Source organism: Pongo pygmaeus, chromosome 10 (genome assembly GCF_028885625.2).
Source record: "Pongo pygmaeus isolate AG05252 chromosome 10, NHGRI_mPonPyg2-v2.0_pri, whole genome shotgun sequence".
NCBI lineage: Eukaryota > Metazoa > Chordata > Mammalia > Primates > Hominidae > Pongo > Pongo pygmaeus.
This window is the reverse complement of record NC_072383.2, coordinates 9266991-9378052: the sequence shown is the minus strand read 5'-3', so window position 1 is coordinate 9378052 and position 111062 is coordinate 9266991. Positions and strand designations below refer to the sequence as shown.

General features: G+C 38.1%; 1 protein-coding gene and 2 pseudogenes across 1 annotated transcript; 2 read left to right on the top strand and 1 right to left on the bottom strand.

Moving 5' to 3' along the window:
• Nucleotides 1-40: 40 nt before the first annotated feature.
• Nucleotides 41-6280, top strand: LOC129009924 (uncharacterized; annotated as a pseudogene).
• Nucleotides 6281-25974: 19694 nt separating this feature from the next.
• LOC129009923 (ovostatin-like) lies at nucleotides 25975-110348 on the top strand. The gene is made up of 35 exons (XM_054443513.2): nucleotides 25975-26130; nucleotides 27055-27238; nucleotides 27711-27867; nucleotides 32995-33047; nucleotides 38033-38053; nucleotides 38629-38797; nucleotides 39493-39577; nucleotides 53848-53965; nucleotides 56832-56946; nucleotides 59219-59328; nucleotides 67936-68094; nucleotides 69007-69237; nucleotides 73334-73394; nucleotides 73949-74094; nucleotides 74442-74591; nucleotides 75308-75478; nucleotides 76415-76511; nucleotides 80080-80176; nucleotides 81365-81593; nucleotides 83139-83265; nucleotides 83630-83748; nucleotides 84266-84317; nucleotides 85505-85588; nucleotides 94756-94932; nucleotides 95128-95209; nucleotides 97822-97978; nucleotides 99792-99866; nucleotides 100188-100353; nucleotides 100554-100777; nucleotides 102125-102340; nucleotides 104242-104366; nucleotides 104971-105061; nucleotides 105578-105646; nucleotides 105861-105963; nucleotides 108416-110348. The coding sequence occupies exons 1-35, from the start codon at nucleotides 26063-26065 to the stop codon at nucleotides 108481-108483; spliced, it is 4356 nt and encodes a 1451-aa protein (XP_054299488.2). The 5' UTR covers nucleotides 25975-26062; the 3' UTR covers nucleotides 108484-110348.
• On the bottom strand, nucleotides 62533-64856 carry LOC129010311 (ran-binding protein 6-like; annotated as a pseudogene).
• Nucleotides 110349-111062: the final 714 nt, after the last annotated feature.

Sequence of the window (111062 nt, the reverse complement as noted above, 5' to 3'; positions counted from 1 at the left end):
CATAGGAATTCGGGGAGAACACAAACATTCCGTGTACGGCATGGGTGGAAACCCATCTCTTCCTCACCGCCTGTGGGGACCACACACTGCAGCCATCGAGACGGTGGGCATGTTCTCCTCACAACTGGATCCGACTCTCCTAGAAGAGCGGGCAGGGAAGGACGGCAAAGCTGGGAGAGTTGAAGAATATTACGAAGAGAATGGGGTAGCCAGATTTAGCAAAAAAAAATATAAAATGCCTAGTTAATTCTGAATTTCAGATAAGAAGAAATAATTTTTTTAGCGTAAGTATGCCCTAAACTAAGCATGGCACAGGACATGCTTATGCTAAAGAAATTACGTATTCTCTAATAATAAATTAATACTTTCTCCAATGCATATTAACTGTGCATCCTGTATTTATCTGGTAACCCTAAAAGAGAAGGGCCAGACACTCTTGAGGCAAGCCAATGGATTCCAGGAGGGACTATTGCTGGGCTTCTGGACCCATGCTCCTTTTATAACACTTAACTGTGTTCCTCCCTGGCTCCCTTCCTTCCTTCATTCCTTTCTTCATTCCTTTCTTCTTTTCTTTTTTTTTTTTCTACCAGCTTTTCCTAGCTTTATTATTATGATAAAATAGACCTAAGCTAAAATTTACCATGGAAACCATTTTGAAGCATACAGTTCAGTGGTGTTAGCACATTCACACTGCTGTGCAGCTGTCACCACCAGCCATTTCCAGGACTTTTCCATCATCCCAACGTGAAACTCCACCCATGAAACACAAGCTGCCCAACTCCCGCCTTGCTTCCCCATCCCTGGCGGCCACTGCTTCTGCTGCTGTGAATCTGACTGTTCTAGGCACCTCACATAAGTGGACTCATACAATATCTGTCCTTTTACGTCTGACTTCTCTATTTAATTTTTCTTAATAAAACTTTTTTAGAGACATGGTCTCGTTATGTTGCCCAGGCTGGTCACGAACTCCTGGCCTCTGGTTATCCTCCTGCCTCACCATGCCTGGCTTTTTAATTTAATTTTTAAAGGCAGGTAGGAACTAAGCGGGCCACAGAGGAGCTGCCTGCAGAGGTGAAGACAGTGTTGGTTGTGCTGAGAGAAGCAGGAAAGCAGGTCAGGGTGTAGGGCTGGAAGGCAGGGGCGGTTCTGGAAGGCAGGGGCCCTGGTTCTGGGAAGCCTCGCCCGGCTCTTCCGCAGCTGCCAACCCTCCCGGAGTAACGAGTGCCCGTCAAACAAATAAAGGGGGTTGATATTGGGACATGGCTGCTGGATTTATATTAATAATTGTAGTAATAAAGTTGATCGCAGGTACGATGGAGAAGGCACCTGCCTGGTGAGGTGAGACAATGGTCGGAATCACTGAGGCTCCTGCATGTCCCAAATTTCCTGCTGGGGGAGGGTGTGCTGCTCAGTGGCTCCCACACCTGCTTCTATGGGAGAAGCAAGTAGAAGTCAGAAGGATAGGCGAAGGAGTCAGAAGCTTCTGTTATTGGTTCGGGAAGATGCTGTGTCGGGGGCACCAATTATACGGGGAACAAACCAGTTGCCAACTCCTGACCCTTGGAGTTGATGCCACACTGCTTAAACCTCTGCGCTGGTTCCCCGGGGGCCCACAGCGAGGTCTGTAACTCAGGGAGAGGCGCTGGAGCGGAGTGTGGGAGAACGGTGTGCAGGACGGGCTCCATGCACTTTGAAATTATAAACTGCCTTATGAGACAGGGGTACGGTGTATGTGCATTTTCCTGGGAGAGTCCATAGTTTTTATCACATTCTGTAAAGCAACGCTGTGCAGTAGAAATACACAATACATACGTACAGTTTTAGTTGTCAAAGAAACTGTAAAAAGATCTTGATGAACATGGATGGCATAGATGTGAGAAAAGCACCATTATTAAAGAATATGCCTTTATGTAATGCATTAAAAGGTAACAAAATGGATAAGCAGGTAACAAAATAGCAAAGACCTAGGGTGAATTGCAGTCATCCACTGGGGAACTGAGGAGTTAGGGTTTCTCATTACAAAACTTCCTGATGGAAGACTATTATTTATCAACTATTTATTGTCTTTCCACTAAATAAGAAGTGATCGTCATCTCTTCAGATGAGTGCCACAGGCTTTGCAAAAGTTAATTGCCAATTAACCTTTGTGCCTGGATTTTCTAATTTCTAAAAATATTACTACATGACTCCAAAGTTTGTTATAAAGACAAACAATTGACATGATGTATACTAAAGTAACAAAAATGTTGACCCCACAGGAGGGGCTGGTTAGTGTCAGACTCCCTTGTTCTTCTGTCAGTATCAAAAAAAAATCTGTCCTTTAAGGTTTACATAAAGACAAAGTATCATGATGAGGTATCTTAAAATTGATAGTACTAACAAAATTTTTGAACTCCAAGTTGTGCAATTTTAATGTATAAAAACGATAAAACATACTGAAAAATAACAAAAGCCCTATAGTCAGACAACATAGGTTCAAGTTCGGGCTTGATCTCAACTAGTGTTTCAGTGTTGAAAAAAAATTCCATGTGGTCTTTCCAACTTCATTTCCTTATGTAACCTTGGAGATAATAATAAATTCACTGTGATTAAGAGTTAAATGGAATAGTTCTTGAGAAGGTGTTAGAATGGTTCTAACATACATGGATATTATGCGCTAATATTTGTAGTACCATTGTAGCATAAGGAAATACCATCTGCTGAGAGAGGCACAATAATGATTATCTTCATGATAATAGTTGAAGAGCTACCAGATACAGAACGAAGGGGCCATAAAATGATAATGTTATGAATGATTTTGATGCTTACGCCAGAATCCATTCTAGGATAGCTCCTGCCTGAAAAGAACTGGGACTCATTTCTTTGGAATCACAGGACACTGAGTGTGGCAAAAAGAAAAGAAGAATATGGAAATCACATATGTGATTTTAAAAGTAAAAAGTAACAGAAGAAATTAGTGATATATTTTATTTAATCCAATATATCCAAAATATGGCCATTTTAGCATGTAATCAATATAGATTTTAATGAGATAGTCTATGTTCTTTTTTCCTAAGTCTTTGAAATTCGGTGTGTATTTACACTGACAGCACATCTCAATTTAGACTAGCCACATTTCCAGTGCTGAGTGGCTGCATGTACCTGGTGGCTACCATACTGGACAGCACAGGTCTAAGGATTTCATTCCTGGTTCAAGACCAGACTCCTAGCCTTGGTTTTGGGTGTTTTTCACAAACTGGCCTCTCTTTATCATTCTTTTTCCTGGTACTTCCTCAAGGATGACTGTGTCCCCACCACTCAAGACCACCTGCCGTTTCACTACGTACCTTTGTTCGAGCTGTTCCTTTTACCTGGGATGCTCTCTCGTTTTGTTTTGTTTTTGAGACAGGGTCTCACTCTGTCGTCCAGGCTGGAGTACACTGGCATGATCATGGCTCACTGCAGCCTGGATCGACCTCCTGGGGCTCAGATGATCCTCTCACCTCATCCCTCCTGAGTAGCTGAGACTACAGACCTGTGCCACCATGCCCAGCTAATTAAAAACAATTTTTTTTTTTTTTGGTAGAGACAGGAGTCTGTGTTGACCAGGCTGGTCTTGATTCTTCCACCACGGCCTCCCAAACTTCTGGGATTATAGGTGTGAGCCACTGCTCCCCACCTGAAATGCTGTCTCTGCACCTTCTCCCTGGGCCTGGTAGAGAGGCACACATTCTGCTAAGAGGCTTTTCCTGACTTCCCTAACCCTAGAAGGGATTTGTCCCTCCTTATCATTGTACTCATGGCTGGATTAAAGTTTAATTGTTTTTGTGGCTATTTCCCTGGCTGTAGTGTAGTGTCTTATTCATCTTTGTTGTGATCATGGTCTGCACAGAAGAGAGGATCAGTAGATGTTTGTAGACAGAATGAATAAACCACCAATCAGTCTCTTAGTGCTTGAATGCGCTTGCTACTCCCTTGCTTAGATTTGTGTCTGTACAATCCTCTCACGTGGATAGTACGATAAACACACACAGACAACCTCAGATGTGGTAACTAACAAGAAATGCATGTTAAGATGTGCACAGAAAATATCTTATATCTTTATCCTCCTCCTGATCTTACAGATGGGAAAACTGAGGCACAGAACTAAGTTAGAATGACCAGCAAATTTCCATCAGTATAAATACAAAGAAGGGGAAAGGAGAATATTCTGGAAACAGGTGTGGTGGTCTCAGATGGTTGGGTTCCTCGGATGGTGGAGGATCAGTTGTCTGTGCCTTGGTTATCTGACAGGAGGGAAGAGAAGTGGGAGGTGAGGAGTAGCTCCTGGGTCCTCATGCGTATTCAAGGCAGCTTCAGGTCTGAGAAGCACAGGATATCCTTTCTGGAAGCCTGAGTTAGGAGGAGGAACTCACTGCTGGAGAGAAAGTTGAAGAGGAAGGAGGACGGACATATCAGATGATGGGAAGTGCTGGCCTGAGGAGGCGAGGAGAGAACTATCGGGGTAGAAGAAGGGGCTGAGGAAGCCGGCAGGGGGAGCAGAAGAGCGGGCACCAGCGTGGTGAAGAGGTGCAGTGCGTTATGCATGATACACACATTATTATTATTGGGAATAACCATGTATCACAGTGCAGTTCTCAGCCTGGAGAATGGGAAATGGAAAGGACCAGAGATTCAGAGAAGGCAGTTTATCCAAGGTCACACAGCACTTTAAGGCCAAGTAGAGCCTCCTAGGCATTTCTTGCCACTCTCCCCCAGGCCCACCCACACCTCTGTTGCAATGGAGGGCCCCACTATAGTGCCCAGGAGAGCAGGTCTAGGGCACAGTGCCAGGCCTGATAAATATCCTTCATGCTGTTTTCAAGCAACAGGCTATGATTAGGCCTAATTATAGGGGCCTGGTCTCTTAATATTCTTCCTGGCATGTCTCTTGCCAATCAAATCATTGCCATCTGCAGGGTGATTCCTGCTTTAGTGGCATCAAGGGGAGGAGTTAATTTAACCCAATGTAAATAGATTCTGCCCTCACTTTGCAATTTGAGGAGTGTTTTTCCCTCCTGTCCCGCACCCCCACATGAGCCTCCTTCCTTCTGGCTCCCTAAGCTCTAGCCTGGGTGAGCAGTGTCTGGACACTCTATACCTAGAGTCACTAGTCACTGCCCAGTCTGTGTCAGAAGCAGGGCTCGAATTCCTCAGGGCTAAAGTGGGAAGAACCCATGTGTGCACATTTGCTTTTCCAACCTGGGCACCATTTGGCAGTTGATTCGGGTGATTCTCTCACCACCACCACCCTGCCTATGTATCCCTGTTTCCAGCCTCTGTTTTCCTCTGCAGCCAGGGTTCCTTTCTTGTGTACCCAAGGTGGGGAGCTGAACTGAGATCATGTATGGACAGGGTTCCTGGTAGGTACCCAGCACCTTATAAGGGTTGAGGAAATGTTGCCTCTTCTCCGAGCTCCTCCATTGTCCCTAACAATTCCCCAGTCCCTTCTCCTGCCCCCTCCCTCCCTCACTCACTCAGCAGGCATCAGCAGAATCCCATCTCCTATGAGATCCTGGCCTCCCACCAAATGGTCTGTCTCCCATCCCCCTCCCCACCTCCCCGAAGCTGTGCACACAGTTGGATGAGGGCTGTGCTGTCTCAACACCACCCTACCTGTGGTGAGTGGGTGCCAGTGGGCACTCTGATGCTCTGGCTTCCACCCACAGGTACCATGACTCCTGCGAGGACCCAGCATTCCCTGGCAGGTCAGACGTACGCCTTGCCCCTCATCCCGCCAGACCTGCAGTGAGAGGAGACCGTCCGGCAGGTGGCAGATGCCTGGCAGTGCCTGCAGAAGGTCTCCAGAGACATCTTCAGCAGGTGGGAGCTGCCACTCACCCCCACCTGATCAGAGGGGGTGGTTCTGGGTAGTCCTCTCTCTAGTCCCAGCAATACACCCTCTGGGAGCAGCCCCTTTGGGGATTCCTGGTCCTGGAGGACCCAGCTGGCTTCCCTGGGTGGGAGGGGCCATGGTGAGATCCCAGCTTGGAAGCTTTTGCTCCTGAGAGCTGGAGAGCTCACTCCCTTCCACCCCACTTTGCCTCCTGGTTTCTTGTGGTGGCTGTGCTCTCCCAACTCACACTCTTCCTCCCACGGTGAGGGGGCTAGTCCTTCACGCTTTCCTGCAGCCAGAAAATATTTACCCAACAGTGACTGTGTGCAAGGCACTGAGCACATCCCTATAGATCCAGTGATGAATAAGGCAGTGTCCCTGTCCAACTGGAGTGCATATTCTGGCAGGAGAGACAGACCTAAATAACCAATGCATAAGCAGTTATTTAGTTACAGTTGTGATAAGGCCTATTTATAATATTCACTAATATGCATATAGCATTAACCATACTCCACCATTGATCTGAGTGCCTTAACTCATTTAACCCTCACCACATGTTATGAGCAGGCACTGCTGTTATCTCCATTTTATAGATGAGGAAACTGAGTCACAGAAAGACAGAGACTTAGCCAAGTGGCAGAGCCAGGGTTCAAAGCCAGGGATCGTGGCCCTGGGTTCTGTGGGTTATCACCGAGTCTGTGGAGGGGAGATGAGGTGCTGCGAGGCTCATCATGGGGGGCCTGGCTGGGTCAGGGAAGGTGAATGTGAGGAAATAGCATCCGTGGTAAAATCTGAGGTTGAGTGGGTAGGTCAGGAAGAACATTCCAGAAAGAAGGAAGCACATGAGCTGCAGCCCTGAGGTGGAGGACCTGAAAGGAGGCCAGTGTGGCTAAAGTGCAGAGAGGCTGTTGAGGGAGCTGAGCTGGAAGGCTGCGGTTCTTGTATAGGCAGCACTGACCCCGCACGGTCCTTGGGCTCCAGTGACTTTTCACTCAGTGTTTATTTAACTCAAGTGAGTGAATAGTGTTTGCTGTTTCCTGCAAAGGTCCCAGGGGTTGTTGGGTACACAGGTCCTGTCTTTGGCCACAAGCAACCTGAAATGAGGCTTGGTCTTCTTCCTGGGACCCCAGGCTGTGCCTCACTTGGGGGACCCCAGCGTGAAGTATGTGACTGCCTGACTCAGGTCCCTCTCGTGGTCCAAGCCACCCTCATCCTGGCCCACACCTGATTGTCACCAGACCTGGAGTCCCTGCTCCTTCACTGTGCAGCCTCCTCTTCTGTCATGAACTGGAAGCCCACTTCTTCCTGGAAGCCCTCCCAAACTAAAAAGTGGGGGATGAAGCATGGTCATTGCCTCCAGATCCTCTTCACTGTTCCGCCTCTCCCCTGCTCACTGACTCACTGGCCTGCTTCAAGCCTGTCTAGAAAGTCCCTGTAAAGAAGAGGCTTTACACTGAACTGGCTGAGGGGTTGCCTTGGAGCTGATGCCTTCGCCCAAATCTGGCTTCCCTGTTTGCTTGCTCTGTTCCCTCAGCAACTTACTCAATCCCTCTAAGCCTCAATGTCCTCATCTGTGAAACTGTGGTCATCATGGCATCTTCCTGATAGAACTGTTGCAAAGATTACATGTATTAAAACATGCAAAGGAATGGAACAGTGCCTGGCACCTAGGAAGCCTTCAGGAAATGCTAGCTCTTACCTGTTGATAATCTCTACTCGTTGACTGCCCATGGTGGCCATTCATCAACTTGCTACCAACAGTTACAGAAAGTGTTGGATGCTCCTTTGTGCTTATCGTTGTGCTAATTGTGTCCAAGGGATGCGTCGGCAAGAGGACGGAAGTCTTTAAGAGCCATCAGCCCCAGATTATGGCCGCCTCATGTCCAGCGCTTGGAATGGAGGGCAAACCTATTCCCTCAGAAACTGTTTCCTCATCAAGATGAGGACTACATGCTTGCCCTTCTCTGAGGGCAGCCTTAGATTTTGATGGCTTTCCTTTCCCATCCTGGTACTAGGCACCTGTAGACAGTTGCATGTCCCCTGCTCAGGGATGGGATGAGGAAAAGGCAGGAAGGCATATCCTGGGGAAGGCAGTGCTGAGTTCGTTGAGAGTGGGTGCAGGTTCTCCAAGTGGCTCGCATGGCCCAGGGAGGGGAGGATGTCTCTCAGGAATCCTGGGCCTGTGTCCCAGGTCCCTCACACCCAAGTTCTAGGTCACCACATCCATCTCCCACCGTGTGCTCCCCATTGTGCTGGACCCTGAGAGACACCAAAGATGTGGCCAACACGGTGTCCTTACGAGCTTAGAGGCTGGAATGGGAGAGCACAGGGCGAGGCTGATTCTTCATTGCATAGCATGAATTGCACGGGCTTCCAGGGGTCTAGAAGGGAGAGAAATCACTAAAAACTGGTGGCACCCTGTCAGTCAGAACTCTCCAAACCAGGTTGAGCAAAAAGTAACTAATCAGTAGAGCAGGCTTCGGAGTTCCAGGGCTTACACGACGTCATCCAGGCCTGGTTTGCTTTCCTTCCATGTCAGCTTGCTTCTTTTGGGCTGGCTACATTCCCAGACAGGCCTTGCTCTCGTGGTGGCGAGGTGACAACCAGTGGGGCTGGACTTATGACCCAGGGTTAGGTCTCGCAGGAAAGAATGCTCTCCTGTGTCCCCACTTCCTCCAGAAGGCACACTCACTCATCCCACCTGGCTTGGTCCTCATGTCTGTCCCAGAATCCATCACTGAGGCTGGGGACTATGACACACTGATTGGCTTAGACTGAGGAGCTCTGGGGGCAGTCCGATCTGATGCTCATGAACTGAGATGGATTCCCCAGAGCAAACAAGGCCATTGCTTGAGTAAGGAGGAAATGGGTTTTGGAGAGGAAAACCACCTGCCTACTCCACACAGGGCAGGCTCCTGGAGGAGGGGGCTAAGGTAGTGAGGCTGGTGTGCAGGTCCCGTGGTGAGGTCTAGAAATGGAGGCCACAGGCTTGGAGAGAAGCCTGAAAGGGGCTGGGAACTCAGAGTATGACAGGCTGCCAGGGAGGCCGGCCTGCACAGAGGCTGGGGCTGGGACTTCTGTACGGGGAGCACAGACAGCGCTGCCTCTCTCTTGCACTCAGCTCCTTCCCTGCAGAGCAGGGGGTTGGACGCTGACTTTCCACATGCCCGTGGGCCTGATCTCTCTGGATGGTGCCACAGGAGGTTTGCCTTGGTTCCTCTGCGTCCTCCACGGTGCCACGGGAGGCTCCGTGGCAGGGTGTGGGCAAGGCAATGAGTGAAGTTGGGATGAGTGAGTTAAGGCCCATGGGGTACTCAGGACAGGACTTCACGTTTGATTCAGGAGTGTTAGGTTGGGTCCTGAGCAGGGCAGGGATAGGTCAGAAGAGTTTGGGGAAGGTTCATCAAGCACCTGTCACAAAGGGGACAAGAAGGGAGAGAGAGAGCAGATGGCAGAGACACCCAGAGGCTGTTGCTGTAGTCAGGACATGGTGGGGATGAGGCTGCAATCAGGGGACTTGCAAGCAAGGAGGGCTGGGTAAGACGTTCAAAGGGACCAACCACAGGATACAGTGACAGATTGGGAAGGAGAATGAAGGAAAGGGAGGAGTCAGTGATAACTGGGAGTGGTGTGGGGAGCACCCACACCGCTCCTCCTCCACCTGCCCCCTTCCTGTGGCAATGGAATGGGTGAGTGTGTGGGCTTTACATTTCCCATGGGCTTTTTCAATGGGAATGTGACCAGTTTAGAACCTCCCCCTTTAAATGTGTTTCACCTGCTCAGAAACCCCCTGCACAGAAGAGACAGGTGGGTAGAGGAGAGACTGTCTCTCTCCTCCTCACCACCCCATCTCAGGCCCCAGACTGGACCCTGGCCTCGTTGGCACCTGTGCCTTGTGACGCAGGCAGGTGAGCTCCTGGCAAATTAGCATTCCAGGCTGTGCTCTCTCCTCCTGCTCTGTCGCAGCTGGGGAGCTTGCAGAGACTGGAGGGAATGACAAGCACCTCCCAGGCTCTCTTCAGCCCCGCCCTCCAGCCCCTCCCAGCCACTTCTTCCTGTCCGTGCCTCTGCCTCCTCTTCACCTAGGAGAAGCTAGACCCCAAAATATTGGGCCAGATATGTCACCTGCTTCCCAAGATATAGATGACAAGGCAGAGCGGCGGGGTGGGGGGGGGGGTGGAGATGGCATGGGGAAGAGGGGACAGACTTCGTGTGTGGAAGTTTGGATGCTGTTATCTGCCTTTTCCCGTCAGCCCCTGCCCAACATCTTCACCCAAGAAGCCCCGCCACTGCCCAGCACCTTTCCTCAGAAAAAGGGGGAATTTTCTCTGCAAGGCTCTTGGTCCTTTCCTCCCTCTCTTTCTTCTTCTTTCCCCACTCCCCTTCCTTTCTTCTCCCTTTCTCCCTTCCCCTTTCCCCTTGTCCTTACTTCCTCCATCCGTCCTTCTCTCTCCTTCTACTCTTTGGCATCTGGTGGCCCCCAAGCAGCCTGCATAATGAGCAGATCATTCTTTATTTTTTATTTCAGTAGTTTTGGGGAGCAGTGTACACTACATCCAATGTGTGGTCTTTTATCCCAGAATGGAGAAGGTAAAGGTGAAGGCAAGAGCCCCGGTTCAGGCTCTGCTTCCCTGGAGTCATTACAGAGGCAGGGGAGGAGAAGCAGCGAATCTGGGTCAGGAGTGGGCGCCTTCTGCTCCCTTCTCACCATCAGCCTCTAGGGACTGGCATGCTGATGATCATGGGCCAGGGCCAGTGGCAGCCCTGCAGAGGTCAAGGTCCAGCCTGGCTTCATAGGAAACATTCTCGTGGGGAATGGGGATGTCGTCTTTGGAGATGGTGGAACAGGGAGCCCAAGCATGGTCCTGGCCATCCCTCTGCCACCCCAAGAAGAGCATGGTTCCTACAGTGGCTCCTTGAAGGGCACAGCTCCAGCCAAAGGCACTGCTTGCTGTTGCTGTGCTGTTTCGTCCTCCGTGGTGTTGTCTTGCAGAGTGTCTGTCTCCTAAGCCTGGAGCTTCCCTCTCCGTGATCTGCTCTAGACTGCCTCCTCCCTGAAATTTTGCCTACCTTGCCCTGCCCACTTGTGGGAGTTCTGGGTTTCCTGAGTGCCTGGAGCCCCTCACTGCTCCCCATCTTACAGGCAATAATAGCAAATGCTGAGGACCTGGCTGTGTCAGCCGGGACAGGAGCACCAGACATCATCAGCTCCTTTTCACCTTCGAGGTAATTCCGTGATGTAGAAGTGACCATTCCAGTTTTTCAGTGGAAGAAGCTGAGGTGTTGACCTGTTAGTGACCTCCTTAAGGTCATGCTGCTGCTAAACAGATGTGAAACCCAGGCTTGTGGGGCATTGTGCTTATTGATGTTCATTTCTTACCTCCTGGGAGCCCTGAATCTCTTTGAGGGTGGATGTGTGTTGTCTGATTCGTCTCTGGCTTTCACGGCCCCAGCACTGTGCTTTACAAACTGAATGCGCTCAAGTTATCTGTTGAACAGTGAGGGGTGGGGAGGAAAGGAAGAAAGTGAAGGATGCATTGTACAGATTATTTTGACCTTGGAGAGTCTGATGACCATGTGTTTTAGGGATGATCTTCTTGTGAAGTATTTTTCAGGGGTCTGTGCATTTCCTGATTTTGAAAGTTGGCCTCTCTAGCTAGCTTGTGGAAGTTCTCATGAATGATATCCTGAAATGTGTTTCCTAAGTTGCTTCCATTCTCCTAATCTTTTTCATTAATGCAAACAAGTCATAGATTTGGTCTCTTTACATAATCCCATATTTCTCAGGGGTTTTGTTCATTTCTTTTCATTCTCTTTTCCTTATTCTTGTTGACTGTCTTATTCAGAAAGTCAGTCTCCAAGCTCTGAGTTCTTTCCTCAGCTTGGTCTATTCTGTTGTTAATACTTGCAATTACATTATGAGATTCTTTTAAAGCATTTTCAGGTCTATTCGGTTGGTTACATTTTTTTCTATACTGGCTATTTTGTCTGTCAGTTCCTGTATCATTTTATTGTGATTCTTAGCTTCCTTAGGTTCAGTTTCAATGTTCTCCTGAATCTCAGTGATCTTCATTCCTATCCGTATTTCTGAATTCTATTTCTGTCATTTCAGCCATATCAGCCTGATTAAGAACCCTTGCTGGAAAGCTAATGCAGTCATTTGGAGGAAAGAAGACATTCTGGCTTTTTGAGTTGTCATAGTTCTCCTGCTTGTTCTTTCTCATTTTTATGGGCTGATATTCCTTCAGTCTTTGAAGTTGTTGTCCTTTGAATAGGATTTTGTTCCTTTTATTCTATTTGATGACTTTGGGGGTTTGATTGTGGTATAAGGTGGGTTTGATTTACTGGCTTCATTTCTGGAAGATATCAGAAGGCCAAGGCTCAGCTCAGGACTCCTGAACTGCATGCACTAGTGCAAAGGGACAGGTGTCAGGCCCTGACTTTGTTCCCTGGCTCCTCAAGGTTAGGAACCTGATGTGCTGGAGGGACCAAGGTGCTCGCAGACTTCTGGTCACAGCATTCTGATGGGTGGTGCCAGCCAAAGCATTCTGCAGCGCAGTGGCAGCAGGATTCCTCCTCATTCACACATGCCACCAGCAGCAGCAGCAGCAGCGAGGTGGGGCGCATGCTTGTCAACTTCAGCAAGGTACTAGCAGGTGCTGGGGTGCCAGCCTCTGTGCATGTGTTCCCAGCAGCAGTAGTGGCAGCACAATTCTATGGGACAGGGGGCCCCTGCTGGTGACTGTTTGCTTTTATGCCGATTGTGGTGTTAGCATGGGGATAGGGGACTGGTGGGTGCAGGACCATGTGTGCCCTCTGCACGTTCATGTGGATGGCAGTGGCCACTCAGGGCAGGGGTGAGTCTGCTGTTCCCCATGCCTAGTTTTACGCCAGCAACAGTGTTGGCACAGGCACAGGAGCAAGGCACTAGCAGGAGCTGGGCTGGCGGGCCCTCTGCCTGCAAACACTTCAATGACTGTGGCAGTGTGGCAGGGAGGAGGGGCGTGATGTGCACTCATGCCAGCAGTAGTGGTGTGGTAGGGTACATGTGCACATGCACGTTGGTGGGGGAGGAATGCAAACAAAGCAATGTCAGGGGTGATCATGGGTGAGTGCATATCAGCGAAATGGTATGGGAGAGGCTGCACTCGGGAGGGAATGGGCAGGCTAGCACATGTCCATGAGGGCTGCTCTGTTGGAACACTCTACTGGTCAGGTGAAGTCCTCCAGCTCAGGAGCTATAATGAAGGCCCCCAGGAGGTACTTGGGGGCTGCACTGCAAGCAAATGCAACCAGTCTGAGCCCCAGAAGAGGCCAGCAGACAAAGGGATGCTCAGGTTGGACTGACCTCATCTCATGTTCAAGACTGTCCCGCAGGGTTCAGGTCTAATAGTTTCCCTAAGGCTAAAGTCTCCTATGGGAGCAAGTAAAGCCTAGGAATGTGGGTGACCCTGGCCATGCTCCATTACAGACACTCCTGCAGCAAACTCTATGGGCTCCACTCTATGGGCTCCACACTGGCTGAAATTCTGCCCTGCGATGGTTAATATTAAGTGTCAACTTGATTGGATTGAAGGATGCTAATTATTGTTTCTGGGTGTATCTGGGCATTTCTGGGTGTTGCCAGAAGAGATGAACATTTGAGTCAGTGGACTGGGAGAGGAAGACCCACCCTCAGGAAGATGCACCCACAATGTGGGTGGGCACCATGCAACCAGCTACCAGCCAGCTAGAAAAAGCAGGCAGAAGAAGGTGGAAGGAGCTGGCTTGCTGAGTCTTCCAGCCTTCATCTTTCTCTCGTGCTGGATGCTTCCTGCCCTCAAACATCAGACTCCAAGTTTTTCAGCTTTTGGACTCTTGGACTTACACCAGTAGTTTGCCAGGGGGTCTTGGGCTTTCGGCTGCAGACTGAAGGCTGCACTGTTGGCTTCCCTGCTTTTGAGGTTTTAGGACTCAGACTTGGCTTCCTTGCTCCTCAGCTTGCAGACGGCCTATTGTGGCATTTCACGTTGTGATTGTGTGAGTCAATACTCCTTAATAATCTCTCCTTTATATATACATCAATCCTATTAGTTCAGTCCTTCTGGAGAACCCTGATAATACACGCTGTTCCAGTCACTTGGGTTTATCCCCCAATCCCCAGGAACTGGGATGGAAACTGTGTTGTTATAGGATAAGAAAATAAGTTTTATTGACAAATATATAGATATACTGACAGTCCAGCTAGATATACTGACAGTCTATATATAGAGAGAGAGAGAAAGAAAGAAAAGAAAGAAAGAAAGAGAGAGAAAGAAAGAAAGAAAGGAAAGAAAGAAAGAAAGAAAGAAAGAAAGAAAGAAAAGAAAGAAAGAAAGAGAGAGAAAGAAAGAAAGAGAGAGTCTTGCACTTTTGCCCAGGCTGGAATGCAGTGGCACACTGACGGCTCACTGCAACCTCTGCCTCCCAGGCTCAAGCAATCCTCCCACCCCAGCCTCCTGAGTAGCTGAGACTACAGGTGTGCACCACCACACTCAGCAGATTTTTGTATTTTTTGTAGAGACGGGGTCTCACTGTGTTGCCCAGCTGGCTCTATCTCCTAGAGTCAAACAACCCCTCTGCCTTGGCTTCCCAAAGTGCTGGGATTACAGGCATAGCCACCATACTCAGCCTGACTTTATATTCTTAAAGTACCCTAGGCCCTGTGGATTTTCAGAGACTCCACTTAAGGAAAATGTGAGTGACTCTTCTAGTACAATTTGTGATAAAGGTTCAAGGAAAATGAAGGGAGTGTACTTTGTGGTACATAACACCCCGTTATGGGAAACTTTTTTTTTCTAAGTAAATAATAAATTTTCAGTCCCCATTTTACTTATGTATTTAGTAGTTAACCTGATTACATAATAAAATCGCTCCTCAAATTATAAGCAAGGAAGGAAGGCATAATGAAGTCAGCTATTTGGTATAACTAAAGGCAAAGAAAAAGTCTTGGATTTAAGGTTTATGGTGGAAAATTCTCAGTGTCGCAATGAGTATGTAAGGTATTAAGGAACTGAGAGAAAAATACCATCTAAAGAATAGATGTGGGTAGATGAACAATACAGCTCTCTTACTTGCCCTTTTCTCTTTTTTTTTCTTTTTTCTTTTTTTTTTTTGAGACACTCTCGCTCTGTCTCCCAGGCTGGAGTGCAGTGGCGCGATCTCGGCTCACTGCAAGCTCCGCCTCCCGGGTTCACGCCATTCTCCTGCCCTCAGCCTCCCGAGTAGCTGGGACTACAGGCGCCCGCCACCATGCCTGGCTAATTTTTTGTATTTTTTTAGTAGATACGGGGTTTCACCGTGTTAGCCAGGATGGTCTTGATCTCCTGACCTTGTGATCCGCCCACCTCGGCCTCCCAAAGTGCTGGGATTACAGGCGTGAGCCACCGCGCCCGGCCCTTGCCCTTTTCAATAAAACCTTTCCCCAGTTTCTTTTTGAACAGAGTACTAAAGTCATTTTCCTGGTCCAGATTTTTATAGTAAATAATGAACATTTTAATTCAGGGGTGTTGAATGGGAAGTGCCAAGCTTTGATGTGATTATATTCGTGTGATTTTGTATGTGTGCGTGTGTGTGTTTAAGAAGAGGTCTTCAGTAAACTAGACTACCATGGAATATTTCATGGAGGTTGTGTAGCTCTGATTTGGAGAAGGTTTGTGCTATTGAAGCATCACATGGCACTTTTATGTCCACCCTTCCTCGTCCGTGCAAATGTACTTTGAACAATGGGAATAATAATTAACTGTCTCTATCATTTTCTTATACAGTAATCACATACTTTGTTGCAATTTGAAATAAACTATGTGTGTGTATATGTATATACATACATACATGTATATACGTATATACATACAATATGTGTATGTATATACGTATATACATGGGTGTATTTAAGTGTGTATGTATGTATACATTCACATACACATGTAAAGTATATGTAAGTATACATACACATACACATGTATACACGTGTACATGTGAATATATATGTGTACAGATATGTGCACATGTGTATACACATATGTATGTGTATATGTGCATATGTATACATACATATGCCCATATGTATATATACACATATGTATATATGTATGTGTGTATATATAAATATAGATATATATACATTTAATGAGTAGCTGAAACCCTTAACACTAACATCTCCTTTGCTATGTTCTAGAAATCTCATCCTCTTTTGCCACCTTCTCATTCCATCAATTTTGTTGTCTTTCTCTTCTTTATCCTCAGCCTGTTTCTCTTTATTGTTTTCTTTTCCTTCCAACATTACATATAATCCATATCCTAAAGATGGATTATATCCATATCCTAAAGATATGGATTATATTCCCATAATAATCACATAATAATCGCATTTTCCTTCTCACTTTCTGGATATTTAATGATCTTCATTTTGACCTCACTTTCTCTTACTATTAAATAATTTTTTATGATTCTATTGCAAACCCTCTTCTCTTCTCACTATACACATTAAATATCCTGCATTTCAGTTACTGTCTGTATTTTTGTGTATCCCAAATATATGCCTCTATATTCACATTTCAGTTCCATATATCCCACTGCCTAAGGTGCTTCTTTAACTGAATGTCCCACAGGCACTTCAATAGGATCCATAATCTACTCCAAACCAGTTTCTCCAACTTAGATCCCTGCTTCAGTGTGTGACAATATCATCACCCATCACCTAAGGGTCAAATTTACCTCCTTCTCTCTCTCATCTCCTTTTCTCTCAGTGTTGGTAATTGACAATTGTTGATCTACCTCCTGAATGACTCATAGATCTACATGCTTTTATCCAGCACTGCCATGCTGCTTTAGTTCAGACCTCCAGTCTTGAATCTGATAGTTGCCAAATACTCTTCCTGGTGTTTGGGAAATATCAATGAATGAAAATAGTAAAAACAGCTGCCCTTGTGGTGCTTGCATTCTAATGGGGGAGACAAAAAATACGTATAATACAATCAAACGAAATGCGCAAACATAATAATGAACATAATGGATAAGCAAAGTCTAGGAAATTAAGAGGCTGTAAGTGCTATGGAAAATATAAAATGTAGAGAAGGGCAGGAGGATATAGAACACTCTGGTAGGTGAGAAGACTGGAAAGCTAAACACAAGGCTTAGGGTTGATATCATTGAGGCAATGACATTTGGGCAAAGTCTTGAAGGAGGTTATGGAGTTGGCCACATAGACATCTAAGGAAAATCTAGGCCTGGCAGTGAGATCAGCTAGAAAAAAACAAGGCCCATAAAGTTAAAGTGTGTCTTGTGTGTTCAAGAAACAACAATTAAGTTAGCATGGCATTAGAGCAGACGGAGCAAAGAGGTGCATACAGTAGTTAGGAATGAGAAAAAAAAAGTGATCAGAGATTATTCCCATGCTGTTAGCCTGAGCTAATTCTACAGAAAGAATTGCCATTACCTGAGCTATGCCATGGCTGACATAGGTTTGGGGTAGAAGATTAATAATTCATCTTTGAGCTTTTGATTTTACGTACTCAAGTGGAGACATTAGGTTGGAGGTTGGACAATCAGTATAGGAGTTTGAGAGAAGGAGAGAGCTCTGAGCTAAAAAAAAATATATAAATTGTGGAATTGTGAGCACATAGACTGTGGGATGGGAAGAGATTACTCAGGCAGTGAATCTGAATAGGGAAGAGAATTGGGGCCTTTTCTGTGAAGCTCTTGAATATGTGGAGGTTGGGAGGAAGCAGACTGAGAAGAAATCAGCCAAGGAGACTGTAAGAGAAAAACCAGTGAAGTCAGAGGAAGACCAAAACAGTGTGGTCTCCTGGAAGCCAGGTCAAAAACTGTCAGGGAAAAAGGAGTAGTCAACAGTGTCCAGTGCTGCAAATGTGTCAAGGAAATTGAGGACTGTAAATTGATTGTTTACTTACTTAGGCAGAAAAAAAAGTTACCCATTTCTTTCATCCCATAAGGGACATCATATGCCAAAATAAGCTGGATTTGTTCTCTTAAACCTCTAGCACAAGTGTACTAGAAGGTCCCATTTTTCTTGGGTGGAGTTTCCATGAACATGCTAGGAGCCTAGGTTTTTTTGTTTGTTTGTTTTTAATGTGACGTCTCACTTAGACCAACTTAATAGGATTGCCGAAGCAAGGCAGTGGTTCTCAAACTCTAGTGTGTGTCAGAATCACCCAGATGGTGAGATTGCTGAGGCTCATTCCTGGAATTCTGACTCAACAGGTCTGGTTGAAGCACAAGAACTTGTATATATATATATATTATACTTTAAGTTCTAGGGTACATGTGCACAACATGCAGGTTTGTTACATATGTACACATGTGCCATGTTGGTGTGCTGCACTCATTAACTCGTCATTTACATTAGGTATATCTCCTAATGCTATCCCTCCCCCCTCCCCCAACCCCACAACAGGCCCCGGTGTGTGATGTTCCCCTTCCCGTGTCCATGTGTTCTCATTGTTCAATTCCCACCTATGAGTGAGAACATGCGGTGTTTGTTTTTTTGTCCTTGTGATAGTTTGCTGAGAATGATGGTTTCCATCTTCAACCATGTCCCTACAAAGGACCTGAACTCATCATTTTTTATGGCTGCATAGTATTCCACAGTGTCCAACAATGATAGACTGGATTAAGAAAATGTGACACATATACACCATGGAAGAACTTGTATTTTTAAGAGGATCCCAAGTGATACTGGCACTACTAGCCCCAAGACCACAATTTAAATCCCTTGATCTAAGGGCATAGCTTGGACATCAAGGTTATTCCAAGCTTCCCCAGCCATGTGTAATGGTGAACTGGGGTTCAAAGTCTCCAGAGCCTTGCTACTCTAAGTGTGGTCAGAAGAGTAGCAGTATTTGCATTGCTGGGAGGCTGTTGGAAATGAATGCAGAATGTCAGGTCCTACCCACATATGCTGAACCAGAATCCACATGTTAACAAGATCATCCTCAGATTGGGTATGTTCAAATTAAAGTTTGAGAAGCACTGCTTAGACCATCTCTGGATTCTTCTTTTAGGAAACTCTGCCCATGTTAATATCATAATTGTTCTTGCTGTTCACTGATCTTTGGGAGCTCTCATTTTCTTTTTACTGTACCAAAGAATGACATTTTAGTATTTTTATCATGCTCACAATTTTCTGTTCTCTCCTTCCCATCCTTCCAACACAATGCAATAGTCAAAGTGTCTTGAACAATCCACTTTTCTCTGTTTGTGGTTGCTCACCCATGAGATTTTCCTCTTCTTTGTAAGTTTAGAGAATGTGTATTTTGCTCAGGCCTCAAGTGCTCTCGAATGAATCATGATTTTGTTTTTTAAGTCGATCATATTATCACAGTCCCCTCTTACAGTGATTGGAATCCACAGATCAGGTTCCACAAAACGGAGACTCTGAGATGAAGATTTGTGGGAAGAGGGTTTATTGGAGAGAATTCTAAAGATCAACACCTGTAGAGGATGAAGGAAGCAGGATTGTACAGAAAAAGGAGCTGTACTACAAGGCAGTCACAATAAAGTTATCAGTATATCCTGTGGGGAGCTGTGGGGTTGGGGTGATTGTTCAGAGTTGTCCTAATTTAAGACAACAGAACTGTGCATTTATACACACATAGTACCCCTTATTGTGCACTGAGCTGCCCCTAGAAAGGAGGAGGAACCTGGGTGAAATGTTTCTCTGATGCTGAGGGAGGTTCTCAGAGGTGAATTCATCTGACAGCCAACAGCCACCAACATTCCTAGCAGCTAGGGTCATAAGTGCCTCTGCCATGAAGGGGATTATCTAGAGGGTACACCACGGCATTCACTACTTTGGCCTAGCAATGAGAGATATAAACCAGGCGTGGATAAGGAGGTATACAGGAAAATTTCCTAATATAGCATCTGCAATAGTTTGTAAAAGAGGTGGGGGGCAGGAAAAGGGAAAGAGAGAAGGTGGAGGAGGAGGAGAAGGAGAAAGAAGGAGAGAAGAGAAAAGAAAAGAAAGGAAAAGAGAGATGTAGGAGAAGAAAATTTTTTCCTGCTCACTCTTTTCATTCAGATTGAGATATTGCTGGGAAGGAATAATCTTTGCTACTTCAGGAGCCAAAATTGCAAATAATACTGACACATCAAGGAAGTAGGGTGGAAAGAATTTAGGAAACTCCTTGATGGCATGAGTGAGCTGCTGAACCAATGCCAGTCCTCCATTCTCAGGATTTGTGCCAAACGAGATTATAAATGTTTGATTTTTTAAAAGTCTATTTAGGTATTCTGTCACTTGCACCTGATAAAGATGTTCTTACTTTTCTTTTTCAATTCCTTTCCTCCTTTCTTCTATAGCATCATTATATAGAACTTATGACATCTCATTTCTTTTTAGTTGTTTCTATACTGATTTCAGGAAAATCATTTTGGAGAGCACTTGGCTAACATGAGTAATCCATTGTTCATACTAATGCTTTTTATGACTAGAATTTTGTAGGGTGTGTTTGGTGGTTAGGGGTGTAATATTTAGTCTCTGTAGGGGCTTACCCAATGTTTACTGTGTCAGTCACTGTTCTAATCACTTTAGATATATTACTTGTTCAATTTCCACAACAAGCTTATAAGGTATGGTATTGTGATTATTCCCATCTATAGACAAAGGAAGGGAAGCACAGGGAATTCAAATAACTCATCCAATGTTGATCATCTGAGAAGTGGTAGAACCAAGATCCAAACACTCACCATGAGGCTCCAAGGCCTTTGTCCTTCTCTGTAACTACCTTACAAGGAAAGGAATGAATGTTTTACACACAAACCAAATTCTTAATATGTTAATATTTTAAAGTCAGTTTGAGTAATTGCAGTTTTCTGAAAGCTACTGTCTATGAAAAGAGTCAAACTCTGTAAAATATTTGGAGAGAGTTATTCTGAGCCAAATATGCATGACCATGGCCCATGAAGACAGAGCCCCAGGAGATCCTGAGAACATGCACTCAAGGTGGTTGGGCCACAGTTTGAATCTACATGTTTTAGGGAGACATACGACGTTAATCGATACATTTGAGGTACACGTTGGTTAGGTCTAGAAAGGCAGGACAGCTCAAAGGGGGCAGGGAACTGTGCTTCCAGGTCCTAGGTGGATTCAAAGATTTTCTGATTGGCAATTGATTAACATAGTTTATCTAAAGACCTGGAATCAATAGGAGGAAGTGTCTGGGTTAAGATAACGGGTTTTGGAGACCAAGATTCTTATTATGCAGATGAAGCCCCTGGGTAGCAGGCTTTGGAGAGAACAGATTGTAAATGTCTCTTATCAGACTTAAAAAGGTGCCAAACTCTTAGTTAAGTCTCTCCTGGATCAGGTAAATGACCTGGAAAAGGAAGGCGATTCTCTGTAGAATGTAGATTTTCCCCACAAAAGACAGCTGTGCAGATCCATTTCAAAATATGTCAAAGAAATATATTGTGGGTGCAGGGCTTAAAACCTAGATGGCGGATTGATAGGTGCAGCAAACCACCGTGGCACAGGTATACCTATGCAATAAACCTGAACATTCTGCACATGTATACCAGAAGTTAAAGTAAAATTTTTAAAAAATGATCTTGTTCGAGTAAAAAAAAGAAAGAAATATATTTGAGGGTAAAATACTTCAATTTCTTTTAGGTCCTGTTATCTGTCATGTTGATGTCTTATTGCTACAAAGAGTATTTTGTCTTAAGGTCTCTGTTTTAATGTTAATGCTGATCAGCAGTGCCTGGATTCCAAAGGGGGAAGGTGTAATCAGATACATCTGACCTCCTACTCCTATCGTGGCCTGAACTAGTGTTTCAGATTTACTGTAGGATGTCCTTGGCTGACAGAAGGGGTTCATTCTATTGGTTGGGGGGCTTAGAATTTTATTTTTGGTTTACACTACAACAAAAGTATAACTTTCTTGTGCCAAGGTATTGCATTTACCACAGGCCTTTCCCAACAGAGTGCATTCAGTCCCAACCACACTCTGCCTGAGAGACTACCTCTGCTTCCACTAGTAAGAAGCTCTGGAAATGTTTATAACTTGTTGTAACAGCTTTAATGCCAAATAAAACAATTTTACACACCCTGATTATGTTCAGTAGTGGTAACTCAGAGGAGAGCACTGTGAGCCTGCCCTCACGACACAGCCCCACCACAGATACTTATGCTTGTGGGTCTTCACACAAAGAGAGGCCTTAAGGGAGAGAACAGATGAGCATTGCTTACCATTGGTTGGTATGAACCAGCTGCCTGCTGACAAAGGGCTTCTCAAGAACAGGTTTTGCAGAGGGAATGACAGGTTCCCATTTGTCCCATGACTCATGGTAAGTTCCTGGCAAATTTCCCTAAGCCCTTCATCAACTGGCTACGAAGAAACACTGCATGCTTTGCAAAGTGATGACAGCCAAAAGTTGCGAAATCATTTGAATTATTTCCAGAAGCTTTGTATTTTCTTAATATCAAAAATGATCAATACTACCTAAAGAATCATACTTTAAAGAAAGTGAAGCAAGAAAGGTGGTGAAAACACAGGAGAGAAGTTATATTCTGAAACTGACTTTGGAAGAGTGAATAGATCTTCACTAAGCTAGGAAGCATAATTTATTCTTTTTCTTATTTTTTTTTTTACTTTTCATGAGTATATATTAATTTTTATTTTTTAATAGTATATATTACCTATACATTTCAGTTACTTTGCATTGTAGGGAAAGGCATCTTGAATATAAAATGTTTTCTTATATTAAATATATGAATATTCACTGCCATAAAAGCCGACAATGTTTATTAATAACATTATTCCAACGTATTCACGATATACTCAGACTTGGACTTATGTCTTACTTGTGTTTTATTTTGACAATTACTGAACTCTTTTTTTTAATTTCACAAAATAAATTGCTGCTGTTAAAAAATTATAATAAAAGGCATCCAAGATGCATTTTTTTAAAACATTAGAGCAATGATCTTAAAGTTAGAAGCATTGATTTGGATTTTGTTTAAAATCTTTTTTTATAGTAATGGTAAGGAGGCTTTAGCCCAGCATTGCACTTTTATAGTTGTAATGAAACATGTCTCTGCTTTACAGGACGAGGAAGTGAACATTGGAATGTATGTGAATAAAGAGGGTTTTTTTTCCATATGCTGGAAACGGCATTCCCAGTTTGCCTAACAGACAACCCACACCATCATTTTTCCCACTTTCTCCACGCCCTTAACTTTATGAATGAGATCCTTCTTGTCTAGTAAATGATGAAATCTTTTCCCACAGTAGAAGGGGATTTCCCATGCATAGACCGAGAATTAGAAACAACTGCTCTCTATCCTGTATGCAAATAATATTGTTATTGTATTGTAAAAAACTTATGTATATCTGTGTTCATGTGTACATGTGTTCTGTTATTCTTACTGTTTCACATTTAAACAGTTAGAAGACTTTTACCAAATTTAGAAGGTGTATGAAGGAGGTCTATATTTATATCTATCTCTCACTTTGGATAATGTTTATGTACAAAATTCACTTTTGAGATCTCGGGGAAAATCTTAAAAAATGAACAATCATACCTTAAGTCAGATGTAACTTAGAGAGTTGGAGGCAAGTATAAATAATATTCATAGAATTACTCCATATGTATTATAATTCCATGGAATAAGAAAATAAATCATAATTCTAAACATGAGTCCCAGATAGAAGGTTAGGGCATTTACTCCAAATTTTAGGTGCTAATTGGCAATCTAGAAAATTCTCATATATGCAAGTCAATGTAGTATGCTCATATATTTATTTATCAGAGGGGTATTATTCAAATATTTAATAATTATGATTTCTTCAATCAAATCAGATAGATGAGATTGTATGTGTGTTTATAAAGATGAATTTAATTCTCCTTATAAAAGATAAGTGTACTGCAAGATCCACCTTCTACTCAACAAATTCAAACATTTGTATTAATTTGTCTTTTGGAAATTTCTTATATTAACTTTCCTGTTATCGATGTTAGATTTGGATTTCTAAATTGTAATGGGTTAATAAAGTCTGAGAAAGCATTTGATCTCCAGATGTGCCCTACTACTGGTATGATTTATATTTTGCATTTTAATTAGTAAAGATGCTCTATATGTAAGTACATGCCTGACTGTGTTCCTCAAATAGTAAGTGATCATTTTAGATTCACACTTTGGAATGAGTGTTGTAGCAAGGGGTAATGAAACCCCAAGGAATCAGTAACAGGCAAACATAGAGAGGTAGGTTTGGGTGTTGCTTTTCACAAAGAACAACACAAGTAGTCACTAATCTGAGACCGTTAGCCAACTGGGATATAAAGAGGAAGGAGTAGATTGAAAGCATAAAGTCCATTGTCTTAGTCAAATGATTAAGGGCAATTGTCTTTAGATTTGGCCAAAATTTCATAGGTAAAGAAGTGCACGATAACAGGCTTTTTAGAAAGGCTTAGGTGAAAATACAGTAACAATAAAATAAAAACTAATGCCTCATTAAGTTGACCATACCCTAAATACAGATGATGACTGGCTTTAATCTTTTCTAGTTCTCTGTAATATATAGCAATGGGAAACCAGCAGAAGACATTATCAGTCAGAAAGATGCATCTGCTTCTCACTGCATTACAAAACCTGTGTACAACCTCTGGATAGAAAGCTAACACCCCAATAATGGGTTTGCTTTAAAAGTCTGGGAGTCAAGAGTGCTTACTTCAAATGCAGCATAGGATGGGTTGAATGGAAAGAAGCTCTCCTCCTGGGAGGGTTAATATTCTCTTATTTTGCTCCCCAAGAATATGGTTAGTTGTACCCAGACACAAGATTCTATGGAAAACCTGAGACTGACTAAAAGTCATGATTGACTCAAGAAGTGCTTGCATTCATATACCACCCACTGGAAATTCAACAATGAATAAAACATGCAGGCTGTATCTCTGAGATTCCCACAGCCAAGTGGCATGTATTACATAAAAACTAAATATTTGTAGTGTGACATGACATCCTGTAATAGAGATGAGTACCTGTGTTATGGGAGCTAAAAGCAGCAACAACTAACTTCAGCTTGGGAATTATGGAAGTTTGAACTGAATCACAAAAGAACAAGGAGGATATATGTACCTGGTAGACAGGAAGTCATATAAAGAGAGGTTCTAGACAGAAGACTGAGCCCACAAATACACATGTAGAGATGAAAGGGTGTGGCACATTGCTGGTGTTTTCAGGGGAGAAAGCAGAACGTTTGTGGGCAAGCAGTGGGGGCTATAGGTAGATAAGAGCCTTAAGAAACTTTTTTTTCTAAAGAGTTTGGAATTTATCTTGTAGGTAATAGTGGACCATTAAGGGTTTTTAAAGAGGATATGATATAATTAACTTGAATTTTAGGAAAAAACAGTTGGTAAAATAGATTTCCTGCTGTTTTCAGTAAAAGGGCAATGTCAGAGGCAGAGCCCGATGAAACCACTTTGTGATACTTGATAAAGTCACAGCAATCATGAGATTGTCTTCTAAGAGCATCTTATTTAGCCAAAACTCTAAAGACAAAGAAACACAAAATACCTGGCAATAATTTTGGTAAAGGAAAAGAAGAAAATGAAATGCAAAAAAAGAAAAAGTAATGCTTCAATAAACTTTGCTACCAGGATACTTTTATATAAAAATACGTCGTATGGAAAATACAACATCAACAATTAGTAATAAAAAGGACATGGTAATATTTAATTTTTTTTCAATTAGAGCTTCCTTAAGCCTTTATTATTTTTACATTGCTTCCATTGTAATAACTATACAGAGCATTGCCAACCAGAAATTGGTACTGAGCTCTCAAAATAGATTTAGCTCTCAACCAAGAAATAATAGTGAGATACAAATTAATTTACAATGATTGAAATTACTGAAATGGGATTTAATTTATTCTTGAAATTTTCACTCATAGGCATTGTAAATTATGTCTAGGAAATGCTGATGCAAGACTGTTTTGTAAATTAGATGACACACCTAATGACATGTAACACACTGGGAGGTGGCTAAAATTTAAACATGACTTAAACTTTAAGAATGATTCAGGAAATACTGGCAAAATCTCCTGCATGGATATATAGTCCCATACTCGGCTTCCCTGACAAGTGAGAACATCTGGGCTCCTAGAACACTGACCTGTATGTGGATCTAGCAGACACGGCATATTGACTTTTTCTTCGTCTCATTGGATCATGATGTGGAAGATAATACATCTGGGTGTTTTTCTCTTTCATCTGTCTCTTTCTCAGTCTCCAAACGTGTAAGTGATTACACAGTTTATTATTTCACATGGAAGGCAAATAGAGCTTGGTATTACAAATTCAGGCTGGGCACAGTGGCTTACGCCTGTAATCCCAGCATTTGGGAGGCTGAGATGGGCGGATCACCTGAGGTCAGGAGTTCAAGACCAGCCTGGCCAACATAGTGAAACCCCGTCTTTACTAAAAATACAAAAATTAGCCGGGTGTGGTAGCATGAGCCTGTAATCCCAGCTACTCTGGAGGCTGAGACTGGAGAATCGCTTAAACCTGGGAGGCGGAGGTTGCAGTGAGCCAAGATCGTGCCACTGCACTCCAGCCTGGGTGATAGAGGGAGACTCTGTCTAGAAAAAAAAAAAAATAAATAATAATAATAATAATAATTAAACATTACATTTTTATTGCAGTGATTTGATTTTAAATAATTTTATCATTTTACAATATAATCCAAAATATGCTCATGGGAATAGTAAATTTCAAATTTGAATGGCACCATCATCTCTGCCTCGTAGATATCCAGAATGCTGAGTAAGAACTGTAACAGTGCTATATTTATGTTGAGGAAGAGGTGTCTGACAGCTGCTGGGGAAGGAACTGGACAAACAGTAGGCAAATATAAAACAGAATGTGCTGTGTCAGTTTGGGGGCAAAAGCATTGTATAAGAACACTGATGATGTTAACCTTTATAGAACTAATGATAAATTACCTGCTGATTTTTAATTGGGATTTCCTTTTTGACTTTTAAAAATTTAATTCATAGGCCAACATCTTTCTATTTCATACAGATTTAGCCATTTGATGTATTTCTAACATTTAAAAATAACATACTTTCCTTAAACTCAAAAATTCTTCAATTAACACAATAATTGCTAAGTAACTAATCATTGACACATTCAATTGTAATGGTCTTGCTTGAATTTTGTAGGCAGTATGTTCTGCTGATTCCTTCTGTTCTACAAGAAGGCTCTTTGGATAAAGCTTGTGCCCAGCTTTTTAATCTCACTGAATCTGTTGTTTTGACGGTCTCCCTCAACTATGGTGAGATCCAGACCAAAATATTTGAAGAAAATGTTACTGGAGAAAATTTCTTCAAATGCATCAGCTTTGAGGTAAATACTTCTTTCTGCTTAATATAGAAAAGAATATTACAGGTGCATGAACACCACCCACGTAACTGACATTTTAGGGACAGAGATCAGGCTATTTGGCTGTATGTGTAAAGTTATTTTAATTTTTAAAAGAATAATATAGTCCTCAGTATGAGATGATGTTAAGTACAGTCATAAATGGTGACAAGGGCAAGAGCCAAAACATTTTATTTTATGATAGAAAATTGTTGAAGGGAATAAGACATATAGAAAGAATGACTCTTGTGCAGAAAAGGGAAGTTTTAAGAAAGGCAAAAGAATCCATTTAAATGGTGAGATAAGGAAGTGACAAAGCAAGAGACATAAACAAGGTTGGTTATTGAAGAAATAGATATGACAAATTATGAATTAAAACTTTTAGTGATACCAACACACAGTGATAGAGATTTCTTAACAAAAAATCAGTTTCATGGAGTATTTATTTGTTCCCTAGGTTCCTCAGGCCAGATCTGATCCACTGGCATTTATTACATTTTCTGCTAAAGGAGCCACTCTCAACCTGGAAGAGAGGAGATCTGTGGCAATCAGATCCAGAGAGAATGTGGTCTTCGTACAGACCGATAAACCCATCTACAAGCCTGGACAGAAAGGTGAGTGTACCTAAATCAGGTTACCCTCAACTAATGTCACTTATATGATATTTGAATTGATGGTACACAATACAAGCTCAGAAATTTTATTGTATTAAATTTTATTAGAGAACCTGCTTAAAAATACAAAATAAAAATATAGATTACATAGCCTGAATGTTAGAGATTTCATTTCCATGAGTCTGGGGTGGGGAGCCTCAGAAAGTGTATTTTTAAAGAGCACCTTATTCTATTCTAATAATATCCATATTATTCTAATAATATTCTAATAATATCCGTATTATTCTAATAATATTCTAATAATATCTGTATTATTCTAATAACATTCTAATCACATATTTGGGGATTTTGAATTTAATTTACACAAACTTACAAGCTTATGGTTGAAATAGAAATAAAAGAGCAACAAAGTATGTCATGAACATGTAATGAGATACCCCTAGTGACTAGAGAATTGCCCAAGTAATAGAATGATCAGCATGATGTTGAATTAAGCTGAAAAGCCTCCTCTCTCCTCCTGGGTACAGAAGGAGTTGATGAATACAGATTACAGCAGTCAGAAGAAAGACATTTCTGATGAGATGAATGGTACATAAAAAAGCACTGAGGTAGAATTAATTTAAAAACCATGCTGTAAAATGAGAAGTAGATAGACTTATTTGGAGTAAAGAAACCCAAATGTCCATCAATGATAGACTGAATGAAGAAAACGTGGCACATATACACCATGGAATACTATGCAGCCATAAAAAAGGATGAGTTCATGTCCTTTGCAGGGACATGGATGAAGCTGGAAACCGTCATTCTGAGAAAACTATCGCAAGGACAGAAAACCAAACACCACATGTTCTCACTCACAGATGGGAATTGAACAATGAGAACACTTGGACACAGGGTGGGGAACGTCACACAACAAGGCCTGTCATGCAGTGGGGAGGGGGGAGGGATAGCACTAGGAGGGATACCTAATGTAAATGACGAGTTAATGGGTGCAGCACAGCAACATGGCACATGTATACTTATGTAACAAACCTGCACGTTGTGCACAAGTACCCTAGAACTTAAAGTATAATAATTAAAAATAAAATAAAATGTGATATAATAAAAGAAAAAAAAGGAAGGAAAAGAAGCTGCAGTGAATAGAAGAGTTAAAGGAAATCCCTGAATATAGAACTAAAGAGGCATTTTCATGTAGTTAAGTAACGCCCATGAGGCGTCACTACAGATGTGGGGATCACGGCTTGAGGAGGCAGTCGTGGATGAACTGGGAATAACAGTAATCAGAGCCCGCTTAGGCACCAACACACTGTGATCCCAGAACAACACAAGCAGAGGGAGGTGAGGGATGTGTGCTGGAGATGGAGGAATGCACTGCATGCATTGTGCTATCCCCACCCTTCCACTCCTCTTCCCCTGACCCTTTGCCTCCCTCCCTCACTTCACAAAAGAGGGCATTCAGGTCAGTATTTAGGCACCAGAGAAAGACTGAAGGACTAGATAAGAAAGACAGGGCATGGCTGTACAGTTTGAGCTGGCACCAACAACGGTGGAAGAAACATTACGAGAGCATGCATGCTGGCGTGGGAGGTGCTTATGAGGGGGAAGAGTATATGTGCTTGACACAAGAGGATGTCCAAGGAAGGCTTCTAGGATTCTTGCTAAGGAGAGCTATAGAAGGCAGAGGTGGGGAAGGTGGCTGCTACTTCAAAGAGCACAGAAACATTAAAACTTAATTTAAAATTGCTTTTTTAAAATTTCTTATCCATCCACAGTCTAGTAAAGAGTCTAATGCACAGAGGAAAGGTTATAACATAGCAAAGAAATTGAGCCAGGAGTCTTACACAATTGAGAGATATTCAGTTGTCAAAAAATTGATCATTACAATCTGAGATTATAATGCTACAAATATTCATAATCTACTCAGCATCATGCTTCTTTTTGAATAAAAATATGGTGTGATATTAACTGATTGCTAAAACCTCATTGCACATTTAGTTTGTTGTTGCTTCATATTTATAATGCAATATATTAACTACTATATAGTGACATGAACAAAATATGAAAAAGTATAGTAAACAGATAAAATAGAAAGTGACTAATTCTTCAGTTATTAAAAAATAAGTATATCAAAGAGGATATTTAGGAATGCATTTAGAGAAAGAAGGGATAAGGTACTTGACTGAATACAAAGTCTTCAGCAAAACAGATTCTAGTTGTGTTTGGGAGAATTAAAGAAGGGCTATTCAAGCTTCCAATGTCAGGGTAGAAGGGAAAGCAGCCCCTCTGTGTGAGAAGGAAAGGGCTATTATAGAAATAACCATGACAGAAGTAAAGTCAGTACTCATGATGAAATTACTGCGGGTAAGGGATACTGTATAGCTTCAGGTTAGGGGGCTTGGTGGGAATGGCTGGAAAGGAGGCTGCGGTAGAAGGCCAGGTCAGAACTTCACAAAAAGTAATGTGTGACTTGCTACACATTAAGTTATGAAGACACTGACTTTTGTGCAATGTGAGGTTTTCATCAGAGAAGATTCAAGATAAGATTTAGTCTTCAGAAAGTAGCTCTGATAACCATAGAAAGATTAGCTAGGTTATGGCAACACAAATGGCAGCGATCCAGTTAGTGACAGTTGTGAGAGTCCAAACAAAAGACGATTACATCTTGAACAAAGACAGGGACAGTTTTGGAGTTAAAGAGAAATCTTTTTTTTTTTTTTGAAATGGAGTCTCACTCTGTCGCCCAGGCTGGAGTGCAGTGGGGCAGTCTCGGCTCACAGCAACCTCCACCTCCCGGGTTCAAGCAATTCTTCTGCCTCAGCCTCCTGAGTATCTGGAATTACAGGTGTGCACCACCATGCCCATCTAATTTTTTTGTATTTTGTTAGTAGAGATGGGGTTTCACCATATTGGCCAGGCTGGTCTCGAACTTCTGACCTTGTGATCTGCCCGCCTCCACCTCCCAAAGTGCTGGGATTACAGGCGTGAGCCACTGCGCCTGGCCAGAATTCAATTTTAAATGATAGAGCTAACAAAGTAGGTGAAAAGATTAGAACTACAGGGAAAAAATGTTTTAAGATAATTAAGTGGAGACCTGAATGAAGTGAGGATGTCTACCATGGGTGGGGAAAATCATTCTGGGCAAGAGAAATAGCAGATAATATCTTTAAGATATGTTTTGATGTAGAGTGTAATATAAAGAGGGAATGACAACGAGGGGATGACAAGAATGAGGGAATAAGAATGAGTCTCAAATTTCTAGCCTAAACACTTGGACAGAATTGTCATTTACTAAAATAAGGAAGTGTAGGGCAAGAGGAAATAAATCAGGATTACATTTTTGGGCACACTAAGGATGAGATATCTTTTAAATATTCAGGCAGGTATGTCAAGTAGGAAGCAGTGTATTTATGAAACTTTAGGTAAGAAGAAAGGGCAGGGCCAGGCGCAGTTGCTCACCCCTGTAGTCCTAGCATTTTGGGAAGCCAAAGCAGGCAGATTACTTGAGCCCAGGAGTTCAAGATAAGCCTGGGCAACATGGCGAAACCCCATCTCTACTAAAACTACAAAAAAGTTAGCCAGGTGTGGTGGGGCAAGTAGTCCTAGCTACTTGGAAGGCTGAGGTGGGAGGATCACCTGAGCTTGGAAAGTTGAGGCTGCAGTGAGCCAAGACTGCACCACTGCACTCCAACCTGAGTGATGAGAGTGAGACCCTGTCTCAAAAAAGAAAAAAAGGAAACAGAAAAAAAGAAAGGGCTGAAGATATGAATTTGAAGAATCATCAATGTAGAGACCACATTTAAACCATGAGATATGATGGGATCAGCATTTCTCAGCCAATCTTATGAATCCAGTGATAGCCAAACAGCAAGTCTTTTTCCTAAAAAAAAATTTTCAGCATTTGACACCCATACTCGCACATACATATGAATAGAATTATGAAATAGGTTATCAATAAAGGCTTTTAAAATTAATGTGTGAATAAATGAATTGAAGCTAGGAGAGGGTCAATAATCTGGAAGAATGAGATTAACAAACTTGAACTCTAAATGAACCTGAAAACGCAAAGGGACAGGAAGTATATATAGACAGATGACAACATAGAGTCTTGACATCAGCAATTGACATTTTTTCCAAAATACAATAGCTCTGATATGATGACCAATACCAATTTTGGCATGAATCTTCATTTCCCTTAAAGCATGTCAGAATTTCCCATGACAGGCTAAGCAGTAGAAAGCAAGACCATTAGCCAGGTGACATTCTATGACAGCAACCAGAAAGTCATTAGATGACATCAACAGGAATAAATTTTCTGAAACTAGTGGCATCTAAAATAATAATTTCTCTCTTTTGAATTAAAATGCAAGAAAAAAATGTTTTGTTGGAGTTGTGAATTCGGAAGTTACTTATTTCCCTTCTCAAGCCATGTGGAAGATGAGAGGTCTCCACTATAGAGACCTAGAGGGAGAGAGGCAACCTCAGAGCAAAAAAGAAATCGAGTGTTTTGTGAGAGAAATAGGGGCAGAGAGAAACATCTTCAAAAGAGAATGAATTTTACTGACTGGACAGTAACATGAGTTTGACAAGGTCCATCAGGCTGAGAACCAACTCAGGGATAGGACACAGATGGATAAGAATGTGAGAGTGGGAGAATATAGCTGATTGCAGGTGCTTCCACTGCGGGTTAAGGGAATAAGGGTATTGGTTGATGAAGGATACACAGAAAAGGCACATGCTGAATAAGTATGCATGCAATCTCTGTGAGGAATTGTACTAACAGTTAAGTGACCTGCCTCCTCTGTCTTTCATTTCTTTAATGAAGTCATTAGGCAGCCTGAGCATGTTGTGACAACGCATAAGAGGAGAAAGAGAAAGAAGGGATGGAAGTACAAAAGAAAGACAAGAAGTTCTTTTACTGAACCCTTTCTTGGCAGTATAACTTAATAAGCTCAACCTGGTAACCCCAGGATCCAATATGTCTTACGTAAGATGTGCATGTAACTCCTCATCACAGATGTTAGTAACCTAGTGCTTTTTGATTCACCTAAGTTAATCAATGTAGGAAGAAAGCTGTGATGACACAAAAGTTAAATACTTTCTTTACATCATCTTTCTTTCTTTCTTCAGTGATGTTTCAAGTTGTGTCTCTGGACGATCATTTGAAACCAGTTGATGAAATGGTAAGTTATAGCTAGAAATAGGTAGGTATTTGTGCATGGTTTTGCTTCTTAAAATTAATCCATGAATATGAGGCAGGCCAGTCTTAGTTATTAGTTTTACATTCTTATTAGCCTATGTATTCCTCCCTTGCCATCAAACTTTTTCCTTTTTTCTTTTTCCTCACTCTCTCTCTGGTCAACACAATTAAACATATTTCCTAATTACAAATAAAAGTCTGTAATTTACTGAATCCTTACCACTTATAAAAGCACTGTGCTAGGTAAGCCGAGACCCAAAGATACAGAAGATGCTCTTGCTGTTCCCAGAATGATTACATTAGAACAGAGGTTGTTGGAGAAGAACACAAATGAAGCAACATGCATGACTATATTCCTGACATCTGGAAGAACAGGATATGGCAGATAGTAGGCTAGTAATATTATACCATTATTAAATTATGTATTGAGTGAATGAGTAATGTTATATAGAGTGAATATTTTATTTATTTATGTATTTTAGAGATGGAGTCTTGCTCTGTTGCCCAGACTGGAGTGCTGTGGTGTGATTATAACTCACCAGCCTTAACTTCTGGGCTCAAGTGATCCTCCTGCCCCAGCCCCCCAAGTAGCTTGGACTACTGGCAGCACCATCATGCCCAGCTAATTTTTTTTATTTTTTGTGGAGATGGGGTTTTGCTATGTTGCCCAGGCTGTTCTCAAACTCCTGACCTCAAGCAATTCTCTTGCCTTGGCCTCCTAAAGTGCTGACATTACAGGCATGAACCAGTGAGCCAAGCCAAAATAATACTTTATAATGACTGAATGAGTGAATTACATAACTAGTGAATGAAAGCATTATGGCTGCTTCATATTTGAAGTTACCAGGAGAGGTATTATCTTAGATCAACTTCTCCAGAATCAGATTCTGAGAGAGGGAAAAAAGGACAACTGAATTATTAAGAAAGTGCTGCCGGGAGAAACCAATAAGAGTGGAGAGAAGCAGGACAGGGGAGGGGAGGGAGCCAAGCATAGGTGCAATCAACTGATTTTGGGCAAAGTCTTCAGCCTGACTGGCAGGAAGCTCCGGAGCATAAATTACACTTCAGAGTTTGTTCCACTTTAGGAACCAAAGTGGGGCTTTTGTACTCCAGCATCAGCCAGTTATTGGCTCTGGGCACCACCCGACATAGGAGTAAACCCCTAGGAACTTGCCAGGAGGCTCCAAAACAGGCCTCTCAAAAAGTTCACAGGTGAAAGCTGTTGGAAGTAAAACACAATGAGCTGGGGGTGGTTGGAAAGAACCAGAAAAAGGGATCTAAGGGGGAAGCATTGGCCATACCTGATACAGATGTCACGGAGTAGGTGAAATCAAGACACTTGTTAGGGAACAGAGATGACCAGATGTATAAATTAAGCCTAGAAGATACTGTAGGCAGAGAAAAATGTTAGTGAAGGCATGTGGGTAGAGAATCAAGAGGATTTAAGGAATAGTTGTAACCCAGCTTTGCTGAAACTTATAACAAATATAGAAAGTCCTGTTGAAGGGTTGGGTGCAGTGGCTCACGCCTGTAATCCCAGGACTTTGGGAGGCCGTGGAGGGTGGATCACGAGGTCAGGGAGATCGAGACCATCCTGGCTAACACAGTGAAACCCCATCTCTACTAAACACACAAAAAATTAGCCGCGCATGGTGGCGGGCGCCTGTAGTCCCAGCTATTCGGGAGGCTGAGGCAGGAGAGTGGCGTGAACCCAGGAGGTGGAGCTTGCAGTGAGCCGAGATTGCGCCACTGCACTCCATCCAGCCTGGGTGACAGAGCGAGACTCCATCTCAAAAAAAAAAAAAAAAAAAGAAAAGAAAAAAAAGGCATGTTGAAAAAAGATTTGGAAAGGAGGCTTGGTGCCATGTTGTGAAGGCACTTGAATTACAGTTGGTCATAGAGGAGCAGTTTGTGTGTAGAGCAGAGAAATAACTTGACTGGGGATGTGTTCCAAGACCCCTTCCAATTTTTCCAGATATTGTTCTTTATTTACACAAGGATAGTAAAGGGGGAAGTGTTGCTACCCATTAGGGAAAGTGATGCTGCCTCACTTTCCCTAATGGGAAATTCAGAGAAGTCATTTCATAGATACTGATGTGCAGTTAAGGAACTAAATACATAGTGGGAACATGGTGATGGTAGTCTAAGACAGTATTTCAGCAGAAGACTACAATCTTGCTAGAGACAATCTGAGAGCAAAGGTGATTAACAGTGAAAACTGTCAAAAGACAACGAATCATGACCTGGAAAGACTGAAGTCTTTACAACAGGATACCTGACAAATTTCATTTCATGTAGTTTAGAAACCTGTTAGAACTAAGCATTCTTTTGTGGTCTCTCAGGTCAATCTATCAACTGAGAGCAGTTACGAAGAAGCTTCTTAAGCTTACAGAAGCTGTGCAGATGGTTTCTCTGTTAGTGCCTTTTTCTCCCTCCAAATTGTACTTCATCCTTAAGACATCGTCACTTTTAATCCACCTCCTTTCCCCATCTTCTATAGTTATGCTACATTCACTAGATTGTTGCTTAATTTTAATTTCCAGAGCAGCAATCTAATTTTTAGTGCCCCAAAGACCTTGTATTAATCTAAATCCGAAATCACTTCCATAAGATAGTATGTGCTTCCTGTTCTCCTTGGTTCATGGTTGAAGCTTCTATTTCTAAGAATGCAACTCCTCTATTTAACCAAAGCAGTGAGAATTTCTACTGCAATCCTTTGACAATCATCCTTGATTGGAAGCACCATGGGGAAGTAAAGGGGTTCTTGAAAATCAAAGCAGCTGCAACATTATCATAACTCCATTATTAGTTCTCACCCCCCAATGTTGACTTATTATTGTCAATTAGGCCAAATATGATTATCCAACTCCCTGCTTTAGTAATAACTACATTTGCATAAAAACAGGATTAATGGACTGTTCCTTCAAATATGGGTCATAGATAAGAAGATCATTTGTACCAAATGTTTATGGCAAGGAGTTTCCATGGCACAGCAAACTGCATGTGCTTATATATAGAGTTGGAAATTGATGTAGTATTTCCAAAAATGATGGCAGCTAAGAGATTATGTGGTTTTATCTTTCCAAGCCAGTGTTTCTAATTGCTGGACATTATCCGGTTCAGTATTCCATTTAAATAAATAGATTCAATGCATGGCTGGCCTATGAGATTTGGGCATTCATAATAAATTTGGCTACATAATAAAAATATAGTAATGATGCAACTGGGCTCATTATCAAATGAGCCAAGATATAGAGCATGTAACTAGTTTCTTCTGCCCAAATCTTACATCAGTCTTTTCTTTCATTTTCTGCAATTTCATTACTGATGGTGCCTTTCTTTTCCTTTAGGTCAGTGTTTTGTAGGATATTCAAACATATTTTTTCCAGAAAGTTTCATTTGCATCAAGAAGTTTCAGATCTTTCTTTAAACTTATCTTAAGACCTGGAACTACTTGTCCTCTAAAAAGAGGCCCTGGGTATGGACGAGGAGAGATAGTATAAACCAGAAGGGGACATGAAGGAGTTGTTGTATTGGTTCTTGGCTGGTTTATACAAGATTTAGTGCAGACAGTCATTAGTGACTAGAGCAGAATCAGCCTCATTTTAATAATTGTTTTTAGAGAACAATCAAGCAGCTTAGAGCAATGAAAATGTGATTTTACTAGGTTCTTGTTCACTAGTTTTTTTAAATAGACCAAGCTCAGTTAAAAAAAAAAAAGACAAATTAAGTAATAAAAACTAAATTTGTTGAACACAGTTGAAGCCATCTGCATTGGAAGTACTAGAAATAGCAAACAAAAAGGGATAGTACTCTAGGTTCATTTCTCATTATTAGAATCTCATCCAAATGGTTAATGTCTTCCCATGGCACCTTTGGGTAATATATTCTTCGTTTTCTTCCTATGAGGATATCTCATAAGAAGCTCTACCTCTCTTAATGCTTGAGTTAATGATGCAGCAGTAGCTTTCTTCAATACCATCTCAATATTTCATCAAGGTTCAATTCCATGAATTTAGAATAACAAGTAGGGCCCTTAATGCAACTGTTATATTTCTCAGTTCCAAGAATTCTGGACAATGTTTATGAATCCTGTTCCTATCTCCAGACACATTATGTGTTATTAGTGAATGAATGCTGCAATTAGTGGGAAGGAACACTTAGCAACTTGGGGAGTGGGCAAAGGACCCTACGTACTCATTTTTGAAATTCTGATCAGCCTATTCACATGAGGGCTTCTGGCCTAGGAGTCTTTAATTTCAACTTGTTAGTTTTAAGGCCCTGAGAGAAAACACTAAGAGATGAAAGTCAAACTGTTGACTATAGGTTTAGAGGGGGCAAGAGTGGTAAACATGGAGAGAACTGAGAGGAGATACAAAGAGGTGGAAGGAGAAGGAAGGGGAGGAGATACAGAGAGGTGGAAGGAAAAGGAAGAAGGAGAGGAGACTCGGCAAGGGAAACTTGGGCAAATATCTACATTTATTTACTTGTCTGATAAGGAAATGGTGGAGTATAGGAATGGTCAATAATCTAAGACAAAAAAAATTAGTGCTAGATACAGAAATCAAAATTGAAGTATTTCAAAAAGAAGCAACCAGCAGTGTAAAACATTGCAGCTGTCAGAGTGAAGACTGACCACGAATTTGTCGATAAGGAAGTTATTATTCATCTAAGAGGGCATTTTTATTGTATCGGAGAGACCCAAGAGCAGGGTTGCTTACTGAAACTGCAGGGTGTATGCTATGAAAGATAGAGAAGTAAATGAAAATTCTTGAAAACTAGGCAGATGAGTTTCAATATAATCAATAGATATTCAAACTTTCAGTCAGAAATCAATATTTGTTTGGGTTGTCCTAAATGTGTTTCTGTTTCTTTGCTTAATAATAGATTTATAATTAACCTCTTCACTCATCTAGAAAAAAAAAACCTTGAGTTCATATATTAACATTATTTTTATTTTTATTTCAGTATCCAGTGATCACCCTTCAGGTAAGATAACTACTAGTTGAAGAATTGTTTTCTCATTTTTTGAACATCTCTCCAAACCTCAAAATCAAAAGGCAGCTCACAGGGAAGATTGTCTATTTAAATTGTCACAGAATTATTAATTTCGTGTAGACAGCCTCAAGAGGACAGAAATAGGTTTCCACCCCCATCACCATGTGATTCATATTAGCATGCACCCATTAATATAGACAATAATAATATAGACAATGGGCAAGTATGATTGTATTTAATTTAATGCTTAGTTGTTGAATGTATATAAATGTATACTTAATGTTTTATGCACTAGGGATAAAATATGGCTCGCCTTTAAGAAATCAGAGATTGACACAGAAAATAAATGTAAAAAAATCACAGCTAGCTCTAAAATATTCTAAGTGCTATAATATGCATCTATGTGACCCCAGATAGGAGGGTAACCAATTCTCCTTGGGTGATGTGCGGACATATTCATGTTTTGAATCCTAGGTAAGTTAGAAACCTAAGTAGGAAACACCTTGCTGAAACTTTATAATGAATAAAAACATCCAGCATGCAAAAATACACTTTCTTATTCTCAGGATCCAGAAGGCAATCGAATACAACAGTGGGTGAATGAGGAGTCTGTGGGAGGGATTCTACAACTCTCCTTCCAGTTAATCTCAGAGCCCATCCTCGGATGGTATAAAATCACCGTGGAGATGCTCAATGAGAAGAAAACATATCATTCCTTCTCTGTGGAAGAATATGGTAAATAATAGCAATGAAAATATTACCTATTAATAAAAAAATTACAAAATCTTTCCAATTTTGCAAGGGCAGGATTATTAAATAATGAATTCTCAAGTGAGTATCTTCCTTTCCTCTTTCCTTGTCCTCTGTTACTATTTTAGGGTTCTCCATCTACTCTGATTTTTATCTCCTAGTTCAGCCCATAATCTTCCTGCAATTCTCTGTTAACCTAGGCTGTCTATTCTATCTTCCTTTTGTAGTATCTGGATTCTATTTTATATGATAGTTTCTGGGATGTAAAGCACTTCTTATGAGAAGAATGGAATTAACATTAGTCATATGTTAGCCATTAGTCCCTTTATATTTTCTCCTAAAATCTTCATAAAATTTCTATTGTAGTATCATTATTACTACTTTAAAGATGAAGATATTGAGAAACACTTTCCCAAGTTCAACACCTGAAAAGTGATGAATTTGGAATTCGAAATATGCATTTTTCTATCCAATTCCAAAATCCAGTCTTAGGCACTTCAGTGTCCTCCTCACACTGTTTATTAATGGCAAACATAAGCAAAGGTCGATGGTTTGTAAAGGAGAACCAATTGTTTTGTATGAATGTATTTATGTTAATATGTATTTATGTTAATAATAGTTCTGTTAATAATATATAATATACACATTATAATATAATATATATTTTTTTTTACTGGCAGTGTTACCCAAATTTCAAATGACTGTGGATGCACCAGAAAATATCTTAGTTGTGGACTCTGAATTCAAAGTGAATGTCTGCGCCTTGTAAGTTGAAACTGTACACAATAGAATAATGTATTCATAGAAAGATATTAGAATGGGATAGATGGCTAAAAAGAAGTAAAATGTAAATGTGTAGACGGTAAGGGAAAAAGAAGGTGTGAAATTATTTTGCTGATTTTACGAATTCTTCCACACATCTATGATTCTTTTAATGCATGTTATGACACGTGGTTTTATGTAACAGTTTAAGACAACTGACTACTGTCTTTCTTACATCATAAGATAACATATTGTTTTGCACCAGCCAATACAGTAGCCGTGACCACATGTGGTTATTTAAGTTTTAATTAAAACTAAATATTCAGTTGCGTTAGCCACATTTCAAGCTGTCACATGTGACTAGTGGCCACTGAACTGGAGAGCATAGACATAAAACATAGAACATTCCATCTCTCAGAAATTTCCATTGGACAATATCTTCTGTTTATGATGATTTCTCAATTCAATCTTTATGTATTACATGATTATAAAAGAAAACTGAAGCTCAAGATGTATCACAGAGAAAGCTGCTATAAGAGTTACAAGTGGCTCTAGGGTAATGGCGGGGCACAGTATGGAGGATACTAAGGGCAGACGGGGACTTAGGGGCAAATAGTGAGGATTAATGTGTGTCAGGAGTAGCAGTGAAGCAGGTCAGGTTGTTTTCCCCTCTTCTTGTCACTAAGTTAAGCAACATTCGCAGAGTTTATATAACCAGCAGAGAGAGCCAGGGTGCAAACATAAAACTTTGTCTCCTCAGACCTGATGTGAGAATTCATTCTTTCCCTGACTCACGTGTACTATTTTTCCTTTTAATTTTGCATAATTAAAAATAAAAAGTGACCTGGTAATTTCTAGTTATTAGGAGAGCTTCATTACAGTAATCTAAAATTCCATGCCAAACTTTAAGGTGAAAGCTTTGCCTGTCCTCCTTTAGTCTACTTTAGGCTGGAAGTCTTTAAGAGTCAAGAAGAAGCATGGCTAACTTTCTGATGCCACTACCTTGTGCTTCACCTCCAGAGTTGGAGTGGGAGAATACAGAAAAGGCAGAGACTGAAAAGTCTCATTGTAGTTGGGTCATAGAGGCAGGGAATTGCCAGCATTGCTGGAAAATCCCCTGAGTAGCAGAAATCCCCAAAGCCCAAATGTCTGGGTACTTCCCTATCACAGTGGCTGTGTGTTGGCCCCTGTGTCCTGGAGAAGCATTGCATAAGCAAAATAAAGCACTCTAGGATAAGCCAGCTGGGAATCCCAAAACATAAGCATGAATCACTAAATGGTTGAAGATTCTAATGACTTGAAATCAAGGTATTAAACAAACAAAAAAAAGAGCAATATATACCTGAGAAAACTGTTGAACATCAATCAGAAAAAAATTAAGAAATAAGTAAAATTTATTTACTCAGATATGAGTCAATAGTGTAACTTTAAAAATAATTAAAGACCTTGGAATTAAGCATATTATTAACTTAAAAATATATGTATAGAAAGGCTGACTAGAAGGATGGATGATGCTTAAAAGAGAATTAGTAATTTGGAAGATGAAATTGAGAAATTGTCATAAAACGTAGCCCAGAGGAATCTACTGTTATTCCTTACAAGCAATTTTGTTCTTTGTTCTTTCTACCTATTTAAAAATTTTGTTATCATACTTTAAGTTCTAGGTTACATGTGCACAATGTGCAGGTTTGTTACATATGTATACATATGCCATGTTGGTGTGCTGCACCCATTAACTCGTCATTTATATTAGGTATATCTCCTAATGCTATCCCTCCCACCTCCCCCACTCCACATCAGGCCCCGGTGTGTGATGTTCCTCTCCCTGTGTCCAAGTGTTCTCATTGTTCAATTCCCACCTATGAGTGAGAACATGCCGTGTTTGGTTTTCTGTCGTTGCGATAGTTTTCTCAGAATGATGGTTTCCAGCTTCATCCATGTCCCTGCAAAGGACATGAACTCATCCATTTTTATGGCTGCATAGTATTCCATGGTGTATATGTCCATCTATCATTGATGGACATTTGGGTTGGTTCTAAGTCTTTGCTATTGTGAATAGTGCCGCAGTAAACATATGTGTGCATGTGTCTTTATAGCAGCATGATTTATAATCCTTTGGGTATATACCCAGTAATGACATGGCTGGGTCAAATGGTAGTTCTAGTTCTAGATCCCTGAGGAGTCGCCACACTGTCTTCCACAATGGTTGAACTAGTTTACATTCCCACCAACAATGTAAAACTGTTCCTATTTCTCCACATCCTCTCCAGCACTTTTTGTTTCCTGACTTTTTAATGATTGCTATTCTAACTGGTGTGAGATGGTATCTCATTGTGGTTTTGATTTTCATTTCTCTGATGGCCAGTGATGATGAGCATTTTTTCATGTGTCTGTTGGCTGCTTAAATGTTTTCTTTTGAGAAGTGTCTGTTCATATCCTTCGCCCACTTTCTGATGGGGTTGTTTGATTTCTTTCTTGTAAATTTGTTTAAGTTCTTCATAGATTCTGGATATTAGCCCTTTGTCAGACGGGTAGATTGTAAAAATTTTCTCCCATTCTATAGGTTGCCTGTTCACTCTGATGGTAGTTTCTTTTGCTGTGCAGAAGCTCTTTAGTTTAATTAGATCCCATTTGTCAATTTTGGCTTTTGTTGCCATTGCTTTTGATGTTTTAGTCATGCAGTCCTTGCCCATGCCTATGTACTGAATGGTATTGCCTAGGTTTTCTTCTAGGGTTTTTATGGTTTTAGGTCTAACATTTAAGTCTTTAATCCATCTTGGATTAATTTTTGTGTAAGGTGTAAGGAAGGGATACAGTTTCAGCTTTCTGCATATGGTTAGCCAGTTTTCCCAGCACCATTTATTAAATAGGGAATCCTTTCCCCATTTCTTGTTTTTGTCAGGTTTGTCAAAGATCAGATGGTTGTAGATGTGTGGTATTATTTCTGAGGGCTCTGTTCTGTTCCATCAGTCTATATCTCTGTTTTGGTACCAGTACCATGCTGTTTTGGTTACTGTAGTCTTGTAGTACAGTTTGAAGTCAGGTAGTGTGATGCCTCCAGCTTTGTTCTTTTGGCGTAGGATTGTCTTGGCAATGCCGGCTCTTTTTTGGTTCCATATGAACTTTAAAGTAGTTTTTTCCAATTCTGTGAAGAAAGTCATTGGTAGCTTGATGAGGATGGCATTGAATCTATAAATCACCTTGGGCAGTATGGCCATTTTCACGATATTGTTTTTTCCTATCCATGAGCATGGAATGTTCTTCCATTTGTTTTTGTCCTCTTTTATTTCATTGAGCAGTGGTTTGTAGTTCTCCTTGAAGAGGTCCTTCACATCCCTTGTAAGTTGGATCCCTAGGTATTTTATTCTCTTTGAAGCAATTGTGAATGGGAGTTCACTCATGATTTGGCTCTCTGTTTGTCTGTTATTGGTGTATAGGAATGCTTGTGATTTTTGCACACTGGTTTTGTATCCTGAGACTTTGCTGAAGTTGCTTATCAGCTTCAGGAGATTTTGTGCTGAGACGATGGGGTTTTCTAAATATACAATCATGTCATCTGCAAACAGAGACAATTTGACTTCCTCTTTTCCTAGTCGAATACCCTTTATTTCTTTCTCCTGCCTGATTGCCCTGGCCAGAACTTCCAACACTATGTTGAACAGGAGTGGCGAGAGAAGGCATCCCTATCTTGTGTTAGCTTTCAAAGGGAATGCTTCCAGTTTTTGCCCATTCAGTGTGATATTGGCTGTGAGTTTGTCATAAATAGATCTTATTATTTTGAGATAAGTTCCATCAATACCTAGTTTATTGAGAGTTTTAGCATGAAGTGCTGTTGAATTTTGTTAAAGGCCCTTTCTGCATCTATTGAGATAATCATGTGGTTTTTGTCTTTGGTTCTGTTTATATGCTGGATTACATTTATTGATTTGCATATGTTGAACCAGCCTTGCATCCCAGGGATGAAGCCCACTTGATTGTGGTGGATAAGCTTTTCAATGTGCTGCTGGATTCGGTTTGCCAGTATTTTATTGAGGATTTTTGCATCGATGTTCATCAGGGACATTGGTCTAAAATTCTCTTTTTTTGTTGTGTCTCTGCCAGGCTTTGGTATCAGGATGATGCTGGCCTCATAAAATGAGTTAGGGAGGATTCCCTCTTTTTCGATTGATTGGAATAGTTTCAGAAGGAATGGTACCAGCTCCTCTTTGTACCTCTGGTAGAATTCGGCTATGAATCCTTCTGGTCCTGGACTTTTTTTGGTTGGTAGGCTCTTAATTATTGCCTCAATTTCAGAGCCTGTTATTGGTATATTCAGCAATTCAACTTCTTCCTGGTTTAGTCTTGGGAGGGTGTACGTGTCCAGGAATTTACCCATTTCTTCTAGATTTCCTAGTTTATTTGCGTAGCGGTGTTTATAGTATTCTCTGATGGTAGTTTGTATTTCTGTGGAATCGGTGGTGATATCCCCTTTATCATTTTTTATTGCGTCTATTTGATTCTTCTCTCTTTTCTTCTTTATTAGTCTTGCTAGTGGTCTAGCAATTTTGTTGATCTTTTCAAAAAACCAGCTCCTGAACTCATTGATTTTTTGAGGATTTGTTGTGTCTCTATCTCCTTCAGTTCTGCTCTGATCTTAGTTATTTCTTGCCTTCTGCTAGCTTTTGAATGTGTTTGCTTTTGCTTCTCTAGTTCTTTTAATTGTGATGTTAGGGTGTCAATTTTAGATCTTTCCTGCTTTCTGTTGTGGGCATTATTGCTATAAATTTCCCTCTACACACTACTTTAAATGTGTCCCGGAGATTCTGGTATGTTGTGTCTTTGTTCTCATTGGTTTCAAACAACATCTTTATTTCTGCCTTCATTTCGTTATGTACCCAGTACTCATTCAGGAGCAGGTTGTTCAGTTTCCATGTAGTTGAGAGGTTTTGAGTGAGTTTCTTAATCCTGAGTTCTAGTTTGATTGCGCTGTGGTCTGAGAGACAGTTTGTTATAATTTCTGTTCTTTTACATTTGCTGAGGAGTGCTTTACTTCCAATTATGTGGTCAATTTTGGAATAAGTGCGATGTGGTGCTGAGAAGAATGTATAATCTGTTGATTTGGGGTGGAGAATTCTGTAGACGTCTATTAGGTCTGCTTGGTGCAGAGCTGAGTTCAGTTCCTGGATATCCTTGTTAACTTTCTGTCTCGTTGATCTGTTTAATGTTGACAGTGGGGTGTTAAAGTCTCCCATTATTATTGTGTGAGAGTCTAGGTCTCTTTGTAGGTCTCTAAGGACTTGCTTTATGAATCTGGGTGCTCCTGTATTGGGTGCATATATATTTAGGATAGTTAGCTCTTCTTGTTGAATTGATCCCTTTACCATTATGTAATGGCCTCCTTTGTCTCTTTTGATCTTTGTTGGTTTAAAGTCTGTTTTATCAGAGACTAGGATTGCAACCCCTGCTTTTTTTTTTTTGTTTTCTATTTGCTTAGTAGGTCTTCCTCCATCCCTTTATTTTGAGCCTATGTGTGTCTCTGCATTTGAGATGGATCAGCTGAATACAGCACACTGATGGGTCTTGACTCTTTATCCAATTTGCCAGTCTGTGTCTTTTAATTGGAGCATTTAGTCCATTTACATTTAAGGTTAATATTGTTATGTGTGAATTTGACCCTGTCATTGTGATGTTAGCTGGTTATTTTGCTCGTTAGTTGATGCAGTTTCTTCCTAGCATCGATGGTCTTTACAATTTGGCATGTTTTTGCAGTGGCTGGTACTGGTTGTTCCTTTCCACGTTTAGTTCTTCCTTCAGGAGCTCTTGTAAGGCAGATCTGGTGGTGCCAAAATCTCTCAGCATTTGCTTGTCTATAAAGGGTTTTATTTCTCCTTCACTTATGAAGCTTAGTTTGGCTGGATATGAAATTCTGGGTTGATATGAAATTCTTTTCTTTAAGAATGTTGAATATTGGCCCCCACTCTCTTCTGGCTTATAGGGTTTCTGCCGAGAGATCCGCTGTGAGTCTGATGAGCTTCCCTTTGTGGGTAACCTGACCTTTCTCTCCGGCTGCCCTTAACATTTTTGCCTTCATTTCAGCTTTGGTGAATCTGACAACTATGTGTCTTGGAGTTGCTCTCCTCAAGGAGTATCTTTGTGGTGTCCCCTGTATTTCCTAAATTTGAATGTTGGCCTGCCTCGCTAGATTGGAGAATTCTCCTGGATAATATCCTGAAGTGTGTTTTCCAACTTGGTTCCATTCTCCCCGTCACTTTCAGGTACACCAATCAGACGTAGATTTGGTCTTTTCACATAGTCCCATATATCTTGGAGGCTTTGTTCATTTCTTTTTACCCTTTTTTCTCTAAACTTCTCTTCTCGCTTCATTTCATTCATTTAATCTTCAATTACTTTCTTCCACTTGATCGAATCGGCTACTGAAGCTTGTGCATGCGTCACGTAGTTCTCGTGTCACGGTTTTCAGCTCCATCAGGTCATTTAAGGTCTTCTCTACACTGTTTATTCTAGTTAGCCATTCGTCTAATCTTGTTTCAAGGTTTTTAGCTTCTTTGAGATGGGTTCAAACATCCTCCTTTAGCTCGGAAAAGTTTGTTATTACCGATCATCTGAAGCCTTCTTCTCTCAGCTTGTCAAAGTCATTCTCCATCCAGCTTTGTTCCATTGCTGGTGAGGAGCTGCGTTCCTTTGGAGGAGAAGAGGCACTCTGATTTTTAGAATTTTCAGCTTTTCTGCTCCGGTTTCTCCCCATCTTTGTGATTTTATCTACCTTTGGTCTTCGATGACGGTGACATACAGATGGGGTTTTGTTGTGGATGTCCTTTCTGTTTGCTAGTTTTCCTTCTAACAGTCAGGACCCTCAGCTGCAGGTCTGTTGGCGTTTGCTGGAGGTCCACTCCAGGCCCTGTTTGCCTGGGTATCACCAGCGGAGGCTGCAGAAGAGCAAATATGGCAGAACGGCAAATGTTGCTGCCTGATCCCTCCTCTGGAAGCTTCATCTCAGAGGGGCACCTGGCTGTATGAGCTGTCAGTCGGCCCCTACTGGGTGGTGCCTCCCAGTTAGGCTACTCGGGTGTCAGGGACCCACTTGAGGAGGCAGTCTGTCCGTTCTCAGATTTCAAACTCCTTGCTGGGAGAACCACAAGTCTCTTCAAAGCTGTCAGACAGGGACGTTTAAGTCTGCAGAAGTTTCTGCTGCCTTTTGTTCAGCTATGCCCTGCCCCCAGAGGTCTAAATTTTTTAACAATGAAAAAATATTTATGTACTTCCATGTAATTAAAAATAAATATAATTGGAGCCCAGTTATATTTGCAGAGCCGCAAAGCCGCTGTAGCCAAACTGTCTCTCTAGATTCCTCCTCTCTGGGCAGAACATCTCTGAAAGGAAAGAAGCAGCCCTAGTCAGTGGCTTATAGATAAAACTCCAATCTACCTGCGACAGAGCACCTGGGGGAAAAGCGACTATGGGCACAGCTTCAGCAGACTTAAATGTTCCTACCTGCTAGCTCTGAGGAGAGCAGTGGATCTCCCAGCACAGCGTTCAAGCTATGCTAAGGGACAGACTGCCCCCTCAAGTGGGTCCCTGACCCCCGTGCCTCCTGACAGGAAGACACCTCCCAGCAGGGGTCAACAGCCACCTCATACAGGAGAACTCTGGCTGGCATCTGGTGGGTGCCCCTCCGGGACGAAGCTTCCAGAGAAAGGAGCAGGCAGCAATCTTTTCTTTTCTGCAGCCTCCACTGGTGGTACCCAGGCAAACAGGGTCTGGAGTGGACCCCCAGCAAAATCCAGCAGACCTGCAGAAGAGAGGCCTGAGTGTTAGAAGCAAACAATAACATCAGCATCAACATCAACAAAAAGGACAACCACACAAAAATTCCATCCGAAGATCACCAACAGCAGAGACCAAAGGTAGATAAATCCATGAAGATGGCCAGGAGCAGTGGCTCACGTCTGTAATCCCAGCACTTTGGGAGACCAAGGCAGGTGGATCACCTGAGGTCAGGAGTTTGAGACCAGCCTGACAAACATGGAGAAACCCCGTCTCTACTGAAAATACAAAATTAGCTGGGCATGGTGGTGCACACATGTAATCCCAGCTACTCAGGAGGCTGAGGCAGGAGAATTGCTTGAACCTGAGAGGTGGAGGTTGCGGTGAGCTGAGATTGTGCCACTGCACTCCAGCCTGGGCAACAAGAGCAAAACTCCGTCAAAAAAAAAAAAAAAAAAAAGAAATCCACAAAGATGAGGAAAAACCAGCACAAAAAGGCTGAAAATTCCCTAAAGCAGAATGCCTCTTCTCCTCGAAAGGATCACAACTCCTCCCCAGCAAGGGAACAAAACTGGACAGAGAATGAGTTTGATGAATTGACAGAAGTTGGCTTCAGAAGGTGGGTAATAACAAATTCCTCTGAGCTAAAGGAACATGTTCTAACCCAATGCAAGGAAGCTAAGAACCTTGATAAAAAGTTAGAGGAATTGCTAACTAGAATAACCAGTTTAGAGAACAGAAATGACCTAATGGAGCTGAAAAACACATCATGAAAACTTTGTGAAGCATACACAGGTGTCAATAGCCGAATTGATCAAGTGGAAGAAAGGATATGAGAGATCGAAGATCAACTTAATGAAATAAAGCTTGAAGACAAGATTAGAGAAAAAAGAATGAAAAGGCATGAGCAAACCCTCCAAGAAATATGGGACTATGCGAAAAGACCGAACCTATGTTTGATTGGTGTACCTGAAAGTGATGGCAAGAGTGGAACCAAGTCGGAAAACACACTTCAGTATATTATCCAGGAGAACTTCCCCAACATAGCAGGACAGGCCAACATTCAAATTTAGGAAATACAGAGAACACCACAAAGATACTCCTTGAGAAGAGCAACTCCAAGACACATAATTTTCAGATTCACCAAGGTTGAAATGAAGGCAAAAATGTTAAGGGCAGCCAGAGAGAAAGGTCAGGTTAACCCCAAAGGGAAGCCCATCAGATTAACAGCAGATCTCTTTGCAGAAACCCTACAAGCCAGAAGAGAGTGGGGGCCAATATTCAACATTCTTAAAGAAAAGAATTTTTAACCCAGAATTTCATATCCAGCCAAACTGAGCTTCATTAGTGAAGGAGAAATAAAATCCTTTACAGGCAAGCAAATGCTGAGGGATTTTGTCACCACTAGGCCTGCCTTACAAGAGTTCCTGAAGGAAGCACTAAACATGTAAAGGAACAACCGGTACCAGCCACTACACAAACAACCAAAATATGAAGATCATTGACACTATGAAGAAACTGCATCAACTAATGGGCAAAATAACGAGCTAGCATCAATCATAATGACAGGATCAAATTCACACATAACAATGTTGATGTTTAATGTAAATGGGCTAAATGCCCCAATTAAAAGACATAGACTGGCAAATTGGATGAAGAGTCAAGACCCATCAGAGTGCTGTATTCAGGTGACACATCTCATGTGCAAAGACACACATAGGCTCAAAATAAAGGGGTGGAGGAAGATTTACCAAGCAAATGGAAAGAAAAAAAAAAGCAGGGGTTGCAATCCTAGTCTCTGATAAAACAGACTTTAAACCAACAAAGATAAAAAAAGACAAAGAAGGGCATTACTTAATGATAACAAGATCAATGCAACAAGAAGAGCTAACTATCCTGAATATATATGCACCCAATACAGGAACACCCAGATTCATAAAGCAAGTTCTTAAAGACCTACAAAGAGACTTAAACTCCCACACAATAATATTGGGAGACTTTAACACCCCACTGTCGATATTAGACAGATTAACAAGACAAAAAATTAACAATGATATTCAGGACTTGAACTCAGCTCTGGACTAAGCTAACCTAATAGACATCTACAGAACTCTCCAACCCAAATCAACAGAATATACATTCTCCTCAGTACCACATCACACTTATTCTAAAATTGACCACACAATTGGAAGTAAAGCACTCCTTAGCAAATGCAGAAGAATGGAAATCATAACAAACAGCCTATCAGACCGTAGTGCAGTCAAATTGGAACCCAGGATTAAGAAATTCACTCAAAACCACACAACTACATGGGAACTGAACAATCTGCTCCTGAATGACTACTGGGTAAATAATGAAATTAAGACAGAAATAAAGAAGTTCTTTGAAACCAATGAGAACAAAGACACAATGTACCAGAATTTCTGGGACACAGCTAAAGGAGTGTTTAGACGGAAATTTATTGCACTAAATGCCCACAGGCGAAAGTGGGAAAGATCTAAAATCGACACCCTAACATCACAATTAAAAGAACTAGAGAAGCAAGAGCAAACACATTCAAAAGCTAGCAGAAGGCAAGAAATAACTAAGATCAGAGCCGAACTGAAGGAGATAGAGACATAAAAAACCCTTCGAAAAATCAATGAATCCAGGAGCTGGTTTTTTGAAAAGATCAACAAAATAGTCCGCTAGCAAGACTAATAAAGAAGAACAGAGAGCAGAATCAAATAGACACAATAAAAAATGATAAAGGGGATATCACCACTCATCCCACAGAAATACAAACTACCATCAGAGAATACTATAAACACCTCTACCCAAATAAACTAGAAAATCTAGAAGAAATGGATAAATTCCTGGACACATACACCCTCCCAAGACTAAAACAGAAAGAAGTTGAATCCCTGAATAGACCAATAACAAGTTCTGAATTTGAGGCAGTAATTAATAGCCTACCAACCAAAAAAAGTCCAGGACCAGACAGATTCACAGCTGGATTCTACCAGAGGTACAAAGAGGAGCTGGTACCATTCCTTCTGAAACTATTCCAATCAATAGAAAAAGACGGAACCCTCCCTAACTCATTTTATGAGGCCAGCATCATCGTGATACCAAAAACTGGCAGAGACACACACAAAAAAGAAAATTTCACGCCAATATCCCTGATGAACATCGATGCAAAAATCCTTAATAAAATACTGGCAAACCGAATCCAGCAGCACATCAAACTTGACTTGGCAAACCGAATCCAGCAGCACATCTACCACGATCAAGTCAGTTTCATCCCTGGGATGCAAGGCTGGTTCAACATACACAAATCAATAAATGTAATCCATCACATAAACAGAACCAATGACAAAAAACACAAGATTATCTCAATAGATGCAGAAAAGGCCTTTGATAAAGTTCAACACTCCTCCATGCTAAAAACTCTCAATATACTAGGTATTGATGGAACTTATCTCAAAATAATAAGAGCTATTTCTAACAAACCCACAGCCAATATCATACTGAATGGGCAAAAATTGGAAGCATTCCCTTTGAAAACTGGCACAAGACAAGGATGGCTTCTTTTACCACTTCTATTCAACAGAGTATTGTAAGCTCTGGCCAGGGCAATCAGGCAAGAGAAAGAAATAAGAGTATTCAATTAGGAAAAGAGGAAGTCAAATTGTCTCTGTTTGCAGATGACATTATTGTATATTTAGAAAACTCTATCATCTCAGCTCAAAAACTCCTTAAGCTAATAAGCAACTTTAGCAAAGTCTCAGGATACAAAATCAACGTGCAAAAATCACAAGCATTCCTATACACCAATAACAGAGAGCCAAATCATGAGCAAACTCCCATTCACAATTGCTTCAAAGAGAATAAAATACGTCGGAATACAACTTACAAGGGATGTGAATGACCTCTTCAAGGAGAACTACAAACCACTGCTCAAGGAAATAAGAGAGGACACAAACAAATGGAAAGACATTCCATGTTCATGGATAGGAAGAATCAACATCATGAAAGTGGCCATACTGCCCAAAGTAACTTATAGATACAATGCTATTCCCATCAAGCTAACATTGACTTTCTTCACAGAATTAGAAAAAAACTACTTTAAATTTTATATGGAACTAAAAAAGAGCCATATGGTCAAGACATTCCTAAGCAAAAAGAACAAAGCTGGATGGCCAGGTGAGGTGGCTCACACCTGTAATCTTGGTACTTTTGGAGGCTGAGGTGGGTGGATCACCTGAGGTCAAGAGTTTGAGATTATCCTGGCCAACATTGTGAAACAGTGTCTCTACTAAAAATACAAAAATTAGCTGGGCTTGGTGGCTCACACCTGTAGTCCCAGCTACTTGGGAGGCTGAGGCAGGAGAATCACTTAAACCTGGGAGGCGGAGGTTGCAATGAGCCAAGATCACACCACTGCACTCCAGCCTGGCAACAGAGTGATACTCTGTCTCAAAAAAAAAAAAAAAAACAACAACAACAAAGCTGGAGACATCACACATCATGCTACCTGACTTCAAACTATACCACAAGGCTATAGTAACCAAAACAGCATGGTACTGGTACCAAAACAGATAGATATATAGACCAATGGAACAGAACAGTGGCCTCAGAAATAACACCACACATCTACAACCATTTGATCTTTGACAAACCTGATGAAAACAAGCAATGGGGAAAGGATTCCCTATGTAATAAATGGTGTTGAGAAAACTGGCTACCCATATGCAGAAAACTGAAACTGGACTCCTTCCTTACACCTTATACAAAAATTAACTCAAGATGGATTAAAGATTTAAATGTTAGACCTAAAACCATAAAAACCCTGGAACAAAACCTAGGCAATACCATTCAGGACATAGGCATGGGCAAATACTTTATGACTAAAACACCAAAAGCAATTGCAACAAAAGCCAAAATTGACAAATGGGATCTAATTAAACTAAAGAGCTTCTGCACAGCGAAAGAAACTATCATCAGAGTGAACAGGCAACCTACAGAATGGGAGAAAAATTTTGCAATCTATCCATCTGACAAACAGCTAATATCCAGAATCTATAAGGAATTTAAATAAATTTACAAGAAAAAGCAAACAACCCTATCAAAAAGTGGGCGAAGGATATGAACAGACACTTCTTAAAAGAAGACATTTACGCAGCCAACAAACATATGAAAAAAAGCTCATCATCACTGGTCATTAGAGAAACCCAAATCAAAACCACAATGAGATACCATCTCACGCCAGTTAAAATGGCGATCATTAAAAAGTCAGGAAACAACAGATGCTGGAGAGGATGTGGAGAAACAGGAACACTTTTACACTGTTGGTGGGAGTGTAAATTAGTTCAACCACTGTGGAAGACAGTGTGGCCATTCCTCAAAGATCTAGAACCAGAAATACCATTTGACCCAGCAATTGCATTACTGGGTATATACCCAAAGGATTATAAATCATTCTACTATAAAGTCACCTGCACACATATATTTATTGCAGCACTATTCACAATAACAAAGACCTGGAACCAACCCAAATGACCATCAATGTTAGACTGGATAAAGAAAATGTGGCACATATACACCATGGAATACTATGCAGCCATAAAAAAGAATGAGTTGTGTGTCCCTTTGCAGGGACATGGATGAAACTGGAAACCATCATTATCTGCAAACTAACACAGGAACAGAAAACCAAACACCACATGTTCTCACTCAGAAGTAGAAGTTGAACAACGAGAACATATGGGCACAGGGAGGGGAACATCACACACCGGGGCCTGTCGGGGGTTGGGGCAAGGGGAGGGATAGCATTAAGAGAAATACCTAATGTAGATGACAGGTTGATGGGTGCAGCAAACCACCATAACACATGTATACCTATGTAACAAACCTGCACATTCTGCACATGTATCCCAGAACTTAAAATATAATAAGAAAAAAATGAACAGTTTTACTTGTTCCTTTCCAAAACAAAACAAAACAAAAAAAAAAACTAAAAAAAGAAATTACCCCAAAATCTGATGGCTTGAAATAGCATTTATAATAAATAAATAAATAAATATAATTTACATTTTAAAAGTAAAAACCATAAAATATGCTCATAATAGCAGTTTAAAAACAAAAAAACTAAAAGAAGCAAAATGTTATTTTATTTTATTTTTTGTTTTTCAATACTCCATTGCTATCAGTATACAAAAAATATTATTTTTAATGAAATGACATGTATTTTTTTGTTTACATTGTATTTTAGTGACTTAGATATATGACTTCTACATGCCTATTTCAACCTTTTTAATTAAAATATATCTTTGCCTAAAGCATTCAACTCAATTTTAGTCAGTACCATTGTTTTAGATTTCCTCCAGAAAATAAAATTTATGGTAACTAGCTATTTAAATGTTGTTACAGTGCTGGTTTCAGCTACTAAATAAAGGTTTCAAAACCCTATACAGATTAAAAATGACCTTGACCTCTGTAATTGTGTTGTTGTTATATTCTTCTATTAGATATACCTATGGTGAACCTGTGGACGGGAAGGTCCAACTTAGTGTGTGCAGAGAATCTACGGCTTATCATTCATGTGCTCATCTTATCAGTTCACTCTGTAAAAATTTTACCATTCAGGTAAGAGGTATATCAGCAAAATTATAAATAGGTTTGCATTAACCTTTTATCCTCACCTTCCATTTACCTTCCTTTCTTCTTTTTTCCCTCTTTACAGTTAAAATATATACTTTTATTCTATATTTCTATTCGTATTTGTAAATTTTATATTCCTCTTTTGTCATGCTAAGTTTCATTTTCTACTGACTGACAAAAAGCAAATTATAGTATCAGAAACTGAGTAGTAAATTTCGATTCGTAATTAAAAATGCATTTGGTTTCATATCAAAATCTACACCCTATCAATTTACTGGGAACATATGTCCTGTTCTTTATTTTATACTTTGTGGATTTAGTCAGGGAGATATGATTATGTTTCTGTGTATTCAAGAGTATTAGATGCATAATTATTTTCCTCTCAAACTATTCTCACTGGAAATAAGTGTATATAGGAGCTCCAGATGGGGAACCCTATCAGTCAGGTTCTTAACCACTAAAGAGAAGAATCAACTTTTCCAAACTGACAAAGGAGGAATTTCCTAAAAGATCTACTTGGAAGGTTTGAGAACCAACATTCAGAAAATGGACACAAACAGGCTGGTCTAGGATGTAGCAAGGCTTTCAGCTATAATCATGCCAGATCTGACTGGCTAATATGCAACTGCCAGCTGCAATCCCCATACTATAGTGTGATACCATTTATCCACACACATGTATGCACACACACACACGTGCACACACACACAGAGTCATATATTCCTGTCCTGTTTAGAGAATACTTTAGGTTGGAAATAATTAAGAACCTTCTAATTCTTAAATTAAAAAAAAATTTGGACAATAAACACTAACAATAGTAACAATTGTAATAATTGCTAACATTTAATGGATGCTTATTGTGTGTCAGTCACTGAGCTAAGTAGTTTATGTGCATTTGATTCTCAAAACAAATAGTACCCTATGAGGGGGTACTATTATCACCCCCTTACTGATGAGTGGATTAAAGCAGAAAGAGGTAAAATACATTGCTCGAGATCATGGGTGTAGCAAAAATAGATCATAAATATATGTCAATACATATATATTTTTAGACAGTCTCGCTGTGTCGCCCATGCTGGAGTGCAGTGGCACGATATTGGCTTACTGCAACCTCTGCCTCCCAGGTTCAAGCAATTCTCGTGCCTCAACCTCCCAAGAAGCTGGGACTACAGGCGTGCATCACCACGCCCAACTAATTTTCTATTTTTAGTAGAGACGGGGTTTCACCATGTTGGCCAGCCTGATCTTGAACTCCTGATCTCATGTGATCTGCCCGCTTCGGTCTCCCAAAGTGCTGGGATTACAGGCGTGAGCCACTGCACCCCAACCAAGATCATATAAATATTTAAATAACTAGTGGGGCTGTATCTTTAGGGATATCAGGGATACAAAAATTTTCTCCACAAATTCATTCAACAGATAAATATTGAGGTCTTTTAATATGCAAGAATAATTTTATTTAGAAGCTCCATTGTTGAGCAAGACAGATCAGGTACCTCTCCTCATGGGTTTTGCACTTTATGAAGCAGTCATAATCTTTAAAGATGCACACTCTAGAAGAGACTAAACCAATATAAGCCAAGTACACAGGATAGGTAGATCCCAGAAAGCATTATCGAAGAAGGCTATATTATATAGATGCCCTTCAGCAGATTTGAGAGATCTGGAAATCTAAAATGTACATGTAGGGTGGGAAGGGGTGAGGAGCAAAAAAACTACCTATTGGATACTATGCTTATTACCTGGATAGTGAAATAATCTGTACACCAAACCCCCATGACACACAATTTACCTATATAACAAACCTGCACAGGTACCCTTGAACCTAAAATAAAAGTTAAAAAAAAATCAAATGCACATGTAAAGCAGGAGTGTGGACTAAATAATTTATCTAATTATTTACCTTTAGTATAATGGAAATTTTTCTAGACCTTTAAGCTTCTGGAAATGGTTCTAGACCTTCTTATAGTTTCAAGGACCCCCTGAAGTGGCACATGATTTTGACATCTCACCCACATCTTGAGGACTAGAATTCCTCATATCATCATAAGATGAAAGAGTAGAACAAGAACTCAGTTTTTCCCCAATATAATAGTCCAGGAACCTATGAGCACAATTTATCCCACATTTTAAAAATATTTGACAATTCCTCCTGTTTAATTTTGGTTACTGATTGTGACACTTTAAAAATTTCACTTAGTGAGACATTGTCACTTGACACTGAGAGAAATTTAAACTAATCTAATTTAAAAATCTACACCTACTGAATGTTTACTAAGTGCCAGGCCCTGTGCTAAACACTTTCCAGTTATTATCTAATGTAATACAATTCTACAAGCTCTTTATTAAGATTTCATTTTGTATGAAGTAATAAGTGGTAAAGCCAGGGTTCAAATTCTGGTGTTTGACTGTAAAGCCTGTGTTCCTAACTGCTGTGTAAATAGTCACATAAATGTCCAAGGCATGGTAACTAAATAATATAAAACTCAGTTTCAAAACTGTAAAAGAATATGGCTGAAGTTACCAAAATTGCAAATATCATGTGTGAATACATGTGACTAGCGATGGATGTGTTTATTATCTTGTATAATAACAAAATAATGTCACCATGAAGAGTTTTTTTAAACAAAATATTGTAAGAGTTAGTATTTATTAAAAATTCAAATGTAGTTATAGGTAAATACATGAACTAAAAATATAATTATAGAAACACAATGGATTATTTTAAAAAACTAAAACTTGGGCAATACAATATTCTTAAAGTTGCTTCAGTGAGGTCACACATTTTCCCTATTATAGCTATTTCTTACAGTCTTCTCTTAAAATATAACTTTTTTATTTTTCTTTTCAGTTAGGGAAAGATGGCTGTGTCTCCAAGTTTATTAACACAGATGCTTTTGAGTTAAATCGGGAAGGATACTGGAGTTTCCTCAAAGTGCATGCTCTTGTTACAGAAGACGGAACAGGTAATGCTCTCTTTAAGAAGCCAGACCTCAATGGATATCACTGTCTCATTCGAATTGTTACCTGATTGCCAACTATACAATGTTAATACAATCATTTTTTCCCTGAGGGCTTTTCATTGGGTTCATCTGATTCAAATTCTGAATGTTTCATATATCAACCAAAATTTTCACACACATGTTGATGGATGGTAAAGTATTAAATTCAAATAAGGCTACAATAGAAGAATGCCAATTTATTGATTTATAATGGGAGTATCTGGTTTTAGATATAAGCATATTCCTTTTCCTTAATCATTCCACAGTTAAATATAATTGAGACATGTAATTGTCGATTATAAAATTTTTTTGGTGAGCATAGAATTAGAACATGGGAAGTAAAATAGTTTGGGGAGAATATTTTACTAAGCCTCTGAAAATAAATCCAGTGAAAAATCTTTATGTCATCCAGGAAAATCTTTCTCCCTCCCCCCTCCCTCCCTCCCTCCCTCCCTCCCTTCCTTCCTTCCTTCTTTTTTTTCTCGGAGTTTCACTCTTGTTGCCCAGGCTGGAGTGCAGTGACGCAATCTTAGCTCACTGCGACCTCCGCCCCCCAGGTTCAAGCGATTCTTCCGCCTCAGCCTCCCCAGTAGCTGGGATTACAGGCGCCCACCATCAAGCCCGACTACGTTTTTGCATTTTTAATAGAGAGACGGGGTTTCATCATGTTGTCCAGGCTAGTCGCAAACTCCTGACCTCAGGTGATCCTCCCGCCTTGGCCTCCCAAAGTGCGGGGATTACAGGCGTGAGCCACCGTGCCCGGCCAATAATATTTCTAATGACTAATTTCTTGTATCTCCTGGACCTAATACCCCTTCTTCCTAAAGCACAAAATGCTAAGTCTTAATCCTTGAAATGCTTTTTTCTGTGCTGACCACTTTGTGTTAATATAGTACTTTTAAACTTATGCATATGTAACTGATATTTCAGCAAAATTTCTGTTCATGAAATATTAAATTACTAGTGTACTTATATCAGTCTTCAAAGTTTTAGAGGTATCTGTCACATCCAGAGGAAATTCAAGTATTAAACAAACATTTAATTGATAATTAAGTATATTTGTCATACTGAACTAAATAAATAATAAAAGAATAGCCAGGCACAGTGGCTCACACCTATAACCCCAGCACCTGGGGAGGCTGAGGCAGAAGAATTATTTGAGCCTAGGAGTTTGAGACCATCCTCGGTGGCAACATAGTGAGACCCCGTCTCTACAAACAATACAAAATTAGCTGGGTGTTGTGTCATGCAGCCATAGTCCCAGCTACTCAGGAGGCTAAGGTGGGAGGATCACTTGAGCCCAGGAGGTTGGGGCTGCAGTGAGCCATGATCGCACCACTGCACTCCAGCCTGGGCAACATAATGAGACCCCATCTCAAGAAAAAAAAAAAGAAAAAGAAAGAGAGAGAAAGAGAGAGAGAGAGAGAGAGAGAGAGAGAAAAGAAAGAAGGAAAGAAAGAGAGAAAAAGAAAGAAAGAGAGAAAGAAGGGAAAGAAAGAGAAAGAAGAAGAAGGAAGGAAGGAAAGGAAGGAAGGAGGGAAGGGCTTGCTACATGATAACATGTCCATATTTATATGAGAAATAATGTAGCAATTAAAAATACAAGTTTTTATAAGGTTTTACAAAAACTTTATAAAATAATAAAAAAATGTAAAACTACATATACATTTGCACATATTGAGTGTATGTGTGCATGTACACATATACACACACAATCTCAAACATATTAATATAAATGATAAATATAAAGAGAAATAGAACTTGTGGGAAAAAGCCTAAAATGCTAATTTTGGTTCTCTTGGAGATATCTGATATTTGGTAATTTGTATTTTCTTTTTTAAGCATTTCCATTTTTAATAATACACATATATTACAATTCTTACTATTAATAAATTAAAGCATATGTTTTAGGCAAGCAGAGAGTAAAAGAAATGTTGTTAAACAATCACTTAGGAATAATGAGAAATCGACGTTTACTAATCCATCATGAAGAAATGGTAAGTGAATTGGATATTTTATAAAAAGCAGCAACACCAGTTGGCACAAGCATTTTGTGCCGTCTTGATTAACTTTCTTTATAAAAGACATCTGAAGTACCTATATATTAAAACTGCTTAGGAAAGGGAAGGGAAACTATTAGAAGGAATGGTGAGCTTTTGTGGTTTTTTTTTTTCAGAAGCTCTGTTTGGCTGTTTTTGGAAGTGACATTTTCTCAATAATACTTTATTGACTGCAGGTGTACAGCTTACAGGCTCCAAGTACATATACATAGACTCATCAGTGGTGAAGATTAGTTTTGAGAATATGGATATGTCCTACAAACAGGGACTCCCTTATTTTGGCCAGGTAAGAGAAGCAATCATTTTTTTACATACCTTATTCATTTATTCATTTGTTCTTTCATTTATCTATTAATCTTCCAACAGCTATTCCCTAAGAAATTACTATGTAGGAATCTCTGTGCTAAGCACTGTAGGGTGAACTACACTGTTGATTTTCATAGATCTGTCCTGGTGTATACGTTTTATCAAGTTGTAACTGTTAATAGTATCCCACTTCACTCTAAAAATGTCCAAGTTTGGACAATAAATTATATAGTCTACATCAGTATTAGGAATAAAATGGTGATGTAGAGAGGCACCTTTATCACTGCTTTTATGGAGTTTATAGTATAATAGAGATAATAAACATTAAACAGATAATTTTACAAAGAATTTTTTATTGTAGTTGTGATAGGTGCTCTGCCAGTGAAATACTGACCATTTAACTACTCTGCATCAGGAACTGGCAAACCACAGCCCGCAGGCAAATCAAACAGAGGCCTGCCTTGATACAGCCAGTGAACTATGAGTGGTTTTAACATTTTTAAAAGATTATTTAAAAAATAACAAAATATATGAGAGAGAGACCATGGTGTTTTACAAAAGAAGTTTGCTAAAATCTGGACTAAATGATCAGGGAAAGTTTCCCTGAGGAAGTAATATTTAAGTTGACACAAGAACACTAAAAAAGAAGTACAAAAGTGGGTAGCCTGGCTTACATCTTACAGAGCACTGGTTCTCAAACTGGCATCAGCATCACCTAAAGGACTTGTTGAAACAAATTTCAGTAAAAGTCATTTAATGAACAAATTTATATTGAAATACAGCTTTGGCAGATAGATAAATTTGATATATGTTCACTTCACTTACTGAATAGTGGTGGATAATGTTAACATAATTTTTTCTAATCTTTCTCTTTGCTTTGTACATTTTTGCTTTATATATTTCCATGTTTTGTTACTAAATGTATAAAACTGAGAGATATTATACCTTCAAAGAATATAAAATTTTTCCTGAATATAAAATAATTTTATCTGACTTGAGAATTCTGCATTTCCTCCCTCTTATGTTGTTGTTACCCAAGATGATTTCTTGGGTTCCCATTTGTCTCTTGTATCTTTTCTGTGCTATTTAAAAGTGTTTTCTGTGTAAAGATCATTTTGTGTGAAAATGTTATATTTTAGCTTCCTTTCTGAACTTAATCTTCTGAGGTTTTTGTTATTAGTTAGTTAGTTTTATTCGATTGGCAAAGATCTCCAAATTGAATATTAGAGATGATAGTAGACTTCCTGGGTGTATTTTGCATATTTTGGGGAATGCTTTTTAAAACTTAATCCATAAACCTACTAAGTAACTGGAGCATTTTGTGAGATATACTTTATCAAGTCAAAAAATTTTCCTTTTTTAGTTTACTAAGAATTTTCTATAATGTGTTAGTTTCTATATCTAGATATTTCTTATTAAATTTAGGTTTTAAAATAGAGGGCATAAAAATATGTTCACTTATGATTTGAAAAAATAAATCTATCATAATTTATTTCCCCTTTTTTATTCCTAGTTGTGTTTGTGTTTTTTTCCCATTAGTTTTTGGATTTGTTAATTATCTTTATTTTTAATGTTATTTTAAATGATTTTCATTTCATCATTTATTTTTATTATATTTTTTCTTCTACCTCTTTTGTTTCTTTTTCTTAGCATCTTGTTATAAATACTTACGTTAAACTTCCATGTTTTCAAATTTATACAATTTTTCCTAAATACTACTTTCCTCCTCACAGGTGTTTTTCTATACTATTTTTATTTTTTAAATTATGAAAAAATGCACATATCAAATTTACAATCTTAACAATTTTTAAGTTCAAATCATTTTTGATGATTTCATTATTTTTATTTTTACCTAAGAATTACTTACAGTTTTAAATTTTCTTCTCTAGTATGTGTGATTATGGTTGTATATTTTTAAAAAAGTAATTTTTTCTTTTGCAGTAACAGCTACAATTTACTGAGCACTTACTAGGTCTTAAATATTTGCTAAATACATATACAGTACTCACAATAGCCCCAGGAAATGATAGATGTATTTAAGTTTTGGATCAATGATTAATGATTAGCTGAGTAGAAAGCTCTTTTCTACCCTACAATAAGCTAGACATTAGAGACCGACATTCCAATTAATATAATTAACCCTGAATTTATAGAACTGTTTTCTCATAATAATGCACATCTACTGCTAAATGACTACTCTCAAAGTTGCTTTCTTTTTCACGTTCAAAGAAAATTACTTTTGCTTTCCTCTGACTTTTACAATAGAATACTCTTCAGTGCTACCATAGAATATATTAGGAAATTCTTTGAAATATAAATCAATTTAAGCCCTATAATCAGAGCTTCTCTTCTTGCTGAACTGCTTTGCAGGGTGGAAATGGCATACATATACAAAATAATACTCTGCTGAAACACACAACACTGACTCCCAAGAATATTGATTACTTACTATTTGTCGAACACTGTTACATGCTACCAATGTTAGATGAATCAGGAATCCCTTTTCAGTAACTATGGTTCTTGGAGTCCTGGATAACTTAAAAAAATAGAAACCAGTCTGGCTAAAGAAATTTAAAAGTTCTGTAACTCTCAGCTGGATACCTTGGGAACTAGAATATGGATAGGTCCCACTCAGTTCCCAGGAGAACATTATGAAAAAGTTTATATACATCCGACATCCTCTGCAATATCTCAAAACTCTCTCCTAGTTCCAGCATCCTCCCATCACCACAAATATCAAGAATATTAATCAAGGAGGGACAAGCCTGCCACTATATCCTTCACTCACAATTCCAAAGATGTTTGTCCTGGAAATTCTGTCTTATTTTCATGAGCTCTTAGCATATCGTGATAGCATGACATCTTCACATCAATTATACTGCTTGGGTAGCATCAATAATAGTTCAAACAAATAGCAACAATTTATATACTTCACATCAACTAGGGGAAAGGTGACAAACATTGTAAGACAGCTTGAAGCACAGGTTATCACCAAGGTCTGTGTTTGGGAGATAAAACATACAAGATAAACAGAGGACTAACATTGACTAATTCTGGAGAAACATGGGAAGAAATATAAACAGCTTAGCAGAGAGAAAACAGTTCACTGATTTATAATAAAATCTATTCACAACACTTACTTGTAGTTACTTTTATGGTAGATAATATTCAAATTATATTAAAGTGCTTCAAGCAAAATTTAGCAACTCCTGTAAGGCTTCCTGCTGTTCATCATCAAGTTGAGATACACATTCCAACCATAAATCTTCAGGAGTCTGTACCTAACGCATGACATCATCTAGGCGTTTGGCACAGGGATCTTCATAGTTAATAGTCCCATTAATTTTTTCTTCTGCAATTATTCTGATTATTTTGGGAAGATTGGAATTATTTGGACCAATTACAACTGGGTGGTTACTTTCAATTAGGTCACAGAGAAAACTCAAAGCCTGAATAGCTTCCTCTTTATCTTCATGCAGTAGAAGCCATGATAGCCAGTATGAAAGAACTTCATCTACATTTACACAGTTAGGCTTAAACTTCAAAATCTTCCCTAGTGCAGAGATACAGTTCTCTGTAGCAATGACATTTTTTTTTTGATTTTGGAATTTGCACACTTAATAACTTTTACCAGCAGTAGGACAGCTTCTGAACATAAAGAACAATAATCATCTCCACCAAACTGTGCCATGACACCCAGGCCATAAGCAGCAGCTTGCCTGACTTCAGGCTTGTTATCTCACATATTTAGTAGCATTGGCCACCAAAAACAGTCTACATATTTAAATGAAGTTGGACCGCAGTGCTCTGTGATGTCATCAAATATGCACAATCCCCACTGTCTGCCTAGCCATGGCCTACTTGAACAAATTAGATTTACAATTAATGGAAGTAGTTGTTCAAATCCTGGTAAAATCTTTTCCTTATAAGTACTAAATAATGTGTGCAAAATATCTGATACTTTGGTCAGAATATAAACATCACATTCATCCTCATCTTGCAGAGACATCTCAACCTTTTGATCATAGTTTTCTTTCTGTCTTTTAACCTGTCACAATTTTTGGTTTTTAAAGTGCCCTTCAAGTTTTGCTCTCAGTATTCCTCCCAGTTCTTCCAAGTATTCATCATTAAAGCAATCATCTCCCATAACTTCAATGAACTTTGCAAAAGAATTCATTATTTCTGAGAGCACATCTGTATCTGGTTCAGTACCACTAGCCTTGATTAAGGGGTTATGTATGAATTGTGACATCTGTGCAAGATACTCTGGGCCACAAATTCTTGCACATTCCAGGAGAAAAGGCATGGACTCTGCTGCTGCCACTCGAACATTGTCGTGGAAATAAAATTTCAGTAAAGGAACCATCAGCTTCACAACTTGTTCTGTATAGTTCACAAACCCTTCCCTTAACTCCTTAGCACAGTAAACCAACATCTGGCAAGCAGTTACTTTTGCTTCAAGTCCTGAAGTTTTAATTCCAAAATGCTGTTGGTCTCCAAGATTTACATATTGCCAGCCATCATCATCATTCATATTCTCCACATCCTGTGTGTCTAAGAGAGCAACATCAGGTTTAGCTGAAGCAGTCTTAATAATAGGCTCGATAACCGGTGAAAGGTACCGTTGAAAATCTTTTCCAAGAATTTTGCACTTTCTAGCCCATGCTGAAACCATGTAAGAGGTCTGAGGGTCATTATCTTCTGTATTATTTAAGTCTGATTGTGTCTTCAACAAGAGCTGCATCACATTTGATGCATCTTTTTTATTTTATTTTATTTTATTATTATTTAAGTTTTAGGGTACATGTGCACAATGTGCAGGTTAGTTACATATGTATACATGTGCCATGCTGGTGCGCACATTTGATGCATCTTACATAAATTTTTTCTTCCCAACAGCAAGACCAATATGGCTAATGCACGCAATAATTTTTCCTCTCAGAAGGTTGAGTTCCTTCTGAACAGCAAGCTCAATGATGTGCTTTAGTGAGGGCATGAATATGTCATAATATGGGACAAATTTTTCTTCTATTGTATCTGCAACTGATGCAATGGTTGCCACAAGTTATTCCAGGGCCAACTTAGTTCCATTCTGAATCAACTCTTCAAGCTTAATCACCAAGACAGAATGTAGATTTTTTACCATACTATCCAAATATAGAGCTAGGAATGATTTGGGGCAGTCTTCAATAAAAACAGTAAGAGCAGAAGCTGCGTGTGATTGCATACGCTGATTACCTTGATTTTGCATGGTACGTAACAGAGCTGGAATCACTATTTCATGAAATTTCTTTTGGAAATTAGGTGCAAAATCTGTAGCCATCTGTCCAAGTGTAGTACAGGCTGGAGCCCTCACCCTTGGATGAGGATCCTGGGATATTTTCACAGATTTCCTCTGCTTCCCTCCACACTATACAGCTTGGATTGATCAGGTTCTTCAGAAGCTGATAAAACTCTTTGCTTTTCAGACAAGTTTGCCGGCACCCCTGTGGACGTGGTCGCCGCCATTATGCTCTGTCAAAGCTACCACGACTGGGAAGGAAAATAAGTAACTTTTAAATTGCAGACAACACATATATTAACAAGAAAAATAACACTATAAATTAAAATATGAAGAACAATGAGCACATCTCCCCTCTAATCCCTTCATTTCGTGAATACTTCCCCAGAAGCAACTACTTTCAGTCCTCTGTGTTTCCTATAAACCAGTAGTGAGGTTCAGAAGCTTGATCAGATTCAAGTTCATTTTTGGTGGGTACAGTAGGCAAGAATATAATATAGGTAGTGTCATGTACTTTTCACAGAGAGCACTCTTCCTCTCTTACTGAGATGTTAGCAGACATTGACAATAATTACTTAGATGCATTGTTTCTCTAAACCATTCTTTCTTAGCCTTGGCACAACTGAAATTTTGGGCCAGATAATACTTTGCTGTGGGGGCTACCCTGTGCATGGTAAGAGTTTAGCAACATCCCAGGTCTCTACCTGGGATGTAGCACCATCCCTTTCCTATTTGTGATAGCCCAAAGTGTTTGCAGACATTGCCAAATGGCAAAATTTATTGGCTAATAAGTTAAAAAGTGATAAATTAGAATTTTGCCACTCTTAGAATAGTGATTCTCAATGAAGGGTGATTTGAGATATGTTTTAAAAGATTACCTAAATCCTATTATCCCCTCTAAAAAATTAGCAATAATCCACTAAAATGTGCCAGTCAGTCATGCTCCAGATTAACTCAGGGGTTTTATTTCTGTCTTCTCTAGCATAAGACATGGTTGAGAGGTGTGTGTCTGTGTGTGTGTGTGTGTGTGTGTGTTTGTACTTAAGCCCTAGCCTTGTCATTAAGGCCCAGCTCCTTCCCATTCCCTCTCAAAGCTTCTTGACACTTTAAGGTGTAGTATTATCTTATCCTATAATCAGGAACTCCAAGACATCTTTTCCTGTAGAGGAGAGCTGGGAAAACCAGCTGAGGTTAGTAATAGTTTATCAGGGAGGTAGGGGATAGGTGGTACCTACATGAATCAGGCATCCATGGACAAAGTAGTCTGTTATTAATATATTGTAATACAGGTACAGTGTCCTGCCTGGACACACCCTCTTCATTAGCATTTGAAAGAATTAGTTCTTGAAAACTTGTATATAAGAGCTCCTATTTCCTTGATCATTTTAGGGAGACCAATGGCAGCTATAAACAGATGTGAGTCTCAAACAATAAAATGTTTTAGTTCAAAAATAAGGTTGTATAAAGTGGTATCTTTTGGGTTTTTGGTCATTTCACAGTGGTGAATGCTCTGATCACTTCCGGGAGATGTGCCAGGAGAAACAAGTCATTCTTGTTCTACTTTTGGAAAAGGGGCTGGTTTCTCTGTGATATAGTGAGTCACTATAGTAGCTGCATTACTGGAAATTAAAAATGGTTTATCTGGCCATGCGTTGTATCCTAAGGCCATCAAACATGTGGCTCAGTATTGCTAGGGAGCACTTTTGAAGAGTAAGCTTTATTGCCAGAATAGAGGTACTATCTGCTTTTTTAGTGTCCCCTACAAATTTCAAGACTTCAGAGGTATGACTCCAAGAGTAACAAATTTGAACGTAGGAAGCTGGGCAAGGCAGAGGGCTAACAAGGGAATTTCTTCATAAGTGACAGTAGCAGCATCCATGGATGGCTGAAATGGTACTGTTTAAAATTGTAGGACATATGACAAATACCTTTGCCACAAGAAACATCTGCTAATGAAGTGTTGTGTGCCTGGCCCCAGCAGTTGATAATGGGCCTGGTATCATCACTTGGGCACTATTTGGGTTTGAGGACAAAGAAAGAAAGGAAAGTGCCCAGAAATCACATGGCTTGTTCGTCTTTCTGTGACTGGAAGGGACTCAAAGGATCTTTCTAGTCTAGGTGTACTAAAATTAGAGCAAACCTCTGTGTGATCATAAAGGCATGGTGTCATGTGTCTGTGGCCTGTGGACTGCTGAGACCAGTTGAATTTTTCTTACAAGATCAAGCCTTGAGATGAAACTAAGTTCAACATCTGTGTAGATGGTGCAAATGAGGCATCAGTCTACAGATGCTGAGCAAGAAAAAAGGATTGTGTTTGCTTGGACCAGCAGGAAAATGATAAGTGGCAGAAATAAGATGAAAGGCTCAAAGCAGAAGTTGTTTTGCAGAAACTGACTGAGCTAAAAAAAGGATGTCTCAGACAGTCTTTTTCTGGTGATTGTGGCCTTAGATGTTGTTAAGAAGGTTGCCTTTAAAGGCTTCAAACTGGCATAGATACTGATGCAGGCATTGTATCTACACAAATAATACACTTTCAGAAGGGACTTTTTAAAGCAATCATTGCCTGTACTAGTAAGAGAATGAGAAAGAGATTTCTAGCGAATAACGATGGCCTATCAGAGCAGTCACTACAATGTTTTAGGGAGGATAATGCTAATTTTTGCATTTTAGAAAATTTGGTTTGATGCCAGTATAGAGAAAGAACAAGCAAAAGCAATACAGGAGGGAGAGACTGGATAGAAAAAAATAGAAGACATATGAGGGAAAAAAGATAAGAAATTGATACAAGGAATAGCAACAGGAACAAATGTGATCAGTTGGAAACAGAAAATGTTAAAAAGATACAATTGAAAATATTTTATCAACAATTGAAAATTATAGGAGAAGGAAAATAAAAAGTCTAGGATGTCTCTAGATACTTGACTTCAGTAACTAAGTGAATGGTTGGTTGAGGTATTCACTGAGATAAATAAGAGAAAGAGAAAAAAAGGAAGGTTGGGCACAGTAATAAATCATTCCAATTTGAGGGTTTCTGTAGCATTTTTATTATAAAAAATATTCAGGGTAGTTAATTATATGGGCCTGAGTTTTCAGAGATCTTCATGGGCAGGAGAAACAGAGTTTAGGCTCAATAGTGTATTAATGGTACATGTCATACACTCAACAGGAGTAGATGAAACCACACAGGAAGTGCAGACACACCAAGGAGAGCGGGGATCCCCATGATAGAACCTTGGCAAATGCCATCAAAATGGATTCCCAAATTTACTACGTGCTTCAGAAATGTATTTTCTTCCTCTTGTACAGATTAAATTGCTTAATCCAGACAACTCTCCAATCCCAAATGAAGTTGTCCAGCTGCATCTGAAGGACAAAATTGTGGGAAACTACACCACTGATGTAAATGGCATCGCTCAGTTTTTCTTGGACACATCTACGTTTACATACCCAAATATCACTTTGAAAGTAAGTTAAACGAAAGGCAAGTAAAATAAAAACAAACAAGCAAACAAAAAACTGCACTGGCTAGCTAAGGTTTAGGTCTATGCGAAATTATATTTATGGAACAGAAATGAAAAGATACATCTTGGTGTAAATCTAGAGTACTGAAAAATGGTTAAATATTAAGAATATAGGCCCTATGAAAAGTAGGTTAAAAATTATTTTAAGAGTCCAGGGAAAAGACAGAAGGATAGCATACGTATTAAATTGTATAAAGGAGAATTAGCTGAAAATAAGCAACGCTTCACTTTTATTAAGGAAATAGAAAGAGAATTGTTTTTTTCTAGAAGGAAATATTTGAGAAGCCCTGTAATCTATTACCTTGGAATAATGTAAATAATTTCTCTGGATATATTCAAGAGAGAAGTAAACTACTATCTGTAATAATTAAATATCAATCCTTCCTAGATATTTTTAAAGGACTCCTCAGACTTTTTGTGTTGATAATGGTAAATTACTATGGTCAGAGTAAACTCCTTGCTGTATTTCATAAAAACTTTTCCATCTTTCAGCAAAACTTCATATTATGTTATCAGTAGCAAGGTAAACTTTTGCACTCACAGGTTCTTCATATTATGGTGAGGGAGCTATAGCAATCTGCATGCTAGCAAAAGTATAATTATAGTAAAGAATACAGTAAAATATTTAATGTAATATTATTGAACTAGGACTTGAATAGACTAAATTGTAAAAACCATAGTGGCCACTCTAGAGTATAACCAGAAAATGGGGAATTGGGTTAGATTTAATGTAGAATGGCTATAAAACTTTCTTGTAGAGATAAAGCAGCATGACGATAAACCATCTTATCAAATATTCTTTCACTCATCCTTTCTCTTTATCCGAAAATACCCATAAATTTGATTTTTTGTCTAGGCAGCCTACAAGGCCAATGAAAATTGCCAGGCTTATGGCTGGGTGTTGCCTCAATACCCTCAGCCCGAGTACTTTGCATACCGATTTTACTCCAAGACTAATAGCTTCCTAAAGATTGTCCAAGAGATGGAAGAACTGAGATGCAACCAGCAGAAGAGGGTGCTAGTGCACTACATTCTCAATATGGAAAACTTTGAAGACAAAACCTACACAGCAAACTTCAATTATTTGGTATGAACTGAAAATATTCTTCTACAACCAAAATTGTTTCTTTTCTTTAAAACTTCTTTGAACCTAATGAAATCCCTGTACCTATATGCCACGAGGAAGCTCAAAGTAAACATAAATGATAAAACTTATATAACTGGTATCTATTTTTAAGAAAGGAAGGAAAAGGCCATGCCACCACAACCCATATGCACTCTTGTCATTCTCAGACCCTTTCTTCAGAGTTACCCATTTCTATTTGGACATTGCTGGGATCAAATCAGAGTTCTGATATGTACTAGCTTTGTGTTACTTTTTGAAAGCCACTTAAACCTCTAGAGAATCTTAATTTTTTGTAATATATTGTCTAATCATCAAGATAATTATTTAATAATACAAATAAAGCCCTTTGCCCAACTTCTGGCACACAAAAGATATTAAGTATTAGTTTGATTTTAATATATTGCTATTATGGATTATTTTACACTGTCTAAATGGATGCATGATACTTCATTGAGATTTATGAAGATGATATAAAATTAATGAAACATGAATTAATTCAATCAGCCAACACTTATTGAATGTTTTTCATATTCCAGGTGCTGTATTAGCAATTGTAACAATGGAAGAAATAGAAAAAGTATAACTGGGGACAAAACGTAAATTAGAATTACATAAGTGTTACAAATGAAACATGTATGGCCACTGAGGTGTCACAGAAAAATGAATGATTAACTCTAGCTAGAGTTTAGGACAGTGATTATCAGAGTATATTTCCTAGAGTAGCAGTATCAGCATCACCTGGGAATAATTTAGAAATTCTGGGAATAAGTGGCCGGGCGCGGTGGCTCACGCCTGTAATCCCAACACTTTGGGAGGCCGAGATGGGCGGATCACGAGGTCAGGAAATCGAGACCATCCTGGCTAACACGGTGAAACCGCGTCTCTACTAAAAATACAAAAAGAAATTAGCCGGGCATGGTGGCGGGTGCCTGTAGTCCCAGTTACTCAGGAGGCTGAGGCAGGAGAATGGCGTGAACCCAGGAGGCGGAGCTTGCAGTGAGCGGAGATGGTGCCAATGCACTCCAACCTGGGTGACAGAGCAAGACTCTGTCTCAAAAAAAAAAATTCTAGGAATAAGTTAGAAATCTTGTCCTCCAAAGCACATTAAAATTTGACAACCACTAGTTTAGGAAAAAGATATATGCCTATATATTTACATTTATATGTATATACATATTTTTAAGGAAAAAATACATAAAGAGAATATGCCTCAATAGGGTTTTGTAGGATGAATAGGAGTTTTCTGGATTAGAGGATATGAGAAACACATTTAAGCTTATTTTAGGAAATAATATAAGAGGTCAAAGATGCCTGAAGTGTATTGTTCTGAGAACTAAAGGTGTTTGAGTCTATCTACGTGAAGAATGAAAGTAGTACCACATGATTTCTCACATTTTGCAAACTTAGAATTCTGGAATAGTCTTTTGATACTTCTTTTTTTCATGCTATTTACTGCATCACCAATTTCTATCACTTTTTCATTATATTATCTCTCGCGTTTTTTCTTTCCTTCATCATTTCCACAAACATTAAAATATTTCAAACCAGCAAGGTATGGACACCAAACCATCAGAAAAGGTATGAGTCATAATTCCACTGAAGCCCTTAGCTAAGCCAAGCATGGCTCATTTAGACTGGGGGCAAAGTGGTGGGACTGGGAGGAGCTGGTTGTGGAGGAGAGGTTCTGGGGAAGCAGGGAGGGGACTCTGGGGAGCTCAGGGAAGTGGCTCTTTACCAACCGGTACAGAAATCCTTCAACATGTCAACAATAATATTGCCATACTGGGGTGTGAGAAATACCAAGCATCCTTGGAGTGAGAAGCTGAACCTCTTTTTTTTAATTTTATTTATTTATTTATTTATTTATTTATTTATTTTGAGACAGAGTCTCGCTCAGTTGCCCAGGCTGAAGTGCAGTGGCTCGATCTCCGCTCTCTGCAAGCTCCGCCTCCTGGGTTCACGCCATTCTCCTGCCTCAGCCTCCCGAGTAGCTGGGACTACAGGCGCCTGCCACCACGCCCGGCTAATTTTTTTGTATTTTTTTAGTAGAGACGGGGTTTCACCGAGTTAGCCAGGATGGTCGCGATCTCCTGACCTTGTGATCCGCCCGCCTCGACCTCCCAAAGTGCTGGGATTACAGGGAAGCTGAACTTCTTAACTAGTTTTTATAAGGATACTCCCACATACCCCTGACTTTTGCCTTCTTCTTTTCTGGCCACACCTCTGATCGTCTTAATATCCAATACTTCCCAATCCAGAGCTGAGCCATTTTGCAGGTCTGTGGTGTGAACTGATTTACTTGTCATCAGCTTCCCTCTTGAAATAGCTTAGGTTTGCCCCGCTCTGGCTCCGATCTGATAAGGCCTTTACAATTACTTTACCTCATTTCCATTTTAAATGAGTCTCCTAATAGCCTTTTCCTTCTTCTCTGCCTCCTTCCTTCCTCCCTCCTTTTCTTTTTTCTTTATTTATTCTGGAAATCTAGAGTGATTTTTTAAAAAAGGAATTAGGATTATTTCACTCCCCTAATTGAAATACAGTTAATGACTGCCTATTTCTATTAAAACAAATACCAGACTCCTTTCTTTTGCCTGCAGGACTGTATCTGCTCTGCACCTGTGAAGCTCACCCGCTTCATTTTGCATCATTCTACACTCCAGCCTTCTTTATTGCAGACACAGAGGGCTTTCATTTTCTTGGACAAGCCATGTGCTTTTCTGGCTCAGAAGCCTCCCACAGGTTTTTCCTTTTACCCATAACAATCTTCGTTCCCATTTGCTACCACAGTTCCCAACCTGCCTGCACCTCATTTTCCGAGCTGATTCCTCCTCAGCATTCATCTCTTGGCTGAAATGAAACTTTCTTATCTCCTAGACAATTCAAGTCTTCTCCTATATATTCTTTCACAATAGGCTGGGTGGACTTTAATTCTGCCTAGCAGGGTACACATCACAGAGAGAACCCTCAATATCATATTTTAGAATGAATGGATAGAGGCTGAATTAATTTGATTCTCAGGCTTTCAATAATTAATTTGATACTCAGGCTTTTAAGCTTTTTTCTTACTTGTGTGACCTGACAAATATCAGTACCTGTGTGTTTCTCTTCAGTTTACTCATCTGTTACAAGAGCTGTCTTTCTGTTTTGAGAAGTCCGTGAGTTAATATAGCCAACAGTGCTAAGACCTCTCAGGCTCATTAAACTTTGAGCTTTATGCCTTTTTGCAAATGTTCTAGTTCCCAAAACAGTATCTTCCCACTAGTTGAGGCTCAGTTCTTTTTTTATGAACTAATAACCCACACTTGGCACTTCAGAGATTTAAAGCAATTTTAATATTCAGTGAAACATTAAACGGACTAGGAGTACCAGCTCCAGCAATTTCAAGCTGCAAGATCTTATGGAAGCTTTAAATTTTCCGCAAGTCTCAGCATCTTTTAAAATAATCTTCTAAAATTGTGATTTAAAAATTCAAGGACTTTGTACTAGATTTCAAGTCTCCAGCCTTTGTTTGCACTTTAGAGATCATAATAAAAGTCTGCTGATGTAAATTTGCACACAGTTGCTGATGAAGGTGAAGTGAGAGAAACTTTTTTCTGGAGCACCCCCAGCTTGCTACTTTATTTTCTTTTCTTTAAATTTTGGGTGGAGATGGATGAACAGGCCTTGCTTATACCTTGCATATCAAACACACCTTTCAGAAAACCAAACACTGGGAGACTCTTAATGCCTTTGGGTAACTTTGTTTCAGTAAAGTAAATAAATTTAGATGTAATTCAGCATTTACAAATATGAATAAAATGTTGTTTATTGGTCTTAGAAAACTGTTTTGGAATGTGGAACATTAAATTGCTTTATAGCAAGTTTATCTGTGACTCCTAAATTCTCTTGAATATAGCTATTAGAGTCATATGCTTGTTTAGTGGTAACCTGAGTTTACTAGTAAACATGTCAATAGCATCGCTCAGACAAGAAAAGGAGGTAAATCACATTCGTTTATAATTAAATGAAATTTAGTTTCTATCCTCTAAACTTCATCATTATATTTTCATTTTCCTAGGTGATTTCAAAGGGTGTAATCATTCTTCATGGGCAACAGAAAATTGAGATCAATGAAAATGGTGAGGCCTCTAATTTTAGCATACAATTTAATACAAACAGAATGCTTTAATTGGGATATATTTTACATTTTTCTTTAAAAGTCACAGTCCTCCCATTTTAGGACTGTTCACTGCCCCCTAAACTACCCTTGGGGAACATGTAAAGACATGTGAATAGGCACAATGCCAAATGAAAAGATAATTACTTAATTAATAGTGTATTAATTATATTCCAAACACTGCTATAATGGGAAGGGGTCATTGGTCCTTCCCTTTCTTTCCCAAGAAAGACAGGTAAGTATTTTTACATTCAAACAAGAAGGGATTTTTAAAAAGAAACAAAAGTAGACTGAAGTTTGAGGTAATAAGAAATGTTCAACTATTTCTTTCTTTTATAATTTATGGAATAGGTTATGAACTCCTCCTAGAAATGCTTTATAAATTAAATTTGGTGGGTTGGGGCAGTCTCTTTGGCAGTGGGTAGGATGGCTACAAACTCAGTGGAGGGTTTCTGCAAGATGACAGTCAGCTATCTCACCAAAGCACTTTTTCAGTTTGAAATTTTCTTTTCACAGGGAGGAAGGGCATATTTTCCATTTCTATAGATGTTAGCCCTGAGTTAGCGCCCTCAGTAGATATGCTTGTCTATAGCTTGCACCCTGGAGGAGAAATGGTCACTGATAGCACCCAATTCCAAATTGAGAAATGCTTCGAAAATCAGGTAGGTGACAAAAATGATTCTTTTCTAATTTGGGGGAAAACTAAGGAGAACTTAAGAGAGTGTTGGGTTTAAACTCCCAACTTTTCATAGAATTGCAAAATGAAAAATAAAAGAAAGCTATGGAGAAGTTAATATGTTGGATGATTGAAGAGTAGCAGGATTATGGCATTCACTTTGGATGTTGTTCCAAATCCAGTTGTTCCTAATAATAATATTATTAGATGGGTAAAGCACAGAAAGCCCTATTAACTTACGTGTGTTTTTAAAAAAGTTAAGAGTAGTCTAAAAGATGATTCTTCTCATATGGCTTGCCATCCTTTTGCCCTTTTGTTTATTTTCATTTTCAGGTCAACTTAAATTTTTCTAAAGAAGAAAGTTTACCAGGATCCAATATCGATCTTCAAGTCTCGGCTGCTTCAAACTCTCTTTGTGCTCTTTGGGCTGTAGACCAGAGTGTATTGCTACTAAGGAATTATGGACAGCTGTCAGCACAAACTGTGAGTGATTAAAACCACCTTTGTTTACCACCAACAGTATAGTTTTATGTCTTTACCTTTGGATAAAAACAGGATACCTTAAATAAACTAGAGGAGAAAGAAATTGTCCAGAGTTCCAGGCGTAAAATGTATTTTAGGTTAGAAATCATGTAAAATGACTCTACTCCAATTATACTAATTCTCTTATGGAAAAAATGAGCAACACTTTTAAAAATAAATAACAATTGCTAAAGGTCTACCATTTGACACTTGCTCTACGAGTATTCCCGTATCTATTATTTAATTTTATTCTCATATTAATCAACCCTATAGAACTAATGCAGTATTCCCATTTTGATTAATGTCTAATCTTAGGCTCAGGGAGATTTAGTAAATTAACCGAGAACATTCTCTAACAATGTCCTTGAATGAGTCTTCAAAGAGTATTGAGCAGTGCCTTTATCTGGAATGTATTAAAATCCAGTTGAGCCTCATGGACTTTTTGTTAGTTTTAATGTGATTTAGCCAGCAATTATTTAACTGATTAAATAGTATTTCAAAGTTTTTACAGATCTAAGATCCTATACTTTCTCAATATGTGTTTATTTTGGTACAGGTATGATGACAGTTCTACATAGGATATTCATAGGATTATATAGGTTATTTATATACTGCTTGTGGGGAAAAATGAATTGTTTTCTATAAAAAAATACAGTTGATTCTCTTCTACCATCTAGGTGTATAGTCAGCTATATTCCAGGGAACTACATGGCTATTATTTCAGAGGACTTAACTTAGAAGATGGCCTTAAAGTGCCGTGTCTTGAAGATAAACATATCCTTTATGATGGAATTTATTACACACCTGCATGGGCTGACTTTGGAAAAGATGGCTATGACCTTGTGAAGGTAAGGCAACTAAGTCTTAAAATGGTGAATATATGTGACAATATATAAATAAATAGAAATATTCATGGTGTGGGTTTTTAATCTCAGAATTCTTAAGAGTACAAATTTACAATTAGTAGTAATGTCTGAGAAATAATATCTCAAAGAATGTTATAATAGCAAAAAGACTTAATAAAGTTCTTATATTATAGTTATAATTATATAATAGTTATAATATTATAAAGTTATAATAGTTATTCTATATAGTTATAATCAATTATAAAGTTATAATATATTTTTTAAAGTTGTATTAATATAATTTTATTTAAAAGTTATAAAGTTATAATTATAAAGTTATAAGGTTATAATGTTATAACAAGGTTGAGTTATAAGGTTATTAGAACTTCATTATAAAACTATAATAATATTTTAAATAACTAATAATATTATAATATTAGGAAAAGAACTAATATGTGAGGGAATTATCAGCTTTCCTGACATAATGTTATGTACATTATATACTGGTGTCTAATATAAATCCCCATTTTGCTCCTACGTCTACCCTCAAATTTGATTTCTACTATTTTAAAGTATTCTACTATATTTAAAGTGTTTATAAGTGAGATACTATCCCTAGTTCAATAAAAATGCCAAATTCAAAGTAGTGAAAGTATAGTGGGGTATGATATGAGATGTCTTTTTTTGTCCTCTCTTATTTAAAGGTTTTCATCAACAGCTCTTAATTAGGAAAATAGAGCAAAAGCCATTAGAATTAGAGAAACTAAGGAACTCAAAGACATGAAATTTAGGAAATGTCAGTGAAGTATCTCTAAATATATGACAATTAGAGATGGAGAAATAAATAAGTGGAAATTGAAAATATACATAGAACAAAAAACCAGTCCAGACTGCTAGTCTATGTTGTTATGTAATCTAAAATTGATTTTATCTTAAAAGGCAATGGGATTAAAGATTTTTACCAACTCTCACCTCCGGAAACCAGTATTGTGCAAGGATTCTAACCATCTTGACTATACTGATTACATAACCTTAGGTAAGTCACAGTATAACGCGAAGGGCAGGTGACAGGTTATAATCTCTTAATGCTTTTAAACTGATTGGGAAAAGAGGGGAGGTGATTATTTTCTTTTGCTTTGTCTTTTAATTCATTTAATGTGCCTGTCATATCAGATGTTAGAAATACAGTGAGAATAATGCAGGTAAATCTTTATACTCATGAAGTTTACATTGAATTTGGGATGCAGACAATATACAAATGGCTGCATATTGTCATTTGTATATTTCTTGTGTTGCTGTAAAGAAATACTTGAGGCTGGGTAATTTACAAAAAAATAGGGGCCAGGTGCGGTGGTTCACGCCTGTAATCCCAGCACTTCGGCAGGCTGAGGCAGGCAGATCACCTGAGGTCAGGAGTTCGAGACCAGCCTGGCTAACATGGTGAAACCCTGTTTCTACTAAAAATACAAAAAATTAGCAAGTTGTAGTGGTGCGCGCCTCTAATCCCAGCTACTCGGGAGGCTGAAGCAGAAGAATCGCTTGAACCCAGGAGGCAGAGGTTGCAGTGAGCCAAGATTGTGCCATTGCACTCCAGCTTGGGCAACAAGAGCGAAACTCCGTTTCAAAAAAAAAAAAAAAAAAAAGAAAGAAAATAGGTTAAATTGGCTCACGGTTTTGCAGGCTGTACAGCAAACATGGATGCTGGCATCTGCTCGGTTTCTGGGGAGGCCTCAGAAAACTTATAGTCATGGTGAAAGACAAGGGGGAGCAAGTGTCTCACGTGGCCAGTATGGGGGCAAGAAGAGGAGAGGCGTCACACACTTTTAAACAATCAGATCTCACAAGAAGTCACTCACCATTGCAAGAACAGCACCAAGCAATGAAGGATCTGCCCCCATGACCCAAACACTTCCTGCCAGGCCCTACCTCCAACACTGGGGATAACATTTCAACATGAGATTTGAGGGGACAAATACTCAAACTATATCAATGGCATAATTTCAGATGGTAATAAGTGCTCTGATAGTTAATTTCTCCTGAATTATTGCTACATACCAAGCAACATTCTAAGCATTTTACAAATGTCAACCCATTTATTCATCACAGTCTGTAGATTAGAAGCTATTATCTGCAATTTATCAATGAGAAAAATGAAGCTTAGGCAGGTTAAGTAACTTGCCCAATGCAACAGATGCTAAATAACAGAGATGGGATTATAATCCAGATGTTCTGATCCCAAGGTCCATGTTTCTCTATCGTGAGTTACTATCTCTCAAAGAACTACTGTAAGGAAAATAAAACAAGATAAAGGAAAAGAGCAGAACATCAGGACGCTATTTTAAATAAGATACTCAGAGAAAACCTCTATGAAGTGACCTTCAATCAGAAACCTGATCAAAGACTGTACAGAAAAGCCCAGTAATATTTAAAAATAGACAAAAAATATAAAGAGATGATACAAAAAAGGGGAACCAAATAGATAAGAATGGTATGGAGAAATATTTAACTTCACTAATAATCAGAAAAAAATTTAAATGAACATCAAGAAGCCAGTTAACACATCTGCCAATGGTGAAAAGAAAGAAAATTCAAATGGTAATTGTTATTCAAACGAGGCAAACGAGAGCACTGTATATACTACTGGTGGGATTATAAGGTGGTACAGACATTGTGTGGGGTCTCATAGTCCTTAAATTAATAGGCATATACCTTCAAACACAGCAATTAAACTTCTTGGCATAAACATTCAAACACAGCAATTAAACTTCTTGGCATAAACACCAAGGCCTACAACTCAAGTCCATACGAGGAGATGCACGCTATGTAATATTTGGTGCATTCTTGGTTGTACCAGCATGGAATGAAAACAACCTAGGTGACCATAACTAAAGGGATGGATTAAGTAACATGTGGTAAATACAGGCTATGGAGTATTGGGAAGCACTAAGAAATAACATAAGTAAATTTTAAGAATGAAGTTTTAAGTGGGAAAAGTAAGAAACATAGTAATATCTAAATTATAAAATTATTTATATGAGTTTAAAGTAAACATACTAAGCAAAATTACGTATTGAAAAATTTATACAGTTCCAGGATATATACAAAATACATTAGAGTGCTAGAAAATGGAGGGGAGGGATGCTTCAGGAAGAGGGCAGCAAATAATATTTAAATATTATATGTATTATATATTTGTATATATAATTTGTATTTGTATAACTTGTATATATAATTTGTATATATAATTGTATATATAATATATTAAATTTTTATGTATAATATATAAGATATATTAAATAAAATATTTTATATAATAAATTTTTTATAATTTATATAATGATAATTCATAATTTATATAATAAATTTTATATAATAAAATATATTTTACATTACATTTTTAAATATATAATATATAATACATATTATACTTTTGTTTATTGATAAATATAAAGATAGGTGAAAATTAGGAAAAATAAATCAACACAGATCATTGTCTGTATACAAGGTTATTCCTAAAACCAGCAAATAACTAATAGCTTTAGCTAGCACTGATTTGCAGTAGTCTTGAACAAATCCAATAGGCCAATATTAAGTGCCGAAACTGTGCAGCCCAATTGTGATTGAGACCAGAAATATACCATTACACCTCTACACATGAATGGGGGCTGGGACTGTGGAATGGCTGCAGGCCCACAGCCAAAACTGGAAATAAAGAATCATAAGGCTGTTGCAATTTAAAGTTTACCCATGCAACCTCCTATTGAATAAGTTCTCACATTGAAGCCTTATAGACCTCTAAGCAATATTTATATTTTGAAAGACTATGAAAGATGGTACACAAACAGTAACTCAAGGAATTTACATTGGAGGCTAAATGGGAAACTGAGTAATAAGAAAAATATATTAAAATGAGCGTTGTATTATTGAGATATTCAGATGAAGTGGGAATTGGTGGTAGAGGTCAAAGGGAAAGTTGATTTTATTTTTAATCTTTTAATTATTTTATAGGATAGTGTATTTTCATATTACTTGTGTAATGTATTTTTAGGTACAATATAACAAAATATCACTGATAGATTATTTTAGGGATGAATAATATATAATATCTTAATTTTTAATAAACATCTGTGAAATATTCATATATTATTCACCAAACATAAGACACACCTAAATAGACTCTTAAAGCTTTGTCAAAGATTATTTGAAGATTGAATGAGTTTATATATGTAAAAGGCATTTTTGCTCATGACTGAGAAATAGCAATAATTCAATAAATGATGGCTACTATTATTATTAAATCTTGTCCTCAAAACATAACTTCATTTGCTAAGAAGTTAAATCTGCCTTTTTAGATATGAAATAGCTAATTATTTTGTATGTTGCTTTGCCTTTCTCCAGATAAAATTTTACTTTTTTATTTTAAAGTTTTATTTTATTTTTAATTGATAGATAACTATATTTATGAGGTATAATGTGATGTTTCAATACATTTATGTATTGTGAAATGATCACATCATGCTAATTAGCATTTCCATTAGTTCAAATACTTATAATTATTTTTGTGGTGATAACATTCTTATAGATATTTCTTTATATTCGTATAGAGGCTTATACAGGTTCAGAAAGCAAGAGTGAATTTTATGGTGAAACTCTGAGAAAATCATTTCCTGAAACTTGGGTTTGGAATCTTATTACAACTGAGTGAGTATTTTAATTGCGTTTTTCTTCATTTAATTTTTCTTTTTATCTGAGTGAAAGACAATATTCATATTTGCCAGCCTTATGGAAATAAATATGTGCCCAAGACTGAAAACTAAGAGAGTGTCAAAAATTCTGCAGAGCCTGTGATAGGATTCTAACTTCTCTTTTTTCTTCCTTTCACTTTCTCCTTTTATTTTTTCCTTATTTCTTTGTCTTACTCTATTATGTTTTATCACTTATTTTTTATAAGAACTTGGATGTTGTTGGAAGGAAAGTTGTATGGGAGACTATAAAGCAGACTGAAATTTTTGCTGTATGACATGATGAACATAATACTCAACAAATACATATGGAGGTAAGGGAGAAAGGAGAAAGAGGAGAAAAGAAAATGTAAAAGAGGAAGAAAAACGGAAATAAGAGGAGGAAGAAGAGGAGGAAAGGAGGTTGGAAAAAAATAAATTTCTAAGTAGGTGCCATAAAAATTTCAAGTATAAGGCTAATGTGCACACTTTAAACTTAAAAACTGTATTATATGGCTCAAGTTTCTATACTTATCAGTAAAGTTGGATAAATGTGATAGCAATGACTTATAAGTAAACTAAACTTAAACAAATTGCTAATTTAGATATTCTGAGTAAATTAAGTGAGTCATTAATTCATGTCTCCTGCTCACTCAAACGTGTCCAAATATTTTGGTGTTAAAGACCACTCATAGTGTCTACTGATAACGAAAGACAGAAATGCACAGAGATGAAAGTATCTTTCTCAGTGTTTTATAAGAAAGTAAAAGATTAATGCCCATGTCAAGTATTTTAGTAGTTCATAATTTTTCAGGGTTTATAAGAAAAGACATAGTATTGTAAAATTTAAAATAAAATTAAAAGATGAGATCTCAAAATTAAGAAACAGTAGAGTCAAAGATGACTCAAAGGTAAGGAAAGCTAACGCACTGGACACAAAAGCTTAATGTTGAGCTTCTTTACAGATAAGGTATAATATGGAGCAAAACAGAGGAAGAATGGGATAAAAAAAAAAAAAAAGAGAGAGAATTTGCCTATTGTAGTTTAGCAGACCATCGAACCATCAAAAGAAGAAATGTAAAGTTCCAAGGAAGTGGAGTGATCTAATTATACATGTGTTATACGGTGACAGCTTCTCTCTGAATCTGTATGCTATCTCTTTTATTAGCTCCTCAGGAGCAGCCAACCTTAGGCTTACTGTTCCGGATACCATTACACAATGGAAAGCCAGTGGATTCTGCATGAATGAGAAAGCTGGATTTGGCCTCTCCCCAACTGTCTCCATGACAGCTTTTCAGCCCTTCTTTGTGGATCTCACTCTGCCCTATTCGGTGGTTCGAGGAGAAGCATTCACTCTGAAGGCCAATGTCTTCAACTATCTGAAGAGCTGTATTCAGGTACCAGCTCTTCTTAGTAAATAGCAAGTTCTTCCCTATGTAAATTATCTTCAAATATCAGTTGCCTGATGCTCAGAACTTGGTAAGAACTTGTCTTTCCTTCCTAAGTTTTTAAAAAACATTAACAAGCTCTACCAACCACTAAATGTGTGGTTTAGATGTATAAATTATTATATCTAGGTGGCTGGCTGAACATAAAAGAACTTAAGACAAGCTCTATGGTGTAAGCTGCTTTTTATTATTGTGTGTGAGGGGAGGGTGGGTGGAAATGATTGGATGAAGAGATCCCTAGAACTTTTGATTCTTCAACATATTCAATAATTTTATGTATAAGACCCTTTTGAAGCCAAAGGACTTGTGAATAATTACACTGGATATTATCAAATTAGATTTTAAGTTTGATTACCTTTCACCTTTGGGATACATGAGAATATGCAAATACATGACAGTTTAGGGGTTTCATAGGCTCTTGAGAGCTGATCAATAGCTGTGGAAAAAAACCCAGCAATTTCACAACAGAAAAAACACAAACATTTCTATGTGGGTTTATATCTTGGTTTTTACACTGTCTAGTTCTGTTGCTTTGAACAAGGTACTAACCTCCATCAGCCTCAGTGTATCTGGTGTAAAATGCTGTTAGTAATACATATTTGGCTGGGTCCTTATGAGAATTGAATGAAGTAATGTAAACCACAAGCCTTACACAATACACTGCAAATAATGGGCATTCACGTTTGTTTCCCGTCTCTTTAACTTTTACCAAAATAACAAATTTCAACTAGATCTATAATAATAATGTGGCCTTTGATTGTTGCATTAGCTCATCTCTTTCAATGGTTTTCAATGTAGTATGATCCCCAAACCCAACCTTTTGTTGACATCCAATTATTTGGTGAGCATCAGTAGAGAGTAGTGACAAAATGATATATCCAAAGTGCCAAGTAATAGACCTAATCAACATATTTTACTTTAAGTGATACTGTTTACTTAAAAGAAAAAATCAAGCAGGCAGACCTATTCAGTTTATTAGGAAGCTATTTTTTAGGAAAAAATAAAAATACATTTTTTCATATTCAGGAAAGTTTGTTTTTGCTTCCTTGTTAGTAAAGTTTTATTTGTGAGCCTGAGTTGTGATGCAGTCTTCTAGAAGCTTTGTATCTGTTATTTGCCGTAGCACATACGACTGTGAACTATAGATGACAATGGCCTCAATTTACAGAAAAGAAAAAGAAAACAGGCTCCCAAGAGCTTATGATAATTTGGCGAACCCAAATTGGTCAGAACATCTGCTTATTCCGCTGTAGTTCTGTAAAGTAATGCATTATTACATAAGACCTAAGTACTGGTTTTTCAGAGTAATTAGTCACTAAGTGCTAAAGGTCAAATTATAACTCTGTAGCAAGACTTTGAAGGTCTCATGGTTTGGAAAATATGAAAGGTGGGGAACTTCCTTTCTAACTTCTCAGACATGCATGACTATGCTATGTTTATGTATGGAAAAGATTAAATACTTTTTCTCTCTCTTTCGTTATCTGGCCCTCATAGGTTAATACTGTACTGAAAGCATCCAGTGTTTACCAAGCCAGACTTCTCTCAACTGAACATGAAAATATTTGTATATGTGGCAATGAAAAAAAATCCTTTACTTGGCTGGTTACCCCCCAAACACTGGGTAAGATTTGCAGTTATTATATGTTTTTACATCCCTTTGTAAATCCCCCTAAGAGCTCATGTCGGACTATTTCTCTATGATAGGCAATTTACCCATTACTTACCACTACCGCTTATCTATTCTTCCATTCCTTATGACAGTACTTCTCTTTCACAACCCAAGACCAGTATGCCTGGGGACAGGGGTGGGGAGTTGGAATCAAGTCTTGACTTCAAGAGTTTTTATTTTCCAGGTCATATTTTATTCTCTCCTCTGTCAAATATCAATTATTTTAACAATTTACCTCAACATAGAGTTCAAAATGATTTCTGCCTCTTTGTATCTTCATTCAAATAACTGCCATTTACATTTTCTGCCACTTAAGGTACAGTCAACCTCACTGTCACTGCTGAAACCCTGCAAAATAGTGGCTGCAGGAATGGGTCATCCACAGCTCCAGACATTGGCTGGAGGGATACACTGATCAAACCCTTGCTGGTAGAGGTATGACCTCAAAGTAAAACTTATGGGCCTTGAGGAAAACAATCTGTCTGTATTTCAAAGATTTATCTCCATTAAGAAGTGTGAAGTATAGCTCTCAGAGCCCATGGAAAGAGGAGTGAACCACTTATCCAAAGATAAAACACAGTATTTCAATCAAATATTTGGAAAAGAAGGCCAGAGACAGACATTTCATCCACTTATGCAAAGAATATTTAAAATCAACTGTATAATATTCTTGAAATAGAGGGAAAGAATTTTGGAGCCTGAAGGATCTTTTCGAAAATCCTTGATTTTCATTTTAGTAACACAGCTTATTGTATAGCATGCAAAATCAAATGGTTCACTTCTGCATTATCTTGGGCTTAATAATTCATAGATTCACTATCTGGAGTAAATTTTGAAGGTGATCTGTTCTATTTAGGCATTATTATTAATTTATGAATATGCTGAATATTCAGAATATTGTTGATATGTGAAATTAATCATGACTACTTTCTTTTCTTCTTCCAACAATTAGCCTGAAGGTATTGAAAAGGAGATGACACAGGGCTCACTTATTTGTACAAATGGCAAGTAGACACCTTTACATGGTTTTGCTGACATGGTAATATTGAATGAAACTTTTATTTGTCTTTGTTTTAGAATGAAGGGTTTTATTATTTATCTTCTCAGAACATGGCTACTGGGAAAGATTAAATTACTTTCAAGTAATAAAACTTAATAATTCCACAAGCCAAAGCAAATTTTAAACTTTTAGTTCTTCCTTATTGACTGTTCCCTAGTTCAGAAATTCAAGTATCCTTGACTTTAACCTTTATCTCTACCATTTAATTTCTCCCCATCCAAGCCTTAATTTTGTCATTAAAAATAATAACTATGACTCTAAAAGTTCTGTCAAAAGACCCCAACCAGGGAAGAATTTTCTCTACCATGTCATTTCTAGGGCTTTCTCTTATCCTCCCATCTCTGAGCCAAATTCTGATAAGTCTTTTTTTCTGATTACCACATCTTCTGAAGTCCATTACCTATCTGGGGCTTTGTCTCACATCTATTGCCTAAAAATATTTGTTTCCAACACTGCAACAATTAATTGCCCTATAAATAGTACCAGACTGCAACTGGATTTCTTTCTATTATCTAATTGATTTTGCTTTTGCCACCATTTATTTGTTTGTTTGAATGTTAGAAATATTAGAGGCCCTTAGAGTTAAGAGAAGCCAGAGATCTCATTTTATATTCCAGTATTTTGTCACCTTAAGGAGCATGCTCAGATAGTGGAGTATTTTAATACCAGTATGAAAATTACATTGAACCCCATTCAAAAAGCCTGGGTTCAGATTCAGTGTTTTATTACTTATAATTAGGTGATGTTCCAAATTTATTTTCTTTTGGCCTAAGCATACTCTTCTATATCAAGGCGGGAAAAGCATCTGGTCTATTCATCCTATAAATTGTTTTGTGAAAATCCAATTAAATAATAGGTGCAAAAGTAAATTGGAATGTACTCACCAAAGTTAAGGTTTCGTTATATGTTAAATTGTAACTGTGAAGAGTTTAAGTGAATATGATTAGTTATAATTATAGGAATCTCTTTGACCTTTTTTCTGATTATTTTAGAAATAGAGTTGCGAATAGTCAATAAGTAGACATTAAGTGATTTACCAATCAAGAAGATAAATTATATTCAAAGTCAAAATCATGGTTTTTAAAATAAATGAGAGATCTGAATTAATAATTTCACTTTACTGTTTCCTAGGATCCACAGTATCTCAACCAGTAGTGCTAACTTTACCAGATAATCTTGTAAAAGATTCACCTAGAGCTTATTGGTCTGTCCTTGGTAAGTCTGCAAAGCAGTATAATACATAGGCTTGGAAAGAAGAGAAAAATTATACCTATTTCTGCCATGGTTCTGTTTTGTCATCTGTTTTAGACTCCATTTCTATCCTAAGAATTTTATAATTGAGGTTGGTATATATGACTAAGTACTCAACCACACCAAGAAATGAAGTGTCAAGAGACTCCAAAGCACACACTCACTTTCCTTTCTTAAAGGCCATTTGATGTGACACATAAAAATTTACTCCTGTCATTAGCATTTCTGGCTCATGTCTCATTTAAGGCTCCCTCAGTAAGGAAAAACTGTGATGTTTTCTCACAAATGAGTGATTTTTAGAGCACAGCATGTTGAACTGGTTAACATCGATATTTTACTCCTTTTGCACTGAAATTACAACACTCAGGTAGGAGCTAACAGCATTCCACACAAAGGCAGTGGTCCCTGTGGGACAGTGAACAAAGTCGGGCAAAGCATCCTACTCGTAACTTACAGGCCCTATAAACCTAGAATTCCAGTAACATGCCAACAACTGGAAAAGCTTAAGGGTAATAAGAACAACTGTAAGACATGTTTAGACATCAAAACATAAAATGTATGCCAAAATTAAGTAGAATATATTCCTGTCATTGTTCCCTTGTTAAAAAGGGAAAATTGCTTTCTTGCTCATTCCAGATTTCAAAGACAGTTACCTCCATGATTTATTTCTATCGTTTTTTAAAACACTTCTGGACTGTTCAGCCCCTACCTTCTAGTCATCATCTATATACAGCCCAGATTAAAGACTTAAGATGGACATCTAAAGAATACTGTACAGTGGAAGGAATTCTGCCCTCCAAGTAGCATTATGGTTATATCTTGCATTGTTGCAGTAGAAGAAGTATAGACCAGAAAAATACTCATGAGGGAGGGGAAGAACACTCATCTTATATCAAGAACATCTTCCATTATCAAAACCAAAGAAGACCTGCGTTTACTTGAGCTTTTGGCTTTGAGCAAATAAGTCTCATTACCAAAATGATGTCCAACAAATAGAAGTCACAGATGCTACACCATTATATCCTGCACCATCATTCTAAACGCTTCTTGTTTTTAGGCTATCTTACTAGCAAATGGCTCAATTTCCATCTATTTAATGAGCCACTGAATTCAATTTGCTAGTTAGTATTTTGTTGAGGATTTTTGGGGTTTATATTCATCAGGGATCTTGGTCTGTAGTTTTCTTTTCTTGTAATGTCCTTGTCTGGCTTTGGTATCAGGGTAATACTAGACTTGTAAAATGAATTTGGAAGTATTACTTCCACTTTGATTTTCTGGAAGAGTCTGGTAAGAATTGATATTAGTTCTTTAAATATTTGGGAGAATTCAACAAGGAAGCCATCCAGTCTGGGACTTTTATTTGATGGGAGACCTTTAATTATTGATTAAGTCTCCTTACTCACTATTAGTCTGCTCAGATTTTCTGTTTATAATTCAGTCTTAATAGGTCATGTGTGTGTAGGAAAGTATCTACTTCCTCTAGGTTATCAGTTTGTTGGCATATAATCATTCATAGTAGTTTTATAGGATCCTTTGTATTCCTGTGGTATAAGTTCTAATATCTCATCCTTCATTTATGGTCCTATTTATTTGAATCTTCATTCTTTTTTCTGATCTTAGGTAATGGTTTGTCGATTTCATTTATTTTCAAAAAAATAACTAGTTTCATTGATTATTTCTCTAGTCTCTACTTCATTTATTTCTGCTCTAATCTTTGTTATTCCCTTCCTTTTGCTACTTTTGGGCTTAGTTTTTTCTTTTTCTAGTTCCTTAAAGTGTAACATTAGCTTATTTATTTGAGATCTTTCTTCTTTTTTGATATAGCAGTGTATCAATATACATTTACCTCTCCAGACTGCTTCTGCTGTAGCCGTAAGTTGTAGTATGTTGTGTTTCCATTTTCTTTTTTTTTTTTTTAACTATTATTATTATACTTTAAGTTTTAGGGTACATGTGCACAATGTGCATGTTAGTTACATATGTATACATGTGCCATGCTGGTGTGCTGCACCCATTAACTCGCCATTTAGCATTAGGTATATCTCCTAATGCTATCCCTCCCCCCTCCCCCCCATCCCACAACAGTCCCCAAAGTGTGATGTTCCCCTTCCTGTGTCCATGTGTTCTCATTGTTCAATTCCCATCTATGAGTGAGAGCATGCGGTGTTTGGTTTTTTGTCCTTGCAATAGTTTACTGAGAATGATGATTTCCAGTTTCATCCATGTCCCTACAAAGGACATGAACTCATCATATTTTATGGCTGCATAGTATTCCATGGTGTATATGTGCCACATTTTCTTAATCCAGTCTATCATTGTTGGACATCTGGGTTGGTTCCAAGTCTTTGCTATTGTGAATAGTGCTGCGGTAAACATACGTGTGCATGTGTCTTTATAGCAGCATGATTTATAGTCCTTTGGATATATACCCAGTAATGGGATGGCTGGGTCAAATGGTATTTCTAGTTCTAGATACCTGAGGAATCGCCATACTGACTTCCACGATGGTTGAACTAGTTTACAGTCCCACCAGCAGTGTAGAAGTGTTCCTATTTCTCCACATCCTCTCCAGCACCTGTTGTTTCCTGACTTTTTAATGATTGCCATTCTAACTGGTGTGAGATGGTATCTCATTGTGGTTTTGATTTGCATTTCTCTGATGGCCAGTGATGATGAGCATTTTTTCATGTGTCTTTTGGCTGCATAAATGTCTTCTTTTGAGAAGTGTCTATTCATATCCTTTGCCCACTTTTTGATGGGGTTGTTTTTTTTTCTTGTAAATTTGTTTGAGATCATTGTAGATTCTGGATGTTAGCCCTTTGTCAGATGAGTAGGTTGTGAAAATTTTCTCCCATTTTGTAGGTTGCCTGTTCACTCTGATGGTAGTTTCTTTTGCTGTGCAGAAGCTCTTTAGTTTAATTAGATCCCATTTGTCAATTTTGGCTATTGTTGCCATTGCTTTTGTTGTTTTAGACATGAAGTCCTTGCCCACGCCTATGTCCTGAATGGTAATGCCTAGGTTTTCTTCTAGGGTTTTTATGGCTTTAAGTCTAACGTTTAAGTCTTTAATCCATCTTGAATTAATTTTTGTATAAGGTGTAAGGAAGGGATCCAGTTTCAGCTTTCTACATATGGCTAGCCAGTTTTCCCAGCACCATTTATTAAATAGGGAATCCTTTCCCCATTGCTTGTTTTTCTCAGGTTTGTCAAAGATCAGATAGTTGTAGATATGCGGCATTATTTCTGAGGGCTCTGTTCTGTTCCATTGATCTAGATCTCTGTTTTGGTACCAGTACCATGCTGTTTTGGTTACTGTAGCCTTGTAGTATAGTTTGAAGTCAGGTAGCGTGATGCCTCCAGCTTTGTTCTTTTGGCTTAGGATTGACTTGGCAATGCGGGCTCTTTTTTGGTTCCATATGAACTTTAAAGTAGTTTTTTCCAATTCTGTGAAGAAAGTCATTGGTAGCTTGATGGGGATGGCATTGAATCTATAAATTACCTTGGGCAGTATGGCCATTTTCACGATATTGATTCTTCCTACCCATGAGCATGGAATGTTCTTCCATTTGTTTGTATCCTCTTTTATTTCCTTGAGCAGTGGTTTGTAGTTCTCCTTGAAGAGGTCCTTCACGTCCCTTGTAAATTGGATTCCTAAGTATTTTATTCTCTTTGAAGCAATTGTGAATGGGAGTTCACTCATGATTTGGCTCTCTGTTTGTCTGTTGTTGGTGTATAAGAATGCTGGTGATTTTTGTACATTGATTTTGTATCCTGAGACTTTGCTGAAGTTACTTATCAGCTTAAGGAAATTTTGGGCTGAGACAATAGGGTTTTCTAGATATACAATCATGTCATCTGCAAACAGGGACAATTTGACTTTCTCTTTTCCTAATTGAATACCCTTGATTTCCTTCTCCTGCCTAATTGCCCTGGCCAAAACTTCCAACACTATGTTGAACAGGAGTGGTGAGAGAGGGCATCCCTGTCTTGTGCCAGTTTTCAAAGGGAATGCTTCCAGTTTTTGCCCATTCAGTATGATATTGGCTGTGGGTTTGTCATAGATAGAGCTCTTATTATTTTAAGATACATCCCATCAATACCTAATTTATTGAGAGTTTTTAGCATGAAGGGTTGTTGGATTTTGTCAAAGGCCTTTTCTGCATCTATCGAGATAATCATGTGGTTTTTGTCTTTGGTTCTGTTTATATGCTGGATTACATTTATTGATTTGCGTATATTGAACCAGCCTTGCATCCCAGGGATGAAGCCCACTTGATCATGGTGGATAAGCTTTTTGATGTGCTGCTGGATTCGGTTTGCCAGAATTTTATTGAGGATTTTTGCATCAATGTTCATCAAGGATATTGGTCTAAAATCCTCTTTTTTGGTTGTGTCTCTGCCCGGCTTTGGTATCAGGATGATGCTGGCCTCATAAAATGAGTTAGGGAGGATTCCCTCTTTTTCTGTTGATTGGAATAATTTCAGAAGGAATGGTACCAGTTCCTCCTTGTACCTCTGGTAGAATTCGGCTGTGAATCCATCTGGTCCTGGACTCTTTTTGGTTGGTAAGCTATTGATTATTGCCACAATTTCAGAGCCTGTTATTGGTCTATTCAGAGATTCAACTTCTTCCTGGTTTAGTCTTGGGAGAGTGTATGTGTTGAGGAATTTATCCATTTCTTCTAGATTTTCTAGTTTATTTGCGTAGAGGTGTTTGTAATATTCTCTGATGGTAGTTTGTATTTCTGTGGGATTGGTGGTGATATCCCCTTTATCATTTTTTATTGTATCTATTTGATTCTTCTCTCTTTTTTTCTTTATTAGTCTTGCTAGTGGTCTATCAATTTTGTTAATCCTTTCAAAAAACCAGCTCCTGGATTCATTAATTTTTTGAAGGGTTTTTTGGTCTTTATTTCGTTCAGTTCTGCTCTGATTTTAGTTATCTCTTGCCTTCTGCTAGCTTTAGAATGTGTTTGCTCTTGCTTTTGTAGTTCTTTTAATTGTGATGTTAGGGTGTCAATTTTGAATCTTTCCTGCTTTCTCTTGTGGGCATTTAGTGCTATAAATTTCCCTCTACACACTGCTTTGAATGTGTCCCAGAGATTCTGGTATGTTGTGTCTTTGTTCTCGTTGGTTTCAAAGAACATCTTTATTTCTGCCTTCATTTTGTTATGTACCCAGTAGTCATTCAGGAGCAGGTTGTTCAGTTTCCATGTAGTTGAGCGGTTTTGAGTGAGTTTCTTAATCCTGAGTTCTAGTTTGATTGCACTGTGGTCTGAGAGACAGTTTGTTATAATTTCTGTTCTTTTACATTTGCTGAGGAGAGCTTTACTTCCAAGTATGTGGTCAGTTTTGGAATGGGTGTGGTGTGGTGCTGAAAAGAATGTATATTCTGTTGATTTGGGGTGGAGAGTTCTGTAGATGTCTATTAGGTCTGCTTGGTGCAGAGCTGAGTTCAATTCATGGGTGTCCTTGTTAACTTTCTGTCTCGTTGATCTGTCTAATGTTGACAGTGGGGTGTTAAATTCTCCCATTATTATTGTGTGGGAGTCTAAGTCTCTTTTTAGGTCACTCAGGACTTGCTTTATGAATCTGGGTGCTCCTGTATTGGATGCATATATATTTAGGATAGTTAGCTCTTCTTATTGAATTGATCCCTTTACCATTATGTAATGGCCTTCTTTGTCTCTTTTGATCTTTGTTGGTTTACAGTCTGCTTTATCAGAGACTAGGATTGCAACCCCTGCCTTTTTTTGTTTTCCATTTGCTTGGTAGGTCTTCCTCCATCCTTTTATTTTGAGCCTATGTGTGTCTGTGCACGTGAGATGGGTTTCCTGAATACAGCACACTGATGGGTCTTGAGTCTTTATCCAATTTGCCAGTCTGTGTCTTTTAATTGGAGCATTTAGTCCATTTACATTTAAAGTTAATATTGTTATGTGTGAATTTGATCCTGTCATTATGATGTTAGCTGGTTATTTTGCTCATTAGTTGATGCAGTTTCTTCCTAGTCTCGATGGTCTTTACATTTTGGCATGATTTTGCAGCGGCTGGTACCGGTTGTGCCTTTCCATGTTTAATGCTTCCTTCAGGAGCTCTTTTAGGGCAGGCCTGGTGGTGACAAAATCTCTCAGCATTTGCTTGTCTGTAAAGTATTTGATTTCTCCTTCACTTATGAAGCTTAGTTTGGCTGGATATGAAATTCTGGGTTGAAAATTCTTTTTTTTAAGAATGTTGAATATTGGCCCCCACTCTTCTGGCCTGTAGAGTTTCTGCCAAGAGATCTACTGTTAGTCTGATGGGCTTCCCTTTGTGGGTAACCCGACCTTTCTCTCTGGATGCCCTTAACATTTTTTCCTTTATTTCAACTTTGGTGAATCTGACAACTATGTGTCTTGGAGTTGCTCTTCTCGAGGAGTATCTTTGTGGTGTTCTCTGTATTTCCTGAATCTGAATATTGGCCTGCCTTGCTAGACTGGGGAAGTTCTCCTGGATAGTATCCTGCAGAGTGTTTTCCAACTTGGTTCCATTCTCCCTGTCACTTTCAGGTACACCAATCAGACGCAGATTTGGTCTTTTCACATAGTCTCATATTTCTTGGAGGCTTTGTTCGTTTCTTTTTATTCTTTTTTCTCTAAACTTCCCTTCTCGCTTCATTTCATTCATTTCATCTTCCATCACTGATACCCTTTCTTCCAGTTGGTTGCATTGGCTCCTGAGGCTTCTGCATTCTTCACGTAGTTCTCGAGCCTTGGCTTTCAGCTCCATCAGCTCCTTTAAGCACTTCTCTGTATTGGTTATTCTAGTTATACATTCGTCTAAAGTTTTTTCAAAGTTTTCAACTTCTTTGCCTTTGGTTTGAATTTCCTCTTGTAGCTCGGAGTCGTTTTATCGTCTGAAGTCTTCTTCTCTCAACTCGTCAAAGTCATTCTCCGTCGAGCTTTGTTCCGTTGCTGGTGAGGAAGTGTGTTCCTTTGGAGGAGGAGAGGCGCTCTGCTTTTTAGAGTTTCCAGTTCTTCTGCTCTGTTTTTTCCACATCTTTGTGGTTTTATCTACTTTTGGTCTTTGATGATGGTGTTGTACAGATGGGTTTTTGGTGTGGATGTCCTTTCTGTTTGTTAGTTTTCCTTCTAACAGACAGGACCCTCAGCTGCAGGTCTGTTGGAGTTTGCTAGAGGTCCACTCCAGACCCTGTTTGCCTGGGTATCAGCAGCGGTGTCTGCAGAACCGCAGATTTTCGTGATCTGCGAATGCTGCTGTCTGATCGTTCCTCTGGAAGTTTTGTCTCAGAGGAGTACCCGGCCGTGTGAGGTGTCAGTCTGCCCCTACTGGGGGGTGCCTCCCAGTTAGGCTGCTCGGGGGTCAGGGGTCAGGGACCCACTTGAGGAGACAGTCTGCCCGTTTTCAGATCTCCAGCTGCGTGCTGGGAGAACCACTGCTCTCCTCAAAGCTGTCAAACAGGGACGTTTAAGTCTGCAGAGGTTACTGCTCTCTTTTTGTTTTGTTTGTCTGTGCCCTGCCCCCAGAGGTGGAGCCTACAGAGGCAGGCAGGCCTCCTTGAGCTGTGGTGGGCTCCACCCAGTTCGAGCTTCCCGGCTGCTTTGTTTACCTAAGCGAGCCTGGGCAATGGTGGGCGCCCCTCCCCCAGCCTCACTGCTGCCTTGCAGTTTGATTTCAGACTGCTGTGCTAGCAATCAGCGAGACTCCGTGGGCGTAGGACCCTCCGAGCCAGGTGCAGGATATAATCTTCTGGTGCGCCGTTTCCTAAGCCCATCAGAAAAGCGCAGTATTCGGGTGGGAGTGGCCCGATTTTCCAGGTGCCGTCTGTCACCCCTTTCTTTGACCAGGAAAGGGAACTCCCTGACCCCTTGCGCTTCCCGAGTGAGGCAATGCCTTGCCCTGCTTCGGCTGGTGCACGGTGCGCTGCACCCACTGTCCTGCTCCCACTGTCTGGCACTCCCTAGTGAGATGAACCCAGTACCTCAGATGGAAATGCAGAAATCACCCGTCTTCTGCGTCACTCACGCTGGGAGCTGTAGACCGGAGCTGTTCCTATTCGGCCATCTTGGCTCCCAACCTAATTTTGTGTTTCCATTTTCTTTTGTCTCAAGGTATTTTTTTATTTCCCTTTTGATTTCTTCCTTGACCCAGTGGGTATTCAGGCATGTGTTCAGTTTCTACATATTTGTGAATTTTTGTCCCGTTATTTATTTCTAGTTTCATACCCTTGTGATTCAAAAAGATACCTGATATGATTTCAATCTTTGGACTGTAGAAGTTGTTTACAGTGGCAAAGCATAGTGGATAAGAAAACTGACTTTACCAGAAGGCTGCCTTGGGTTTGAATCCCATATTCACCACTTGCTGTGTCACTTTAGGAAAATTGCTGAACTTCTCTGTGTCTCATTTCTTCATCCCTTAAGTGAAGATAATAGTATTACTTATTTCATAGGATTGTTATAAAAATTAAATGAGTTAAGATGCTTAGACATCTCCAGATATGTAGTAAGTGCTACACAACTATTAAGTATTGGTAGAAAGTGTGTAGGGAAGTGGCAAGTCCAGGCACTCTGAAGCACTATTTTGTATGCTCAATTCCTGACTCTGCTATGTCTTTTCTGGATGATGCTGGGAAAATTTTCAGCCTCTCTGTGCCTCAATTTCATTATAGGTGAAAAAAATAGTACCCATTTGTATTATTATTATAAGAGTTGAATGAATTAGTATGAGCAGAGTGCTCAGAACAGTATCTGATAAATGGTAAGCATTTTATAAAGGTTTATTTTGGACCCAAATCCTATTGTTTTTGAATTTATGATTGACCTGGAGTTTTCTACTTCACCCTGGGATCTCTCCGGAAATTTTGATTCCCACAAACTTTTGGGTTCTTCTGCTCTTGGCTGTGCTGCTTTGGATAACATATCTCCACCATGGTTCTGAAAACAAGACCCTGAGTTGTCTTGCTAATTCTATAGTGTGGGCCCAACAAATAGAAGAGAAAGTAAGATCCAGATAATATTAAAAATAATTATTTTGAATATCTATGACATAGAGATGTTGAATACAAACTAATATTCTTTATCTTATCAATTTTTATAAACTCCTTCATATCGACTTGATTGATTTTTCAGGAGACATTCTCGGTTCTGCCATGCAAAACTTACAGAATCTTCTTCACCTGCCTTTTGGTTGTGGAGAGCAGAATATGGCCCTATTCACTCCCAATATTTACATCTTGGACTATCTGAATCAGACTCAACAACTGACAGAAGAGATCAAATCCAAGGCTATTGGATACCTGGCCACCGGTAAAGCATTTAGAAGCCTTATTTTTCTTATCTCAGTTAAATCCCTGAATCCCGGCTGTTTTGCTTGTTGAATACATGAATGTGTTTGTCTATATGTATACATCCACTTATAACTAACACAAATATTCAACTTACCCAACTTTTCTTCTGGATCATCCCTTTTAATTTGAAAAATAATATCTCTTCTTGTTTCAGGATATCAGAGGCAGCTGTCTTATAAACACTTCGATGGATCATATAGTACCTTTGGACATAAAGATGAACATGGACACACATGGTTTGAAGTTTTATTATTTATATCAGTTTAATTAGATGTTTCTAATTACTTCTAATCTACTTATTTTTTTCAAGTGATTTTTGAGAATTTTATAAAAGCTATGGATCTCCCCCCACAAACTATAAATATACAAACTTCCACATACATATGCACATTCTTCTAATAGGATTCTTGGGCTCTTGAGTTAAAGACTTATAGTATTTCTATCTTTTACTTACAAAAAAAATTATACATGATACATAAGCAAATTATTAGACAAAGTAACTCAATAGAGCAGGATAAAAGATATGAAACTACATTTATTATACAAGCAAATTATTCCATCGAAACAATAATATCCCAACCTAAAGATAGTTTCAAGATTGTTTATGATAACTGATAGTGTCACTCAGAAATTATTCTGTGTAGCTATGAATCCTCTTAATGAGACATTAAAAACCTATATTGGAGCAGAATCATAGTTGCTACAAATGGTGAAATAAGCACTAAAACCAAAATAAATTAAGCAAAGATTGCATTATTATTGTAAGCCTAAAAGACAGGGTGATTAATGAGATACAAGTTAAATTTTAAAATTTATTCCTTATATTATTAACTTTTATTTACAAATACATATTCACCCCTAGCTGCTGTGTCCTGGGAACATCCTTGAGATACAAAAAGACAAATACTAGTTATAATAATCATTATTGTTTCTTTTCTAATTGAGAGTAGTAAATCTCCATAATAGCCCAGTGAGGCAGATAGCATCATAACACCCATTTTACATATAAAGAAACAGAAACACAATGTATTCGTTTGCTAGGTACCATAAAAAAGTACTGCAGACGAGATGGCTTAAACAACAGAAATTTGTCTTCTTATGATTCTGGAAGCTAGAAGTCCATGATTAAGGTGTTAATAAGGTTGACATTTTTTTTGAGCCTGTCTTCTGGGCTTGGACATGGCTGTCTTCTCCCTGTCTTCTCATGGTCTTATCTCTGTGCGTATCTTTCCTCTTCTTATGAGGACACCAGTCATATTGTCATACTGGATTAGAGTCTACTCAAATGACGTCATTTTAACTTACCTCTTTGAAGACCCTATCTTTAAAAACAAGTCAAATTCTGCAGTACTGAGGTTTAGGGGTTCAACATATGAATTTGAATGAGGAGGCAACACAATTCTGCCCACAACCCACAGAGGTTAAATAATTTGTGCAAGTTCACATTGCCAATATTGTGGCAGAACTTGAATGTCTGTTCCAGAATGTGAACCTTCACTCACTACATTATTTTGCCTCTTGATAGTACATGACCCTTGACTCTGGGAAGTGTGGAGTATAGTGGGGAAAGGCAAATAAGAAAAAAAACATTAAAACACAACGTGATAAAAGCTGTAATAAAAATATGCACATAATCCTATGGAAGTATATAGGCACGGCAACTTTTCCAGCAATTGTGTGATGACGTGTTTGGACTAAATGCAATGTATATTACACACATGGATGAATCCGACAGTGTTTACCTGTTAGGAATGCCAGTCTACAAGGGAGAAGTTAACTAAACATAAACTATAGCTCGTTTTGGATGAGCCATTTAAACCCTGTAGACCCCAGGTTATCATGAAATGATAATAAGGCACACATGCCTCATCTTGGCCTCTAAGATATTTTTCTAGTTACAACATTCTATAATTTCCCAATAAGCTCTTAGGTGTTAAGAGGGGACAAGTGCAGGAATTCTAGTTTTGCTTCAGGTAGAGATAAAAGAATCTGGGAAGACGTTATAGAGAAGGTGACACTTCATTGAGGGCATGAATGATGAATTCAGAGAAGGAGGAAGAGAAAGGATTTAAGTCAAATGGATGGAGACTTAATTTAAGTTATTAATCAGCAATATATAAATTATTACCAAATCAGTAATATACAAATTAAACAAATCAGTAATATGCAAATTAATAAAAATATTACTCATATCTCAACAACTCATAAATAATCTCCATTAATGTTTTGGCAATATTTTCCTTCAGTCTTTTTCTCCTATGCTTTATAAACATAATTGAGATTATCCTGTATGAGACTTTAGTCTTCCTTTCTTGAAACCTAACATTATTTATAATAACTTTGCTATGTCATTAGAATAACTTAAGTTATCCCTTAAGCCAAAGGCATGGGTGGGTGGACACATTTGGCTAGAATTTGAGAAAGGAATTTTCAGCATGAGAAACTAAAAAATCTAATTGAGACAAGTTACACTTTTTTTCTTTTTTTGAGATAGAGTCTCACTCTGTTGCCCAGGCTGGAGTGCAGTGGTGTGATCTCATCTCACTGCAACCTCCGCCTCCCGGGTTCAAGCGATTTTCCTGCCTCAGCCTCCCAAGTAGCTGGGACTACAGGTGCCCACCACCACGCCCAGCTAATTTTCATATTTTTAGTAGAGAGGGGGTTTCACTACATTGGCCAGCCTGGTCTCGAACTCCTGACCTTGTGATCCACCTGCCTCAGCCTCCCAAAGAGCCGGGATTACAGGCATGAGCCACCGTGCCTGGCCAGAAGCAAGGCACATTTTAATGAGAATTCACGTGCCTCTCAGTGGTTGTTATAATATGCTCTGTATATCATTTTTTTCCAGGCTCACTGCATTTGTTTACAAGTCATTTGCGCAGGCTAAACGTTACATTTATATCGATGACAAAGTTCAATCCCAAACCCTTATTTGGCTCTTAAATATTCAGAAACCAGATGGCTGCTTCCTAAATTTTGGCAACGTCTTCAACAATGCTTTGAAGGTACTGATGAGATTCTACCTTACAGTTTTCTATTCTTTCATCATAATTGTTTAGTGAATCCCAAAGTACTACTGAAGAAATTGGTAAAAATTGTTGAACTGGAATTTCTACTAGCATAAACTAATTATCTTGAAAACCAATAAAATGTTTCTTTATAGCAAATGGAATGTTTTCTTTCCTTCAGTCAGGTTAAAAACTGTAGAAGATTCTAACAGTAATTGTGGTGACTGGGGGCAGGGTGCAGTTGCAGGATTATTAGTAAAAGCGTGAACAAAGAAATAACAGAACCTGGGTAATTCTTAATAGTTTAGTGCTTTATCATTTAATAAATTCTTTATTAATATTGTTTTATTGTTAGAATTCAATTTGTTTTGCTCTAATTTGCTAATATCCCTGAGATAAGTGTTCATAATGAATATGCCTTTTATTTCTAAGTTTTTTTAAACTTATATTTTCTTCATAATTATTATAGTAGTATTCATTTATTGAAAGTAGCTCAGAGATTTCTTATAAGGAATTAACCAAAGTATTATTCATATGTCAACAACTCAGAAATAATCACTTTAATGTTTTGGCAATATTTTCCTTTAGTCTTTTTACCTATGCTTTATAAACATAATTGAGATTATCCTGTATGAGTTTTTAGTCTTCCCTTCTTGAAACCTAACATTATTGATAATAACTCTGCCATACCATTAGAATAACATAAAAACATAAAACTAATACCTCTCTATACATCATCATATGAATAAACCAAAACTTGTTTATTACTCTTTCTTGAGGTTTCAGTAATGCTTATTAAACTCAAAATAATGTTTTGTTAGCATTCTTATATGTGAATAGGCCCCTAGCTCATTATTGACTTAGGATAGCTCTCTAAAAGTGTAATTTTTTTAAGGTTCTGAAAAAATGTTACCAGACTGGTTTTGTAAAATTGTGCCAATTGTGCCAATTTTGATTCTTTTTACATATAGAGTATCTAACTCATAGCACTACTGCTAACTCTGAGTAATATAAGTATGAAAACAAAAATCTTTGAAAATAGAAAAAAGATGGTGCTTAATCTCTACTTTTGTTTACAGGTCAATTGGTTCAAAAGTAAAATACATTTCATGTGATTATTTTTGGTTTAATTTTTCTCCTTTGTAATTGCTCTTTAATCTTTTGGTGCTAGTTTGATTTTCTTTATAACTAATGTTATTGACTTGCTAGAATTTATTCAGTATGTTGTGTAATGTATATATAATTTACTTCTATATTCCAAATAGTTCACCACTTATCATGACACCTCTTGTTATTGAATGCTTTCTGTTTCTACTGATTTTCGAGGCTAATTTTGTTACGTTGTTTTCTATACTTGATATGATTTCTTTCTGCTCTACCTGCTCTATTGATTGATCTACTCATTATACTACTATAAAATATTTCTATTTTATACTATACTCTTTTAATCATAGTAATATCACAGCATGCATTTTTTTCATGATACTTTTTATATTATTTCTAGGGTAAATATGAGGGTGAGAATTGAATTAGAACTTTGCAGAACATTCTCTTCCTCCTTTGATTCTAAATGCCTTCTGAGATCCATAAGTTATTTTGATAAGTGATGTTCCTATTTCTATAAAATGTTGAGGTTTTTGTTCTCTATTTCCTAATTTTTATAAACAGTATCTTTTGAGGATGTGAAAAACTTCACCTCCCAAAAATATAGGAAAAAACAACCAATCTGAGTTTTCAAATATATTAGATTTAGAAATACCCTTCCTCTAAATTCCATGAGACTGACATGTTACCCCTACATTTCATTCAGGGAAAAGAAGATAATGAAGTCTCTCTAACTGCATATGTTATTAGTGCCCTGCTCGAAGCTGGCCACCCAGTCTCGGTATGTAGCCCATGGTGATACCACTAACTTTCTTCTTATGAACTTAGAACATTTTATGCCAACAATATAGTAATAGGAACTAGAACTATATGTTTTTAGCTACCACATATGCTGAATAATACTGGATCAATATCCTTCTGAATAGTCAAATTACACTGTGCAGATGGAACTATGTAGAAATTAAAATGAATGTGTTGCATTTGCCCTTTGAACATTTCAGCACAGACAAGATTCATTCCTAATTTTCTTCCAGCAATGATCATATCTACATCTGTGTTTTTGTGTGCACATTTGATTTTTTCTTTATTTTATTCTTTGCAGTTTATGGTTATTCAAAAGGGTCTCCAGTGCATAGAGACAATATCTAGGGAGAGAGCTATGACTACTTATGAGCAGGCTCTCCTAGCCTACACTTACAGTTTAGTAGGCTATGAAGACAAAAGGGAATTCTTCTTCAATGAGCTGAGCAAAAAAGCAAAAAGAGCAGGTGAGTGTTTTTGACTTTTCCTGGAGTAATATGCTGGATAAGTAGAATGATTGGCAGTGGGATAATTATCATCCCCTGATGTTTCTTTATTACCAGTTGTAAGGTTTGCACTCCCTCAAATACTGCCCATTTGACCACACATGGGTATGTGCCATGCTTTGACACAGACACTTGTTGAATTCCTTTCACTTTTTGGTCAGGTGGCTCCGTGTACTGGGAACTGGAAGAGCGGTTTTCTAAGGAAGGATCATCATCTTTCTACTACCCTCAGGCTTCCTCCGCAGATGTAGAGATGACCTGTTATGGGCTGTTGGCTCTTCTTTCCAAGCCACGGCTGACTTCAGAAGAACTGTCCTATGCATCTCAGATTGTACATTGGGTGGCAAAGCAGCAAAACTCCCGTGGAGGTTTCTCCTCCACAAAGGTAACTCTATGTCTTTGTAAAATTTCTAAGTACAAGAAAATTGAGCACCTGCTTTGCATTGGTGGTATTGGTCTTTAAATTTACATATTACATTTATGCAATTAAATGTAATTGTTGTCCTTATTAAACTTGCTATCATTTTTCAATTTGCTGTCTTTTAGGTTTTTTACAGATGTAGCATTTTATCTAGTAATAATCTCTAAATACTTATTCAAATATACTTTAATTTTTAAAATAAAAACTTAAGTACCAACCTACAAAATGTTCTATATAAAATTCGCTATGATTTTATCAGAAAAGGTGTTATCAATTTGCATTATCATCAGCAGTGTGTACTTTTCATTTTTTAATTTCAAAATCATTTCTCTTCGTCTGATACAATAAAAGTAGTAATTCATTCTGTATAAAAATAAATCTCCCTGGTTTCTACTTAGATAGAATATGCTTTCATTTTTTTAATGTTCTCTTTTATTTCATGTACCATAAATTTCCTGGTCATATCGTTTGCACTTTTCCTAACAGGGATATTAATCTTTTCCTTGATTATGTGTAAGACTTCTGAATATAGTAAAGATATTAACCTTACTAGTGCATGTAACATCCTTGTCAACTTTTTATTTTTCTTCCAATTTTTATCATGCTTTAAATGTACACATTCTTTTCTTTTCATTTTCACTTAATGTAATTATTCTACTGAAGATTCTCAGTTTAAAATTAAGAGTAGTACTCAACACAAAGAATTATATAAATATATAACCAGACTTTTCTGTACTATGAATTAATTCATTGTATTTCAATTACTAATTCATTTTATAGGATATATTTTGATTTTATAGGATGTAATTTTATAGGATGTATTTTGATAGATTTAGAGTACAGACCTAACTTTAAATGGCCAGCCACTTGTCTCAATGTCATTTATGTAATAATTAATTGTCCCAATGATTTGAAATGCTACTATTATTGAAATATAAAGTCATATATATTTTGTCGTCTTTTTGTTTTTTCCACTGACATTTTGGCCTTATTGTATGTTTTAATATTTGGTAAAACAGAGCCTGATTTGGTAGGCATTTCAAAAAATTTTTTCTTGGCATTTCATTACATTTTTATTCTATTAAATGATGTTTTGTTTGTGTTGAAGACTTGGACAGAAATGTTGCCACCAACCGCATTTATTTTTTTAAATTATACAGCACCCAAGACAGTATAGTTCACAAAACAAAGCAAAATGCATGGAAAAAATGTAATAGCATTTTAAATTATTTTTAAATGAATCACAGCTGTATTTGACTGATTGCTAAATCCCATGGTATGCCTTAATACAATTTGCCATTCTTATTTTAGGATACCGTTGTGGCTCTCCAAGCTCTGACTCTATTCCAGAGGCTCACTTTCTCTAAGAATAGACAAAATTCAGTGCAGATTTTCTCTGACCAAGGATTCAATACAGCCTTCCAAGTGAATGATAAGAACCGTTTGTTGCTACAACAAATTCTATTGCCAACAACTAAGGGAAAGTATATGGTGGAAGTGAATGGCAATGGCTGTGTTTACGTACAGGTAATTTTGGGCTTTTTCACCCCCAACTTATCAAAATTTATAATCTAAGTGAAACTAGAAAGAATCATATAATAAATAACTGGATTCAATAGTTTGTTTACATTTGGTCATTTTTGCTTCACCTTGTTTTGCTGAATTTTAAAGTAAATTAGAGTTATCATGCCATGTTATGTATGGATCTCCAAAAAATAAATAAGGATATCCAACTATGTAACTGCAATGTCATTATCAGAGCAAATGCAAATTAACAATAGCTTGGCCAGGTGCAGTGGCTCACACCTGTAATCCCAGCACTTTGGGAGGCCGAGGTGGGCGGATCACTTGAGGTCAGGAGTTCGAGACCAGCCTGGACAACATGGTGAAACCCCATCTCTACTAAAAATACAAAAATTAGCTGGGCGTGGTTGTGCGTGCCTGTAATCCCAGCTACTCGGGAGGCTGAGGCAGGAGAATTGCTTGAACCCAGGAGACAGAGGTTGCAATGGGCCGAGATCATGCCACTGGACTCCAGCCTGGGTGACAGAGTGAAACTCCATCTCAAAAAATAAAATAAATAAATAAATAACAATAGTATTATGATATAATTTAATTATCAAACCTCTATCCCCAAATATACTTTATGGTTGTTTTTCAAACCAGGATTCAATCAAAGACCATACTTTGCAGCTATTTGTTATGCTTCTCAAGTCTCTTTTAACCTAACAGATTATCAAGTTTTTTGTATTTTTTGTGACATTAATTTTTTGAAGAGATCAGGCCAGTTGTGGTGTAGAATTTCCCTAATTCTAAATTTATCAGATTGTTTTCTTTGGCTTCATTTAATTTGTTGTCTCATTCTCTGTCTTTCATAACTAAAAGTTAGATCTATATTTATATTGTATCACATCCAGAGGCACATCATTATTAGTGGTAAGTTTGATCAGTGGATTAAAGATGATGATAGCCATACTTCCCCATTAATGTTGCTGCTTTTTTCTTCTTTGCACCAACAATTAACATTCAAAATATTACATTGGGATCATGCAAATGTTGAGTTCATCATCAATTTTTACCTAAAAGTCTTAACATGCATTGATGATCTTTACCTGATCAACCATTTCATTAGGAACTACAAAGTGGTGATTTTCTAATTCTATCACACCTTCTACCTTTATTAGCTGGCATTGCCATACTGTATAGTCCAATAGTCCAATATACCAGAGTATACTCAATATGTCAAATGTTTCTGGACAGTTGCAGTAGTTCCCCTCTTTGACTATTACATATGGCATTGAAATTAATAATGTGTATTTATGACTTTGTACTTGGACAGGTATATCTTCTGGAACTATTTCTTGAAGTGGGATTATTAGGTCAAGTTAAGTTTTTAACCAAGCCTATTACCAAGTCATATTATTTTGGATTTAGATTCTACAATTTCTCTTTTAATTTATTCATTGTATTCATGGTATTTACCTTGACTCCTGAAGTTCTGACATTATAGTAATTTTATCAGTTGCTTAAGGCTGAAATCAGATCATTTTAATTATTATCCAAAACACAGCATAGATATATTCTAACTCTGCCACTCAGTAGCTGTATGAGTTTGGACAAGTTACTCATCTCTCTGTCCTTCATTTCCCTCATCTATAAAATGGAGGTTAAAAATAGCATCTACCTCAAGGGTTTGTTGGAAACATTAAAGGAGTTATTCTATAAAAAAGCATTTAAAAGTGAGTACAGAGTATATGTTCAATAAATGTTAACTAAAGTTACTAGTGTTACTAGTATATTGTATATAATTGTATAGAAAAGAAGCAGAGAGGTAAAAATTAATTTTTAAGTTGAAGTGTTAATGTGGAGGTAATAAATTTAAAATTAATCCTTTAGTTAATAAATAACATATTCTATATTTCTCCAAGTCAACTCTGAGGTATAACATCCTGCTCCCTAAGAAGTCATCTGGATTTTCCCTTTCTGTGAATACAACCAATGCTTTCTGCAAAGGATTATTTGATGCAAAATTTGACCTTGTTGTTTCAGCCAGGTAGGAACTCTTTTTTTGGTAAATATGGATACCGCTCTACCTCTAATTCACGTAGCCTAGTGTCTTTCTCTACCTCCAAGTGAAACCACATTCCAATTATTGTATGTGAAAGATTGGCCTGTCTTGATCTTCTTGGAAAATATATTTCATCTTGTTTAAATTGCCTAAATTTTATAAGATTATGGTAGCTGCAAAAATAAATCTGGCTTCGAAAAAACATGGAATAGAAGGAAGAGAAGGAAATTGTAAGGGAAAATATTTCTATAAATTCCTCCTCAAGAGATACATTTTCTTAGTTTCTAGTTTGTAAATCAACACATTGCAAACTCTTACTTTTGAAACATAAAATTGTAACACAAGGTTATCAGACCTAGGTTCAATTCTCTGGGTCCACTTAGGAATGAATTAAGATGCACGTGTGTCATTTCAGAACAGCACTAACTTCAGTTTATTATTAAATTATTCCAATCTCAGAACAATAAACTCTATAAAGAGTATGATAAAATAAACTTTTTTTGTATGAAAATACATTTTATTTTTTGTTTTCCTAAATAATGATCAAAGTTTATCTGAATTTTAAATTTTGTACTTTTTTAAAAAAAAGTTATTATGGAAAGCGCAACTCTTCCAACATGGCAATCATAGATGTGAAGATGCTTTCAGGATTTGTACCCGATAGATCATCAGTTAAGAAGGTAAAGATTTAAATGTTGTTAATTGAAATAACTTCAGAATAGATATAAGGTGTTGAGCCCTGTGCTACAGTATACATTGGCCACAAGTTTATTTAAAAAAGGAATATATTTTCTATTCTTAAGGAGTAAAATTTGAATCTTAAATTTTACTTTAATGTGTATCTAGAAGTAAAACGTTGAGTTCTCAAATTAATTTATATTCTTCTATTGTCAAAACAGTGAATCATTAAAAAACAGGTAGATGAGTTAGTGTTTAGTTATTATTATATTCTTTCTGTTATTCTATTTATTTAAAATTAGAAACTAATATTATACAGATAGATGTCTCAAAAATGTTGAATGAATAAATCTCAAAGATAAATCTTTGTTATTGAAGCTTTATAGACACATTATAAGTATTTATAAAGATGCAGGAAAACCTCCAAGTTGAAATCAAATATTTTATCTTTGGATAACTAGATATTTGTCATCCTAGTTCCCTGAATTTTCAGCACACTTTTTTTTCATTATTTTTAGCTTCAGGAAGATGGCAAAGTACAACGAGTAGAAATCAAAACCACCCATGTCTTTTTCTACCTGGAGAATGTGAGTTTACTGTCATAACTTGGTTTGTGTGTTGATGTATATGCTTGAGGCACAATATGGTTTTACTTTTGTCTTTGTTTTTTTATGTTTAAGAAAGTTTTCCTAAGGGCATAAGTATCAAAATAGTATTGCTAAAATAATTCTGAATATTTGAAATGGAGAGAAGTTGAGTGAATACGTTTCAATATGCATAACAGTATTAATTTATTCTCAGGTTACTCAAAAAGAAATTCAGTTCTCATTCTCCGTCAAACAAGATGCACTCGTATCCAACATCAAGCCAGCATCTGTTCAGCTCTATGATTATTATGAAACTGGTAAGAACTGTATTTAGTAACTGCGGTTTTTGTCATTACATTCAAGGCGAAAATCATAGTTACTTTTGCACCAACCTAAATAGTTAAACCAATTTTCATTTTCTCGACTGGTGTTATAGTTCCTATTTTTGAAGTCTTCTTCCCTTATTTGGTGTTTTGTTAACTTTTCATACCACCCAATACAAAAAGCGTCAGAATTTCAAGAGTAAAATTTGAGGGTTTTTTTTTTACCTAAATGGACAAAACTGGCCTGATTTTTCTTAATCAGTCTTCTCACTAGAATGTTCATTTAAGTTACTGGAAAATAAATGTGAAGTAGGATATCTAGCTGAATATAGATTCAGGCAAAATAAAGTTAATGGCCATGAAGGTTGACATAGTTTATGCATTAGTGTGAATTACAGGATACAGAAATTATGTGTTTATTATGTGAATAGAGCAAGAGACATATACTATTAGAGATGATAAAGATATGCTCACAAAAATATTCTTAGAAAACATATTTTTAAAGCCACAACCATTTATTATTTCTCACAATTCTATGGATCAGCCAAGCTGATTGGATTAGAGTGACTGGTTTGGGCTGATTCAGCTCTTCCTTCTTTGAATTGCACCTGTAATTCACCTGGCGAGTTGGCCAGCTGGATGTTCTAGGAGGCCTCATTCATATGTCTAGCATTAGACTGGCTCTTGATTGGATGCTGGCTGACTGCCAGCTGAATCAGCTTATTCTTGCCTCTCATCCTTCAACAGGCTAGTCTGGGCATCTATTTATCTAGTTAACTACCACCTATCTATCCATATATTGCTTAGCACAGTGAAATTTTTAAATAAAAAAATTTATAATCAGAGTTACTTGGTCAGGTAACTTTGGGTTTCTGGATTTTGGTTTTCTTTTTTTTTTCAACCAAGTTCTTATGGTGTTATTAATGTTTTAATCAAGGCTCAGGAAAGGTAAGTTACTGATAACACAGACAAGTAAGTAGCAGAATAAGATCTCTAAATTAGGTATTCTGTTTTGAAATTGAAGCTTATCTGAACACTGCTTTTCTTAGATAAAAATTGTGTCTATGAATACATTAAAATATAGGTCTAATAACTTTACCAATTAAAAAATTAACATGACAAGTTAATTATTTTCAAGTCAGATTACCTCAGCCAATAAATGACTCACAGACTTTTTGAGAAAACAAAAACCTGTTTTATACATGCTATCTTGATAAATATTTCAGCCAAAAAAGGGAGTGAATTGATAGTGATACAAAGTATTAAGTGTTAAGTGTAAATCAACAGTGGTTTACAAACTTTGAACACCTGTACGTTTGGTAAGTACATCTTTACTTCTTTTATTTTTATTTTTTAATACTTTAAGTTTTAGGGTACATGTGCACAATGTGCAGGTTTGTTACATATGTATACATGTGCCATGCTAGTGTGCTGCACCCATTAACTCGTCATTTAGCATTAGGTATATCTCCCAATGCTATCCCTCCCCCCCTCCCCCACCCCACAACAGGCCGCAGAGTGTGATGTTCCCCTTCCTGTGTCCATGTGTTCTCACTGTTCAATTCCCATCTATGAGTGAGAACATATGGTGTTTGGTTTTTTGTCCTTGCGATAGTTTACTGAGAATGATGATTTCCAATTTCATCCATGTCCCTACAAAGGACATGAACTCATCATTTTTTATGGCTGCATAGTATTCCATGGTGTGTATGTGCCACATTTTCTTAATCCAGTCTATCATTGTTGGGCATTTGGGTTGGTTCCAAGTCTTTGCTATTGTGAATAATGCCGCAATAAACATACGTGTGCATGTGTCTTTATAGCAGCATGATTTATAGTCCTCTGGGTATATACCCAGTAATGGAATGGCTGAGTCAAATGGTATTTCTAGTTCTAGATCCCTGAGGAATCGCCACACTGACTTCCACAGTGGTTGAACTAGTTTACAGTCCCACCAACAGTGTAAAAGTGTTCCTATTTCTCCACATCCTCTCCAGCACCTGGTGTTTCCTGACTTTTTAATGATCGCCATTCTAACTGGTGTGAGATGGTATCTCATTGTGGTTTTGATTTGCATTTCTCACTGGCCATCTTTACTTCTTTGCAAAAACCTGGATGGTTGAACTAAGTCTTCACTGTCCCTCCAGCTCTTGTGATAATATAGACACTTTATTCTAGAAGAGAAAGCCCTAACCTCTGTTAGGTTTTAATATGTATCATATACAAAACATCATACCTGAAACACTTAGGAATGATCATATGGGTATGTATGCAATGTGATGTAAATCAGAAGAATAAAATACAGTATATTTGGAAGTTGTTAAGCAAAGAAACTGTTATAGTAGCATAGATTTAGGGGAATTTATTTCTAAACAGATAAGAAATAAAGATGCTTTCTTCTTGAACAATGTCATAAAACTTTCTAATAACAATTACTATCTTTCAGATGAATTTGCATTTGCAGAATACAGCACACCATGTGGTCAGATGTCTTTTGAAACCTCCTCATTCTAGGATAAGGAAAATGAGATGGAAAAGAAGATACTTTGTAACTGAGATATCTATCAAGTTTGTTCCTGGAAGCATTAAGCCTGCACTACCCAAAAGCTTCAACCAGCAGAGATCAGGGCCAGTAGACAAATGCTCCCACCTCTGCCTTTGGTCAAGAATTGTGGGAGGCATTCCAGATGCTTCTCATGAAGTCCCCTTGAAATCCATCTCCCAGGTTTTCAGGAAGCAGCCTCCACAACAAATCCTTAAATTAGCTTTTGTCCTTTTTTGTCACAGTCTCCCTGCTCTCTCACTCCTATTTCCTGGGATCCCCAATGAAATGAATTATCTGCAACCAAGCCCTTACCTCAAATTCTACTTTCAGGGCAACCCAAGGAGAGAAAGCCTACCCCATCAATCACTGAATAACTATAGAAAATACTTTGTTAGATAATGAGTATTCTGATGTGTTGATATTTTAGTTCTGGTGTGTGTTTCTGAATAATTTCTCTGGGAAATGTGGAAAAGTAAGACTTCATGTTATTTAAACGTAAATATGTTTATTTTCCTTGGCAACTATTGTTGAGTAAAACCTGACCAGAATCCATGTTTGTTTTTTTTTTTCAAGAGAACCTATGTATTTTTAACTTCCATTTTAAAACTGAATTTTCTTTCTCCAGATAAGCTTAGGATGAAACAAATACCCCCATCTCCTCCCCGACACAATCACTTAGAGTATCATTTCTAAAGATAAATTTGTAAAGTTTTCTTGGCTATAAAATATTATATACTTGATTTAATTATAAGATCACATATTCATTAGTATGTTATTATTAAACACATACATTTTAGAAAATTATTTTTATACATGTACCTAAAGTGTTTACTTATATGTAACTATTAAGATAAAAGAATAAATTTAGGTTGTTTTGAGCCACAAAGTATGAGATAATTTGTTACTGCAGCAATGGAAAACTAATGCACTATCTCATAAATATCTCAAACATAACGAACTTCAACATTTCAAATGTCGTTTGTCATTTCTAACTGCTCCCCAATGCAATCAATCTCACTTTATACCTGGTCACTCAGTCATCTCAGTAATGATATTCACATTTACTCAGATCCTATGGTGCAGGTGCAAGACCTGTGTCTTTTGCTTATTTCTCCCTGGCTAACAGACTTTACATCCATCAGTAATACCTATCATTTATACCTCCAAAATCTATGTTTTAAAAGAGAGCTTTAAAAATTTTTTTTTCATTTGCTTAGATCTCTTCTTCAGTAGATTTCCATTGTACATCAGAGAACAATGAAGGTTTTACCATAGTGTACAAGGTATTAAATGAAAATGCCCCTGCTTATGTGTCAAATATTATTTTATCCCACTTTCCTACTTTAATCACAGTGACTTCTTTCAGTTCTGTATTCAAGTATCTAAACCATACAATATCTAGAAAAGGCAAAACTATGGAGACAGTAAAAAGATCAATGGTTGCCAGGGGTTGTAGGGAGGGAAAGATAATTAGGTGAAACACAGAAGGTTTTTAGGACAGTGAAAATATGCTGCATGACACTATATATAATGTATGTTGGATACATGTCATTATACATTTGCCAAAACCCATAAAATGTACAACACCAAGAGTGAACCCTAATGTGAACTATGGTCTTCAGTGATAATGATGTATTAAATAACTTCATCAATTGTTAACAAATGGATCACTGTGGTGCAGAATATTGATAGTGGGGGAACCTGTCCATATGGGAACAGAGGGTGCACATGAGAGCTCTCTCACTTTCTGCTCAATTTTTCTATGAAACTAAAACTACTCTAAAAAATAAAGTACATTAAAAAAAGATATTAAGGGTATCTTCATTATTGCTGCAAAAATGGAGATTTTAATACCCAACTCCAAACTCAGTGGCTTCCAACAAGAAATATTTCTTTCTCCCTCTCATTGATCTATGGATCAGATGTGGCTACGTTGGGCTTATTTGGGCTTGGCTAATCTTGTGCCCAGAATGATTATTGGTTTTAAGTCTGATCCATGTGTCTGTCATCCCATGACAAGTAACTACTACAAAGGCTCTGAGTACAGAGCCTTGACTTGTTCTGTGTTAGAGGTGGGTAGATATGTCGGTCATTAAGTAGCAGGCATGCGTATCATAGAGGAATGCTCATTAAATAAATAAATAAATCTTAAACTATTTTTGTTGTTGTTGTTATGAAGCATGTCTATAGCTCCCGAGTTCAATTTCTAAAAATTGTGCCCTCCCAAACATTTATTCTTTGGTCAGCTTTTTAATGTATTTTTTTTCCTTAATCCTCATTGGCATCACCAGTGACCTTTCCATGATTTTTCAATAAAATAAAAGAAGGGGTGATTCCAAAGAGTAACCCATGTTATAGAAAAATTTACTACAAAATATATGATTGAATATATTTCCAAGCATTGATATGCTATTTCATCCTGTCTGGTATAGCTGTTGACAGCTATACCATTGGCAATCTCCATTTGTCAATTAAACAGAAAAGCATCCATTATTGCAGGGTGTAAGGACAAATAAAAATTTTAAATAGTTTTAATTCTCTCTGTTAA

What these genes read in the sequence shown, in the direction of transcription:
- LOC129009923 (XM_054443513.2), top strand. Translation starts at nt 26,063, where the DNA reads ATGATGTGGAAGATAATACATCTGGGTGTTTTTCTCTTTCATCTGTCT. An exon ending in ATGGCTATGACCTTGTGAAG is followed by an intron (nt 75,479 to 76,414) that starts GTAAGGCAACTA and finishes TTATCTTAAAAG; the next exon opens with GCAATGGGATTAAAGATTTT. An exon ending in ATCTGAAGAGCTGTATTCAG is followed by an intron (nt 81,594 to 83,138) that starts GTACCAGCTCTT and finishes TGGCCCTCATAG; the next exon opens with GTTAATACTGTACTGAAAGC.